This window comes from Falco peregrinus, chromosome 8 (genome assembly GCF_023634155.1).
Source record: "Falco peregrinus isolate bFalPer1 chromosome 8, bFalPer1.pri, whole genome shotgun sequence".
NCBI classification, from domain to species: Eukaryota; Metazoa; Chordata; class Aves; order Falconiformes; family Falconidae; genus Falco; species Falco peregrinus.
The window spans coordinates 51473496-51617674 of record NC_073728.1 but is presented as its reverse complement, the minus strand read 5'-3'; the positions used below and the strand labels follow the sequence as shown (position 1 = coordinate 51617674).

At 39.6% G+C, this 144179-nt stretch overlaps 4 protein-coding genes across 7 annotated transcripts; 3 read left to right on the top strand and 1 right to left on the bottom strand.

The window, feature by feature from the left end:
• The first annotated feature begins 56666 nt into the window (after positions 1-56666).
• On the top strand, positions 56667-62566 carry CCNG1 (cyclin G1). Of its 2 annotated transcripts, none has more exons than XM_055812478.1 (7): positions 56667-56863; positions 57535-57798; positions 58814-59067; positions 59655-59733; positions 59816-59914; positions 60157-60351; positions 60432-60968. In XM_055812478.1, exons 2-6 carry the CDS (start codon positions 57535-57537, stop codon positions 60346-60348), a joined length of 888 nt encoding a protein of 295 aa, XP_055668453.1. In that variant the 5' UTR covers positions 56667-56863; the 3' UTR covers positions 60349-60351; positions 60432-60968. The 2 variants fall into 2 exon arrangements, with proteins under 2 accessions (XP_055668453.1, XP_055668452.1); XM_055812477.1 differs by lacking the exon at positions 60432-60968 and adding an exon at positions 61022-62566 and having other exon boundaries at positions 56668-56863.
• A 6306-nt stretch (positions 62567-68872) lies between these two features.
• NUDCD2 (NudC domain containing 2) lies at positions 68873-72739 on the bottom strand. The gene is made up of 4 exons (XM_055812479.1): positions 72512-72739; positions 71819-71867; positions 70422-70573; positions 68873-69479 (listed from the first exon to the last, which is right to left on the bottom strand). The coding sequence occupies exons 1-4, from the start codon at positions 72698-72700 to the stop codon at positions 69396-69398; spliced, it is 474 nt and encodes a 157-aa protein (XP_055668454.1). The 5' UTR covers positions 72701-72739; the 3' UTR covers positions 68873-69395.
• A 113-nt stretch (positions 72740-72852) lies between these two features.
• Positions 72853-87934, top strand: HMMR (hyaluronan mediated motility receptor). Of its 2 annotated transcripts, none has more exons than XM_055812126.1 (18): positions 72853-72970; positions 73947-74054; positions 74657-74730; positions 75557-75637; positions 76384-76572; positions 76876-76962; positions 77500-77600; positions 78790-78864; positions 79783-79961; positions 80771-80919; positions 81226-81440; positions 82026-82142; positions 82935-83093; positions 84745-84897; positions 85007-85106; positions 85341-85517; positions 86041-86203; positions 86988-87934. In XM_055812126.1, the coding sequence occupies exons 1-18, from the start codon at positions 72898-72900 to the stop codon at positions 87005-87007; spliced, it is 2220 nt and encodes a 739-aa protein (XP_055668101.1). In that variant the 5' UTR covers positions 72853-72897; the 3' UTR covers positions 87008-87934. The 2 variants fall into 2 exon arrangements, with proteins under 2 accessions (XP_055668101.1, XP_055668102.1); XM_055812127.1 differs by having other exon boundaries at positions 72881-72974.
• A 1573-nt stretch (positions 87935-89507) lies between these two features.
• On the top strand, positions 89508-103441 carry MAT2B (methionine adenosyltransferase 2 non-catalytic beta subunit). 2 transcript variants are annotated; one of them, XM_027778746.2, is made up of 7 exons: positions 89508-90144; positions 95146-95340; positions 96231-96345; positions 96631-96783; positions 99541-99734; positions 100692-100805; positions 101839-103441. In XM_027778746.2, exons 1-7 carry the CDS (start codon positions 90115-90117, stop codon positions 102007-102009), a joined length of 972 nt encoding a protein of 323 aa, XP_027634547.1. In that variant the 5' UTR covers positions 89508-90114; the 3' UTR covers positions 102010-103441. The 2 variants fall into 2 exon arrangements, with proteins under 2 accessions (XP_027634547.1, XP_055668100.1); XM_055812125.1 differs by lacking the exon at positions 89508-90144 and adding an exon at positions 92273-92438.
• The last annotated feature ends 40738 nt before the right edge of the window (positions 103442-144179 follow it).

The following is a 144179-nucleotide window of genomic DNA, read 5'->3' as shown; positions in this document are numbered from 1 at the left end:
AAACTGTTAATCCCAGTGGGTATGTTCTTCTAACAGTTAATATATAACAAGTTCTTCTCTAGCATGTGAAGTGTTGAGAAGACTGATATGAAGAAAATGTGAAGGTTTTAAATAGAAAAAATAAAACGTCTCACTTATGTTTCATCTGTTGATCGAGTTGCAAGAAGCAGAAGTACTACATGAATATTATGCATACATACATCTGAAGCTATGTGATTCGAATACTGAAACTCTGCAATGACAAAAATCTGAAAGATTGTGTTTAATGACTTCTTTGAAGCTCACAGTGGCTGCTTTTCATGAATTGTTAATTCCTTCCATTATTTAGAATACTCTCTCCATACACTAGAAAGCAGCACCAGATGTATAATAACTGTTTAAATTGATTACAACTTCTACATCACCATTTTCATTATTTAATTCACAATATATATCCAAAGTATTCCCGGTTGCTATAAAGATTCTATAAACACTCTATACACGTACTTTCCTTCAAATGACCAAATGATTGTTGTCATAGCAGCAAGTTGCTTTTTGAAGCCCAGACCAGTGAGGTGGCTGGCTATTATTAGAGTCCAGCTAGGTAAATTACCTCATCCATCCATCTGCTGCTGTAATGGGACAGAAGGGAAAGGCCTGCACAGTGTCTGTTCCACCCACATCTCCTGCACCTTAGTCTGATGCTTTGCGTGCGTACAGACTAGAGCTTCAGTAAAGCAACAGGGTTAAAGCAGGTTCTATGCTACATTCCTTCACTTCCAGTTTTCAGAGCTCACAATCAGTGTTGGGGAAAAAAATGGAGCCCCCATTATTATTCGAAAACATATTATTAAGCAAGAGCAGATATATGATTTTCAACTACAAAAAACCCACAAACCGTACAGCAATATTTAGCATCCTGCTACTGATGCTCCAACTCCAAACTCATTCAACATTTCTTAGGCATTCTGGAAGGCCAGAGGAGCAAGTAGGCTTTTCAATGTACCTTCAATAACCATAACAACAACTTTAAATAACCTTTACAACATGCCTTAAATCAATGTATTTGACCAAAGCAGTAAAAATGCCAAGCCATTCAATACTTGCATAAGACTAACTATTGGGTCTATGTTCAACACTGACCCTGCTTTGGCAGAAAGTCTTTTTCAACAGAAAGGATTCTATGATTCTGCAACTGCAGCTTTGATGCAACAAGCATACTTAAACAGTGAAATAGATGGCGCCTGCTGTAAATAAATTCAGCAATAGTTTTACTGGAAATACTTTACCTAACGTCTTTGCTCAAGAATCAACAACACTCATCACTAATATCAGACACATACAGCATACAAATTTCTTTTTAATATTATAAGTCACATAGGTTATTCTGATCATTTTTATTCATAGTCTTTAAAAGTCAGTAACATTCAAAATTGCGTTTCACAGACTAAGAAAATCTGATGTCCCTGCAGACTGCAACAAGAGCTTTCAAACACGAGAGCCATCACAGTTCCCACTGCAGAAGCAATAAAAGTGAGAGGTGTGACACACTTGCACAAAGCCTGACTTAGTGCTGTACACCCTCTCTCTTTAATGTGCCTTGGGTTGGAAATATCAAGTCTAAGCATCCCAAATATGTAACTCCATTTTCAAAACTTTGATCACCATTTTCTGATGATACGAAAGATGGCCATGAACAGATCCAACTCAGCACAATATTACAACATAAGCTACCATCTTCAGGAGTTCCACATGTATTTTTTGCCCACTTACAACTGAGCAAGCAAATGTTCACTTGGTAGCCTTTTTAAATGGTTGTTCTCTCCACACCTTTCTTCTCCAAACATATTAACTGTGAGTTACAATGCTTAATGCATGAGAAAGCAAAAGAACTAGTGCGTGTTAAATAATTCAGTCTCTGCTTTCACTTGTTCTTGCTGCCTATATTAACAGTTATTGTTCCTCTCTCCTTATTATAAGCACTTATCCAATCCATCAGAAATTTTTTCCTTAGCCTCCAGAACACTATCTTGCCACCTTTTTGTCTGGAATTTAGAAAACGTTGCCAGTAGCGAGATGTTATTACCAAATAAAAAAATTATGCAACAGTCAATACAAATATTTTTAAAAAGGATGCGAGTTTCAAATATTTACACTAATTTCTTCCACAGTTTTCCCAGTGATCTTACTGTAATGTGGATTAAAACTGAAGCAAGTTTTTTTTTAATCAGCTGAAATAAATAAGACACCAAAAGAGTTTATACTTAAACAAACATCATACACAGCACATCATGAAGTAATTGACATCAAGTAAATGGGGGCGGAAAGTTTAGAAGCCCACAATGATAATGGCTTCCTTGAAGAGCACACAGCAGGTTTCTTGCATCTTTGAGATGCAAAAATCTGCCACATGAGGAACCTCAGCCCACTGCATTGATAGAATTATCTTAATCAGTATCAACATGTGACTTGAGTACAGGCTTCATAACCACTCATTTCAAAGACAACAGGATCTTCCCATCCTAGTAAGCACAAGGGCCACCTCGAACAATAGGTAATAGCAGCTTGATGTTGACAAACAAATTTTATTCCTTTGATTAAATGTACAGATACAGAAGAAATACAGATGTCAGGTCTTGTTCACACTTAGTAAGAAACGAAAGACCAAAACTTCCTATAAAGTGAAAATAGAACTGTACCTTCTAGCCATATAGGAATACACCATTGCCAGACAGAGGCTAGGCTGGCAAAAGAGCAAAGTGAAAAATTTAATAAGAATTTGCAAGCAAATCAACCAGCAGTGCCAGAGGTTCACCATCTTCAAGTACTTCAAATAAATTCTTCCTGATGGAGTAATCACCTGAATGGACAAGAAACAAAACACTAGTTGGAAATCAACTTCCTCTTTGCACAGGGACATGACAGAAAAAGGGGACAGACTTTTCTATTGGTGAGAATAAAATACAATGCAGATGCAAGAGGACAACATTCAAACCCTCACATCAGGTAAGTTCTCAATGCAGAACACACTTTAAACATTTGGCTCCCTATAGTTTTCACTTGGTTTTGTTTCTGCTGAATCAGCTTGCTTGTCTTCCACATGCGTAATAGACAGGAGGCATGTTTGTAATAAGAAATAATACATATATTAATCCTATATGAAAGCTCAAAGTGCAATAAACCCATTATGCACTTGTCATTGAGCTGATCCATCCCAAAAAACCCCTCTTAACCCACACATTTTGAACACTGTTTTGCAATAAATAGCAGTTGCTCAAGTTCTCCGTCTCATAAGGTCATATATAGCTATTAAATTTTCCCTCCACTTGCACAGAGGACTTGAACATCTTATTAGCTGAAACTCCACAATACTCAGATCCCATTTGTAGAGAAAGTCTAGTTCATAGAGACCAGCAATATGTACATGTATGTATTAAAAAAACCCAAATTAAATATGTATGTAGAACTATTTCTGCCTCCACTGCTTTTCCATTCCCTTGTTCACCTTTCAGTGTTTTGGTTTGGGCTTTATTTTTCCTCTGAGGCTCATACACACAGCAAGAAAAGCATAACCCAAACAGACTGTAGCCTCAATTTTCATAAACAGAGGTTCTGGAGAGTGATTTAATTACTGTGATGATGCTTGGTCCCATGAGGGTGGCCCAAAGTACACAAGGAATGTGCACTGTCAACACAGATAAGGAATTTCATCAACTCTCATCAGTTAAGATTTCACCTTCAACTTAAGTTTCCTTCTACCTTGTTATCATTACCAAACATTGCGTTCTACAGGGGGTCTAAACCATTCATGCAGATTTAATTTACAGCAATTTAAACTGTGTCAGAAAGTTAATACCTTAGGAATAATGCATGTGTGTCTTACTGCGTTTAATCAGTGCCCATTAACGTGCCTGTTATTTCTGCATTTTTGTTATTCATGCGTTCTAATCCAAAACTACATTTACATTCAATGAAAACAAACTTACCCAACTCATCAGACCTCAAAATAGATACCTAACTTACTCAAACACTTTCCTTACTTTTAGAGGTAAGGAACTTGCACTTTTCCTTTTTGGAAGTACAAATCAATACTTTCACCAAAATTAATAGTAAAGGTGATGTAAGCTCTTTCATGTGCATCAATAGTGTTTAATAACCTCATTGTCCTTGTCTACCACTACAAATCCAGAAAAAACCCAATGGAATAGCTTTCCCTGAGTACAAGACTGGCCTTACCATGGCAGGAAACCGGTATAATTCAAAGAAAAGGTTCAGGCCATAAGTAACACAAACTTACAGTTCTTTTCATTTGAACAAGGAAAATATTAATGAAATATTTTCAGTGCTTGGCTGTAGAATGAAGTCACATGAATGCATTTAAAATGTAATCTGCAGTACCAGCAGATGAAACATTCATTTCTAGTATACAGACAGGCAGGAGTAGAAGTCTACCTTCCAGAAAGCAAGAGGTGTTCACAAAAAAAATTTTCAAGCAGTGAGTTGAAGCCATATAAATCAATGGTGAGGTTTAGTTGATTTTAACAATCCAAGCCCCATGGAATGGAACTGCTGACCACTCTGATGTTGTCAGCTTATAATCTTAACAGTTTTGCAGCCAGATATACAGGTCATAAAGCTTACTGTGTTCAGTGTGGATTTTGCCCACTTTCAATTGATAAATTTCTAGTACATATATTAAATATATATCCTATGAAATCATAGCCATCTCTCATTCATACCAGACAACAAGCAATACAGGCCCAACCATTATATGAGTTTATAGTCTGTGTTATACACAGCAAGTGCTTTTAGCTTCACAGGGACACACTAAAGATGCTATTGGAAGTTAATGACAAAGCAATAATTAAAAGATTTTCCCATTTCAATTCAGCTGCATATTTGTTTGTAATCTACATTTTAAAAATACTTAAGAGATCTTTGCCTAGAAGCCTAGATTGCACAGTAGTTGTGCATTTAAATATCCTCATAAGGGAAACAAAACCATCTAAATTGAACAAATAAAAGGCTGTTTTTATTGATGTGATCATATTTCTTTTAATAGAAATAAATTCTAAAAGTTCCATTTGATCTAATGATTACAAGTATTTGCAGAGGTACTTTGATTCGATTTGCCAAAACCACTCTTACTGAAACATAACTATTTATTTCAGTAAACTCAGGTTGTGAAATAATGATCACTGCAAAAATAAAGGTAACAGCATTAATAATTGCTAAGAAAAAAAATCTCACAAAATGTATTTTAATAGTGCAAAGTGAAACAGCATTTCAGTGCACAGTTGTACTTTCATAGAGTTTCTTGCACCACACAGAGCCAGAAGCAGTGGATTAACCTAGTTTCTGTGGGCACAAGACTAGAATCTATTGCTGAGTGCAGCTGTCAGAGCCACCTGCACATCTTAGGCTCCAACCAAGTCTCAGAAGCCAAAGGGTGATTCGGGATGCTGCCATGCCCATTTTAATTCGTGGGGGGGCAAGAAAAAAATGACCAATATAAACCACAAAGGTTGGAAGCTGCTAACGATGTCTGCCTAGAAGCTTTGACTATACAAAGCTGGTATAATTTGTGCTTGTCATATTTTTCCAGCTGACAATGTCAGTTTGACCTTTGTTTTTACTTGTATGCTTAAAACTGCCTTCCCCACCTTATTTAGAGCATGTTTGGCTTAGCCAGTGAGCAAGTTGCTACTCCCAAGGTTAAATGGCAAGCAAAGCCAATTGCATGCAAAAAATTTTGAGTCTCACAGTTAAAGAAAAAAAAAAAAAGGTTTGGACTTCCAGCTACCAGTAAGCTAACTTCAAACAGTTCAAATCGGCACTGTAAAGTTCAGGCGCTTATCCAGACTCTTCCAGACAGCCTCACATTTAAATCTGGAACAGTAATTAGGCTGACTTTGTTCAAAGTTTTTCTATTCCAGCTCACTGTTCTCTACCTCCTTGTTCACTAAATCAGACAGAAAACCCACTGGATTTAGCTGTGGACTCTACAGACACTTTCCACAAAACGTGAGAAACACAGTTTACTGTTCAACGTCTCCTTTAGAGCACTTGTGCATGTAAAGACACATTCATTGCAAAGACCCTGAAGACTGTTCTGTTTTCACTGGTTTGGCCGCTAACAAAGCAATATGGTCACCACTAGGCTGACTTGACATTGCCCACAAACCCATTCTCAGCAGACATGGCTTGTTTCCGAGAGCATACCTTTGGGCATTCTAGGCACACACACAGAAAAAGTCATTTTCTATTTTCTGAAGCAAGGGTTCATGAAACGTGAACCTGGCAAACTTTGATTTGCTCACAAACATAGGCTGAATAATATCACTTTCTAACAAGAACTCCTCAAATATTCAAAACTGGTGAGATGGAACTATCTTTTAGTTTGCTTGAAGTTTCCCAGGTAAAGTAAAATTGCTGGGAAAAATAACCAGGATAAGTAAGTTGCTAACTACATATAAGTATTATAACAGCTCAGCAGATAACAGTAGAAATACTTCCATTAGTTGGTTTTAAAAACCCACCTTCCTGAAGAAATGAAGGCTGTTTTACTGGACACCTCTGGCCTGTTTAAAACTCATGCTGAACCCTCCGCCTGTTTCCTGCATTGAAGTTCTATGTACATAAGGATGCAGGTCAAGACACTTACACTAGTTCAGAATGATTTTGCATCTATAATACACTAGTCATACTATGACAGCACCCCAATTGGATTAAACAAACTCCACTGAAAAGGAAGTTTTCTCTCTGTGCAGCAGGGCACTGTGTGATATGTACTTGAATCCAGGTTTATGACCAGGCTTGCATTGTGACACTGTGTCAGTTTTTAGTAACAGCTGTGAGAGAAGCAGATTCATTGAATTATAAGAATCATGCCTGTTGTGTCTCCGAAACAGCTGAAGAACCAGTAGAACAGATTATGTGGATGCTTTTCAATACATATCTGAGTCATTTTCTAAAATTTATCTAGTCACTTCCCACTAAGAAAATGAAGACGTTTTGCTCAGACAAGATGAAGAGCATTCGCACAATTTGTTCTGCCTGCTCTGGTTTGTGAGCAAGCATTCAACAGACAACAGCAACTAAAACCCACACACCTATGTACGTAATGACAATTTGATTTGAATGTTACATACCCTTATAGCTCAGCAACCAAAGGTGATCTTCAGTATCTTCCTGAGAGAACCACAAACATAAAAGGGAACATTCAGACCGCTGATCCCAGCTCTGGATCAAGACATGCTGGGTGTACAGCATCGCTGTCCCGCGCAGCCAGCTGGGCCAGGCAGTCAGGGCAGGAGCAAGCGCAGTGTGCAGAGCCAGCATCACACAGAGGCACTCCTTCGAGGTGCTGCTCTGTAGTACACGCTACTTCTGTCTGAGCTGCACAACACAGTAGTCATTCTCCCAGTTTTGTCCCCACTGAGGACTTCAATACTTCACAGTTTCAAATCATAAGTATTGCCTGTGTTCACCTTATCTCTGGACAAGCATGGAGTAGGAATGCAGATTCAGGAGTAAAGAATCTCCTAACTGGATACTACTCTGAACCGAAACCCAAAACCAAATCACTTGGATATGCTTCTACTCAAACCCAGAAGGGCACCATGTTGCAATCTCCTCCTGACACCATGAATAAAGTTCAATATTAAAGCCTTTAAAGTTAGATCAGAAATAAATTAAGCTATTCAGCTTTTATTTATTTCTGTTGATCATCCATAACCTTTTAAAACAATAGGTTTATGTGTAATAAAGTTTAAGATACAGCTTCTATTCAGGATTCATACATCTTGTCCAACATGGCAATAATTCAATATTTTTAAAGCTGATTCATCTTGCTTCTATGGCATTTGTTCCCATTTACTCTAACTGGACACAGAAGCTGTTCATCTGATGCATCTTATTTTTACAGATAAATTTGTAGTATAAATACAATTTATAATCCGAAATGTTAGGAGTTTTCTTATTTGTAACATGAATGCAAAATGCTACCTGAGATTTATGTGGTTTTATTATGCACAACAATAAAATCTGTCTGGTTAGTTGGGGTTTTTAAGTTTTTTACTATTTAAAAACCCAGAATCTGTGTTTTGCTTACTTGTAAAATGCTTTTTAATTTAGGCACAGAAAAATATTATGTTATTAAAACTACTGAATGCTGTCTTGGGTGAGTAACTCATCTGTTAGCCTGGGATCAATGCAAATTTAATTCACTCAGCACCATGAAAATGCTGCTTCTGCTCCTTATGTTGCATCAGAGTAGGAAAAGGTCTGATAAAGAATGGATGAATAGGCAGAGCAAATAATTTGTTATACAACTTCCCTTTAGCAGCAGAGAGTAATTAATTTAGATAAATTATATCAAGTGTCCTGCATTTTATATGAGAATTTCATTAAAATAATGACTCTTTGATTAAGTTCCCCTCTAACATGGATTATCTGCAGGAGGAAATTAGCACTTTCATTCCTCTTTTCTCTACAACATCCTCTAACAATTCCTGGCTATCATCGGCTCATAGTCATTGGCCAAAAAAAAAAAAATTTAAAAAAAAATCTCTGCTCTAACTCCAAGCCTCTGTAGTATCCATATCATTACTGTTTACATAGTATCACACAGCAGGGTCCTCCGTTGACATCTTTGTAAGATTTTTGCCTAAAGAACTTAGAAATTAAGACCCTTAATAATGCCCATAGTCACACAAGTATCCTATTCATAATACTCAGTGGATATCACCATTTTTCTGCTTTGAATGCTTATACAAAATCAAACTATTGCTGAATCAAAACCTCAGTCCTATTACTGGAACTATACCTGTAGAGCAGGTGGATGTATAATTACAACAGCCCCTTTATTTTCTGATTATTTCTGCATTTGATTTCTGTGGTCAATGACTGATTCTCTTGGTATGCAAATGGAAACCTTGAGGTCAATCAATCTCCCTCTGCTTGCTATGAAGGTATTTTCACAGCCAAGTTACAAATATAGCTTTATGAAACTAGAGCGAAAAACATTTCAGTCATTTACTGCAAATCTAGTCAGAAAAAAAGCTATTCGGTATATGCCACCCAAAATAATAAAGTCAGGTCATCAGACTAGTATCTCAAACTCCAGAAGGATATAGCATCCAGCATTACCTACAGCACAAAGCTTACCTGAGAGGCGAAATCATACTTTTTCAGATGTGACACCTAACTGGGAGAACTATTACGAGTCCCAGATTAAGTGTAACATCTGGGGAATAAGGAAAGCAGATATAAAATACTGTTTTAAAATGTGATATGTTGTAAATAGTTCTAGCCAGTATTCCAAGAGGTCCACCTGAGTCTGGGTTTCCCAGAGTACCACAGGATATAAACCCTGAAAATTTACAGTGGCATTTTCTATCATTATTCATTGCTACAAGGTAAGAGGTGCCTTTTACATTTATCCTCCTTGCCTCCTGAAAGGAAAATTTATCCCTCCAGTCGGTAATGTCTGAAAATTATTTTCTTTGTAATTCACTTTATCTTTGTATATTTTCACTAAACCCATGTCTGACAAGGAAACAGAAAGGATGCTTCAGCAAGTCAGTCAGTGAGCAGCTAAACAGCCAATGTCATTTCCACGTGGTAAAAATCAACATTTTTCAAGATGGTAAGTAAAGCATCAGATAATATGAAATAATTCAATAGAGTAGTAAAAAAAGATGTTTTCAAATTGATTCGATCTTAAGTTCTGAATTTTTTTCCCCAGCAAAATGAGAAAAGCCACATTTAAAAAAAGTAAAAATCAATGGTACGGCATCGTTAAGGAAGCTTTCAATCTCTCAGAAGGATAAAGTTATTCTTGTTCCCTACATTTTAAGGGGGAAAAGCATTTCAAATAACCATGAACTGAGCTATCAATCTCAATCATTTCCATTTATTACAGCTCATGTTAGAGAAACAAGCAACATGGCATCCAAAATTAGCTGTTCCACCGACTTCTACTTAGCTTTGAGACAATTTAATTTGCAGCCTCAAACATCCATCAGCTAAAAAGACAAACCAAAAGGCCATTTCACCTTGAAGAAAACCCTGCCTTCCACCCCCCGCCCAAAAAAATCAGAACAATAACGTGTCAATCAGATGAGTTAAGAAACAACACAAAACAACCTACTCCAATGAAAAAAATAAAACATACAGATTTAACAGAATTTGTTTACTTAAAGAATTGCAAGAAAAAGTGTTCAAAATGGTTAGTCTTTTCTCAACAAAGATCGAGGACCTCAACCATCTAGATGTACCACTGTTGCAATTCACAGCAAAGGCTTTTTTTCCCAGTTTAGTATGTATGAAAAGGGAGAGAAGTTAGTTCTTTCCACAAAAAAAAAAATATTCTTGGAATTAAAAAACAAACAAACAAAAACCCACCACATCTTTGATGCTTCCTAGAACTTTCAGCACCTTCTCTTCATAATGGAGATATTTCCAAACAGGATCAGGTATCTCAGTAGGAATCAGTGATACCTATAAAGTTCTACCTACTTTTAGTTAAGCTAGTCATTGCATTTGATTCTTATACAAGTCACTTGACTTACAGTACTATTTTATCATTTCATCAAAATACTAGGTTATTTCAGAATTGCAACATTCCCTCTCATTAGCTTTATACAAATACTGTATGTGTTACAGAAATAATTCCATCTCTTGAATTAATTCAAGATGAGAACAATTCTGCTAGATCATTATGAGACAGGTTATTACCAACATACTTCTCCCTCCCTCCCTGATCCCAAATACAGCTCACAATGTTTTTTATTTTTAGAGCTCCTTTAAACACTCCAGTTTCAAAAGCATTTATGGGAATAAAATTCTGCATCATGTTTTGAAGCTGCTCAGACAACTATGGGCCAATTTAGATGAGTACACATGACTATGCCCACACGTAACAGAAGGATTTTGCTTACATTTTTTAAAAAATATTAGGTCCTCTAAATTCCGATATAAGCATCTTACTAACAGAGATTTTGGACATCTAGGAGGTTATGACCTTTTAGACACCAAAAATATTCCCCCTACTTAGCAAACTGAATTGATTTACACATTTTTGCCACTCTTTAATAGATCAACAGTTTAATGTCTAACTAACCTCAACTACAGCCACGTTAAAACAGAATGAAGTATTTTCCCTAATTACCTAGAGAAGCTTCACTATGGTATCTGTACGACTGAAAACACATAAACTTCATGAATGTATTGCACTCTCCTAGTGTATCCATGCTGCCCATGCTTTCTAGATTTTTTTTAATGCAACAAAAATACTGTAAACTGAATGTTATGCACAGCTTTTTTCTATTCTTTTTCATACGCTAGTGTGACCACACATACTCAATATTGTATACTCAATAATACAGCATCCCTCATACAGTATTATTTCATTTTGCATCATGAAACAATGTCTTATAAAGAAGGTCTGTAATATATACCCAGTCCACACATACAACTCTTGATGATGCCGCCAATGGGGGGACCAGCATAACTAATAAGAAAATTCTGCAATGCTACAAGGTGTGAGAGACTTGGATATAAATCAACATATATGTGCCTGAATGCATGAGGTGAACAATTCCTGTCACCAAGAACAAAAACATTGCTTTAAAAGAACAAGTGTAAGGCCAAGTGCAAGCCATTTTAGAGTCCTAACCCCAGGTACTGGTTAGAGATAGTCAGCAATTCTCTGATATAAATTAGCTGAAACTCAAGCACACACCTTAATCTATAGTATATATTATATATTTTGATTGAGGAAAGAAGGGAAGTGTGGGATATTTGAAGAGCTGGAATCTAAGTGAAAGCACTACGGCCCATCCTTCCCAAGAGAAACAGTAACTGAACAGAAAACTGCCACATCCCAGTTGAGTCCTTACCACTGAGTACATGCACATATGCACACTAAGAGTCTTTCTCTCCTTATGTTTTCATTGAACTTCTCTTATTCAATGTAAGTGACACTCAGCAAGAAGAACAGAGAGAAAAAGAAAAAAACATTTTACCTTGGAACAGCTGGAAATCTTGTTTAAATTGTGGAAGGAAATAGAAACAATAAAAGGATCACTCCTCCTTCCTGCCCCAAACACCTTGGGGGTTCCAAGAATGAAAGCAAATACTCGGTCTGATATGTTTCAAAATGTTTTTGTTTTCCATTTAGTCTTAATTCCGTTGTTGTTTTTAACGACTTCAAAATTAGGTACCTTCTTTGTGCCAATTTCGATTCCTTGCTTTCCCCACCTACTACTTGTTAGAGTCAGTGATGTTAAATTTTCTAACATTAAACAAAGATGCTTCCTGTACTGTAATAATATTATTTAAAAAAAAAAAAAAAGATCACAACAAAGCCCCACTTCTATTTTTTTGGTGGAAATGCACTAGTCCTTGGAGTAGCTCTAGTACTTTTGAAAATCACCATTACAGCACAGTTCTACTCCCTCAGGCTATAACAAGGGAAGAAATACCACCTTCCCTTTAGACAAGTCTCAGAACAGGATTTCACATAATCTAAGTGTCTGTATTATTCAGGCTTCATAATCAGCTGAGTAGCCCTGAAACCAATAACTTGATACCTCAACTGCCACAACATCCTTCCTATTAAGGGCATAAGGGGATGTAAAGTCTTCAAACGTCCATCAGGTCTATTTATAGAATGAATACAGTTCATCTTTGCAGGTTATCTTGCAATGCATCCAGAGGTCAGCTGTCAAAGGTGAAGATTTCCTCAGAGTACTCTGCTAAATTGCCAAGGGGGGAGGAAAAAAAACATATATATATATACACACCAGTTTCTTACGCAGATCATTTATAGTGCAACTTGCCTCTGATACCTTAATAGCAATGTTGCCAGTGATAAATTTTTAAAGAATTTTTTTAAATTATTTAAGCTATTGCTTTATCTGTCATCACATTCTAAGAGGAGTTTTGGGAAGAGTTGCTACAAAACATTGAAGACTGAGTCACATATCAGTTGATACACTTGCAGTCTTCCCTAGAGATTGCCAGTGATTGACCAGACCAGTCCTATGCTGATCCAAAAATAAAAGCTGACCCTATTCTTCATTTATGCATAAACAACTACTGCAGCCTGAAATCACTATACTTAGCCTCTATTAAGGTGAAAAGTAAAATCTTAATCTGGCATGCCAAGCTTCTTCAGCCATTTGTATCCTTCTTCAGGGGGGGAAAAGAAATTGTCTTACATTTTCAAAATAAGAGTAACTTCATCATTTTTCAGTCCACAGTCATGTAGACTGTGTTATAACATCCAGTTGTTCCACTGACATCCCACATGCTGTGCGCTGCTCTGCACTGCTCCCCTGGAGTAGCAACACCTTCTCCTTGGGAAGCACGTGCACCAGGTACATCCAATTGTTGAAGGAGGATCTGGGACTATAGATAGCTTGAGCAGAGTATGCAGAGGAGACAAACTGATGTAGTAAGAGGACATAAGGCAGGAGCCTGTCCTGCTCCACCAGCTCAGGCTGAAGATTTCCCCCCTAACCTGGCAGAGCACTAACAGCTGCATTTTGAAACCTGCAAAAATGGAGTGCAACCATGAATTCAAGTTCTCTGGGTACTGGCTGGTCATAGCGGATCTATTGGATTTACCTACACAAACAGATTCCACCCACAGGTATTTTGACATTTGCTTAACAGTGCTAGATATTAAGGTCTCCCAATACAAAAAGCTTTTGTCAAACGTTACTGCAGCAGGAGTAACAATACAGGCTTACATATTTAACTGCAAATGCTGAAGCACGGAAATATTTTTACCTTGCTCTGACTGTACCCCCACTCCCCTCCCCAAGAACTGGTAATAAAAGGTAGATCACCATGCCCTAGGTGTGTTCCAGGAGCAGACACTGGGGTTTTAAAGAGTAACATTAAAGTGAGTTGGACTATTGGAAACCTTATTTTAAGTCTACATTCCTGTTAATTTGAACATAGACAGAAACAGTAGACCTCAAGGATGAAAATGTTATTAAAAACTCAATTAGCATTTCTCTACCACCTACAAATATATAAGTAGAAAATAAAAAATAAAAAATAAAAAAAGCACACCACCAAACCAAAAAACTCTTGTTGGTCTTCAGTAATTTTCACATCATCAACATATTCTTGAAACCAATTATAAGGTGTATTATAGGACAGTCATCCTTTAATTCTGTCTCCAAATTCACATAGATCCTTCATCAAATACCAGGCTGTAACCTCTCAAAAGGTGAGACTGAATTAATAAAATAGCTGATTTTTAAAAAAAAAAGAGAGGGTGTTAAAGCAGACAGGCACAAGTATAGCTCCAGTAGGTCATTCCACACACAAATTATTGTCCTCTCTTAGCTGCCACAGAAATAAGTACAAAACCAAATTTTATTCTTTTTGTGCCAATAGTCAGCAAGTAGCTTTTCATTGCTTGCTTTCAGACAACTGGAAAATTGCATATATTTAAGTCTTCAGTTACTCAGATACCTGATGCAGCCTTAATGATTTGCTTTACGACTTCATATTATACTTTCTTTTTCTTACAATAAGTGTTCCAAATTGCTCTGTCCACACAGCTGTGGCAAAACTCTTTCACCAGAACCTGCATCACCTCTGCTTTCTTCTACAAATGGCCCCCAGGGAAGAGACCAAGGATTTGCTCAATCACATCAAATACCTCAGTGTGTTTGTGGCTTGGTCAGAGGGCTGCGGGGCCTTTAATTGCTACCTACTGTCAAATCACTTTGACAATTTATAAAGACCTGATAACTTACAAAGAAACACTATAAAGGCAAACACCGCACTTTTTCCGAGACATTATCAAGGGAAAGAAAAGCCTAACTAGGAGAAAAAACCTAGAAGATAAATCTTTAGCTTTCATCAAACTTACTACAAAATTAATAGACCTGTAAGTTAATTAAAGAGTCTAATCGTCTTCACCTACATTATTTGGGACATGAAAAAGATGTTGATAATTCTCAGCAATTACCAATGCTTTTCACTTACCCCGTCTTTTGCCAGTGCTTCCCGAAAGGTGCAAGATTTGAACTTTCTAATAATCCGATGTTAAAGATGGTATTTTCACAAATTTGATAACAAAATAGCAATGAGATTTATCTAGGTGTCCCCAGATCACCCACCCCCACATACTTTTCTATTTATGAAAAGCCTCAGTGTGTCTTCCAGCACCTTAGGATAAACATGAGGCATCTGGCAGAAGGTGTAACTTTAACACCCACCGAGAGGCAGCTAAAGGGCGGCCAGGGCCAGGGCCAAGGACCTGGAGAGAGCAGAACTTCTTCAGGCAAGCTCGCAAAATGGCCCCTCTCCCAAGCCACAGGGAAAGATAAAAAGAAAAAGCATCCACAATTATATAAAAATGGAAGAGAAATGCAGTTTTATAACTTCATGTGCGTATGTTGGAGTGAACTTAACAACTTGAACCCAGAGAAACTTGCCCACAGTCACACAGGGCACATGAGGTAAAAGTTCTTTAAGACCTATAAATAGCCTTGCCGCAAGCCTAACCTTATTTCCTTTAGTCTCCTTTTTTTTTTTTTTCTTCCCTCCTTTTAGTCACCCAGACATGGCCTGAACTTCAATTCAAACTTTATCATGTTCTTGGCTTTACACAGTTCAAAGCTTGCAGTTAAGAGGCTGCATCCAGATGGTTATACTTCACTTAAAAAACATCATTAGCAATGTGGGCAAAATTTAGGTAGAGGAAGCAGAGGAACAGAATAAGAAGGTACAGCCATTATAAACACTTTCACAGAGCTATCTAAAAGAAGAGCAAAGATATAGGAGCTAAAACACAGAAGGAAGGCAAAGAAAATCTCTGGTGCTATAGCCGTGAAAAATTAAGTAAACTTCTGCAACAAAGCCCCCCATAACGTTTCTTATTTGTTTCTAACATTTGTACAGTTGTCTAACTGACAACATAACTTCAACCCATTTTACTTGATGCTGTATGAACAGACAGGAACACAGAATAACTGAAGTTGGGCAATGTGATTTACAGAATTCTGCAGGAGCTGTTTGCAAAGAACAATATAGAAGAAACTTGGGATTGCAAAGGATATTGAGAGGTTGATAAATGGGTATTAACTCCCAACAGTCAACATCTTCACAAGACAGACATGATAGCACCATGGGGATATGTCAGCTGGGTCCTAGAGGCAAAACCAAAGAGTCTTACTAGATTGTTACACTAGCAAGCATTAACCACTTCCCCCAAAAGTGGCCAGTCCAAAGGTCAGCCACACATCTCATAAAAAGCAGGTAGTACTATGCAGCTTGAATCCAGGCTAAACAGAAGATGCAATTAGACAGTCCTTAGGCAGCGATAGCTGAAGCACTTAGAAACTATCAAAAAAGCAAAGGCAAATTCTTCCAGAAGTTCAGCTATAGGAGTATAATCTGTATAGATAATTCATGAAGTAAATCACCTTAGTAAATTCTTCATTGCTTAACAGCTGAAACAATTTTCAACATCTAAGACAACACAGTGTCAGAAGATAAAATCCAGAACATGCAGGAGGAAGCTGAGAAGCATTTTTTAATAGATACATTTAACTCCTATTCTTTGCAGCATCTCTGAAAAATCTGGCAGCAGTTTTTAGTAAAACTGTTGTTCTCCCAAAAATGATAATTTAAAACAACAACAAAACCAAAAAACTGCACAAAAACCATCTTCTACTGTGATACTATTTTTGTAACCCAAAGAGCTCAGACGCTTAGAAAGTATTTTATACGAATTAATAGATTGCATAAATGAGATGTAATGGTTTTCATTAACTGATCATTACAGCCACGTTCCACCACTTACTAGATTATGTGGGGTTTTTTTTAAATCATGAAAATAACACAAATCAAATAAAAGCCAGACACGCCTTCCTGAGAGCTGCCATGCTTAGCTTTATCACCAAGAATCAGAAAAATGTTTTAAAAACCTATCCTATCCATTGACATTGTAAAGAAAAGTGACATCCAGTTACATGAAGTTCTGATTTAAACACAAATATGCCAAATAATGTTAACCAGAAATAGAACATGGCTCCAGCATATTTTTTTTCAGAGCTGCTGAAGTTTAAAAGTTGCTTCAAACAGAAGGAAGACTACCTGTTCGCACACCTCCTTCCAACTTCCTCAGCAGTCACACCAACTATCCCCAGCAGCTCTTAGTTTGGCTTTCTGGTCTCTAACAGAAAGACCAGTTTAAAGCCCATTTGCCCTTTTAATCCTGAGCCACTCGATGTGGCTGCGAATAAACTCATGTTTCCAATGGTGAGGGAAATTATATTCAACTCTTCTCCATGAGAGGATGAGTAAAGCAAAAAGCATAGTGGCTTCTTTCACTCACAAGTGTGGATTAATTAAAAAGAAAAAAGGCTGAGTGCAGATCCTTGTCTCCCAGGCCAGTAAGGTTGGCAGGCACATTGCTTCCTCACCTCGGAACTTAAACCCCTCCTTTCCCACAGCGTTAGCGCTTTCATTTACAGGTGACCAGCAAAATGAAAGCTTGCATCTGAAAGCAATATGTATTACAGAGAAACAATCTGCTTTCTAGCCTACCATAAGAAAGAGAAAATAGCAGTACTGTAACAGCATACAGACACAGGAAACCCACCCTTCAGTCCACAAACACTCAAATTATTTTTTTTATAAGAAAAACAAGTGCCATAGCATCTCTCCAACAAGGCAAAGCAGAAAGAAGAGAATATAGCCCTTGATCTGCCAAGCTTTTAGATTTGAAGTGTACAAGGTGTTCAATATACGTAAGATAACCCATAATTCACGTTTCTACCAATGCTTTACAGCTGCCTTTCTTAACAAAGAGATTCCATTTTCTCCTATTTATACTGCCAATGACCTTCCATAAGATATCTATGCCCAGATCCAACAGAGGACTTGCAAATCCCAATCAGGAGCAACTAAATTTCTTAGTGCTTCTGCATCATCCTCAGATGCCCAAGACTGTTCCAGATGGAACAGTTCTCATCTCAACCCACAGGTTTTATCTTTTTCTGATTCTCCTCCTCATCCCACTGGTGAGGAGTGAGCAAGCAGCTGCGTGGTACTTAGTTGTTGGCTGGGGTTAAACCACAACTACAAACACAGAGGAGCTCTGTAGTTTCCCCAGTCTGAAGTGTGACAGTATTTCCTTCTCAGAGATGTGTGAAGACTGTCCCATTTACATTTTTGCAAGACATTCCAGCCACAGAACAATAGGGGTAGTACTAGTCCACACACTTTTCAGTTCAGTTTTCTGTGCTTATTAAATAACAAGGCAAAATGCTGTTTTCATCATTCAGAGACAATGAACGAACAGAATAAGACAAAAGTAATCATCTATATGTTCCGGTGAAAGCATTTTTACACAAAATATCTTTTGAAGACGCACAGAAGCATTCCATGACAAGAAAAAGGAAAAAAAAAAAATCAACACTATTTAGTAAAGAACAGCTGTTAAGAAAAACCCAGGGACTGTTTCAGCTTTACATTGCTTATCGTAGCACAAACTGACTGACGTACCACACAAAGTAAAGCCTGACTTCACATCTCAATTTTATTTTTTTTTCTCATTTCCTATGAGGGGAAAACTAAGTTCATACAGAGATGACTGCAGATATGGTCCTCTAGAAAAGCAAGTTTCTTAAAGATTTATTCGGACTTGCCTGTTGAGCCCTCCTCTAGAACACAGTTTATGCCAGAAGTGTAAATTCTGTTGCAGAAGAGGAACGAGATTAAGAATGTCAAGCTTCACTAACACTTTAATGAAAAATTACCTAGTTGGGCTTGTTAGATCTTTTTCCCTTCAATTGAGCTGTGCATTGGAATAATTCATTGCGTAGCTTCCAAAAAAGCTTTTAGTCAGCAGCACTTCTGTCTGCCTTAGGGTAAGAAAAGCCTCCTGCCTTCATCTCCCATGGAGCTTTAAAACTGGGTCTGATTTCTCTTCATGTGGAGAGCTGCCATCTAACTTTCACTAAAGGCTAGATTAGGGTGAGATCTGAATCTGTGGCTAGTCAAGGAAAAAAACAACAACCACAGGAATGAATGATGTCAGCCTGAGGGAAATTCTGAACAAGAATAATACTGCATCATGCAGCTTTCCTTCCTCCTTTCCAGTGAGCCAGTCTCTCTGGCTCAGAGTTCAGTACGCTGCAGATCTTTGTTATTACATCAAATCTTTTCATACTTTCATTCAAGGGGTTATCTATAAGTTTAAAAAGTAACCACAGGTTATCACTTGTGTTGCTCTAATGCCTGACAGGAAAGAGTAGGATGCATTTCCCTAACAGTCCATTTAACAGAACTGCTCAACTCTTCCACTCTCAATAGGAGTGACATTTGTGTTACTGGGCAACAAGCAGCTCAGGGAGCTGATCAGCTGAAAACTGATCTAGTTTCAACTAGTGAGAAAACTGAAAGCCTTGATCTAGATCACTTAATCCAGCTCACCCTAAGGTGATATGCACATCAAAGCCAAAAGGAACATTTGGCAGGGAAAGTGGACCTGCAACCACGCAAAAATCAAAATTGGCTTAAACCACTGCAGATCCATGCTGTCAGGTTCTGTCAGATTCCCTTTGCTTTGCCTAGTTCAACGGAAGATTAATAGTGCAAGTGATCAAATTATTAGATGCTGATTTTATTCCAGAATCACACCTGTGCTTTATCTCAAAAATGAAGTCAGGCCCATGCTTATACGATTCAGATTTTTAAATTCTTTAAGTGAAATACTGATATGAGGGCAGAGCTGATGATATTTTACTGTATGATTTACCTCAAGGCAGGACTGGTTTCCTTAATCTGAGCTCTCAGCTCACTCTTTTCCCTAAAGCTACACAAATTGAATTTCCTGTACTAAACTGAATGGAGTTATGTTCTGGAGTTTCCAGTCATGGGCTTTCTCTCCCCAAGTCCCCTGGCGTATTTAGTGTTCCGCTCAAATACGCAGCATGAAGCAAACACGCGTCTTGCAGAGCTTGAATTTAAAAGACACATTTTGGGGGTCTTGAGGGGTTGTCACCATCACCCTCACCACACCCACGCTCCCCCTCAAAGTGATTGGGAAAGACAAATTATCCACAGATAATCAAGTTTTAGATGCAACAAAGCCTTAGATCAAATCATAGTTGATAACATTCTAATACTAGTGTAAGCCCTTACTATCAAGAAAAAGAAATTACTTACACAACTTCAGTAGTTTAGGAAAGGCAAAGTCTATCTCATTATAAAGTAACACAGGCAGGAAATAACTCGTGCATGCAGTGTTAAAATATCAGGCCACTGAAAGCTTCTCTTTTCTCAGCTTCACCCAGAAAATTATTACATTTTCTTAAGTATACTGTAAATTCCAGACCTTTACTATTTTAGGTCCTGCTGATAAGGGCTGGAAGACAAATACTCATATAAACCATGAACTGGGATGGCCCACTTACTCCTCAAGCACCTTCCTATGGATCCATTTATGTATCTGGCAAGACTGTTAGAGAAGTTTTTTGTATTGTGCCAAAATGGTTTCTAACTTTCTTGAACATCAGAGCCATGCTCCGTGATGGCAGGTGGGCAAAATAGGAGCCTTTCAGTGATCCCACTGAAGCCCTGACAAGCTATTGCAGGGTTTAGGTGCTCAGGCAGGAACAGAGCATCACTGCTGCAGCTTTGCTTTCTTGGGCTCACTAAGAAGCACTGCTTTAACTGCTGTGCAGCTATTGCCTTGCTTCGTCACAAGCTAATTGCTACTCTGAGTCCGGGGAATTAAGAAGTTATAAGGAAACAGAGGAAAGCAACTTTTAAAAAACTGAAGAACAGAAGCGAAAAAATCAAGAAATAAATTCTCGTTGCATGTGCTGCCATCCCCTGTCTCTTCCCCCTAACCCACGCGTTCCCACCTGTGGTTGGGAAGGGTTAGAAATTCCTTCTCCAGTACAGCACAAGATTGCCACCTACAGCCCCGGGGAACCACAACTCCATCAGACAACAGCCTGAAACCGAAGAACAAGTATGAAATAGGTTATGTTTTCCATACAAATTCAGCCCCTTTTCCCACCCCCCCGTCTCAATATTTTGACTCAGAACATTAATCTACAGTTCACAAGCAGAGTAAAAGTTAAGGGCTATGTGCTGTGGTACAAAGCGATTAAGTAGACATGATAAAAGTTATTACATTTTCAGTGAATTCTTCAATGTATTCATGCTCCAGCTCTTATCATTTTCTTATAGCCCTAGAAGATTACGATATGCTCTTGCCTTTTAATTTTTTCATAGTTTTACTTTCCCTCCTCATATTTTGGTAATAAAGCAGAAGCTAAGAACATATCCACCAGGATTCTCATACACGGCAGACAAGATTATCATAAAATTGACTGGGTCCACACTGACTTTCAGAAAGGAAAGAGGTTTTTTTTTTATTACTGCTTTTATCTTGGACTGACAGTGAAATGATTTTTACAAAAACTATCAGTATGCCTGCCTCTACAGACAAAAACCTATATCCCAGTGCACCCACAGTGAACACCAATTCTGCATAGTATTATTAAGAAGGAGGGAAAAGCACCAGAGGTTTGCTTCATATATGCTCTGTTTACTTCAAGTGAATGTAAGTTTGGGAAAAAATCTTTTTACCATTACACTTTTCTCAGTAACACACTGCAGAAAAAGTTGGCAAAGAGATGACCAGTGTGCAACTTAGTAGGAGGTACATAGGAGCGAAAATGGTCAATTCTACACACATCATACATAAGGAATAGTTAAATGCTGAACACTTTTCTGCTTCAGGGACCAAGCAAGCTGGAGAAAAAGCCCTTGACAGGGGCAATTCTATTCTTTAAGACAAAGAGCTACATTAAGTCATGGCTCAGAGCATATACTAGCGCTCAAGAAAAACAAACATTACAGGGATGCCAATATCCTCTACAAACTAGGTACCACAAATGTCAGATTTTCAAAAGTAAACGAACTGCATTTAACAGGATCCCACCACATGAAGGTAAGCAAGTACACTGGTAAAGTGTCCAGCAATTTCCAACCGTCTGAAGCAACACCAAACCCACAGCTGGTGTTTCTAGACCTACAATAGTACAGTAACTTCCCAGAGCATTGTATTTTCTGTATTTCTCCTCTTGAAGAAGAAAGGTCAATCAACCCACAACAACATATTTAGCTACTGCATTAAAAATCCAGAGGCTTGGCAAATAAATGAAAGCATCTTCATCAGGGGCCATGCACCGTACATAGAATGTACATTCAAACAAAGTGGAATGTCTTATGCTATGTAGGGCCTTCAGCAAGCAGGCTTTTTTGAAAAATTTAGAAATGTGCAAATCTTACCATTCTGAAGAGAATTTATAGTCACTACCACATAGCAACAATTCACAAGCACATTACACATCATCTTCTGAAGTCAAGAATTATGGGACAAAGCGACATTTCACTGGGTCTATTTTCCAGTTCCTTTTTCGCTCTGATTTTTAAACTTCCAAACAACCATTAGAGATTTCAGTAGTTTACCTGAAACACTGAAATCATCCTGCTGAATTTGCTCAGCAGTCCATCCAGTACCATAGACCAATGACCCAAGTGTAGCACGGACAATATGATTTTTTAAAAAACAGTGCAAGTGCAAGTGTATTTCAGCATAAAGTTTTAACCAGTTTAGGTTAAGCCACTTTAAGGAGGGATAAAGAGTTGCAAATCTAGCTTTTGCAGAAAATTTGCACTGGTTTAATCTGGTGAATTTAAACTGGGGCAATTTTTTCTGGATACACTGGCCTGCCAGCTAGTGGCCAGCAAGAAAGTAGCAAAAAGCTAAGTGAAGACTCAGTGGATCTCATCCTATATTACACTTATTCTGATAGCTTGCTTATTTGCAAACAGAGAAATAAACACTAACAAGAACATGAAGACAGGACTTGCTGAACAAACAAAGCTCTAGCTCAAATAAATGGTGATGCTGAGCCCTTTTTTCAAGGTCACATCTTAAAACCCACGGCTGGTCTAGAAATAAACACAGGGAAGATCTACCTTTGAAAGCAATAGGAAAAGGAGTCTTACGAGCTGAATAGCAGCCCTTCTTAAAGCAGAAAACCACAGACTGAGCAGTGACAGTACCAAGAGAAGTCACCAACATGAAAGCAGGTTGCAAGAAGTGACCTTAAGAAGTTACTAAGTGAGCTCTGTATTATTATCAGTCATTTATAGTGCTTCATTTCTGGCTGAAGGTAGACCAACTTATTGCTCTCCTTCCCAGACATCACCTACAGCTCAAAGCAGCAGACTTTGCTGGCTTTTCTAAAGTACTGAAGTTCTAGAAGTAATTTCTTTTTTGGCTATTAAGGGGTTATATTAGTATTAAAATCTTAGCAACTATCATTGGATCTAACACTTCATTGAATCTAAAACCTGATATCTGTGGATATTTCTTTCCGAATCTCTTTGAGGGGGTACCCCTCAGGTAGAATCCCCAGGATTTAGTGTAGCAATTAGCTTGTGAGGAAGCAGAAATAAGGTGAATACAGAAGCACTGAATGATTGCTACTAGCAGTTGCAGAGATCCAGAACAAATGCCTGATCATAAGCAAAGATGCACAAATAATGGAATGAAGTGGTGGGCAGAAAACCCATCCCACAGAAATAATAGCAGATGGACCAAACTGTCTAAAACTCCATAAGTCATGACACTTTGTTTGATCACTAAGTAGAGCATTATTACTTTTCTGTTTTTATTGGGGAGGTGACAAGATGTTCAGAGGGACTGAGAAAATTACAAGGGGCAAGAAACTTTTGGGGATAAGGGAATGGAGTTGACTGAAAAGGAAAAATAATAAAAGATCTCTGAATTGTGATCCCCGTGCCTTTTACAAGTTCATCCTTCTTCTGGATGCTAGAAGTTTTCAATGGTAAGCAAGTTACCATGAGGAGAGGGGAAGCAAACTTTAGTAGTGCGTTTTCTAGTAAAGAGGGCAAAGTATGCAAGAGTTTGTAAATAGGTTGGATTGAAATACTTCTGCTCATGCCCAAGTATTACCTGGGGCCTGGTTTTCCTTGTAGTCTTCAAGAACAGATGATTCTGCCTATGTTCAAAGGGAACACCTTCTCCAGATGGATTGTGAGTATCTAACAGAAAAGAGAAGCCTCAAATTTTCTGTGTACATCAGCTATACTGTTCCAGCGCAGCCTCTAGTTAGCAGCTATCACGCATTCATGCTTCCTTCTATAAACTAGAGCTAACAAGTTCTGGTCAATCATTGAAATCTGCATAACATGTAACTATTACAGCAACCTAAACTATTGTTTTATTTCCTGGTCTTCATCAGAAAAAGTCTCTATAAAATATCCAGGAACAACAGAAGCACAGGATGAGACACAGAAGACACAATAATTAATACTGTGACAAAAGCACCACCTTCAGTCAGTACTGCTTTCACACTAGCTAGTATCCAAATATTTTCTGTATATCTATTTTACATAATAATGCATAAGCAGCAAACTAATTTCTTCTAATTGTCTTGCTTTGCCAGAAAGGAAGCAAAAATCCTCCACACACATATCCCACCCCTGAACCCGTTGCACAGCCCTCTTTCTAGTTTTTTTTCGGAATATCAAGGACCTTTGCTCTTTTCTCAAAAGCCATAGATGGAAATAAGGGACAGAGATCAAGGACTACAGTTAATTACAGCTGGTAAAGCATTTCCATGAACATCAAATCTGTGAAAGGCTTGTGTGGCCTTATTCACAAAGGGTGTACGACACAGATTTATGAACCTTGCAGTCCCAAGAGAAGATATCACACTCCTCTCCTTGAGAATCGCTTTCATTTTCCCTCAGCATTAGTGTGCTTGGCCTGTCTCTCTCCCTAAGATCACCTGCTCCCTGTATCTCAGACTACAAAATATAGGGGGTTCCGGAAAACCCAAGAAATCAAGTCACCCTTCCTCCCAAGTAACCAGCTGTCTCTTCCCCTTCACATCCAAGGCTTCTGATCACCACAGTTTTTCTTGAAATGTATCGATCCTCCTGCTCAGCTCAAGTTCCGAGGGAAAAAAGAAAAAAAAAAAAATCCTTAAAAGTATTTCCATCAAAGAATTTCACACCCATCTCCTAATAAGACCCAGAAGAGACACTAAGGAAATACCTTATCCCATCAGTAAAAGCATCACTAGGTCTTACTAATATCACGTGTTAGATGTTCGAATGAAAAGCAGCCCATGATTTGTCATGTTCTAGGAAGCCAAATAAAAACTTCCATTGTTATTACATGACTTAACAATACTGATGATCATGTAAATCACCATATATTAAAACTACCTATGTAGCTATCAGGGTCTTTTTGGAGGGATTTTAGTTAGATCCCAAGTATACCACCAATCATTCAGAATTCTTTAATGTAAAGTATCTATATATATTGAATAACATATGTTAACATGGACAATACTCTCTCTTCATGGTCATACTCCAAGTACTAGGAGTTCTTCAGTTTTTAAGGACAAGGGACTGGCTGAGGACAGAAAGGAAAAGCAGAACATTTAGAAATAATGGAACAATGCCTGCATACCCAGAGTATTTCATTTTAAGTTCTATTTGGTAGATTTGTGATGTAGTATACAACTGATCGTCTTGATTCTGAATATCAGGATCTAAATATGAAAAGATTAGGACTTGTGTTGGCCCTACAGTGTGAAAGTAGAGCAGGAATTTGCCCACTAGAGGTAAGAGGTTATATTGATAGATCTCTGTTCACACCCTTCACCAAAAGAATCAGAACATTATTGTTTTGGAAAAGCAGGCTAAGCCGGTAGGGTTTTCTCCTTATTACTCAGGCACAATGAGACTAGCTGCAGGCTCATAAGGACTGCAAAACAGTGCAGAAGATATCAAAGAGTATCATGTGTTCCCTTCATACCACAATTTCCAGAAGTAGAATAAAGAGACTAACAACTGAGTATGCCATCCTTTCCCTTTATTTGGGAAAAGGATGTGCTAGATGAGCATCATAGGTAAACCCCAACACAAAGCGAAAGGAATAAATGCATTAATACCAGCTGTTAGCAGTTACTCTGTCCTTCAGAGAAAAGTCTGTGTGTGTGTCTAAACAGAGAAATCTGAACAGGTAAAGATTTTAAAAGGGTGCTTAATCTTTAAAAGGCATAGAACATTATGCATGTTATCAGAGGATTGTCATAAAATAGCTATAAGTGTCACAGCACAATGAATAAGAAGCAGCTCAAAATTTCTGTGGAATGACCATATCAAAAGCCTATGAATGGAGATTGCTAACCTGCAGGTAGATGGGAAGACCACTGAAAAATGTACATCCTTCAGTCATACCTTTGCGAGGCTGCCAGAAGATCCAGTCATTGCATGGCTTCTGATAAACATCTTTGAAATCACCCAGTGATTAAAGCAGACCCCTTTGGGTGGCTTGGTCAAGAAATCAAAATTGATTTCACAAGCTGTTTAAGGAAATTAATGGAGAGCAGCTGTCTAAGCAGGGGCAATGACCTCTTGTAGAAAGGACAGCCTGGACTACTGGACCTTGCTGAAGCTGGATATAGACAAGAGAGGTAGTTATGGAATGAGAACCTCTTCTTGTGTTGACAGTTGTATAACTTAACTGGTTTGAAGTTCAGATAGGTATCGCCATTCCTTGTTATACCACCACTTCTTTCAGTTGTCTTTCTGTATGACCACAGAACCTCTCAAGCTTCAAGACACCCATAAGAATCATCAAGTCCAGCTCCCTGCTCCTTGAAGAACTACCTAAAACTAAATTATATGAGTAAGAGCATCATCCAGATGCTCCTTGAACTCTGACAGGCTTGGTGCTGTGACCACTTCCCCTGGGAGACTGTTCCAGTGACTGACCACTCTCTCAGTGAAGAGCCTTTTCCTAATGTCCAATTGGAACTTTCCCTGATGCAGCTTCATTCCATTTCCACACGTCCAGTTCAACAGAAAGATGAGATCAGTACCTCCCCCTCTGCTGACCCCCTCGAGGCAGTTGTAGACTGCGATGAGGTCACCCATCAGCCTTCTCTTCCCCAAGCTAAAGAAGCCAAGTAACCTCAGCTGCTCCTCCTAAGTTTTGCCCTCAAGACCTTTCACCATCTTTGTCACCCTCCTCTGGACACACTCAAACAGTTTGATGTCCTTATACCTAGGCAACCAAAACTGCACAGTACTTAAGGTGGGGCTACACCAGTGCTGTGTCGAGTAGGACAATCTACACATTATAACAATACAACATTATGTTATAATACTGCTACATTACTCCTGTTTTCTTACAGAAAAACATACTGTCTTCGAGATACATCAGCTCTCGCTACATAAAAGAAGAAAACTGGAACATGTAAAATTCAGGGAAAAAAGCTATACTATTAGGACACTTATAGAAACAATTTCTAGGCAACCTGCATAATTTGTAACAAGGCCCAGAAGTGATGTAGTGATGATTAGAGGTAAAAGCCTACTACACCTTCCAAGGAAGGGGAAGCTTATCAGCAATAAGCCATTCATTCTACAACACAGCACAGGTGATCGTCATGAGTACATTTGCTTTGCTACAGTGTATTTTCTTGCAACTGTTCTACCTGTTCTCCTGGACTTTATTAATCTAAATACCATGACAATCTTGTAGCCTTGTACTGACAAAGATCCTTTCTACCACATCAGCATTTCTATTTAATGCATTTTTAATTCAGACCATAATATGAAATCATCTGGGAAAGCCATGCTCAGCTTTAATCTTTTCTTTGAATAATTAGCAACTTGGCAACAAAGGATGCTCTCTCTCTGTCTGGATTGTCATGTATCCCAGTGTCAAGACATCTGCACTCTCACCACAGGGCTTCGTAGTACCCTGTTCCTTGCATTCCTGGTTATGCAAGCTAAAAAGGAAAATGAAGTTTCAAGGAAGAATCCAGGCGCAGTTTTCTTTTATCCAGGCTCATCTACCAGTGTAGCACAGCAGATTTGTCTGTCTTCCTGAGAAGCAACATTCCTGTCATGCAACTATAATAATAATCCTGACACAGAGACAGAAACAGCCACCAGGTGCCGAAGTTAAGTTTATAGAAAGCATTCAGAAAATTGCTGTTGATTTTAGGTCAGCGTGTAGGCAACTGCAGTTCTATGAAAAGCAGCTACTCTTCTTAGATATCACCAAGACACAGCATGGTACAGCTTTCAATACATGCCACATACTTCTGGCACCTATATGGACTGCAGTACTGTCCAGCAGTACAGTATTTGACACCTCTGAGCTCCATCACAGATTTCAGAAATAGCAGCAGTTTATTGCTGGAGCAGAACTATCTGTTAGGTGATGCAACATGTTATCACCACTTTGTACGTACATAGGAAGGAGGTGTCATCCATGTCCTGCCTGCCTTCTTTTTGAAGAAGTTGTCACAAGTGACCTTTGGTCATAATCCAGTTGTGACGCCTCCATCATTACAATGTGAATTTGAGATTTTTGAAAAGCCTAGAACTGTCACTGAAGATAACAGAGGTGAGGTGGAGCAGGAGAGAAGGGTCAGGTAAGAAGCCAAAGTTAAATGAAGCCATACAACTGCCCTGAGTCAGCATCAAAGCTGACAAACATAAGTTCCTGGTTTTGCATTCAGGCATTGAGCACATACCCCTGTCTGTAGATCTGGAACTGAAAACAGCTGAGGTGCTGAACTTACAAGTCATTTTCACATCATGAAGAGGCCTTACATGCTTATTGCCCTTCAAATGGAGGGAAATATTTTCTATCAAAGCCACTATCTGGCAAATCCTGTATGTCCCTCCAGCTCCTCTGTACACAAGAGCTACCAGTGCTACTTAATGTTTGTTCAAGACAGTAATTAATTAAATTAAATTAATTAGAAAGGAAAATTCAAGGACAAATACTACTGAAAAAAACCCAGTCATTTAAACTTTTTTTCACCTGACAGTCATAGTCCAGGATATCTAGTATCAAGCCAGAGAAAACAGCAACAGCCTTGAGTTACTGAAATGGTAACCATCAAGGCCAACGAAACCCTACTCTCACTTTTGCAGTAAGGGCAGAGGCAAACAAACTTGTCATATCTAGATCGAGGTTGGCCTGCAGCTACCTAAATAAACAAACCAATACAAACCCTCAAAAAACACACACACACACACAAAAAAAAGGAAAACACCAAAGGAATTAATTTTTCCTCTCCTGTTCCTGCAAAGCAATTGAAAAGCAACTTGCATAGGCTTGTGCTTGGTGAGAGTGGGGAAGAGTGGAAAGGAAATTAGACCCTAGCAGGAAAGACAGGAGAGAATAAAGAATTCCTCTCTAATAAGGTGTGGAACAGTAGCCACAGTAAAGGAACAACAAATATTTTCTCACATTTGTCTGTAATATCAAATCACTTCAGCTAAAGTGATTCTGTAAGCTGTCCAGCTGGGAGCTCCAGTCCTTGCTGACTGAGAAGACGACTGCCTTACTCACTCAAGTACATGACCACTTCCCATCCTGATAAGTAATAGGCTGGAATTTGAGAGTTCATTCTCCGCTCCTTACACGGAACATGGAGTTTGGATCAAAAAACATATCTGTGATTCTTGAGGTGGTTGTCTTTAACCTTCTTTTTAATATAAACCTTCCTTTTCTTGCAACAACAGTAAGCTATATCCTCTAGTTTTGTCTGAGAAAATTAAATGGACCATACTTACCAGATGAACCACATATTACACTAAAAACTCATGTTGTTAGGGTAAACAATTAATCCAAGCTTTTCCCAAGTACCTGTGGACAAAAACGACCCATAAGGTTCAGCAGAAGTCTCTGAAGGCTCTCCAAGCAAGCAGTTCTGCATTTAACACCTCTTACACCTTTAACATATTTTATCATAGTGTTCTTTGAGAAACCCAAAATTCCTACTTCACATTTATGTCCCATCCTGGAGAAAATATCCTTGGCCATTGTCATCAAACTGTTACAAAGGGCAAGTCTGAAAATACTTAAATATCTTCAGAATTTCCTCTTTCCTGGAGAAAACAAATACAGAACCGGTACAGCATAACAAACGAGGTTATCCCTTGATGTCAATAGCACAAAGCTACAGCAGCAGTGAAACCATTTGACTGGCTGGTTGAGGGCCAGGAAAAGGGTTTTTTTGGATTGTTGGGGTTTTTTTAGGGGGGTGGTATTTTTTGTTTGTTGGTTCTTGGTTTTGTTTGGGGTTTTTTTTGGGTTTCTTGTTTGTTGGGTTTTTTTAAGTGACAGACATCTCATAATTTGATAAAAACAAATACATAGCAGTTCCTATGACAAGATTACTGAAGATTACCTATAATTTAAAACAGTTGTCCATACAAAGAAAACAAAAAGAAGAAAGATAATTTCTGTCCAATGTGGCATAAAGATAGGAAAAAGGGGGGGTTGTGGGTTGTTCCCCGCCCCCCCTTCTAGCAGCATGCAGGGATACTGAAGACTAACTTCAATAACATCAGAATGTTTCGTGCAATGTAAACTGGTAAGCAATTTCTATGCTTAAGATGTACCAGTGATATGACTGAATTCCCACCCACCCCACCCCCCTTGGAAGAAGGCTAAACTTTGAATAATAATTTCCTAGGCATTTACAGAAGAGGAGTTGTAAAAATTCCTGCAGGTACTTATAACCTTTCAAATTTCTGTAAGAAGTGTCAGGAACACTTCATCCCCTACTGAAATACATTCTTCAGCTAGGGTGGAATACAGCAGCTGTTCAACTGGCAACAAGAAGAGACATGAAAAAATATCAGCCCAGGAAATTATATGGATACCTAAAGCAAGTGGAATGAAATTACCAGAGTTAGAATTTGATCAGGGTACAAAGATTCTATAGTTGGTAAATATTTTGGGATTAATAGTGACCTAAGGGTCATTCTTTTCAGCATAAGCAACTTGAAAATGCAGGGAAAGATGACAGAAGAGAATCACAATTGCAAATGTCAGCAATTACTTGAACAAAACCATGAAGGATGGGCATTGCATTGGGTCACTGTGTCCATCCGCATTTATTGTGTAATTCAGAAGTTCAAAGATTACAGGTTATATGCAAGTATCCTTTTTAGCATCTGTATGTTTTTAAGTACAAACAAGAAGAATCAAACCTTCCAGTTTCAAGTATGGCTCTTAACCTATGCTGGCATAAATTGGTTCAAAAGTATTTAAATGAGAAATAACTACTTATATAGGAAGCACCAACTTTAAACTGCTCTATACACCATGCTGTTTCTGTAGATGTCTTCCTTCTGATGGGAAATAACATAAAATTAAATTGAAGACGAATAATTCTACAGTGCAAACTTGTATAAAAGAAAAAGTAAGGGCAATTGATAATGAGGTGGCTTAACTCTGCCATCTGCCTGGTGCTGCGTCAGATGTATGTGATGATGCAATCTTTGTGAAATGATTGAACTCATTACATTATGCCTCTGTACGCAATTTTCTTTCCTAATGCTGCATCAGTTGCTATTAGAACTGTAAAAAGGCACTAGTGTTTTCCTTTTTATTGTTAAAGAAGCCTGTAAGAGTGAATTTGTCATGTCCTTTGTGTCTTAAACTACATCCACCTTAATACAAGTCAGTCCAAATTTGGCCACTTTTCTTTCCTCATTCCTCTAATGTTGTCTTTCTACTTCCTCATACATTTACACTTTCAAGGAAAAAAAAAATCGAGTCAATCTCCACTGTGTATCCTCTACAGCTACTTCTATGCCTCAATAATTCATTACCCGATAGTATTAGCATAAAATACTTGGAATTCAAGACAAATTCAGAAGCAAACTTGCATAGACAAAACTTCACTTAAAGGTTCCCCCCCCGCCCCTTACACAATTTGATGTGTAAAGTGGTTGGTTTATGTCTTAAGCACACTTAAGACAAATGTTTTCTAAACATAATTAGTAACTGTTTTTCAAACCTCTTTTACCAATAAGAAAAGCTGAAAATTTTAAAAGTAATTTTAACACTGCTCAGTAACTGCATTTCAACCTTTGCATAAAATAAGCATGCAGTATCATTCACTGTTAGTATGCTCAATATTTACCTCGAATAGCTTAACATACAGTACCTCCTTTCAGTGCAATGGACTTCACTAAAATTATAGGTTAAAAGAATAAATCTGCACTGACAAAATCTAATTTAGTTTTTAGTGCTGATTCACTGTAGGATTAAGCTAAGCCTTCAGTGAAATTACTGCAAATTTGCACTTAAGTGTCAGACCAAAATTTCATTCAATATCTTTTACTGAAGTCAAATGAAAGCTTTTGTTTCCAAAGACAAGTAATCACACTCTAAGGATTTATTAAGTCAGCACCTCTCTTTTTCTGCTACTGTTTTCATTACAATGATTATTTCACTGAACACATATATGGACACACAAATCATGTATTCAGTTTCTAGGTAAGCAACCTCAGCTATCTTCTGCATACAACATACACAAGCTCAAAAAATAAATGCTTACTGATATAGCATCAGGTATTAACTTTTACAAGCAAATCATTTTTATCTCCTGCTGCACTTAGCAACAAAGTTTCAATAATACACCTTCTAATCACACTCTTATATGCAAAATCTTCTCATAGCTTCTGAAAATGCACAGGTCCCAAGAGCTGTCTTATCACTATAAACTCCTTCCCAAATACCTTTTTGCATTTTAAGTTACTTATGTCTGTAGTTATTGGGCACTCATTTGTACACTTGCCTTACTACCTAGCCTTCAGAGCTCTAGAAAGTAAATACAGAATTTTCATCACACATTCTACTACTTTTACTGCTGAAATAATGAAGCCTTCTTTAAGTTATTAATTTCAGTGTAAAAGTTTATTACACTATATCTTCCAGAAAAGCCATTCAAAACAAAACTATGCAGTCAATTACCCAATAGAATGAAGCATTAATGCTAATTAGCAAGTAAATGTTCAATTATATTTAACAAAAACACTGCTGGGAACTTGAGAAGAGCCATAATACTGATGGCCCTTTATTATTGGAATGATAGCATACAGTAATTCAAGTCCTGCTACCAACAAGACCTCAGACTATATCAGAGTCCCAAGAACAGATGACTTTTCCTGAGATCTGAGCTTCCTACAATCTCTACGGCTCCTTGGGGAGCCATGTCGATTATACCATCATCAATGCAAACTGCATTTTAAAGAGTCTTTGTAACAGACAGAGCATGCTAATGCTGATCAGAGGTGCAAGTGTAGAACACATTTCTCCCAAAAGCTCTTTAACCTGTTGTGTGTCTATTCATTTGGTTCTAATCCCATCATCCTGTGACAGGCCACTGGTGCCCCCTCTGCCTTTTTCAGTCAAAAATCAACCATTGAAAACAATCCATTTCCCAGCATCAGAGCAGTGTGGAATGCAGTAGTGGCAGCAAAAAGATAAACTCCCATATAGAAAGTGTGATATGAAGTCTGCTGGCTTTCTTGCTTGACAGGTTATTCTTATTAAGATAAAATGTTTTCCAAAAAAACTACTCTAAATAGAAAGTTAATAAAAAAAAGGAGTGATGGAGCATGAAAACACTTAATTCTTCTATATGGCATGAACAGGAAATGAAACTTTGCCTGAAATTAAATTATCACTGTTCTCAAAAAAAAAAAAAAAAAATCCCACATGCTCATTTTCCAGCAGCATTTAATCTATATACTCCTGATGCTCTACTCATTGTATAATAGGGCTCTTGGGAGTAGATGCAAAGAATATAAATGAAGTAGCCATACAAATCAAAAGGAAAATGTAGTATTATGGAAGCAACTGGCATATCAATTTGAAAACAAATGAGAACCTAGCAAGCCATCCCACTGTAAAAACATTCATATAGGTGATATATCCACTTCACATTTACATATCAAGGAGAGCCAAAGTAATTCTAAGTTTCCTATGATTATTAGTGTTGAGAAATTGCGATGTCTATCCTAAATGTTAAAGCAATTCCTTTTGACTTGATCAAAATTTTGTACTGACTGGTAAACTAAAAGCTTTTGAATAATGTAGTTCAAGTAACCAGCACTAGAAGTTATTTTCCAAGTTACTTCTACATAATATCTACAATTTTTTTTTTCCTAAAGGTGGTTTCTAATACTGGTTCACAGTTGGACAAAGGTTAAGTCATTCGGTAAACCATACAGATCTGCACAAGAGAAGCAAGAGCAAAAATAGAAATATTGAAAGAAGAAATCAAAGGCACAGGTGGAACAGACATTTAAGCCTTCAGTTTTAAGAAAAGCACAGAGAGTCTTTTGAACTGTGCAGTATTAGGAGGTGTTCAGAGAAACCAAATACCCGATTCTAACACTAGCTTTTTATTTGATCTGAGCTTTAGTCACACTTTGGGGTAACTGTAGACTGTTTAGGCTAGAAGATGACAAGAGGGAAAAGGGAGAGAAAAAAAGATAGGAATTAAGTCCAAACATACTTATAGAACAAGCACTGCATTCAAGACAGGGTGTAAGGTCCCCCAGGTGCCTACATCTTGATTGGGATTATCTTTCTCTTAATTGTGAAAAATATTGACTTCCTATTTCAAGGACTGTAAAACTTTCATGGTGACAGTGAAGGTCAACAAAAATAGAGAACAGCACAGGCAAGTGACCTTCCTAGGGGATGTTTTATCTTCCAGAAAGTCATCCCTCTGTACAAGCTCTTCTGAATACATTTCCCCATGCACACACTTCCACAATACAGAATGAGGTCCTCATATGCTCCTTTGCCACTTAACACAACCACAAGGGTAAGTTTATGTAACTTTGTGGGAACAAGTTGTAAGCTATTTTTTTATTTTCTAGCAAGCAGAGCAGCCTCAGCTGGACCCTCCCATCCCACAGTCAATGAACTTTTAAAGTAAATTCTCATGCCTTTTACAGACTCAATAGCTCTACAACAGCTTCATAGCTTTTTAAAAGACAGTGTCCTTCTGCAAGGAATTCTGTCCTTCTGGACAACACCACAGTTTCCTAAAATGAACTGAACACCCATTTTTGGCTTTGGTAAGAGCGCCTCTGTTTTCAGCATTGAAGTCTGATAACTCCATATGTCAGTACCAGAGACACTCCACTGATCAAACAGCACAAGCACCAAGTGTACTTCCCACGCAGCAGAAGAAAACGTCCCATTAACATGAAGCTAGCGTGGCATTCTGCCCCTACCCACCTCCCCCAAGGTAAACTCTTCAACTCCTTTGGCATACACTTACTGCTCAACTGCAGAATTTATATACCAAAATAAGACATCACTCTCTTGTGCACAGTATGACAGCAGTAGTTACTGCCAGTAGTGTAACATACCTCCCAGTTTTTGCTTGGATGTTCAGTTGGAAAGAGGTGCCAGGGCAGCCTCAGCTGGACCCTCCCATCCCACAGCTCCTTTAAGTGCCTGTGCAGATGGAACTAGGAGAGCATTACAGGCAACGCATGTCAGCGGTAGTGATCCCAACTCCCAGCCAAGCACAACTGCATAAAACAAAAGCTGCTTTGTCAGGCATGAGGCAACAGCCATAATTTTTCCCAGTTGAAAGTTCTTACACATTCAAGAGCACCCTGTGGCAACTCTGGGCACACTGATCCCTTTCCTGCAATTAGGATCACTGGTTTATAGATTTCTATAGCTTAAAGAAATATTTTCGTTTCTGCACAAAGGTTTTTATCAGAATATGATGCCTTCCATTAAAGAAACGGATACATATGCACCAATACAATATTTGATGTCACCAAATGCAAGTTAATTTGGAGACTTTTTAGAGTATCTACATAGTAAACTCCTTTAAGAGTAATCTGTTCACCTGGATTTCACTGTAAAGAAATAAAACAGGTTCAAGGTGTACCCTGCTCTCCAGTCTATATTGCTGTATTTATAAACATGGACGACTTTATTTCACAATCATACCCATTTTTCAGAAACCAAGTCACAAAAACTTTACCAGAAACCATGTGAACTGAACTTTTCAAGTCTGCTATGGAACAGGAATCCCTACTGCAGATAGTTTATTTTAAATTAACTTTTCAATGAGTGAGATAATCCCTATTTTTAATTTGATATTTCGTAAAGGTTTCCATTGATCTCAGTTTTCCAAGCACACTAGAAAGCTTCTAAGTAACAGCGGTAGGCTGATTTTTAATTTTGCTTTCACACCACTTGAGTGGATTCAGATTCTATGAGGCAAAATGATATTTGGCAGCAATTGACACAAGATGCCACTTGGCATCATACTCTGATTTTTAAGCAGAAGCTGTTGGAAAGCTTAAAATAATTTCTTTGTCTTACCCTACGGTGTCTGAAATACAGGTCTAATTTGTTGACAACCCCAATACTAGAACAAGGAAACCAGTGCATTAAAAGCTCCTTTTTCTGTAGATTAGAAGGACATTGATTACATGAATTTGGGGAAATTCAAAATATTGCAAAGTAACATGTCTGAACATGAAGATCTACTACACACTCAAGAAAAGCTACAGACAAGTACTGTTTCTACAGTTCAGTGACTTGTGATGGTCAGCTTAGCAGTTACATGCACATTTATAGTCCACTGCAAACTCAAAGCAGAATTTGATCAACCTATGGTTATATCATGAAGTCATGAATGGTTATACCATTTAAGTTGGTATATTTAACTTTGTTTTGTCTAGCCCACGTAAACACCCTATCTCAGTTAAGCTACAGTACCAATAAGTACTATAAATATTATTTGCATGCTTCCCCCACCCACTCCCACCTTCCACTATTGTTATCCTCGCTTTTATCTCAGTGACTTTGTCATTTGTGTGGCAATTTCTTCTAATAACTTTACTCATGCTTCCAAACTGTGCAAAATTATGAACAAAGCAGAAAAAGTAATTCAGGCACTTGGAATACCTTTAGGAGGACTATACAGTCTTTTGACAAGCACAAGCTAAGCTCCTGAATAAACAGTATTTATTTTGCAGATACATTATTTCTACGGTCACTGAATCCTACAAGATCCAGAAGCAAAACCAACAACAAAGCATCCACAAGGAACAACCTCATCTAGCTGGAGAGTATGCAACCAGACTTAGGAAAGAGATTAATGGTATTTATTGTTTTAAAGCAGCACTAGTTCTTACTTATTGGGAAGAGAGAAGAATAAGAGCAGTGATAACACACGCCCAACCTTCCTCTGGTACTCCAGGGAAGGATCCATCACTAGGTGCTGAAGTGCCAGATATTAGCGCTGCTTGACATCTCTTGACATTCACACGTAATACAGTGGTCAGAGGGTTTTTCACATCTATATAGGGCCAACATAGACTTTGTATCATTAAAGTTGAGATACGTAGAAAATACTAATGGGACTTGGCTCTGAAGGCGCAGAAGGACCCAGTATTAGTACATCTGGTTTATCACCAGGGATGTAGGAACGACCCATCCAAAACCTCTAATTTAGAAGCGTCCAAATATCCTAGGGTCCAACCCAAGTTCCCCATAACTAAGTACAGAAGTAAAGCTATGAGCTGCTGATAGTAGGGGTCCCTCCTTTGAGTTCTGACTAGAAGCAACATCTTGAGCTTTTCAAATCAAACTTTTGTTTAAATCTGCCTATCCTAAGAACAGTTATTTTGTCAAAGATTTTTAAGCAGCTCTCACTCACCAGTTACGCACATAATTTCAAAGGCAGATTTTTTCTTCTTTTATTGCTGTTGCTACTCCACATAGCTTAAGTAACAATATCCCTATTTCACTCGAGCAGCTTAGGACTCACTCACCTGCATGCCTTCACACAACCACCCAGTAATTCAGCACACACACTTGAGCATAATGTATTTTCACATTAAAGAGCAAGAAATAAGAGCCTGGCAGTTACTGTTCATATACATGCAAAACAACATTTATTTTTGGGAGCTGACAAAAACGTAAAGAAGCATAATTTAAGAGTTTAAACATCACTAAATAAGCAGAAGTAACCAAAAGTGACAATCAGTTCAAACTGGCCAAATATGCCTTTGTGTTTGGTTTGAAGTTATACATCTGGTATGGTTTGAGACTCTGGATTTATCCAGATCAGATATTGTGGTAAAACACTGACTCAAAAAAAACAAAGCAAAAAAACATCAACTAAAAAAAGCCTTGTGCCTACCTACCTGTGACTGGAGTTCCATTACAGCTCAGGTCCCTGCATATGAAACAGGAGCTGTTTTCTATTTAAAAGAACCCCAAGATTACACTGGAATGTTTACTGCCTTCATCAAAAACCTTTGCCATGCTGCTTTGCATTCAAAAGAGGCGTCAGGGTATTCATCTGCTCAAAGGTCTGTCCAAGAGTACCGAGAAGCCTCTCAGGTTCATCTCCTGCATTACTTCTTTTGAATGCTAACCAGAAAGCCTGGCTCAGATACAGCGCTGAACAGGACATCGAAGAGAGACCTGGAATAACTGCACAGGGGATCAAGTGCAAAACAGTCTCCATGTGATCAAACATATTCACTCACTTGATAGCAAGGGCCCGTCTGCTTCTGTGTCTCAGGGAAAAGCCTGTGAAGTCCGCAATCGTGTTGGTTTTAAACAACACATTTACCATTTTTCACAGAATAACATCAAGAAGACACACACACAAAAAAAAAAAAAAAAAAAAGAAAAAGAAAAAAAAAAGAAAACACATTGCCACACATGCACTTCACAGAGCTTGTGCAAAGGGAGCTCTCAAACGTTACATTTGAAAGTGCTAAAATGATTGTTCCAAGAAACAAAGCAAAGCAACAGAGGCACAGAGCGCAGGCATGCCAGGACAGACTAACCCTGGCCAACAGCCAGCACTGGCGCTGGGCAGGAACCCAGGACTTCATGATATTCCTACTCTGACTTTTGCCTTAAAAGACTTCGTCCTCAGTCTAGCTCCCACTGCTGCCAGCCTTTTCACCCATTTCAGCAAAAGGTTGATTGGGCCTCAGGGCTTAAGTTTCAGACATGCTGGATGTGTGTTGACTTCAGCTGTCCTGAATGCTCAGCAACACACATCTGAAGAGCAAGCATGCAAAACAATTCTGTACTGGTCACAAAATCACCTTACAGAAGTCACAGAAGCATAAAACTATTTTAACATGGAAGACAGCCCTGAGAAGCACAGTGACGGAGAAAACTAACAGAACACACAAGAAAACTAAAAGCAGACTGTAGGCTTGCAGGTGGACAGTACACACATAGTGGCTTCTGTAAGAGGTTTCAAAAAATAATTATCTAACCAATTAACTTCTTTTCTATAAACTGTAGCATGTTATGAATGGGGAGATGGAATTTTCCATGTACTGACCTTAAAAGCCAATGTAGTTCTGAATGGCTTACTGCAAAACTTTTTATTTTTCTGGGGTAAAAATCAGTCATGACTTACGTTGTCTTCTCCATTCAAAGATGGCTACATTCTGCTGACATTCTGGTTTCCATGAAAGCACACAAAAGGCACACAGGTATTTGAAAGGTACTTCTGCACTATTTGGTTTACATATATTCACAATACAGTGACCACTGTGCCAGTTTATTCCTTAAAATATTATTTTTATTACACCAGAATTTACATAAAAGCATGTAGGAGACAATCTAGAACACGGTAGGCACTGTAAAAAGCGGGTTTTCAGTTGGTTAGGTTTTTTTGGTTGGTTGGTTGGGGTTTTTAGGTGTTAAAGTATCCCAAAGCCTCAAACCACAATTTCTAAGAGGTGGGGAGATAAGCAGAGTTCAGTTCTCTGGACCTATTAGGGAAAAATAGTTCCAATAACTACACCTTTTAAATGTGTGATTTCTATGACACAGGGAAACCACATTTTCCTCAACGTATCAAAAACTCTCTGTTCAAAGAGTTTTATTTTAAAAGGAAAAAAGAAAGAAAACCAAAAGTCCATCTTTATCTTCCTTTCTAAAGCCTTTTGTCCTGCCCATCAAGAAGAGCCTTTTAAATTACAAACTAAATACTGCAGTGGATTATAGTGTGGCTTTCTGGGTATTTTATGAAATCTACTGCTGTCTCAAAGATGAACCAAGTAAGAGTGACTCACTTCATTAATTGTGAAAGTCCATTAACTAGGATACAGGTACAAGGATTACTAAGTAGAAACCCGGTTTAAAAAAAATGCAAAGCACGCTTCTGATGAAACATACTGAATGAGGATTTAAGGATTCACAAAGAAATCTGCCATTTCACTTCACCTGTAGTTAAGTTTTGACCAGTTACCACGTATTAAAGATGGGAATTCTTGCATTACAACTGGACAATGCTTGGTACAATGATGACTACAGGTACTATTAGAAGGACGGGACTGCAGACATAAGTATCGTAGTTCCTGGCTGGATCCTGGGTTGTTCATAACTTCCTATGTACAGGGAGGAACTGAATACAAGTGTCTAAAATGGTTTCACTTCAGTAAAGTCTCCATTATCTATGGCTAATTTACCTGGTTACAAACTGTGTACCATCAGTGCATTGATGTAGTCCTGCTTAGCAGACAAGCAGAAATACCGATTTTGACTAATGTTCTGGGTGAAAGGAAATAAAAAGGCAGAGCTGAAAATGCTTGGCAAAGCAGAAATCCTTGTCACATTCCCAGTAGCAGGGCAGGCCTGTGCTACTATGCAAAGTGGCTCTTGGTTAAGGCATATGGGTCCATTTCGATTTATCAGTATAACCAGCACTGGAAATGACAAATACAGGCAAGGGGTTGAAAATATTTCTTGGACCAGGAGAGGCAAAGGTGGCTGACAGTACACCACTGTGGCTACTTAGTCCCACCAGGAACAAGGAAACACACAGCACCACAGGACCCAAGAAATGACAGGTTAGATTGTCTGTGGATCATATCCATTAAAATCCCTCGGATAATTTCTACTAGTCAGTTTTTCACCTTAATCCTTTCTTAGATCAATTTTGAGACATCAGTTGCTACCAAATTAACGGAAGTAGGCGTTGATCTTGCCTGCCTTTTCATTTAGAGTTTCAAAATACTTCCGAGAAAATTAATTCTTTCTTCTGCAAGGCAAGCTGGAAACATTTTCTCTGTTTATCTCCTCAGATAAAGAAAACATTTATTGGTAATTCATCTCTTCCTTAAATAAACTTTTCCCTCAATATGAATTGGGACACTCAATAGGTGAGCACAGAAGGTTAGAAAAGCAAAAACTCTTTCCAACATGCTGCAGGCCTTTATCTCATGGCAAAGATTATTAAGACAGTCCCTACAGGTCTCCTGTCGATCTTAAAAAAGTTCCATGTTACAATTGAATCAGAAGCAAGAAAAGCAGAGGCTAGAGACACAGAAGCTTAAAGATGCCATTACTCTGAAAGAAAAATTAAACTGCATACAGAGTAACTGAATAAACCGTAAAATCTCATGTCACCAGCCAATACAAGAGGCTTTATTGATATATATTTTTTTAATCTGACATTAGCTTGAAGTAACATTTTCAAACAATAGTTCTTTCCTATCGATTTTCTGTGCAATCCATTATAGTGAATGCTATCACCTTTGAGCCAGCTACAGGGTTTTAACCTTCCAAGATGTCTGGGAACACAAACATGACAGATTTCCTGAGCAGCATTGATTGCCATGTATTTTAAACTATTCTGAATGGGAACACCAGGAAAATAGCTTCTACATGCGTTATGTATAAGCTTGTTTACAGGAAGCATGGAACAAATTGAAAAGGGAGAAGTGACACAGAAGAAACTGATAGAAGCAACAGTAATTTCGTCAAGATCGATAATATCATAGAAATTTAATCCTATGGAAAGCTTTATTTATTTAGAGCAGGCATTTGATAAACAATCTTTTAATATGCACATTATGCTTCCTAGAGATAATGAAGAGCAACCAACATGACAAGAAACAGCATCGTCCCTTGTTTCTGCGCCCACAGCACACATATAACCTGTCAGAGCTCCAAAATGCAGGCTTCCCTCCCGTAAACCCCAGCCCCACACAGAACACGGCACAAGTCTCACTGCCCATTAGACATATTCACAAATCTCATGGTAAGTGTTGAATAGAAGGTTTGCAAGCAAAATGCTACCTTAATCATGGTAATAAACAAGCAAGATCTAGCCAAACCTCCAATAAACTGAGCAACTTAAGCATGAGCAAGAGGTTAGCATTTCTACTTTCTCCATGTTTGCTGCAGTTCCTCGGACCTATGTTTGTGCTACATTCAGGTCAGCCAGTAGTTCAGTGTAAATGTCTACTAGGAAGGACCTCCCAAGCGAAGATAAGGATAAATTGTATTTTACAGTTTTAACCTGAAAACTGCACTATGTTACAATACAACAAGCATCCAGTAAGGAGTCCACAAACACTCAACTAACCAATTTAGGCTCTATTTTTCAGATGGCTTGACAATTTACAACTGGTGTGCTTAATGACGCAGATTGTCCAGGCACCCACAAAGCTCAGTGAAACAGGGGAGGGGTATTTTCCCTGTCTGCTTTCTAAGAAAAAGACTCCCGTACTCCAGACACCGACCACTCTCTCCTAACCATGCATGCATGTAATGGCCTCAAAGGAACGAGCCAGTCACTCCTGGCTCCAGCGTACATGCCAGACTGTGCCTCGCACACTACTTCAGGCACAAGAAGTGACCAGTAAGGATGCTTACAAAGACAAGGTCTACAGAGTGTCTGAAGACATACAGGCACCAAAATGGGAGGTTCAGAACACAAGGTAAATTTGCACACCAGTGCAAAGTTCAGTTAAGAAGTGCCACTTTCTCCTTTTACACCTAGTGAAGGCAGCAGAAACACAATACAGAGCAACGTGTAGCCTGCAGTTACCCCTTCAGCAGCCTGCAGACACCCCCCCACCCCCTGCCAACGTTTTCCTCATTCCGTCAGAAGTTTGCTGCCTACATACATTTGAAAACATGTTATATTTGCCAGTTTGTTTTTATGCAGATTTAATTTAGATTCCTAACTCCAAAGTCCATCCATTCCACTGCTTACCACACATAGAAAGCAGGAAGCATTATTTTATGGTACGTTAAGACTCCACTGGCATGCTGGCAGATAAATCCAACAAAGGAAAATTTAGCTAGATAAATTTCTTACATTATAGTTAAAACTACATGCAACCAAAGCTGATACACTTGTTTTCCTTCAGCCTAAAATAGAAGCTCTGCCTAACAATTAATACTCAGAATAGAACTGTGGTCTGTGCTCCCTGGTACACCAAAGCCAGTAACTCAACTCTACCACTTTTAATCCCCCAGGCATCAGACATACATCTTTCACATTGCTTTAGCAAAGCCTTCAGGAAACTCTCATCATCTGCACTGGTGTTAGCAGGCACGTAAATACAATCACCCTACCACTGACAAGTCAGCAGCAGTTGTGCTTGCATGAAGTTACTCTTTCCACTTCATTTAATAGATCTACAAAGTCTTCTGTAGCGACCTCAGTTCACTGTTCTGCGTGATTATTGGCTTGCAATTGCAGAATTTCCAGACTCAGTAGAGCACAAGCACAACAAGGTTATATAAAGCTGAGCAGACAGAGAGAACAAACAAAAGAGGATTAGACTTCATATCAGCAGTTTCATTAAACTGTAATACCAAATTACCTAATTAATTCTATTATTCAGTCCACTAGGCTGGTCCTTGTGCCACCTCAGCAAATACCTGTCCAGTTATAATCTCATCTTCACTGCTATATTAACCGTCCCAAAAAATCTTGTCACTAGATGCCATATCAAAAAGTCCTCAACTGATAGAGGTCATGCTTCAGGAGATTATGACACTCATTAAGACACCTGCAACGACATATATTGTTCTTTCACAAATCTACTGATGTGTACTCAACACCAAAAGCCAGTTAAGAAAACACAACAGGTCTCCTGTTAAGGCAGAGGGAGGGGTAATTATTCATCTAATACTCCCATAACTGAGGAGTTACATACATGAGGATGTAACAATTAGAAGTACACAATTTAAGTACACATAAATAGACTTGGTGGCTATTGAACTAAACTGTGAAATTTAACATTGTGTATGGAAAATAATCCCTCAGTAAAAATTAAATTTAATTCTTGTAAATCTTGACCATCTCCTGAAAACCTAGAAAACTTTAGATACAGATTTGCCAGCTCTACTTGTCAAGTGACAGCTTTTTCTTCCCTTCAGCAAGTTGTCTTGCTTTTCTTCAGAACTTGAAAATCATTCTGGTGGGAGGTTAAGTTGAAAGTCCTCTTTATAAAAATATCTCACTTCAGTCTTTTCTGGTATTTCTCAGCTCTGGATTTATAAAAGTAATTCCACAACACATTCACTGAAACACCTAATATAAATATACCAAAGCTCACAGTCTTTAATGGGTGTTATATTAAACGTGAATAGGGGCTGCACAACTCGTATGCCACTACTGCCCTCGCTCGGGAGAAGTCTGAATCTCACTTTCCTCTTTGTCAAAGGACTATAGTTTCCTTGACAATTGTTTCTGTTATTAGTTTTGATAGTATAGATTTAAGCATACGTACTGTCGCTTACATTTTCTTTGTACTTAAAGCGTCCTCTCCCAACAGGATGGATTTCTATTAGATCCCTGAGCAAGACGCAGAAAAACCTGCTAGTACACTAAACCAAAGCAAACCAAGAAACCCACAGCATTTGCTTAGACACAAGTGATCATAAGCAAGCGATTTCAGTGCTGAATCCATCTATGTACAAATGCAAGTACCAAATATATAACAACAAAAAAATCAAAAACTGGTACAACTTGGGCTCAGATCACATAGAAAGAGGTATTAGAACAAAAAATAATGACAATGGGAAAAGTTTAAATATGCTCCACTGCTGTTCATAAAGGCATAATTACTCAAAAGTGGATGAAAAACAAACCTAAAGGGGGCAGGGGGGTAAAAAATGTGATTGAACAGACATGATTTTTTAAAAATGTGTCAGAAAAGGCAGAGAAATGGAGGCATAAGTTTCACGAAATATTTGGTTAACCGTAATTTTAAAGAAATAGATATGTCACAAACAACAAGGAGCTGACTGCTTTGGCCCATTACTGGCTTGGCCCACTACAGCATAGCAACAGCAGAATGATCAGCAGAAGCAACACTCATTAAGTATTATTCTGCTCTCCTCTTAGGTAAAAGAAAATCACAGCCCTATCAAAACAATTGTGCATTTTAAACAGTATATTTCTGATATTAAGATTTGATTTATAAAAATAAGACTTGAGACGTCTATTCCACAAAATGTACATTCATAAAGAGCATTCTGTGCTATTGAAGTTGATTCCTAAACACGCCTAAACAACCTGGAGACATGATAATATTTTAAAGGAAATACAGGGTGTTTAGTCTCAATCAGTCCCTAGTAATATCATTAAAAATATGCCATTTATTCCTTCAATACACTACTCATTCTGTCCTCTTTACACAAAAGCTGACCAAATCATCCCCTTCCAGACAGGTAGCCCAGTCTCTAGGTAGCAGATTCTAAGACCCTCAAGCTAAATTTTACCTGTTTAGTAATCAGTGCTAGTTTCTACAGAAAATACCTTTCTCAGCTTTGTTTTAGAACTTATAAGGGGGAGGGAGACAAAGAGAGAAAAAAGTCAATGCGATTGCTCCCACACGTTTTATTTCACCGAGGACGAATGCTTTCTGTGTTTTCATCAAGCACAGCAGCAGCTTTGGCCAGCTGTGACCAAGATGCAAAGCACTTGCGCCACTACATAATTACAAGTACTTCTATAGGGTTTTGAGCCTGAACAAGGCGTTATCAAAGAAACCAGTAACCAAAAAACTTTGAACTCCAAGTATTGTAACTTGGCAAATACAAGCAGGGACATGTACCGTTTGGAGGGCAAGGTAGAGGTGGCACTAAGGGGACTGCAGCAAGGCTCTTTCAACTACTAATTTTCAAAGCAACTATGTAACCTATTAATTAGACAGTACAAAATAAAAAAACTACTACCTTTTCCCTTCTCTGGAACTTGCTTTCCAGTGTGCAGCACCCGACAAGCAGCACAACAAGGTTCACGTTTACCTCAGAGGCAACACTGTCACTCCAGCTACACGTGTCTGACATTTTACATTCACACGTTAGGAAACTATGATTGTTTGTGGACTGCAAAATACACTCTGAAGGACAGACAGATTATATACCATGCATTCAAAAGCGGCAGGTTGCTATGGTTTCCCCCTGCAAGAATAAAATGCGCTTCATTAGGTTATCTGAAGATCTCCTCTACTAAACTAAAAGGGTCCATCAGGGAAGCAGACTGCCCTTTAATCACAGCTCTGCCTTTGTGAAAACCAGTCCATTTTTCTCCTAAAGCAGCTTTTGCAAAGAAGGATGTAGCTCTGCACATGAACTGAAATGTCCTAATGATTCGTGTTCTGAGCTGTGTACCAACCTAACCACTGAGTTCCCACAATAGCATGGATGCTAACTGACTTGCAAACTGCTGTATTCTCAGTCTATGCTTTGGGAAAAGATATTTAACTCCTGATTGTTTAAACTACTACCTGAACGAGTTATTCATTTGGTAAAGCATATTAGCAATTATGATCAATTAGTAGATCCTCTTATCTTGAAAATAAGTCATAGGTAACAAGAATCACCACTTTAAAAAAAGATCACTCTACTAGAGCATTGAGAGAATGAGTTATTCCAATCTGACATGAAGCAATCTTCTCAATACTCAGATTAATTATGGGACACTTTGCAGAGTGTGACTGAGCTCCACTTTTGGGAAAAAAAGCAGCAGAATTTATTGGCCGACAGTCTTGCACGAAGTGTAGGTATGGGCTTGGTTTGAGAGGTTTCTTCCTTGCCATCAAGCAAAGACATTCACAGAATCGAACACTTAAAGATACTGTTCTACTGTCGGTTTAATACAATCACTGGGGGGGTGGGGGGTGGTGTGCGAACAACAGGTTTCAACTGAAACTGCTCTCCAGTCTAACTTGCCACTTAAGTGCTAAAGCCAGGCCAAGAAAGGCCATTCATGTGCAGCCAGGGACAACAGCCAATACATCAGTGTGGAAAAACACACCCTCAGTCCCCTAATCTTAGAACTAATTAAAAGGACTTTGCATTATAACGACGAGACAGGTACATTTCTCTAGAAAAAAAGCTTAAAGTAACTTCACCGTAGAGTCCATTTCTTTACAAATATATCTGAGTTAATAGCTCTTGAGGTCAGATGGAACTAGAGCCAGAGGAAAAAGCTTAAGCTGTAAATATTACTCTGTAGTGAAATCAAGGCACTAATTAGTTTAAAAAAGTTGGCCATGAGATCAGATCCTGGGGGTGGGGAGAAGAATCAGCTCAGAACTGGGAAGATGAGTGAATGGCAGGAAACCTAACCCCACATTCCGGTACATTCAATTCCAGTGCTTTGAGAGCATCAAATCCTTGTGACACAAAGCCAATACAGATGAATTCCCCTGAACAGTGCTGCCAGTGCATTACCTTGCTTTTGGAGGGTGTAGCAGAGGCAACACCTTCACCCAGTTACTTTTTTTCCCCCCAACAATCTTTCCTGTGTATTTTTGCCTATTTCCAAGTACTACATGAGCCATCAAAGATAAATACTTCTTCAGTCCATCAATGAAGCATGGTGCAAAAGCTTTGCCCTTTTAGCAAAGTATTTCCAACCATTTTTAAGCCCCTGAGCTCTCAAATCAGACTTTCAAGTTGCATTTATTGAAAAATAGATTATTTTTTTTGTAAAAAGCTTCCCAATATTTTTTCTTAACAGAAACAACAAGCCATATACTTCCATGATGTCAAGATGCAGCTAATAGGGTTCACACACTGCTGTTCCAGGGTAATGGGGAACAATCAGCTCATTATCAATAAGCCTACAGCAACTGTGGTGCACCCACACAATCACTGGAAACATTTACTCTGCAAGAAAAAAACCCTGAAATACGAAACATGACTTTGTACTGTCTTGTAATGACAAAAGTATTTCAAACAGTTCTCTCTGAAGAAAAATGACAGTCCCCAGGCTGCTCCTCACGGGGTGATTAACACACACAGGCACACCTTTGCAGGCTTATTAGTCATCAAAAGTCCCTGCTCTCAGCTTTTCCTGTCTATTCAGGAAAATACTCTTTGTTCTGAATCCAGCTGACACTACTATTCCTAGAAAAGCAGTCCTGTATTATCTCAAAGGGGGAGGAAATACCTAGCTGAAAATTAAAATTAAGGGCAGAGAAGGTGCAACCATGAAGAGCTCAGGGCTGTTGCTATTTTTCCAGTTTCCACCACAGCATCTAAGATTTCATACCCCATTCTCTTTTCTTCTCTAACAGCTAGCTACATGCTAGCCCTCATTACGATGCTTGTTGAAGGTTTTAACAAAGGCTGGGGGGAAAGGGTGTTAAACAGCAAAGAATTTTCCTGAATGACTTTCAATTTAAATCCCTTTAGGATAAAAGGAGATCTATTCATTTTTTTTTACACCAATGTATCACAAACACAACTCAAAGAGATTACAACATCAGCAAGCATACAGGTCAAATACATACAAGGAATGGGACATTTAGATTACATGTTATTCCAATACACTAATAAAAAAAAGCTAATGGACTGCTATTATCCCTATCCAAAACAGGGGTTTGTGCATTATCATTGCAATCAAAGTGGAGAAACACGTAATAGTCTACTTAGCTCAGCAATTTCATCTAAGTATGCAATAATAAGTTTCCAGCTTGAAAAAAGTAGATATTCTGTTATTAACTTCTAAATTTTTTTTATTAAGAAAATAAAGGGAGAAGAAAGTATGGAACAGATGCATGGCTAAGATCAGTATAAGAACATCAAGTAAGAATTAATTACAACTTTCAGATCCATGCCAAGTTCTGGTATTTATGTAAAGTGTTACAGTCTCCATATTCAGTCTGAGAAAACTTCTTCTCCCAACTGATTTATAACACGGAAATGCAGAGCCCGTGGCCTTGCTTTTTGCCCTGTAAAATTCTAATTAAAAGCTAAAGAACGCACTGGACAGCAAAAATCGCAAGAAACTTCCAATAACATGTTTCAGTGAAATCACTTGATGTATCAATGTTAGGGCTAACTGATGCCCCCTCTCATCTCCATGACCTTTCTTCTCCAGTGAAGGTCAGACATCTAAATCCTTTACCTCAGATCGACAAAAAGATAATGGGAGTTGGGTGCATAAACACCTTTAAGAACCTGGATCTTGGTAACAGACATTCCCTAAAGCAAGCCCAAATGGCTTACCGACTTTTGTCTCCTTAGCCTCCCAGGCTGTATTCACAAGTGCTTGTTCTTAAATCCATCCCAGAGATACCCTCTACTCTGACGTATTTGATATAATGAGCTTCAGTGAAGAAGTAGTGCCACACAAAGCACATCTCTTACAGGGCCTCACACTTACTTGGGAAGCTTTACTTTTTTCCCTTTTATTTCCCTTTCTTTCTCATGTGCACTTCTTTATAATTATGTTAATGAACTAACTCAAGACAGTCGTTACAATAAGGGAACAAGCACAACATAATTACTGACAACTGGAACCAAAACCCCCATTCTCATTGTGTGTGGGTATACCTGAACTGTATATGAAACAGAAAAGAAGGGGCAGAGGAGAAACTTCCCCATTCTTACAGTAATATTTTTTTTTTTACTGAAATCCCAGCAGAAATAGTTTCAAGAAGGTTTATCTTAATTCTGATGCTATAGTCATAAAACATTATACAGTGAAGTGTAAAAAGCCAGCATTAACTTCCGTAGTTGTCTTGAGAACAGTGATAGTACATACACAGTTCTTCCACGGTAAGAAAAAAAAAAAAAATCCCCACTCCTCAGTCTGCATACACATTTATCCAAATAAAACAACTATGCTGTCATAGTTTACCTGTCCAATTAAATGACAGATACTGGCCAATCAGAAAATTTGATTTATTAAAGCAAGCGACAAGTAAGCAAAACGGCGCTGGGCGGCCGGGGAGTCTCCTGCTCCACCAACGGCGCACCCTCCCTTCCCGAGAGTCACTGGTTTTACACCCTTCGGCCTCCGGTGTTAGTGGGGCCCTCTGCGCTGCTTGTTGCTAGGGGGTCGTTTGCTGCCTTCCTCGGCTTCCTGGTGGTCGTGGGGATGAAGGCTCTTTGTCTTCATGAGCCCCACCCCCTCTTTCCTTCTCAAGTTTCTTTTCGTAACCCTTCCTGACCGGACACTTGTGGCTGATCTTTGCCTATTCCATGTAAATTCCCATTGTTCTTACAAACTTTGATTAACAAACTGTTCACAATTTATCACAATGGTGTACTGCTTCCTAATGTGGTTGAAGCAAGTCAGTATCAGTTTGTAACCCATCACAAAGTAATCATATTTCTGCTGTTGCAGAAATTCCCCTAGCTGATGACAGGTTTTATAGTCTCTAAAGGAGGTAACAACAGGATCTGCCCTCTATCTATTAACCATAAACTCTCGATTTTGTCCAGAACAGCTTACAGAAAAGGAAGCCCTATTCATTTCAGCAAGTACCCTTACAGAAACATTTTTAAAAGTCTTATATAAACATGCAGGGGGAATTGTGAGTGTTACTTAACACAAGTATAATAGAACGATAATAAGAAAATTACATACTAAAAAGTACTAAGACTTCCCCATGAAAACCTGCTTTAGACTAAAGCTTTTTTGTTTATACTGATACTGTTCACAGCAAGACACATAGAGGATATTTCCCATTAATAACAGGCATTTCTAGATGAAGCGAAGTGCAAGGGACACTTTGGGATATTCTATAGAATAAGGCAAAAGTTTTGAGAACCAATTCATAAAGAGAAGCAATTCATAAAGATGAAAGAGACAGGGAGCAGCACTGCTCCAGCAGAGAAAACTAGCCAGAAGCTGAGGAGAACCCTGGCAAAGGCAGGGCAGGACCTCATCAACAAAGCCACCACCCCACAGCAGAGCAAACAGACCCAGCCTGGTGACAGCCACAAGCTGCACTGACAGTCCTGGTCCTGTGATTACCTGACAGACAAGAGGTGACAAATCTAAGGTCAGTCTGGGTAGTCCAACCAACACACCTGGATCAGCACGGGCTGAGCTTCAGTGAGGCTCCTGAATCCCTGGCCAGGGAGTGTGGGTGGAAGTCCCAGGTGAGGCTAGTCCAGATAATTAAGAGCTACTGGTGCGGTGCTCTCTGATTCTGGCAGTAGGGATTAAACAGACATTTACACAGATTTCTGAAAAACACAGACATCGACTAAGCAGAGGAGAGGTGAAGATATCACTCCCACAGCTACACACACCACTTCTACAGCAGGATCACTACCCATCCCCGCCGCAGGCCCACTACTAGCACACTTGGCATAGCCGTGTATACTGGGATCAATGTGCCTTCAGCCACCAGACACACAAGAAAATTGGATGTTCTTGCCCCAGGCCTGACAACCACCAAAGAGGTAGAACAGACAGCTAGCAGAGAAGATTTAACATCTTCAGCTATCCAGTCTTAATCCTCTATTTCTTATCTGCCAGAGTTACTCGGAGACAGCTGCAACACATTTAGAAGTTCCTGGTGCCCTCACTGTTTGCTGCTGCTCCCTTGCAGAGTCTGCTGCCCACACACAGCAGACTGTGCAGCAGGCGCGGGGGGGACGCGGTGCACTCGCTTCAGCCACTCAGCACCAAGTCTGGCACCTCAGAGCAAGACACCACAGCTGCTGCCCAAATGGCTAGCAGCAACCTAGACTCTGCACCAGGGTTTTTAACTACATGCACTGATGAAGGTGTTCTGGGCTTCCACTTGTTAAGTGTCTAAACTCTAGGAACATTTTTAAATCAAATCCTGTACATTACATTTAATCGACATGAACTGGTTTTCCTTAGTGTCACTTCAGTCTAGAGTCTTTTATTACTGGAACACAAAACAGGCCAGTGGCTTTGGCTACTGTCAGTGGCTTCCAACAGCTCCACGGCCCGCTGCTCCTTAACAGTTCTCAGTCTATTTTTAACAGCAATTTAAGAAATAAAAGCTATTTAAAACAAGCAGCATAAAAAGCAGTATCATTTGCTTCACATGATTATTATGTGCATCATAATGACAGGAAGGCTACTGCAAATGTTTTCCAACTCCAAAAAAAAAAAAGAACACTTCCTTTGCAATATGTAATTTTGAATTTTAATTTAGATAACTTGGATTATTTACTGGCAACAAAAATATGCATATTCATGAGAACTGATTTACTATAATCTTTATTTCTGATGTTCTGCATCTGTGAATACTTCAAGTACTTGAGTTTGCATTCACAGGCAATTACACTGGAATCTCACAGAGCAGCAACAGATTGATTTATAGTTAAGTTTGTAGCACCGAAAGCCAATTCATTTTCTTTCAGAAAGACTATGGCACCGGATTTGGGATTTGCCTTCCACCATCCTTTTCAAACAAATTACTTTTTCTTGTCTAATAGACATACAAATCAAGTTCATTATAATGAGGGTCAAACTGGTGATTTCTAGGTGCATTCACTCTACCAATAGTCAGCAAAGGTCTGAGGAAGAAAGTTAAATAGATAGCAAGTGGAAACTCATTAAGTTTGATTCTATGCAAGTGAATGGCATCTAGAAGGGAAAGACACACTATTTGGTCATTCCATCTTCACACCCAAGGGCTCCCTCAAGCTCCCTCATGCCGAATTCCATTGAACCTTCTAGAAATGCAAGCACTTACTATGCAAACCACATTTTTCTTAAAAATCTCTGCATCTACTAACCATGCTTCTTTCTGGTCTTGCCTGCCTTGTCATTCATTCCAGCCCTCTGAAATACGAAGATTCTTCTAATATAACAAGCTTTAATTAATCTCCAAAGAAAAGTCATAGAAGAAACCCATAATAAATCAGTGAGAAGTACAATGGGAGAAAGCAGGATGAATACGGCTTGTAACGACAGACCAATGAATACCGGTAATGACAGCCATTTATACAAAAAAGGGAATATGTACAAAGTGCTTTTTAAATCGCGTTTGAATCACCATATTTGGAGCCAGTTAGGCTAACTGTTGTTTTGGCAAGTCTCACTCATGGTGAAAACACACATAATACTCTTGCCGGTATTTAGCCAGTGTTTCTAAACAGTAAAAAAAACCCCACATAGGAACAATTTTGTTGAACACAAATCTCCAATAAATAATCTTCAATTTCTACACAATCCGCTTTAAGGTGAAAGTAATTCCACAGCATTAATCCAAAACATACAAAGATAACAAAAACAACTGCGGTTTCTCATAGCTGTAATGCTAAGACTTACCTCCAAGAACAAATCCACAATGTTGTTAATTGCAGGTAGAAGGGACCAGGATTTATGCACACCAGACCATAGTTCGCTATTGGGTGTGACTGTATTAGATATACAGGCTCACAAAGGTGCCCCGCTCTGAACAATCGCTGTGTTATCAGTCACATCTGTCAGCTGAAGTGTCTCACCTTATTAGATATTATTAGGGTTTTCCCACACACACACAAAGATTACCCTAATTTTACCCCAAAGGGCTTGTTATAAATGATAACAATTAAAACAATTTTATTTTGGGTTCAATCAATTTAGGTTGAGAAACAATAAGCAAAAACAGCGCTGGGTGCGCAGAGCACTCGATTAGTTCCACCACACGCACACCTGAGTGCTAAAAGCAGCGTCTTTTATCCCCGGATCTTGACCAATCTCCTCTCGCCGGATGTTCGTCCCGCTCTTTCCCCACTGGGCCGTTAGGGTACGCCTTCCCCTCCTACTGGCTCTCCTTTGGCGCGCTTTTTCAAAATTCAAGGTCTTTGTCTCCTTCGGCGGGTCTTCTCTGGCGTGGTTTTGCTTTCCTTATCTCCTTTGGCGGGCTTTTCCAAGCAGCGATTGCCTCAGGGGAAGCCATCACATTGTCTTAAAGGAGAACCACAGGTGCCCGCTCACCACAACTGCGGTACAGGTCCCAGATTTACACAGGGTACAACAATTACACTTATCACAGTACATTCTGTTTTTGACATGAATCATGACTGCGTTTATCACAGGCTTTAAACTCATCTTGCCCTCTACTGCTGACAGGTGCAACAAGTTCTACTGTTAGCAGTACAATAAAGACAGCTCTGTGCTATAGGGGAGGTAAAATGCTGCCTGGAACAGGTTGGCTGTTAGACATCTGCCATGACTTAAAGTAAAACTCATCCTCCTTCCATTTTTAAAGAAAGGCTTAAAGCACTTTAGAAATAGTATTTACAGCAAATGCAAAACAAACATGTTCATAAGCAGAAAAAACAGTGACAGAAAAACAGTCTCAGAGGACATAGGATGGCTTCTTTGACTCATGCATTCAGTTGTAGACTATCAGTAGAGCTAGCTAGAAGTGGTGCCAGGAATGCTGCCTGAAAGCTAAATAAATTATTCGGAATCCCTTTCAGCAAATTTTTTGAAAAGACAAGCTAATAGGCTTCACTGGAAAAAAAAGACGAATTTTTCTCTGGAGAGTTATCACCTAGGCTGTACTGGAATCTTGGACTCCCTAAGGGAATTTCAAAAAACTATAAAGCCGACCTGGATTTGAACTCTTTCAGCCTTACTGAGATGCAGGGAACTTCTGACGTGCAGAATCGAACTCTACAACTCGAGGCGAGTTATAAAGCAGACATGTTTATTGCGGCGCCGGGTGCAAGTGGGATCGCTCCTCCTAACTTGCATACCGTTTCAACAAGCAGTCCAATATTTATTATACCAAGTCATGCATATACATATGGTCTCCGAACATTCAGAATCTCCTCCCTCTGGCGCCTCTTCAAGATAGACTTCTCATCTTCTTGGGCAGTTACCTGAAGTTCTAGTTTATCTTTGCATACATTAGCAGTCTTTGTTATTTAGTTTCTGTTATCTTAAAACATCTGCTAGCTAACGATTAGTCCATCCTTATTGTCCACTCTAAACGTGTCAAGCTAATACCTGCCCACTGGGCTGGTTTTAATCTATATCAGCATGATCCCGGGCAGGGGCGGGGAGGGATCCACCTTTTGAGTAGGAGGTCGCTGATCTACTACTACCACTATTATTTTACCTTGGCTTATTTTCTTTTAGCAGTTAGCACGTCCTCCTCAGAAGGCTCCTTATTTACATTCCTGTCGAGCTTACCTACATCGGTACTAATTGTCCCTTCTCGAAGTGCGAAGTGCTAAGCTCCAGCCCTTTGCTCTTTCTCAGGTGTTAACGTTTTCTGTTATCTACGTGGCCTCTGTCTGCAGCAGAGTTCTAGGTTTTTAACTGTATCACTTCCTCCCATCTGCAAGATGCATACATCTTGAATATCTATATATTTAACGGTACAAACAGTTTAGGGCTGCGTATCACCTCATTTATTAGTCATATGTCAACATATATTTTCTTCGAGGAGTCAGGTCAAATATAGCTAGGAGGTTTGCCTCCCTTGAGTGGCAGAAAGCGTCGGTTCACTCCTTAAGAAAACTTTAAGCTTTTCAGCCAATTCATAGTAATCATCACAAAATAGCTGAAAAATTTTACTTCAGTCTAAAACTAACTGCTCAGCAGTTTTAGGAAAGCAAGTCCTTAAGCACCTTCGATCCATTTGAAAGATGTTACAGGTCTGCAAAAACCTCCTTCAGCCATTCCTCAGCCTTATAAAAAATGGTATTCACTTCTGATAAAATGACAAAACATTTATTAAATAAATAAATAAGTTTCAAGCCTCGAGCATGTCCTAAACGGGAGCTCTCTATAGCATGCAACTCCCTCGCTTGCCTGAAGTTTGTTCAGAAGTGGAACATTTTCTGTTCCTGGAATACTTTTAAAAGCCATTTTAACTGTTTCTCAACAATAGCATATCTTTTCCAGATCTTGCAACATAACTACTGATCTCAAACAAAAGAAGTTTATACACTAACCTGACCTGATTTCTGCAAGAAACTAGAAATAACTTTCACCAGCAACAGATCCACCTTATCACAACCCTGAATAACTCCTGTCCGCTTTCTGAGCTGAAGTAACGTTTGTTGTTTCCCTGAAGGGAACCCACACAAACAAGGGAGACAGAGGCAGGTATACGTGTGAACAGCCGCCCGAATCCCAAAGCTTGCCGACTGCTGCCTGTTGCAAGCAAGAGGTTGATTTGGTCCTTCTGTGAGTCTTGACCTCCCATGAAAACACGAAAATATCTCTGAGGGACTAGAAAGTGTTAAAAAAAAACCCAAAACCTTACTGATCCATACCTAAAAGATTCCAGCCCTAGAGGAGGCGGGAGCCCCCCCTCACACACCGAACGCCCGCCAGGAAAACGAGCACCTAACGGCCGGTTACACGCGTTACACGGTTACATACGGGCCCGGGCGTAGGCCGGCCGGCCGCCAGCTCTCCAACCAGCGGCCGCACCCAGGCCCCTCGCAGCCCCCGACCTTACTGGGGCTTTTGCCACGGGACACAGAGGCTGCGGGCCTGAGACTCGGAGCGGAAAGCTACCGCAGCGCGGGCGCCCGCCGGGGCTAGGGACCGGCCTCCTGCGCCCGCCAGCCCGCCCGGCAACCTGAGCGCGACGGACGGAGCGACGCCCGCCCTCAGCATACGGCACACGCCGCCAGAGGCCGCTATTGTGCCGGCTCGGCCTGTCCCCTAGCGAGGGCGCCCCGCCCCTTCCCTCTATCCGCGCCCCGTGACTGGCCCGTCTGGAAGTCGATCGCCCCTGAGCCCCGCCCCCGGGCCGGGCGGAAGGGAGTGCGGGGGCGCGGCGGGCTGCCTGCGGGGCGGCGGTGGGAGAGCGTGCGGCCGGTGGGCGCTGGCGCCCGGGGAGCCGGGCAGCGCCTCGCCCTGACTTGGTGGCGCCGCTGCGGGGCACGCCGGCTCGGGGTCCTCCCCACCACTGAAGAGAGCGGAGCGACGGGAGCAAGGTGAGGGCGTAGGGCCGCGTCCCACCAGCGCAGCGGCGGGTTTGGGCTTCTCTGCGCTGCGCCGGGCCCGTCTGTGGGGCGGCCGCGGTCTCTCCGTGCCGCCGGCGTGGCTGGCAGGTCGCTGGTCCGGCAGCGGAGCCCCCCGAGGCGGCGACGGGCAGGCCCGGGCATGTCCTGGGCAGGGGCGCGTGCGCGGTGCGCGGCCCCGCCGCTTCAGCCCGGGAGGGGGGGCGGTGCGGAGCCGCCCGGCCTCGGAGGGGAGCGGGGAGAAGCGCTGCTGCGGGGGCCCGGGGGTGGCTGCGCGCACCCGAGCCTGCCGCCGGCCTGCGCTGGGGTCTGCGGGGCACCGCCGCCGCAGGCCGGCCGCCGGTGGGGGGGGGGGGGGGGTGTGGAGCTCCCTGGGGGTGTGGGGCGGTGTGAGGGGCTCCTTGGGGGGTGTGAGGGTTTCTCTGGGGGGCGTGGGACAGTGTGAGGGGGGCTCGGGGGGGGTGGGGGGGTGGCGTGCCTGGTGCCTCGGAGTGTTTCACATGTGCTGCTAATTGGTAAAAAAACTTAGAAACGAGTCCTTCACATACCTAAAAAGAAAGGGAAGTTTCTGTCTCTGCGGTAGAGACAGCTGCAACTTGGTCAGCTCTGCTCCGTTCAGCTGTTACATTTGTTTCTTGTTACAGATGATTGAAACACTTGTGACTACTGAAGCTCAGGAGCTGCTCTACCAGCTCACAGCCCTCCTGGAGCAAGAGTTAAGATGTCAGCCAAAGGCCTCTGGCCTGAGACTAATTGAATCTGCTCATGATAATGGCCTCCGAATGACTGCAAGGCTGCGAGACTTTGAAGTGAAAGATCTCCTGAGCTTAACTCAGTTCTTTGGCTTTCATACAGAGACGTTTTCACTGGCTGTGAATTTCTTAGATAGATTCTTGTCAAAAATGAAGGTAAGGCTTTTTAAAGTATAAGCTGTCAGTCATTAGCTTCTGCTCACTGCAGCCTTGTTGCTATTATAAGTTAGAACATGTTGGGTTTAGATGGCTAAAGGTTAAGCTCCTTCCACAGATTCTGATTGCACAAGACCTAAAAAACGTCTTTCCCTGTTCAGGTTTGTAGTATTGTTAAGAAAGCTGTTACCTCTGGAGAAAAGAAGGAAGAGGGCATTGGTTTCAATTTAGGAATGCTGATAGGCTTAGAAATGCAGGCCATATTAATGGATTAGATCAAGACAGGTTGTCTTGCCTGTTACATGTGTACAAGAAGACCTTAAATTACTTCTTTCTTTATTGCATTTCAACCTACCTGTAAGCCTCATGGATATCGAGAGGCTCGATGCTGTTTATCACTTAGAATCTGGTAAAACATTTAGTTGGCATTCCATTCTGCCATGCTGACCTGGGTTGGTTTTAGTTGTCTAACAAGACAGGATTACCACTGCACTATTTGGTCAAGAACAAAAGCTTGTTTTCCTTGTGTGTTAAAACAAAAATGAGAAAGCTAGATGGAGTGGATAGGAAAATCACGATTTGAAAGACTTCTGAATCCAAAATAAGCAGTAAAAGTGGGGAATGTAGTGCTATGGAATAAAATCAGTCATTTTATATATATATGTTACATATATGTCACATATATGTCTGTGTGTATATATGTACATAAAAGAGTAAAAAAATTTTTTTTTTGTCGTAAACCAATGTATAAAACACTAAGTCCTTAAAGGTTCTGATTAGGCTATTATAAAACCTCGTTAAGAAAACTGTTCTGCCTCACTCAAAATATGTAGTTCTGCTTTCTTGCTTTTTAGATGTAATGGTTTTCTCATCTAGTTAAATAAACAGAAGAATCTTAAGTAGATAAAGGACTTAATTGATCTTCAAAAAACAGAACACACACACCTGCCCCCCATAATTTTTTCCTGAAATACATTGGTGCTTACTCTTGGAAAGTAACAAGGACTTTTTTTAGGTACAGCCTAAACACTTGGGCTGTGTTGGACTCAGCTGCTTCTACTTGGCTGTGAAGGCATCGGAAGAAGAGAGAAATGTTCCCTTGGCCACTGACTTAATTCGAATAAGCCAGTATAGGTTCACCGTTTCTGATATGATGAGAATGGAGAAAATCGTATTGGAGAAGCTGTGTTGGAAAGTCAAAGCTACAACAGCCTTCCAGTTTCTACAACTATATCATTCACTTATTCATGAGAATTTAAGCTGTGAAAGGTAAAATATCTAATACCTATTTTGCTATGACTGGTTATGATGAAGTCTGTGTAGAAAAGTAAGCGGGGGAATTAACTTGAGTAATTGGCCTTTCTATATATATAAAAAAAAAATTAACTTCTCCCTTATTGGTAATACCATAAATATTTTGTGGTTTAACGTTATGATAATTTTAAATGTTTGCATAAGTAGATCTGAAGAGTAGTACGCTCTGATCCAAAAACCAAACTTGCTCAATAATGATGGTATAATAAATCTCTGCTTATGCTGCACTAAGTATTGCCTCATTGCAACGATTTCAAAATCTAGCTAAGAAAAAATTCCTTTAGCTGGTAAGTACTGAAATTTCTTGTTGATAAGCCTATTTTGACAATGTGACTCTCCCCAATGGACCACAAGATTTATTTTTGGCATTAGGACTGCCAAAACTGAACACCTGTTTGACTGTAACCCTAGAACTTCTGGAACAAATGAGGCTTTTGTTTAGATAAGAAACATTCTTGCCACCTCTTTGGGTTGCCAGGGTAGTGCTATCTTGATCAAGCATGCATTTTTGTTTTAACATACACTCATGTTTTTTATTATAGGAGAAAATACCTTAATTTTGAGAGACTTGAGACCCAGCTTAAGGCATGTCACTGCAGAATCATGTTTTCTAAAGCCAAGGTAAACTGCTTGAAAGCATGAAGGCAATGAGACTGCTGAAGGTTAACAAAGCAGTGTTTTAAAATATTTTCTTTCTCTCCAGCCTTCTGTCTTGGCGCTGTCTATTATGGCACTAGAGATAGAAGAACAAAAACTGCCGGAGTTGACAGAGGCATTGGAATTTCTGCAGTTGCATTCCAGGGTATGTGTAGATAGAGTTTCAGGGAAGGAGGTAAAAATGTATGCAAGGGCCTACACAGTGGGGAAGGGGGAGATCCATTGGCATATTGGTTTCTTTTATGGCTTTGTTTCTGGTTTGGTTTTTTTTTTTCCATTTGGCTTGATATCCTTGGCTTTTTATTTTATGTGAAGAAGCTGAAAGTACATGTATGAAATAAGGATTTAACGACCTATTAACATATGAGATTCTGTCTTGCTCTGTAGATAAATAACAGAGAGCTGACCTTCTGGAAGGAACTGGTGTTGAAGTGCCTTACAGAATATTCTTCGAGCAAGTGTTCCAAACCAAATGTTCAGAAATTAAAATGGATTGTGTCTGGACGTACAGCACGGCAGCTTAAACATAGCTACTACAGAATAACACACCTTCCTACAATTCCAGAGACGAGCTCATAATAGGTAAGTCGTTGTAAAATAAACTTCTGATAATGTGGAAGCAATTAGCTGTTAACTACCTCAAAGTTTCTTATTCTGTATAGGTAACCTGTTGAAGACATTTAACGTAAATGTTAGGCCCATCATAGAGGCTGATCTGTTGTCATGCTCATGATTGAGCCAGTGCTGTACCTAAAGAAGTGGCAACCTGAAATATGAATGTTGGAGACAGAACTGATCCTCTGGTGTACTGTCGGAGCAGAAATGTGTTCTACAGACATTGGGACCTCATTCAAACTAAAATGTGGAGTAAAACTGGTAAAAAGGCAGAGGAAAAAAACTTGGCGTGCTCCTATCTTAAAAAGAATTCGCTAAGAGGAAACAGTTCCGTATTTGAATGAGTTTATTGTAATCTTTGACTTAAACCACTTCAAAGGAAGATTGTTTTATACAGTTTTACTTGCATAACTGTCAGTAAACTCTAAAAACTGTAACTCTGTTTTTCATACTGCTGGTTTTGTTACTCTGTAGATACTGTGATCTAATTGTGTTTCCTAGACTTTAATTCCTAAGGCTACATATTTTCTAAACAGCTGTCCTACTGTTGTCTTGCTATATTAAAGTCTGATGCTTTGTTTGGCTCGTGTGGAAAGCCCTTCATTTGACTGGTTGGTTGGTTGTTTTTTCTGTACAGGAATACAGTACAATGAGGAGAGACCCATCCTGTGACCTTGTCAACAGACACATGAATCTGAGAAACAAAGTCTGAAATGTCATCTTAATGAAGAACTCAACTCCTGGGAAGAATATGTAATAAAAATCCTTCCAGCAAATGTTCTTTTCATGATGATTACAACAATATTCAGTGTCAGTTTTCAGTCTTAATTGTTAGACTGTTTACTGTTCAGTGAAATGCCACAATACTGTTACAAGGAATTTTAACTTCTTATAGTTTGTAGAGCAGCTTGTGTAGTCTAACCTTGGTTTACTGTAACTGCAGGTGCTGACTTACATACTTAGTTTAAAACTCTGGTTTACTTTCCAAAGATTACGTGACCCTACGAAAACACGTGCAGTAGCATAGTCCTGCAGTGTCTCTCTCACTAAAGACTAATCCTGCTCTGTATTGATGACAATAGCAAATGCTGTTTGGGCACCATCATGTGTCCACTTGTTCCTGCTGGGCAGGGCACTGGCCTTCTGCCGTAGAAGCATTAAAAATAAATAAAACTAGGCTGTGTGATATCCACTGAACATGTCAATTAGCTAGAGCAGGAGAAAAGAGAAGCCGTATTCCATTGCCTTATAAAAGGTAGACACTAATACAGCAGCAGTAGCTTCAGTGTTTTCAAAGAGGTGTGGTTTACTGAGATTGAAAATTATTTCTTGGAGTGTAAAACCTTTGTGATACCTAATGAAGGCTGAGGGAAAGTACTGGGTCACCTGCCCTAAATCTGACATCGGTTTTCTCAAGTTTCACTGTGCAAGAGGTAAATCCTGATGCTGAATGGGTGCATTTTTATAGGCACAGTAGGAGCAGGGCTAATGCCCCATCTTGGCCTATGTGTAGGAGCAATCTAGTTGTGAAACACTGAAGAGTGCCTCAACTATGATCTCTTTGATGGCAAGTTTTGTAAAATACAACTGATTGTTTCTGAAGACCGATCAGTACTTGAGGCATATGCTCCTGGTACTAACAATGAAGTGAATAATAAGAATGTATTGTATGTAAAATGAATAGGGGTGTTGGAGGAATGTTGCTAATGGCCTCCTGAGTTCTGTGTCACTGTGGAGCAGAGGCTGTTAGTGATAGGCTGTTAATTAATTGCCATATGAACCGACTTGGTGGAGAAGGAGAGATCAGATAGTTCTGAATATAGTATGGGCTTAGATGTTGGCCAACCAGTTATTTCTCCTTTATGGTAATTAGCTGAGGGGTAAACCATTCCTTGTGTATCTCAAACTGATTAAACCTTTCACAGAAGACTTTATACCAAAGCTCTATACTGGACAAAACGAGCCGCCTCATGAACTCATGGGAGTGATTACACCACATAACGTGTAATTGGGTTTTGCATCTGCCAGAGCTATTGCCGTTGTGCTGGCCTGTGAAAAGCATACAAGTGCTTCGGACAAAGGTGTGGTCAGCCTGCTGAGAGAGGTCGAGAAGATGCTGTGTGCAACTGTCATGTCTCAATATTAAGATGTACCTTTCAATTAAAGATTGAATTGTGCTTAATGGAGGAACTTTTTCCCCTGTTTATTATAAAACATCTTAGTGGGAAGCCCATAACGTGACTTACATCTGAACAGTTTGTGGAAAACTTCCATGCAGGAGGCAAGAGATCATGGAGAATTTTTTTAAGAGGTTGAAGCTGCAGGGGAAAGGCTAGTGAATCAACAGGAAAAACTCAAGGTGCTTGATTTAATTATTTCACCTTGGCCCATGATTAAATTATTTGAGATATGAAAGTCTCAAAATTGAAAAGACTGACTTTAAGTAGCCTTGACTGTTCAAATTTGTCATCAACTCTCTTCCATGATGTACCTGATAGTACATATCACCTGTTTCTGTACATCGCAATGAATACATGGATGCAGTGGTACATTTCACCTGCTCCTTTGGGCTACTCCGTGACATCCCCATCTGGCCTTCGCGTTTGTGTAAGGAGCTGGGTGGTTAAGCACCCTTTGACCATAGGAGCAACTCTTGCGTGGCTAAGGTGGGGAATGACACTGTGCCAGGAGCTCCTATTGGCTGGCCAAGGCAGGCAATGAGCTGGGACAACTGGTTATTCACTGACAGCCCATGAACATTCCTTACTTGGATTGTAGCCAGAGTAGAAAAGTACCATTGTTACTGGAATCTTGAAAAATTAGCAACTCTGCTTATGGCCAGGATGGAAATTTATAGATGACTAAAGGCAATCATCTCATAATCTTATAAACAGTGGTCCTAAGTAAAACCCTTTGAACTCTCTTGAACTGCAGCGTGCTATGACCAGCTCCCTCTGAGCGGGATGCTGCTCAGAGCTCACAGACTCCCAAGTTTGTGATACTAGGTGGACTGAAAGTTGCTGACGGGGCCTGGGCTGATAACCAGGCTCGTCGAGGCTGAGCACTTTGCCTGTTGAGAAGCACAAAGGCATTAGATGTATTTCACTGAACTCGAGGGGAACTTTTAACAGGTACATTTGTGCATGTATCTCTATACATCTAGTGCTTGTGGTGTGTGTGAATTGATTTAGGTATCTCGTAAGTATAGTACAAGTATTACCATCTTGAATCCATAGTAAACCACTTCTGTAATTTAAATAAATCCTATCGATTCACTTCATAAATGTTACAATAGTCATAGATTAAGTGCTGCTAAAATCTTACATTCCATCTTAAACTGTGAATTAACCTTAGACATTCTTTAGATATAAACCGTTGTCCAAGTCTGAGACTAAGATTGGACCTAGCTGCACCTAAGCTCTGTTAAGAGTTTAGAAAGCAAAGGGGGTCTGTTCTGAACTTTGTGACTCAATGGGAGGATCTCCCTTACCCTTCTACATCTGTGATCCCTCTGTAAATAATTTTGGCTCAATTCTAACTCAATTTTAATTTGATTTATCTTTATGTGTTCTATTCATGGAATAAGTAATAGAGTAGACCTTGCCATCAAACTTTGTGAAGTCACGTTTCCACAAGCTCACAGTAAAACTATTTTGCTTATGCCTTTGATGGAGATTCTTTAAGCGACCTAGCCTAATCCACTCATTTCGGGACAAATGGGCATGGTCGGCAGGATGGCAAGTGATATTGCTGATTACTTAGAACGACATGGAATAAATCCAAGTCCTAAATTCTCAGAAGAATGAGCTCATGATAACTGGCATGATGGGAAAGCTGTAGAAGAACAGTTACAGGCAGCCAGAGGCAATACAAAAGATGGAAGAGGAATTATTTGTAAAATGTTAGGTACCTGCCCACAAGCTGCTTATCAGTATAGGAAGAATGGCAATAAAAAGGAACAGGACCTAAAGGAAGACATAGAAGGCAGAAAGGCAGCTGAATTAATACTGGCTTTGGCAACTAAGCAGCTTCAGAAACATTTAGAGGAAGAAAAGGAAGAAACACAAAAGTTGGAAGAAAAGGTTGAGATGGTGCTCATGTGGGCCCCACACCTGCCTAACAGCATGCAAATTAAGAAATCGGTACTGTCCCCAGAGCATTGGGATGGTGATATTTGGGGTGATCCTAATGACTATGATGAGGGAAATGATAACTCCTTGTTCCCCTCAGATTCCTCTGAATATAAGGCTAGACTCATCGTTAAAACAGAATATATTTTGATTCCAGTCAGTTCTCAACAACAATTAATGAAATTTCTAATAGCTACAGGAGCATGAAGTTCAATACTAAGAACAATGCTGAGAAGCTGGGTGTGCGACCTGGATGGCAAAGAGCTAAAGTCACTGCAGTAAATGAAGTGAGTGTTATTTGTTCATCTGTAGCTCGCAGGTGAGAGCCACGTGTGCTGTTCCCGCTTTGCAGTTACAGATCACGATGAAATCATTTGGGGTTTTGATGTTTCCAACGGCCAAACCTGGTGCCTGCCACATGGCACCGTATGGTTCTTCGGTTCAAATACTGACAGTCCCCCCGGAACAGACACCAGGAGGCCACAGCGCGTGTGCTCTGCCCAGCACCTGCACTCCCCCACCCAAAGATCACTAATGCATCGCAATACCCAATTTCAGCTGACGTACGAAAGGGAATTTGTGAAGTCACTGCTGATTTAGAAAAATGACAAATCATCTCCAGAACCCACTCCCCATATAATTCACCAGTTGGGCCAGCCCCAAAACCTTACAATTGATTACTGGTGTGTGAATGCCAATACAGCCCCACTAACAACTCCAGTACCTAATATTGCAGCCCTAACAGCCACACTACAAGCAGCTGACCACCTATGAATAGCAGCAATAGATGTAAAAGAAAAATTATTTATGGCCCCCTTACAATAAGAAGATAAATTTGTTTTTACTTGGGAAGGTATACAGTACAGCTTTAACAGGCTCCCACAGGGGTATAAACACCCACGATGGCGCTTACTGAACTGTTACAAACAGCCCCACTTCCTTAAAAGGTAAAACCATACCAATATATAGATGATATTCTAATCAGAGGAGAATCTCCTGAAGAAGCAGGAGAAACAAGAGCATTAAGGCAAGCACTAAATGAAGCAGAAGTTGAAATCCTACCTGAAAAATGTCAGCGACTGAGCAGAGAGGTGAAGTTTTTGGGTACTCTGTGGGTAATATGTTGATCCCTCCAAACACCTTGGAAAAAGCAACAATTACAGATACTCCAATCCAGGAAAGAATTCCAACAACTTATGGGTACCCTAGGATATCAGAGAAAACATGTACCTAGATTTTCAATCATTGCTTGCCCATTATATTTGCTTTTATTAGAAGGAAAGCTATGGAGATGGAATCCAGAACATGAAGAAGCAGTCAAAACTCTTAACACTGGAGTTAAAAGTTGTATCAGTCCTTGGGATCGCTGCCTCCCCACAACCCTATTAAAGCAGCATGGGGTTTTGCAGAACATGGTTTTTATTGTAAACCTACTCCAAACTGCCTCCAATGGACTGAAGAGAACTTTACTGCACAGCTCAACCACATTTAAAGAGATAGAACAGAAATACTCTTGAGTTAGAAAAGGGACTTATGTCTTTAGTCTGAGCAGTTAAACAAGCTGAACCAATAAGGGGTAACCTGTCTGGAAAAAACCCCACTGAGACATACCGTTTTCCCTTTCCAGAAATGATACTGGGAACAATACCAACACACCGTCGCTGGAGATGGAGTTAACTATGCAAGGATTGCTTATCTTTCTTGCAGGAGTAATCACTGGCAGCATGAATCAAATTCAGTTCACACATTAACAAGCTCAACCCACAGGGTGGAGACCCTCACCTCTTTCATTTATGCTAATTGACCCAGTAACTACAGCCCGTTCTGTAGCATACGTGTTTCTCAGGTGTGGGTACAATCTACTGTAACAGCAATTATAAGAGAAGGTGAAGAGGGCACCTTACCCACTGAAATTCAAAAGGTAATTTCGGATAATGCAATCCTCCCTGAGGAGCCCACGCTGGAGCAGGCTTGCTGGCAGGGCTTGTGACCCCACAGGGGACCCACGCTGGAGCAGTGTGTGAACTGCAACCCATGGGAAGGATTCACGTTGGAGGAGTTCATGGAGTCTCCCATCGGAGGCACTTCATGCTGGAGCAGGGTAAGGATGCAAGGAGGAAGAATCAGCAGAGAGTGTGTGATGAACTGACCATGACGCCCATTCCCTGTCCTCTTGCACTGCTTGGAGGGGGTGGTATTTGAGAGTGAAGTTGAGCCCAGAAAGAAGGGAGGGTTGTGGGGAAAAGGTGTTTTTAAGCTTTGATTTTTGGATGTTATTATCCTGTGCTGATTTGAATGGTAATTAATTTCCCAACTCAAGTCTGTTTTGGCCATGATGGTAACTGCTGAGTGATCTCCCTGCCCTTATTTCGATCCATGAGCCTTTTGTTACATTCTTTCTTCTCTGTCTGGTCGAGGAGGGGAGTGCTAAGAGTGGCTTTGGTGGACACCTGGCCTCCAGCCAGGGCCAACCCACCACCATAACACTGTTAAACAATGTTAAACTTCAAGCCACCGAACCTAAACCACTCATTTCACACCAATGGATGGATGATGCCTGCTTAAGGGAATCTGGCAGGCATTTCTAATGCCAAGATTTGAGGTTTTGCACTGATCCAAGCATCCTGGCTTGACTAGGTGCAAGGTTAGCTATACATTTCTGTGCCTGACTGACTCAGAGCAGCTATGGTCCTTTCCAGAAAAGGAGCAATTCTGTGGCACTACTCTGAGCTGATATTGAACCAGATACATGAAAAAATCCAGTAGACTGTCCTCCAGTCATTTACATAGTAGAGTAGCACACAATGGACAGGACTATCTCCTATAGAGTGGGTTGCTCTGGATACTGTATCACATACCCGAATCTATGCATCTGTCAAATACCTGTTACTATTTGTCTAAGAAGCAAGGGATTCAATCCCAGTGAACTGTTGTGAGACGGAACACAAACCACCATCTGTTACAGACTGAGAACCTGGTAGATACTGATTAAGGAGAGTCACAGCATCAAATATCCTTTCATTTTCATCTAGATTATTCTAAAACTGAAGGTCTGTTACCTTACAGTAGGCGACCGAAGTAGCTAATCAAGTAGATCAAACCTTTCCTCTTTAAACAATTCAGAGTCGTGATGCCTTCAAAGCTGTCCTCTTTCCTTGATGTCAGCCTTGGGCTTAGCTGTGGGATGACTCTCATGCTGCTTCATAAAGCAGAAAACACGGGAATAAAGTTTAGCTTTGGAAGTGCATTTAGTGAAATCAAGTTCACGCACTAAGTGTAGATGCCATTCTAAACCTCTGCTACAAGCAAAACCATCCTGTGTAAACCAACCCCTGTAACAAAAAATACTATTTCACTGGACAGTGCTTCAGCATTCTGACACAACATTAACTGTTTTCTATCATCTTTCTGTCTTCAGTTACTTTTGCAGCAGTCTTGTTCATTTTTTAACTGCGCCATCCACCTTCTATACCAGGATCATGGTAAAGGACACAAATCCTCATAGCCATAAACCAGAGTTTGATACCACGCTACTTTCCTTTGTCTTCTGTATAGTATGGCAAGTTAAACCCAAGGACAGCATACAGACTTTACATTCTGTAAAGATGACATGGGTAGAAGGAGCACACCTGATTATTTCAGGAGTATTAATGCCTGCTTGCTTGTACAAGAAAGCAGTGGATGTAATTATAATGAAAGCATTTTTCTTCTACTATTGCTTTATTTTTGCCGTATGCCAACTGAAACAATGTCGCAATTTTAGAAATAAGGCTCAGCAGTATGACGGACAGCTACTGGCAATTTATCTCCAGTGAGACTTCTGCTTAGGACTTAAGTATAGGCAGGAGGTTCAGTGTTCAGAAAACAACAGGATTTGGCAATCATGTTTTCTTGCTCTGTTGGTCCGTTTGACACAGCCTTCATCCTGTACATTACTGTGGTTGGAGTGCTTCTCAGCTGCATCCTTAACAATGAGTAGAAAATTTCTGATACATAATTGGCACATGCAAAATATTATATCATGCATACAGCCAAGTTTATAATGTAGCTACTAAAACTGTATATACAAAAATCTACAGCTTCTTATATATGCTATTAACAACTTGTGCTATATGCTGGTAATGAATAGATGCAAGATACCATTTCCTACTAAAGGACTGCCTTTTCCTTTCAAAAGTCATTATACTCTATTGCTTTCAAAAACATAAATATTTATACTGAAAGACTATATCACATAAACACATAAAGTTATTTATATCCAGACTCACACCTGACCTTTCAGTTTTCTAGCATCACTTACCTGGTAGCAAGTATTAATCATTAGTGCTATATGTGACAGCACGGTGGACTGTAAAACCTTATTTGAGGCAAGATGCAGTAGTTGCTTTATTTAAATCACTTTTTAGAATGACAGTTATGAGTTCTCAGAGGGTTGCTACAGACAGAAAGTGTAACTGTAGCTATCCTAATATCCTTCCCGGTGCAAGTTAAGAGAAAATATTAAACATCTTTCTTTTAACTTCTATTCTTCAGTGGTGAACAAGATATTCTTGCATAAAGACAAGTGGTATATTCATAACTGACTAGTTTGCTATGGTGTTTCTAAAAAACCCCAAAACATCCAAACCCAACATACTGCTTAAAGATACTACTTTTTCTGTGTACAGCTTTCTCTATAGTTTGTCCCTTAGTATTAGAAAGTTATCGTAGGTTACTTTGTCTTCGTTCTACTGGAAGATACCTTCTTTCTAGTCACTGAAGTAATTACTTGACAACAATGTGCTGAAAAGATTGCCGATTGCTGAAGTCTTCACCAGTTACACGATTCCAGTCCTTAAGTGTAATCTGTAATTCCTCTCAAGGAACAATGATAAAAACAGTTTACTTTTCAAGACTAGAAAAGTCCGGTCCTCCTTTGCTGTAATTTCCAGAAATTTCTGCCCCGCTGAAATCAAATCCAGGGTTCTGATGGAGGTAAGAAAAAAGTTTAACAGATTATTTGTAATAAAAATGTTTTTTAAAAAAACAACCAACCAACAAAACGTCCCAGACTGTTTCTGTTAATATTCTGCCATTGTAACAAGGACATATAACAATCAGCTTGTCATCCATTTTCACGGCACTGAAATTCTTGGAAAATGCATCAACAAATAAACCTTGAATTGTCATTGTTTCGTTGCCTTCTGCTGAAGTGACTTTGTAATGCTGTTCTCAATTTGGCAAGCAGTTATATCCTCCAGTAAAGAAATATTAACGGAAATTCAAGAAAAAATTCTGGCTCCTGGTATCCCTTGAAATGACTATTTGAAAATATAAGTACCTGCCATACTGGATAACAAGTTTCATAAAAATTATATTCTTTGTTGTAGTATGTAGTGTTAACAGCTGATTCAGCTGTTAAGTACCAAGTTGTAATTATACAGCTCTGCAGACTTGCATAGGTATAGTTGCATGCTAAAGGTGCACCAAACCAGTTTAAGTAATTTCAGTAAAAGGGCAAGGAACATATTTCCTAGCCAACTACTCTACAGTATCTGACATTATAAACAAACATATTCAATAGAGCTTGATGTTAGAAGTTTCTTGTAAATATGGCTATGTCACAAATCCAGATAATAACAGAAATTTTTTATAGTGTAACTTAAGTGAGAAGTTGTTAGTATTATGCAACAAACCTTACAACAGCAGTACCACCCCCAAATCCAACTTTACACAAAACCTTAAGAGAGACTACAGACAAAATAACCTCTTGAAAGTAAACTGATTAAGTCTCATGAGCTTTCCATATATAGTGAACTACAGTATATGTTTCCATGGCACTGGAGAGCAGAACAATTTTATTCAGCTGTCAAGCCACAACCTCTGTGTGCAAACACAAAATATAAAAAGTAATTATGGTCAGCTTGCCTCTCTTTGGAATCGCTCCAGTGTAAGTTTCCGTTGCATCTGGTCCTGTACCCAAGGATCAGCGGCATATTCATCTTCTAACAGTGATGTCCAACAATTTCCAGCATCTCGATTCGTCTTCATTAGAACAATTCGTATCAGCTTCCTATCTTCTGTTGAATGAAAACAGACACATAAAACAACTGTTAAACTCGATCCTACATGCTAGTCTTTTTCATTGTTTTGGTGAATTCAGCATTAACAAGCATAGGATTTTTTTGGTGAAGTAATCTAAAATCTTAATGCCAATGCCAACAGGGATATTGATAAATACATAAAGATTAACAAGAAACAGACTGAAGCAAACATAGCCTATACATCTCTCCTCTTTCTGTCCTGTAAAATGCCGAAAATGTTTTAAGGGATTAAAACACAGTTCATAAGTACTTCCATTGCAAATATAGACTAACCTGTTAGAAAGGCTCACAATAGAGAAAAGATTTAATTTATTAATGTATACACCTGAGCTAAGGCAGTAATGAAGGATCTGAGCTCAGGCTTTACAGAGTTATTATCAATAAAAGCCAGAACTAAGTTTTAGCAACATATGGAAGTATAATCAATTTATTTAAATGCAGATTGTATGCCTATAGACAATATATTGGACATAAATTTCGAAGTTAACATGTAGGATGTTTAGTTCTACTTAACGGAATAAATACAGCGTTATAAAATGTATTTTGAAGATTATCTGCATACTGGAAAAGGGTAGGCTTCACTGCACAGTGTTTATTTACACTTCTAGTTTAAGTTACTAAATTATTGATCAATATTTAGACTAAATATTGAACGGGAAACAAAATGTACATAGGAAAACATTAAACGAGAGGCACAGTCCACAAATATGACTGCCAAACCCCAAAATATTCAAAACGCTTTACAATATTTATGATTTAATGATCAGAGCAGCTGTTTTTTCTCATCTGTAGGTGATCTTTAGATTGCTTTTTGATTCTCTCAGACTGTAGGTTTTGTCACCTATCCCAAAAATATGATGTTTAAGAGACAAAAAACTAAGAAAAGTAGCAATTATGGAGAGGCACAGACCACATAACTGTACCATACTTGTCTAGCTTTAACGAGGGTTTGCAAAAAAATTCCCACTATATGGAAGCATTTGTAATCCACTGACCACTGCCTTCCAAGGGATAGCATTTTTCCATTAATGTTAATCTCTGGGACTTTGGTACCACAACAGTTGCCTTTTTTACTAAGCTATGTGCAGGGAATAAAGTCATCTTTCCTTTTGAAAAAAAAAAAAAAAACCACAACCAAAAAAACAAACCAGGCGATGAACTCTTCCACAGCATCTTGAGTTCTACTGCCCTCATAACATCACTTCAGATGTAAGTTATTACCTAACGTCCAGGTTCCTTCATCAGTGATCGTAGAGTCAAAGAGTTTCCCCTGCAAAACACATATACAAAGTTACAAAACAGGCAAAGCTGTTCAGCATCCAGCGCAAATTGAACAACCTACCTTCCTGTTTTCTGATCTGGCCCTACCAGTACAGACTTGCACATGAACTATGAAAGAATAAGTTTCTGTGACACAACTTTTTTTCTTTTTTAATTAAGCATTTAAAACAGTAAAAGTACCTGTCACCGTGCCGGTACTTCAATTAATCGAAAAGGCTTCTGTTTCCCAGAGGACAATATCATTTTTAGGACTTGCCAGCCTTTCTGCCAGGAGTGAGGTGCAGCCGTGGTGCGAGGCAGAAGAACAGATTGCTCGCTACCACTTCTTTTTTCTGAAGAAAATCTGCTTTTGCTCGGGTTGTTTGGGCTTTCGGCAGCGGCCCAAGCAACGCGCTTCAACACCGCCCGCCGCGTCAGAACGCAAACCCAGACAGTTGGGGGTCTTTATTTTTCCCCCCGCCTTTAAAAGATGGTGCAGCCCGACCAAACCACTCTAATAACGCTCCCTTGTATCAAACGCTAGGTATCTAAATGCGGGGGGAAGCGCCGTGGTCCGCGGGCCACCGCCAAGCCCCGCCGCCGCCCCTCCGCCCCCACTGCGCCTCAGGTGCCCGCGGCCCGGGCGGCCCGTACCTGCAGCACCTCCCGGTCCCGCACGGATAGCGCGATGTGCCGGCTCTGCAGGCTGCAGCGCACGTCCTTAGCGCGGGTGCCCGGCGGTACCTGCACCTCGATGAACACCTCCTCCAGGGTCTGGTACCAGCGGCCCCAGGGCGTCCCGCAGGGCACCACCCCGCTCCGCTCCTCGAAGGGAGCCGACATGGGCGACGACTGCGCAACCGCAACCCCGCCCCCGCCGGGCCGCGCGCAGCCCGCGCATGCGCACAGTGCCGCCGCACCGCCCTCCAACGCACCGGCCAACGGCAGGGCGCCTGCTCCCTGATTGGCTGAGCGAGCCCCGAGCGGGAGGAGGTGATTGGCCGCCCGGGGCGCGTGGCGGCGGCCGTTCGTGCTTTTGAATGCTGAGGGAGCTGCGCGCTGCTGCCATGGCTGTGTCGGGGACCCCGCGCTGCTGCTCCCAGGGGGGTGCCGGTACGTGCGCGGCGGCCTGGGGATGCGGGGCCGGGCGGCCTGGGGATGCGGGGCCGGGCGGCCTGGGGATGCGGGGCCGGGCGGCCTGGGGATGCGGGGCCGGGCGGCCTGGGGATGCGGGGCCGGGCGGCCTGGGGATGCGGGGCCGGGCGGCCTGGGGATGCGGGGCCGGGCGGCCTGGGGATGCGGGGCCGGGCGGCCTGGGGATGCGGGGCCGGGCGGCCTGGGGATGCGGGGCCGGGCGGCCTGGGGATGCGGGGCCGGGCGGCCTGGGGATGCGGGGCCGGGCGGCCTCAACCGAAGGGCTGCTGCTGAGGGCGTTTGCCAAGGTTACAGTTAATGGGTTTTTGGCTGTAGCTGAATATCTCTCGTGCTGCAGTCACTTGTTCCCATATTAATTTAAGTGGGTTTCATTTGCAGAAAGCTGCAGCAAATAAATAAGCATTTACTGGGCTTGAGACCCCCTGACTAATGATAACTGTATGAAGAATTTATAACCATCTTTTTTCTGTTTGCTGTTTCCCTTAAAATTGTTTAATCAAAAAAAATTTAAAAATTAGATCTTTAAAAGATGTGTGGCATTCAGTGACATCTAAGGAGTCTCTTTTAAACTGGAAGAAAATGATTAACAATAATTCCAGTTAAGTTTGCTTTTTATCCTTTAACACTTTAGACTGGTTTTTTCATAAGTTAGCATTAACATCCCCAAACCATTTGGATTTTTAATTCATAGAGGTTACTGTACTGCTGTTACTAGTAAGGTGTCTTGCAATGCTGTATATGTAAATCACAATTGCTAATTTTAATAGCAGTGTAATAAATAATTTCTCCCACCATGTGTGCTATATATTTTCCTCATGTTTATGGGGAGGATTTTTTTTAAGCTAATTTAACTTAGATATGTTACCAGCCACAACTCAATGAAGTTGAAAACCTTATAATTTGACTTCATAATTTTCTGCTCTTCTGAAAATAGCTTTTCCAGCATGTACCCCACTGCCAGGATCCTGTGGTTTTAAATCTTCAGATGCTCTGAAAAGTTCTCTGTCATCTGAGGTGTGTCGACGGGTCAGGAAACAGAATTGTAAGTAGTCATAAAAGTCGCACAGGACACAATGGTATGATATCTTTGAATACTGTAATTCTTAGTGCTTATGTGCTGTTTCTGCTCTGTTCTTGTTGATAAATTGTTTTCTGCTGCAGGGGCTCACTGTCTACCTTTCAGCTCACAGGGACAGCAGCTGCAAAAACAGATCTAACTGAAAATAGCTTTATATGTGACTTCTGCTAATTAGGGGGACCTCTGGAGATGAAAGAAATTATTTAACTACTTTGTTACCCTTGGCTTTAGTGATATTTTTATGGGGTTTTCATATAAAAAGCATCCCTTGGTGGAAAACTGACAACATGGATCTGGATGGTGGTGGGGAAACTTGCCTAAAGCCGGATTCTCAAAGCTGACTGTCATCTGGTAGTCTCTCACTAAACTGTCGAGTGCCTGGATGACTAATATTGAACTGCCTGATTGAAGTAGGAAAATTGGGTTGTAAAGTGGATAGACTGATAATTGGGTGGTATTCTGTCTTTTGTATAAAAAGTCAATTAATCTTTAGTTGGGTTAAATTTCCCTCGCTGCGTGCGTGCACACCCTCTTCCTTCATCTTTCTTTTCTGAATCCTCCTGAAGGTGAGGCAAATCTGAACAGTAAGAAGAGTGCACCTACCCCTGTGACCAGAAGATTTGCATCCCTTGAATCAACAGTAAGGCTCTTCTGTGATGTCTGTAGCTCTGTTAAACTCCAGTTAAACCTCACTGTGACTAGTGAAATCATGTAGCCCCTTTATACAATTACTTTTGACCTACCTGAGCAAACTATGAAACATATTATTGTGCCTGTATTCCTTGGTAACTAAGAAGGAAAAATGAAATTGCAGTGTTTTGGGGTATCGTGATTACTTGGGACTACAGTGTGGCTTGTCTTTGGTGTTACAGTGTTGAGTTTTTTTGCCTCTTGCTCACTACATAATTATGGTGTGGCTCCTTTTTAAGAAGGTTGTGTTTGTTTCTGTTTTTGTATAGTGGACAGGGCAGAGTAGAAATCTAGTGGTGAAAGAAACAAAGAGGGGATGTTACTCAACACACACCTGCTCAGTGCAACATGTGAGGATACAGATTTGAAGATGCATAGCTTAACAAGTTGAAAAATAACCCTGACATGCTAGTTTACTTCACTAGTACTCATGATGTAGGATGAAATTTTGGAAATGGGTGGTGAAGAGATCAAAATGTTTTTTATGGAGTTTAGGGGGGGTGCTAGTGTCTCAAACTTGCTTAATCTCCTTCCTGTCACAATGGTTATGAGCTGTCCATTCAGAGTAATGCTTATGAGGAAGCACAATGGTAAAACCCATCCTAACCTGATACTTGTCCCTGTGTCTGGGAGAGAGATGTGTGCTTTTTCTGTGTGTGTATCTTTAATAGTATTGTCTATGTGAAGCCCTACACTCCTCACATTTAACTGGGGTGTTAAATTACTATGCAGCTAGAGATCAGTTAAAATACTTCTAATATGTCTGTTTTCAAAAGCCAGCTAATGGGACTCTGAAGCCTAAAAAAGACCTTATGCTTATGAAAGAGAAAAAGAAACAGAAGACACTGGAGAAGGAGGTATGAATACATTATGTGAGTGCAATCCTGTAAAATGTTTCCTACCTAACCATCATAAAAAATAAAAGCTGGTAAAATTAGCTTCTTTGGCAAAAGAAGGCATACAAGTAGTTTGCAAACAGCTCTGTACAGAGCAGAGTTTATCAAATGTTATAGCATGTAGAAAGCATTGGGTTTGTTAATGGAATTATGTTAATTCCTACTGATTGTAAACTGCTATGCATTCAGTCTTTTTATCTTTAAGAGAAGCAAGTCCTATGTTCTCCACCCCAAAAAGGTTTTGTTTTATTTAATAACTGTTTGCTGAGATTTTTGCTTAGTAATTGACATAAAGTTTAAGAGGCAGTGAGCTTTTCCTTATCAGTATGCATCTGTGTACTAATCTACGCATCGTGTCGCAAATGTCACATTCTGTCTTTCTGTTCCACAGCCAACAAGAACAGTTGGCTTCTGTTGCAAGTTGAAGCTAAGACTATTTTAACTTTACCATGTTGTACTGGTTCAGTAGCATAAAATAAGTCAGATGAGATGCTAGGACTGCGAATCTGTGGTGTGTAGTAATAGAGAATTGTGGTGATTCTGTTAACTCCTTTCCTGTGAATGACAGAGTTGGAGATAAATACTCTGACTGAAAGTTAATACACCTTGGATACTTAACCTCTGTAAGAAAACCACAGGTATAAACTAATGATGTTATTTAAGGAGAATAACAGTAGGAAATAAATAAAATACCTCTTTTGTTTTAGATTCGTGCTTTAGTTAGAGAGCGTGGAGAGCAGGATAAGAAACTTCAGGCTCTGGAAGAGGATTTTGTTAAAATTGAAGCAAAACTGAGTGCTGCAGTTCAGGAGAAGACATCTCTTTTGGCAAATGTTGCATGCCTGAAAAAACAGCTTCTGGAACTAACAAGGACCAATGAATTTTTAAAGTCTAAGGTATTCAGACAAATAAGTGCATATTTACTTTGCCTTTGCTGTTATTAAGCGTCCTGGGCAAGTGGAAGCTTCAGTTGCTGATCAGCATCCGTTTCCACGTTCCCTGTGCTCCTTCATTGTCACAGAGATAGAGCACATCTGGTTTGGGATCTTGTGTGCTTCTGTCTAAAGGCAGAGCAGAACCTGCTACTATCCAGCTCAAGGATGGGTAGAGATTAGTGTTGTAAGCGGGAGAGGGATGCCTTTTGAAGGGTTATATGAAGAGTAATTAATATGGAGTTATTTATGTTCATCTCTAATAAGCTGTCTGAAGATGGCATGCAGAAGAAAATGAGCAGCCTGTGCATGGAGTTAATGAAGCTCAGAAACAAGAGGGATGCTAAGGAGAAGGTATGACTGTTTGCACTGCACAGGGTAGTAATTCCGAGCTGTTCAGGATGGGCAATGAAGGGCTTACCACAAATGCAGATTATGTGTTTTTTCTGTCCCTAACTTTGTAGTTTCCTCTACTTTCTGTGGAGTGAAAATAGAGGGGGATGGAGGGGGGGGGAATCAAACAATGAATACTTTTGATTTTGTTGTTGATGTGCAGAGTAAATCTGAGTTCAAGTAAGGAAGCCTACAAATACCTCTGTTAAAATATCAATCTGTTGGTCACACTTAACTTCTTTGAAAGCCAGTGGTCCTGAGTATAGTTTGGAGCTCTTACATGTTTGCATTTTTTGGGTGATAGTGGTTGTTTTAACAAATGGGTAATATCTTTATAGAGGGATACTTTGAATCACATCTAGTATAATAGCAAGCGCTATCATTAAACAGTATTTTGGAATTAATTTCAGTTTACGCTATCTCTTACACAATGGATTTATTTTTTTTTTTACTAAATCTCATTTTGGTGGTAATATTAGTCTTTTTATTTTTTTTAAGACTGCACTTGCAAAGCAGGAAAACATGGAAATGAAGCTGCAGGAAGTACAAAGGAATCTAGAGCATTCCAAAGGCAAAGTAGCACAGTTAGAAGAAAAACTGTAAGTAGTAAGGAAGAGAGCCTACGCAGATGTCATGTCATTTAGCTGTGCTGACATGCTTATGCTTTATAGTAAGCATGTAGTTTAGGGAAAATACAGGTCATCTCCCTGCTGAGAAGGAACAGAATTTACTAGTATTTGTAGCCTGGAATAAATTTGATGGAATTTAAGTTTTAGCAACTGCTGTGTTCTTGTAAACTGAACATACAAAATATCGTTCCTCTAGTGTATCTAACCTTTTTCCAAAAGGCAAACTGTATCATCTGAAACTTTAGTCTTCTGGTGTGGTATGGGTGGAATTGTTTTGGGTACAGGGTGGGAAGAGAGGACATGTCTTGCAAAAAGAATTGTTGTTCATCTTGGAGAAAGGCTTTCATGGAGTTGGATACTTCAGTGTCTGCCACTTCAGTAAGTGGGGAATAAGCAAATAATGAACAAGCATTGGACCAGGAGTTGAAATCCTAATTCAGTAGCCGGGCCTATGACACAGATTTAATAGAGACATGCATGTTCTCCAGCTAAGTGTACTGAAGAGCTTGTATTGTGATACAACAAAGAGTTGATTCATAGTAGCCGTATTCCCTGAAGAAAGGAGACTGCTAAGAGTCTTGGATTAAGTAGCTGTATGTAGGAAAAGAGTTCTATATCAACGCTTTCTATTCTGCCCCGACAATGTCATTTGCCGCACAGGAACAGCGCGCTAACATATAGGCTATTTCTGAGGATGGCACTCTGAGAAGGATGTATATTCTGTCAATTTTGCATGACTGGCACTGCAGCATCCTTCTTGTGCTTTTTCTGTATTTACTTAGCCTGCAAGTGATGAGCAGAATTTTTATATTTAGAGTTAAAATACACAAAGCTAATAATGCAGGCAGTACAATTCACAAAGGGAGGGAATAGTAATGTGTCTGGCTAATACAGCTGTTTTAGCATACTTGCTTGTGGCAGAATATGGCTCAGCATCTTCACTACAAATGAGAAGACCATATAGAACAAGTATTAAAAGAAGGCAGAATCACCTCTTAGAGCCAATACCAGTTTGTCAGCCAAACTGGATTATGAAATGTACTTAGTAGCAATAAGTTGTGATTCAATGGTTTATATCTACTTTATCTGTAAACAAATAGCTTGCAAGTAGCACTGACTGTGTGTGATTGCATCAATCATGAAAACTTCCTGGGTTTAGGTCTGCTACCGAGAGAGGGAAAGCTGAAGAAAAATCTGACACTGAAAAACTCCTGGAATATATCACAGAGCTCAGGTAACAACAACTTGTTCTTGAATTGGACTGCGTAAGTTAAAAGGCAGTAAAAGTAAGTCTCCTTTATGACTGGTGAAGTAGAATCTTGGCAACAGTTCTGTTTAACAGTATTAAAGTAAAAGGGGGAGGGGGTTAGATATTTTTTCAAACAATGAAAAGAAGTTGTAAGATGGTACATAAATTACCTTCCTAAATATATCTGTGCTTTTCTGGCATCGGGTTCCCAAAATCATGTTTTTAGCCTGAGTTATTTGTACAAAAATAAAGAAATCTTTATCTTCTAAGTTACCGACAGTAATGTCTTTTAGCCCTCTCTTGTACAGTAGAGCAACCCCCCCACCCCACCCCCAATTATGGCTTCCAGTGAAACTTACAATAGTCTGATTTGCATTTAAGAGTTGTGATAATTATGTATGGATGAGCATCAATCTGACTCTAAAAAGTACTAATCCAGTGCTTTGTAACTGGTTGAAACCAGTCTTCAGTAATGTGTCCCTAGCTTAGAACATGGTAAAAATATTAAAGCGTTTAAATTTAACTAGTTAACTCTTTGCTCTCCTGCCACTATAAATTTACTCATTATTTACTGGCTATGTAAGATTCTGCTTATTCATGTAAAATTTCATTTATTAATATGTATGCTTTTGTGTGCAAACTCAGCTCTGTGAAAAAAACAAACCAAGCAACAACCCTAGATGTAGCAGTCATCTGTAAATTGTAGTGGCTATTCTGTTTTGATCAAATCCTTGCGTTTTTTTATATAATATTTTTAAATGTGCAAATACTTTTGTCTGGGAAAGTAGGTGAAGGCAGTTTCCCTGTTGGAAACAAACAGTCCTAAGCATTTTTCCTTTGTGCTGAAGTGTAAGCGTACAAGCAAAACTTAGTGGTAACAAATACCTGAATTTGCTCCTATAGTCATGTTGCAGAAACTGTTGAGAAATACAAACTAGATGTTGCCCAAATGGAGGAGACACTGATAAAGAAAGACCAAGATATTGAGATCCTGAGGGATACTCTCAAAACAGAAGAGGAACAATCATCTGAACTGATAAAAGAACTTAATGAAAAGTGTCAATTGCTTCAACAAGAAAAAGGTAATTGTTAGTGGTTGTATGCTGCTGGCATATCTGGGATCACTGAGCTGTCTTAAAGCATCTCAAATAAGTTTGTTCTAAAATGTCAATTTAGACTGGTTTGTTGCAAGTTAAAAGTTAGGTCTCTGAGCTCCAGCTGGAAACAGCTAGGCATATTTCTAACAATAATGAAACTACCTTGAATTAGATACTTGTTAAGTTTAGATTAGTATTTCCATGGAGGGTTACTAAGGTAGATAGTATGGAATGAAATCTGATTGCATAGTAGGAATGGCTTTAATCTGAAAGGTGAACACAAGTTTATTTTTCTTCGCTCTTCGTTGAGAAGCAGTATGATAGTGTCTCAATTCACTGTCAGCAGCTTGTGCATAAGTTCATTCAGGTATTAGAGATGTGTCTAGGAACCCTTCAGACACACATGCCCCCTGCCCCAAACCAGCAGCTCTGTAGCCTGAGATGGGTAATCAGTTCTCTGTGTACCAGTTGGCTTTTATGCGCTACTATTATGTGGGAAAAGCTTTGGGGAAATTATTTAGGTGTCTTTGTCCAGCCATACTGCTGTTCTGATGAAGGCTAATTGCTTGATCTAAAGATTCCTGCTGTTAAAATCACTTTTGTAGCAGCGCACTTTCAGCCAATTTTGAGGAGTTTCCAGATGGGTTAAAGATACGGTTTTATTTTGTGTTTTATTTCCACCCCACCCCTTGCCTAACTAACGTTAAAGCTAGAATGGGAGTACTATGAAGAACAGATGTAGTTCTTTGAACACAGAAGGGAATTTGTGCTATATTGACAATTCCTCTATACAGAGAAAGAGTTGTCCGAGACAAGAGAAAAATTTTTGAGTTTGAATGCTGAAATAGAAGACCTGAAAAGAAAAATGTGCTTAGAAGAACAAGAACACCAAAAGCTGCTTCAGAAGCATGAGGAGGTTGTCTCTCAGCTGCAGCAAGAGAAGGTAAATACAGACTTTAACCGAAATAGGCTATAATCCCAATGACTAGCACTAAAGGTTCTGATTTTGGTTACACATCAGATGGCTGTATAAATAATGGCTTAATCTATGGAATGTATGAGTGTGTGCTAGCCAGCAGACACTGTGTGGTGTAGTAGGTCTAAGAGTCATAGCTGGTGTGATGGGTGCGTTGGTTCTTCTGTAGATTTGACCTTATACTTGTGATTTAAAGTTTGAACACTACAAATTAGCCTTTAATATGTAGAAAAGTAGTGGTAGTTTTAAAATCTGTGGTATTCTGGTATGCAGGAGTCATCTGCATCAATGCATCAGAAGTTACTAGAGTTTCAAGATGAGGTAACAAGTGACAGACGTCTTCTTGAGGAAGAGCTGAATGATACAATGAATGAGCTGAGTAAATTACATGCTAAGGAGAAGAAAGCTGAAAAGTTGGTGAAGCAGCTGGAACAAGAAATGAAATCTCAAGCTCTTGAACTTGCACAGATGGAAGTCAAGTTAAATGGGTTTGTGAAATAAACTTTCTGATTCTAAAGCTTTGAAAGGAAGAATGTTCAATCAGTAGTATAAACAAAGCTTCTGAGCCTAATTAATGTTTTAGAGACCTGAACAGATCTAGACTTATTTCTTGCTGTTTATTGATTATTGATAGTGATTAGATCTAATTAATATCAATAATTACTTGAATCAGTTTTATATTGTCTTAATTTAAAACCGCTAAGACTTGCTTGAAATGCCAATATTGCAGTAATATGACCTTGCTGTGAAGGGTAAGCTACGTGCCTGTTGTATCGGATGTTTCTGCCTTGGGGACAGCAATGACTAGGAAGGATGTTAAAGCAAGTTGTTTCTTCCTTTAACATATTGAAAGTTTATCGTCAGGCGCTTGATCTGTTCTATAGCCATCTTAGGAGGGGAGGGGTGGACATGCTCAGTTAAATCTCCTATGAAGATTGTGCTTTAATACTTGAATTTAGTAGTTTGTCACAGTTTATTGCTGCCACTGCAAGCCTTCTGTAACTGATAACAGCATTTGGTAATGTATTCAGGCATATTTAACTGCAGTGTGGAATACTGAATTTTTATTATAGGAAGAATGCTGAGTTGGAGCAAATCAAGGAAATGCACAGCAATGCAGTTCTGCAAATGCAGGAAGAGCACAGCAATACATTACGTAAACTTGGAAAGAGTGTTGCAGAGTTTGAAAGGTATTTGAGTTTAATTAAGATCTAGGATGGGGATTATCTCTAGGATTACAATAAAAATATGATGTTTATTCACGTTCCTTGGTACTTAACACTGTATATGAGTGTTGGTACAGTATTAGAGCGGAGGACTTTGTGGGGGAGCATTCGATGACATTAAGAAATGGGTTTATTCCTTTCGAGTACTAGCCAAGGGTAATGACATACTTTGTATCCAGTTCAGTAAACTGGATGTTTCTTCTTCCCAAGTGTAACCAGTTAAAACACTCAAGTGCTTTTGAATGTCCATGCGAGTTGTAACTAGTGATGGTGTTATGTTGCACTAAAATCTCTTGCAAAAAGACTTCCTGTTTGGGCTGAAAACTTGCACTGAATCAAGATAGTTTTCCTACAGTTCTTGCAGATCTTTCTTCTCAAAATATTCAGGTTGTGTAACTATGGAAAAAAAAGCGGTACTGTTATTGCTAAGTACGCAAGACACCCATGAAGGATCCAGGGGGTGTTTGCCAAGGCAAGTTGCAGATAGCAGGTCTTGTGGCGTTTTAAATAAGCTTCAGATTTAGTAGGTCTTTTGTGTGTGTTTTCGTGCAGTTTGTCATGTTACTGCTTATGGCTTTACAGAAATGTGGGGGGGGTTAACTTTGGATTTATCAGTGTCAGAACATGTCATGTGTCCAGACTGTAAAATCCCTTATACTGGTTAGCATGAGCTTGTATTGCTCTTGGGACCTGAACATGTCAATCGGTTTTTTGCATAAAGTAACAAGAATTTTCTTATTTGCATTGTCATGTCAGCTACAAGAAGACAATAGCTGAAGAAATACACAGTCTTAAACTGGAGAACACCTCTCTGCAAGAAGAAGTTGCTAACCTAAAGAAAATAGGCCAAGATAATTTACAGCTGCTTCAGGAAGCAGAAAAAACTAAAAACAAAGCAAAAGAAGAATGTGCAAGGTACTAGACAAACTTTTCCTTAGGCTTGCCTTCTTAACTTGAACTTAACATGGTGCTTTGCCAGATAAAATCATTATTTGGTGTTGCCTTAAGGTTTTTTCGTTCTCCCAGTGCAGAAGGTTGACAATATTGACAGACAAAATTAGTCAGGTTTATATGCTTTAGAAAACTGGTCCATTCAATCAATTACTTGGACTTTTCTTCTGTGGGTCATATAGTAAAAGGGAAATAAGTAACTGAAATACGTTGCAATATTGTCTGTAACAGAAATACCAGTTACAGTGACTGCTCCACAAATAAGATCTACAGGGGCAAAAAAGTACTTAATGCAGAGCTCACCCTTTGCTGCTCTATTCTGGATAATGTGTCACCTCAAATTCTGCTCACAAGCAGATGGCAGTTAACTATCCATGAATTACCACACTGTGGTGAGGTAGACAAAGGTCCTCTCTGCCTAATATGAAGCACACAGTGCAGCTAGTAAGTAGTAACACCCGATAAGTTGTGTTAGGCCACTAGCTGAGGATGTTTCTCTCGCTAACAGCAGCTTAGTGGTGTACATTCTTCTTACAGCTCTCTGCACAGAGCATGAGAAAGTCTGTTAATGTGCCCACAGAAAGAAGCTGTTTGAGGAAGTGGGGGAGTCTGATCTTAAAAGGTTCTGGAGTACAATTACCTGTACCAGGCAACTGTGGTGACTATCTGTACATTAGTTGTGTTACAGAACATACTGTGTATCTGCTGGAAGATACCCTTTCTCACTTCTTTTAATGCAATCCCTAGCAAGGTTCTGAAGTTGAAGTCAAATTTTAATCAACAACTGTTTTTAATTGTTGCATGTGGGTAACACATGCGTAATTTACTTCACTGCATTAAAATGCTCTCTTGGCCAAGCTGAGTTGGGCATTTCTGATCTTCCCCACTCTCTTTCTTTCCTGATTTGTAAAATGCCTTTGAAGTTTTGTAATGCTTCTGCTGTCTTGTACACCTATAGCTGGTATATTAAGGTTGTCCAAAGGCCAATACCCCAGCTTATTTTAGAACACCTGTGCTGCTTTAAGATGTTGCCCTTTCTGTCTTCCCCATCTGCTTAACGTTGCTTTCAATTGCCATTAGAGCTGGCAAAAAGAAAACCACCTGAAGAGTTTTGTGTTTGATTTGCTGGTTGTGTGTGGTAGGGAAGGGATTCTCAGCCTCTGCCTATATGATATAACAAACAGCTGAGGCTGGAGAGGGAGGGCAGTGTTGGTAGATGTAGAGTTTTTGAATCCTGGAGTACTTCCACACTGAACAGTCTTGACTAGTTTTTGCTTGGGCAAACCTCTGCATGTGAAGCCCAACTGCTAAGGTGTATTCCACTAAAAGCTGCTGGCATTAAGCAGCCATAAATAGGAAGCGTTCTATCTTCCCTTCCTTCAAAAGCATTACTTGATTCCTCATATGAGAAGTTAAAAATAGTCCACACGTTGAAATTGAATGCTTTCTGTATTGTTGTTCTCATAAACACTGTTTATGCAAACCTTTATTTCAGTTCTTCTACTAACAGATTTCTCAATCATGGTTACTTGTGTTTTCAAATTTAGAGTAGTGTAAAAAACCCAAATAGAATTAAACTAAAGGGTTCATTAAGGATGGATGATGTTTTCCTCAGGATGCTTTTGGAAGTCCAGACAAAGCTTGCACTGAAAGAAGCGGAAACAGAGGGAACAAAAGAGTCTTACCTTGCACAAATTGCTAAACTTAAGGAAAAACTGGAAAGGCAAACTGAAGATCTGAAAAGAAAACTTGAAGTGGAAAGATCAAGGTGACTTCTGAATCTAAACCTGCATGTTATAGCACATCAAAGTTTTAGTGTGAAGAAGTGCAGAGAGCTAACAATGAACATAATGAAACTCCACTTCTTGCTTTTTTAGGAAAACCATAAACGAGGATGTGACCTCTAGCTTAAAAGAAGAGATAAAGACCTGGCGTAATCTATATGAAGATTTACATAACAAAACTAAGCCTTTTCAGGTGTGTTGTGGAGTAGTTGTTTGTTAGTATCAGATTAAAAGCTTCTGCAGTTGACTCAAGTTCTACTCTTGAGAAGTAAACATGCTATTTCCCATTCTAAGGTGTTATTCTAGAATGGTTGCTTACGTTAGTATCCCTAGAGTCAGCTATTCCCCTTCTTCAACCAATCTTTTGTTCTGGAGTGCAGAGAAAGCTAGGTTTAAAGTTTTTTAAAAGATTCAATATGTATTTCAGCAACAACTAGATGCATTTGAAGCAGAGAAGACTGCGCTTTTAAATGAGCATGGTGCAACCCAAGAAGAACTGAATAAGCTAAGTGATGCATATGCTAAATTACTTGGCCACCAGAACCAGAAGCAAAAAATCAAGCATGTTATGAAGCTGAAAGAAGAGAATACCCACCTGAAGCAGGTTTGTGAAAGGAAAAATTAGAATCTAAATTATTTGTTGGATTTATTTATTTGTTGCTCTAAATATTCGTAGACTAATCCTGCAAACTACTTGTTTTCTATGCTTCTCAAATTCCCTGCAAGAGCTAGATTAGAACAAACCACTGGCCTCCAGAAAAACCACAAGAATCTAGTTTAGTTTCAACTGATTATATGATATATAGAGCGATCACAAGTGCAAATAACTACCCCCACTCTTAGCTTGGTTGGGTTTTCCTATATTTTTTGGAGGTTCTAGACTTGGTAAACTACCTGCTGGAAGCTTGAGGCTACTATACTGCTACTATGGTGTTATACAGCAATTACACGGTGGTGCTGGTTTCCTTACACCTGGATGATGTGGGTTTGGTTGTTTTTTTTTTTAATGCCACTGATAATTGTGTGTGTTTGTATTTAGCATTAGACAACAGGGCTACTTCAGTAAATGATGATGCAGGCTTTTCTCCTGTGCTTAATCTAACTTCCAAGCATTATGTTCTCTTTAGGATATCTCAAAACTGCGTGCATTGCTAGCCAAAGAAAAGCAGACCAGCAGAGATCTTCAGGAGCAGCTGTATGCGATTCAGGGCATTAGGCGTTTTGATTATTCCAAAGCTTTCCAGCATGATAGCAAGGAAAACATTGTTCCAAAAACTCCTTTAAAAGAAGGTAAGCTTAGATATTGATAACCATGTCCTTGTACCTCTTAAAATTAACCAAAGAAGGTACGACACTCCTGCATAGTCTGCTGCGTTTGGGGAAGGCAAGGGAATGGCATCTCTGGTGTGTTTCACAGCAGGTATTGGCAGGCTGTGTCAATGGGTGTCGCCAGTGTACGGTTTGCTATTGTGCTTTCTAGCCCAGTTTCTTACAGCCTACCTGAGTAGGGGACACATCAGGTCAGAGACCAGAGAGTGTTTTACACAGTGAAGAGGAAGAGAGTGAGTTAGAGCATCAGCTGGTTTGCACGATCTCACAAGATGTGAACTTGCTTAGCTGCTGTGTATTGTCTACAATATTCTCAGTTCTGATGTACTGCTTACACGTGACAGCTAGCCAGGTTGTGCGGGCTCTACCTCCTGCACAGGTGGTAGGTAGGAGTAGGAGTGTCTCAGCCAAGAGTTTTCAGCCCTGGTTCTTCAGCTGCTACCTGGCAGGACCTTATACTGCTGTAGGTGTAAAGGTAAGATGCAAAAGGCCTGCTGATGGGTGTGGAGCAGAGAGAAAGATGGCAAAAGCTTAGGGGCCCACAAAGGGAAGCAGTGCAGTAGAGGGTGTGGGAGGGTATAGATCACAGCCAGATAGTCATTTTATGCTATATTCCAGGGTCTGAAATTCTGGCTTGCCTGCTACTTAGTGTAGTGCCTTCCTCACCCCACCAGACAAATTGTTACTCCATGTGATGCAAGCAATAGTGAAAACCCCAACCTTAGTAACATTTTTTCCATTGCAGGTAATAAAAACAAAATTTAATCTCTTCTTGGAATTAAGAAAAAAAAAATCGCCAATAGTAGTGTATGACGGAAGACTTTGACAGACTACTTATTCAAGATGAACTTGGATGCAATATATAGTAAAAATTAGTAGCAGTACTAGAGAAATGGTCTAAAACTGTATTTTTACAAAAGCTATGCTTGGTTGTACTCTTACTGAGAAGCCCTAGGTGACTGTATGTTCCAGACCCCTGGTAACATCGTTGCACTCCTGAATTCCAAAAAGTGTTCAGTTACACCAGGGTTTTTTATATGCTGAAGCTGCTTAGTTTGCTTCTGTTCAGAAAAGGTGAATAAGCACTGAAGAATAAGGATGCAAATGAAATCTGATTTCACAAAAGATGTTTTTTGCATCAATTTCATGCATAAAAACTTAAATTAATTTTGCTGTTCATGGTTGCTTCAATGCTAAGGGCGGGAATGCTGCCAAAAGATCCTTTTTCCTCTCTGGCCTACATAATATATATCCAATCTAGAAAATTGGTCTGTAAAGTTAGTTTTTGTATTCTTAATGGGATCTATATTCAGGACAAGCTAATTTTAAATCCTGGAGCTAGATATTGCAGCTGTTCATCTTCAGAAGAGGATTTTCAGGTCAAATGCAAATTGACTGCATTTACCTAAATGGTTTGCTTGCTGTGGCTGATTAGTGTGTTAAGAGAAATGTCTATTTTATGAATGCTGTGGTCACTGGGCTCTTAAATTGTCATAATATCTTTGTAGCCAGCTGTTGTAGTTAATCAATGCAATATGAAGAGGAATAACTGAACTTGTCTTAATGGGGTGGGAGGGTAACTGCTGTACATGCATTTATTGTACAGGCTTGAATTTTAGCAAAGTGGAAAGAATTGGTTTAACTGCATCTAACATTAAGAATATTTTAGCACAATAAAAATTTAAATTTAAAGAGTTTATTTTTATCCCTGGTTTGTGAAGGAAACAAAAAACAGATTACATAGTGTAATTGACCTGATGTTCTTTGTTCTAGTCTTAAATCTTCACAACAAAGCCCATGTCAGTCTTGCCTCAGTGTGTGTTCTCTAATCTCACAGAAATTATTTGGCTGAACTGTGCAATACATAGAACCTGCAATTCCTTTATCCTCTCATTTCCTGTGAATTTTTAAGTTCCAGTGTTTACTTTTGTATTAAGCAAAATGTAGAACTCGGTGTTCTTGTTATTGTATCTACTAATATCCTGCATATGGGTGCTGCAGAGAGACAGTGCACTAAGCTTAGCATGTTGAATATACTGCCATTTATACTGATACTATAAGCTTACAAAGAATTGATAATACCTAGGAAATGAGATACCAAAATGCGTATTAAGTCCAAGGAAAGAAATAGCATATTTGCTGGATTACTTGAACTTCTGATGACCAAGAATGAGGATTAACCTCAGGTGTTTGAATTGAGAAATACTTAGTGTTCAATTTAGCAGTTTGCCTGAAGTGCTGAGAGGTGTATTTTAATAAAGAAGTTGCTGAAATGATTTAAGACTGGAGTTAGCTCTCCTTGTGGAGGAAAAGATAAAAATTTTCTTGTCTGAAAGGTGTCGTTGGGGTAAAAGAAAATTGTTGAGGAAATAGGCATTAGCCTGACTTGTTGGATGAGAATAAGGTTTTACTAGAAATCCTGATGGTATATCCACTAGTCAGTGGATAGGAAATGAGCAGCTTGTTAAACCAAACTTGATCTAGTGAGCAGCAGGGCAAAGAGCAATGGATGGGTCAGGGGGAACCTGTAAACAGCTGAATATAGAAGTAATAACACTACAGCTATTACACTAGAGGTTTTCTCACAAGATGGCATACATCTTAGCTGTAAGGTTGCTGGAAGTTGCATGCTCTGTGCTGTTCTACTCATATGGGGATTTTTTTAAGGCAAAATCACTCTTCATAAATCAGAATGTCAGAGTCTGAGAAGCCTTCATGCCAAGAAATGAAAGGCATCCTTATTTTAATGTCGTTTTTCAGAAATGTAAATGAGCCTTTTATTTCAGGAGAGAGTAGATTAGGGCAAGTGAATGTTAACAGAAGGTTCCACAAAACTCAAAACATAGAAATGGGGACACTAAGAAAAAAACCCCCAGTCTTTAATGCAATCTGAACCTCATTTTTGATGTTTGCATGTGATACCAAGTTAGCAAAAGTTTGTTGAAGGGTGAAAGCCCACAAAGTGAAACAAATACTGCAGTTATCACAAGAGACTGCTTTTATGATGGCTGCTACTTTTTCCATACAGCCTTTGCTCTTAGCCAAAACTGCCAATTAAGCTAGAAAGCTCTAAGTGTCATTTTAAATCCTTTTTAGGCTATCAAGAGCATACTTATATAGACAAAAGAATTGGGGAAGTAGAGCAAATAATTATACTAGCCTTACTGCAATGTTGATACTTGTTTTAGCTTTAAAACAGATGAATAATATAGAGCAGATTTGGAGAGAGAAGTAAAGGGGAAACAGTGCTTTGTGTGAACTGCAGTCTTAGTCGTTCTGCCAGTTTCATGCATGCATGAAATAATACACATTAAGAACTGAAACCTTCATACTGGTAGCTCAACTGACTTAAGTATTCGCTGCAGGAATCAATTGCTCTTTTATTGAAAAAATATATAATTTAACAAAAAAATTATTTCTCTGAGCATCCATCTCGCTATATTGTCACAAGATCTGGGTTGTACTTGGTTTAAATGTAAAATAAAGAGCTGCTAGCATCCTCAACCTGGCTGACCTAATTAGAGCCCTCCTCCTGTGTCCCGTAAAAGGAAAACTGCCTAAGACTCAGTGCCGGTGCTCTGACTAAATCGTGTACACACAATGGCTGCACTTGCCTCATGCTGGCTGTTACAAAGTGAAAATTTAAGTTCATCCTGAGCTGCTTAAATGGTACCACTGGGGATAAACCAAAAGCTTAACAGGATTCAGGCTGCACATGATACAGGGCTTGGAGTAGCATTTTGGTTTCAAAGGTCAACCGAGCTACTGCTTTCAGTCCATGTGCTCTCTGCAGGCAAAAGCAGACAAAGGGACAAGTGTGCAGTTGAACAGTTATTTCCTAAGGCTGATGATTCCTTCTGTAGTTTGAGGCAATGCCTGAAATGCTGGTGGAAATGGAGCAGGTAAGGCTCTGGATATTTGCATTAATGGGTTGCTGCCACGCTTTGATTACAGAATCTGGGGAAAAGGAAACAGGAAGGGAGAGAGAGAGTGAGTTAATTATGCTTTAGTCCCTGCATTACAGTCTGAAATGTTAATTTAATGAGTAGTGCATTTATTAGTCACCCAGTGATGGAATAGATAAACAAAAATTTTATTCTAGACCATATCAGTTATTTAAACATAATGCATGAAATCGTAGTGTTCCACAAAGTGAGTGTAATACAGAAAATATATAAGCTGGAATGCTACTGAATTCAATGTAAAAAAAAAAAATAAATACTGTCACAAAGGTAACAAATTACATAGTTTTTGTAACTTACGCTGGAGACAAAAATATGAAGATATTTTAGAGGCCCATTTATGGGTCTAGGTTGTGCCTTCTGTGTTAATGCTTTCCCTGTTTTCCTCTTGCTCTAAGCCTGGAAGGCAAAATTTCTATTTCCAGGCAGTTGCTTTTGTTAAGATGTCCAGTGTGCCATTTTGGTCTGTGTTGGGAAGAAGAGGTGTGACTTGAAATGTGCTTGGAGTTGTTACCTTAGTGCTGCTGAGCAGTTGAGTATTTCGCTGTAGATTTTTCTTCTGAATTTCAAGTTATGAATTACTGATTATTTTTTTCAATAGAAATCTAAGGTTAGTGAAAGGGGATTAAATGTCCACAGCTTAGTACAAAGAAAAATAGGGCATCTGCATTTCAAGAAGGCAGAAACGGGTTTACATATGTATAACTTTGTCCTGTATATGTCAGTAGTTAGGCAGAAGTAAAGGTTGCTTAGAATGTGATTCTACTCAATTTTAGTAGACTTCCTAATTTCTCTTTATAGGAATTAACATACAGTTAGTATCAGCTGGTTTTCTCCCTTGATTACTAATTAAATAATTTTAATGAAGTCAAGCTGAAATATGTGTGTGAATAGCTAAATTAAGTCATAGACACTAATTATATGCATCTGCTTAACTTAGGTTCTTTGCCTTTCTGTGAGTCAGATATAAAAAGCTTCGTGTACACATTCATGTAACTTCCAAAGTTTGCTTTTTTTAAAAAAACCTACACAACTTTATCATTCTGTAAGCATGAAATGACATGTATAGGGTAAGGACTATAATCACTTCTTGCTTTTTCAAAACCACCCCCCCTACTTTGCTATGGGATATACCAGTTGCTTTTACACAAAAGCTATGGATAAAGACAAAGGGAAAATGCATGCAGTTCTCTACCATTCTAAAAGGAAAACTCTGTGCTTTCTGTTAAGTTTGTGCCAGGGTTACACTAATGGCATTTCTTAGAAGCCAAATGCGATATTTTGGCCTAATTATGAAATTTCACTTTAGAAAGGGTGGGACCTGATCCTTCATGTGCACGGAAGGTCGCACACGGTTCTAGCAGGCGCTTGCTGGAGCATCTGCGAGTGCTGGCCGAGGCACCGCGGCCAGGGCGCTCTGCCCAGCGCCGGTGCCGCTCCCTGGGCAAAGGGTGCCCTGTTCTCTCCTGTCCCATGGGGAAACCACCGGCCGGGGCTGCTCTTCGGACTGTTTTTACGGGGACTTGCACCCTGTGGAGACTGGGGTTGCAGACTGTACGTGGAGGCCAGGGAGTGCCCGTCTGTCTGTGACCAAGGCAGCCCAGGTGGGTCACCATTTCCAGCGCGGGGCGCTCGCTGCTGGGTGCGCTCACAAGCCGCAGAGGGGCGCCTGCACCTGCGGGCTCCGGTGCTGCGCTGCTCTGTGCCCGGGGGGGGGGCTCCGGCCGCGACCCTCGCCGCTGGATGGGCCCCCCCCGCGGCGGGGTGGCTGCACGCGCTGCGCTGCCCCACTGTTTCCCCCCCCGACGCAGGGGGGCCGGTGTGCGGGGGAAGGGAGCCGGGGGCCCGGTCCCCGCCACCTCCCGTCCCACCGCGGCGCCCCGGGCCCCGCGAACCGGCCGGCCCCGCCCCCAGCGCGGCGCCCTCCCAGGCGGGCCCCGGCCGCCCCTTTAAACCCCGCTGGGGCCCCGCCCCTCCCGCGCCTCTCCGCCAATGAGCGCGCGGCGGCAGGAGGCGCCTGCGTCGGTCGCGGCGCCGCCGGCCAATGAGGGCGCGTCCTGCTGCGCGGCGTAGGGCACGTCCGGCCCCCGCTGCGCCAGGCGAGCCCCGCGGGCGGCCCCGCAGCAGAAGCAGGCCCAGGCCGCGGCCCCCGCCGGGCCCCCGCCGCCGCCATGGTCGGCCGGGAGAAGGAGCTCAAGATCCGCTTCGCGCCGGGCCGCTGCGAGCTGGTGGAGGTGAGTGGCGGCGCCGGGCCGGGCCGAGGGGCGGGGTGCGGCGGGGCCGCGGGGGCGGCCGAGTCTCCCTGGGTACGGGCCGGGGCGGGTTCTGCCCTTGGCGCTCCGGGTCCCCGGCGCAGTCCCCCGCGGTCGGGGCCCTCGGCGGCGTTGCGGCTCCTCACGGCACCGGCGCGTTCGTTCCGGGCTCCGCGCTGTGGCGGGGCGGCCCTGCCGGGGCCCTGTGCGCGGGCCCCTCCCCGCGTACCCCCCGCGGTCGCGGCTTGTTCCCAGCAGCGTTCCGCCGCTCCGCGCCGCTGCGGCTGTGGGTGCTTGACGCGCGGGTTAACGCGGAGTAACTTTTTGTCAGCGTTGACAGGGATCTGCCTGCCAGCCCGGGGCTGCGGGGAGCCCGGGGTTCGCCTCGAGCTTTGGGATGCCGGGGCTGGATCAGGGCCCGGGCTCCGGGTGCCTTCCCTGGGGTGGCTTCGGTGCAGTCTGCGTGACCTGCTGGCTTCTGGTTTTAGTGGGCGCTCCTTACCACTGTTATAGAGTTCATCATGATTTTAGAATCGCAGAACGGTTTGGGTTGGAAGGGACCTTAAGGATCATCCAGTTCCCCCCCCCCCCCCCCCCCCCCCGCCACAGGCAGGGACACCTTCCACCAGGGCAGGTTGCTCCCAGCCCCGTCCAGCCTGGCCTTGAGCATCCCAGGGATGGGGCACCCACAGCTGCTCTGGGCAGCCTGTGCCAGTGTCTCACCGCCGTCATAGCAAAGAATTTCTGCTTACTATCTAGTCTAGATCTCCCCTCTTTCAGTTTAAAGCTATTCACCTTGTCCTCTTGCCACATGCCCATGTACAAAGCTCCTCTCCAGCTTCCTTGTAGCCCCTTCAGGCACTGGCAGGCCGCTGTAAGGTCTCCCTGGATCCTTCTCTTCTCCAGGCTGAACAACCCCAACTCTCTCAGCCTGTCTGCACAGGAGAGGTGCTCCGGTCCTCTGAGCATCCTCCTGGCCTCCTCTGGACTTGCTCCAACAGGTCCATGTCCTTGTGCTGGGGCCCCCAGTGCTGGATGCAGCACTGCAGGTGGGGTCTCACCAGAGCTGAGTAGTCACCTTTGTCAAGTTTTTATGTAAAGCTTAAAAAGTACCTGTGCCTTGGTTTTCCCCTTGAAATGCATCACATTCTACTATTTTTTAAGCTATTTTTTGGTAGTGATTAGCAGGTACCCTTTGGCTGTGGAGGCGCTGATAACCTGTCCTGTGATGCCCTGTCTGGACTTCGCTAAGATAAAAAGTACATAACAAAAAAGAAAACAGCACTTGCTTGTTGTTGCATATGCTTTTCAGAAAAACATGGGTAGCCCTAAAAAATTGTAAACAAACTTGTGTTCTGAGGTCAAGTTGACCGTAAAGATAAAGCTAAGGTTTTAAAACATCACTTGCTGTAGTTTGTTATTTTCAGGAAACTCCAGATACTAATTTTCATTTAGTACTGATGGGAATAAGCTATCCTTTGCCTGAAGATTTAGGGTTGGGAACAGTGCACGTGCTGTGCTGTGAACTTTCAGCAATTGCTTTGGGAAAGACTGTTTCCATAACAAACCTCTGCATATAGTGTTATGGAGCAAAAGCTTTTTAACTTGAAGAGTGAAAGACAGAGAGTAATTTGGAAGTAACAAAGTGCAGTCAAAAAATAGTGGCCTATTACAATGCTGAGTATTAAGAATGCTCAGAAGTAACTGGGCTATATGAATTGCATAGTAGAGAGCATTTCCAAAAATTATAATAAATTATTGCAAATTGTCCCTGAAGTGGTCAGGAAATCCAAGATTTATGGATTCTGCACACCCAAAGTTTTCTTCTGGACTGGCATGTAAGCATATGCTTTTATTTTTGGTTTTAGTGGGTCCATGTTCATGATACATGCAGAAGGAAAGCATGAAAGGAAAATAAAGATTGCACAGACGGACATGAATCTTATGTTTGCCATCTTGAAAGCTTGATGGTCCAGTGAGTAGTGGAGGGGAATGAACTTTGAAGTGATGTACGCAACTGTTTCAAGTACTGGAATGTGTGGTAGCTTTAGTATGTTTTATAGATTGAGAGTTTAAATTATCAAATCACTTTAAGATGCATCTTGTAAAACTGAGCTGTAACTTGGTTTTACTTACTGTTAGACCATTGTGTTGAGCAACAATGAATTACTATTCTCTTTAAAAGTAAAATTCAAGTTTTCAGTTCTCACAGCCATTGTAGGTAGGCCCACAGTGAGTTGTATTGTATTGCTGCAGCTTCTAACAGGCACAGTCTATCCAAAATTACATGTTGCAGGTTGTGGACCCTAAATGTTACATGTTTTGGGTCCGTTTTCAGAAGCTGTTATTTCCCTGCTTTCAAATTTTGCACGTATTTATCAGATTTTGAGTGAACTTAAAATTCTTTCTTCATTACTGGTTCGGTTTGTTTTCCCCTTTTGTTGTGGAAGTGAATGAGTTTCCCCTTTAAGTTTTGTTTTTGTTGTCTTCAAAAATATGTTTTAATACTTAACTAGGTATAGTATTGGTGCTCCCAGGTTCTTGTATTCCGTGAGACACTCCATAACACTCGTGAGGCAATGAAGGCTATTTAATACAACAGCTCTGACTGTAGCCTTGCATATTTTGTAAGAAAAAACAGTAACAAATAATAGTAGAAAGAAAACTTTTCCTGTTCTCCTTTCCATAGGAAGATGTTGATATTCCCAGTAGGCGAGTTTTGATTACTGGTGCCACGGGACTTCTTGGCAGAGCTGTGTTTAAAGAATTCAATGAAAATAACTGGAATGCAGTTGGCTGTGGATATAGGAGAGCTCAGCCCAGGTTTGAACAGATTAATCTTCTGGACTCTACTGCAGTTCATGACATCATCCACGATTTTCAGGTAAGTTTCTGAGTATGATGTAGATGGAAAGGGTACGTTACACACCTAGTAATCAGTTAATAGCACTGTTCTGATAACTGAGTTGATGTGGCTTTGGTGGGGCTAGTGCTGTGACAGAGCTCTAAAAAATGTACAGCTGCCTGTTCTGCCACGTCTGGCGTTTGCTTTGTAGCTACAGATAGTTCTGAACTTTGCTATCAGCACCATAGACAGGCTGTAGGTAACAGGTGTATGTGCCAGCACATTTGCATTGATAGTTGAAAAAAAAAAAAAAGATAAATGTGAGTTATTGATGTGAAGCACTTCTTTGGAAGTTGAAGGGTACTTGAATACAACAGCAGTGACTCTGTCTGGCGTGCAGTGCAGTAAGAAGTCCATTGTTTTTTCAGTCTAACTTGCAAGAGGAATATGTAAAACCTGAAATACATTTATGAAGGGTGCCATTCTATAAAATGGCTTTAAATACCTTGTTAATAGTCTGTATATGTCAAATAAGCCATGTGTCAATGTCTTGTCTATAAAAATTTTAAGTATCATTGTGTGTTTGTGTGAGATATATCTTATATTATTATATTTTCTATTATTGTACAGAGTTAAAAAGAAAAAAACAACAGCCTCAATCTTGCTGTAAAGTCAAAGCTACTGAAGATCATAACTGCAAAATTCATGATCTGGTTTTTTTGTATCTTGAAGCAGCATGGTTCTAATGTACTTCCCAGGGAAAACATGCTCCTCAGAATGCCATGATTAAAAATAATACTACTGCATTTATTGCTTTTCAGAACTTACTGAAATGCCTTTTTGTTTGAAGGGAGTTCATAGCTAGAGTTAGGGTACAACTGCAATCTCCTGACAATGTTTGTTGTTTAAAATTAGTCTTTAATTTTCAGCCTCATGTTATAGTGCATTGTGCTGCTGAGAGAAGGCCAGATGTTGTAGAGAGTCAACCAGATGCTGCTTCTCAGCTCAATGTGGCTGCTTCAGGGAACTTGGCAAAAGAGGCAGGTAAGACAGTCAAATGGATTTGGTTTCTTGCAAAAATGCCACATTTATTTGTACAGGGACATAAATAAGTTACTGAAAGTGCTGAATGTCATTTGTGTGATCAGTTTGCTGTCGATCCGTTTTCCATACGGGTAGCTTGCCTGTCTGTGTGACGGTGAGCAGACAGTGCAGTGCAAATGAATGGGGCTAGAAGATGAGCTCCTTTGGAGTTTTGTTTAAAGGTTTATTGGGATTTCAAACAAGGCATGAATTAAAACAGGCTATGTGTAAACATTTTCATTCTAGCTGGAGTTGGAGCTTTTCTGATCTACATCAGCACAGACTATGTATTTGATGGAACAAGCCCTCCTTATAAAGAGACTGATGTACCAAATCCCCTCAATTTATACGGTAAAACCAAACTGGAGGGTGAAAAGGCAGTCCTGGAAAATAATGAAGGTAAGAATATACTCACATTTTTAATAGAGGCTTCCTATTTTTACTTACTTGTATACTAGCTTAATAGAGTCATAAGTCAGTGGTGAAGTTGCAAAACCATGGAAACGAGATTCAGAAAAGAATGTGCTTAGGGGTCAGTTTCCTTACTTATAAATGATTCCTGTTGCTTATAGGTTAACTAAAGCTTTATTTCTTATTTTTTCCAATCCTTGTTTGTGTTACTAGTTTGTGCTGATGGACTTTCACAAGCCTTTGCCTATTGTGAATCAACTATTCTTAGGGAAAGATAAAATCATCCATATATTGCAATGGCACAAGCTTTATGACACTTAATGTATAGTTGCTGTTATTTACAGGGATGCGTTGCAATTGTTCTAAATGTATATTTACTTAAAGGGAAAAACAGACTTGCAGTTCAGTAATGATGCAGATAAAATCAGCATAGGTTTTTGTTGTTACTCTTTTGGTTTTCTTGCTGAACTCGTGTTTTGCTCTTGTTACATAAGCCAGCAAGCCATCTATTTTACTTTAACCCACCTACCGTACCACACACGTCAGGTTTCTGCTTGCTTAAAGTGTTAGTGACGTATTCCTTGTTTTAAGCAACTATTTTTTTTATTTATTATTTAAAACTTTTCTTAATTAATGTTGACATTCAAAATAGACAAACACAGTTTTAAAAATTCTACTTGCTAAGAAAAAAAGCTTGGGACTGGACATGTTCCCTTGCACTGACAACTTGCTTCTTGTATAAAAGAGGTTTGGTTGTTTCTAGTTAGTATTCTGTCAGTTTCCACTCACATATAAGGAAAGAAGCACCTCTGTTTTCTAGAAGAATTTGAAGAAAATAATCTCGGTGCACTTGCAGAAGAGGCTTCTGGTCTGTCAGTGTGATACTCGCACTGTGATTCTGTTCTGCCTAACCAGAGAACTTGATAAATTAGTGTGATGGTCTTTCAGTAAGTAAGTATATATGATGTGTCAAAATGATAGGCCTTAATATAGGTTTGTCATTACTAGTAAGAAACAGACTTTCCAAAAGATACTTCGATACGAAAAGTCTTACTTCAGTGAAAATCAATTTAAATAAAAGTTATTCACTCCACCTCTAACTGCAATATCATCTCTGAATTTGACTGTGATGCTGTTTGCTCCCTCCTCTAGATTGGTAATGAAGATAAGACTGCACCACATTCAAGTACGTGTGGGTATCTTGCTAGATCCTTCCCCCAGCTCAACACCTCACTTCTGTTTGTTGACCTCTTTGCGTATGACCTGTCAGGCAGTAGTGGGTTGCAGCAGTGGTATTATTAGCGGAAGGAGTTTTGAGATGGTGCTGAGTAAGATGCTTGAAAATGTAAATCCTGTTGTTTCATACCAATATAAATATTTTACATGTATTCCAGCCATGAATTTGCTGGTATTGCGTAGGTAGAATTCAGTCTATCAAATGTCTGCAGATGTATGAAAACTTCCCTATCCGTTTCTGTTGTATAATGTAAGAATCTCACCAATAAATTGGGGGGTTTTGCGTATTTTTTTAAAAAATATATTTTACTTTGGTTAGGAGGGGATACAAGTTAGATTTATATTCATGCCTATAAAACTAAAAAAGTTTCAGTAGGTCTTTTGAGCCATTGGTAATGAAGCTAATGCTCTCTGAGAACACAAGACAGGCAGTCTTTTCCTCAAATAAAGAATACTTCTAAAGATACTTAAAAAAGAGATATTTCAACTACTGTTTAAAGAGATGAGAGACATATTTGCTGAGTGACCAAATAGCTGTTTTTAGAGCAGCAGGAAATCAGTGTCATATTGGACTTCTTATTGTATTTGTTTTTCTTGTACGAGTACTTCTTTCAGTTTACTTTTCTGTGAGAATAATTTGTGTGTCAGCTTTTCCTTTTTGTCTTTTTAATAGCTATAGCATTGTCCTACAAATCTTTATGAATTGCAATGATTTGATGACTTCCTCCTCTCATTTCAGGACTGATTTTTTTTTTTTTCTTTTCTTTAAGCTAAAGTATCCGTATTGCTTGTAATGAATTTGTCATAGCCTTCTTGGATTTCCCCTCAAAGAAGCCTTTTGAGTCTTCATGGCTGAGATAGACTAGTACGATGTATTCCGTTGTAAAACGTCTTTCTCTTTGCGCTTGTTTACTGTTAGTTTAATTTCTCAAATCACTATTTGAAATCTAATACTGTTTACTGCTGCATTCTGTGAAAGTATTCCTTATTTGTCAAGCATTTTAATTATTCGTTCCAAGGTTCATGTCTTTTTTTCTGGTAAATAATACCCTCCTTTATGCAGGAGGCTTCTGCATGCTGGGTGAAAAATCTCTTGTCTGTAATTGCTGGCTGAATATGGTGATTTGTGGTTGGTGGGAGTTTTGTTCTTGCTCGTACCCAGGGAGGATGGGGAGTGCTGGAGTAGCTGCATAGTGCAGTTGCTTTTTAAATTTTTGTTCTAACCCAAACAGGCCTTTTTTCTCTTGCAGCGCTAATGAGAGCTTGTTAACTTTCTGGAAATCAATGGCATAAATGAAAATAAGTTTATATAAACATAGTGTTTATAAACTGTTTTAATTGATACAAATTGAAACTATATTCTGAGGGCAAACATATTAATTGCATTTTCTTTGTGATTTGTAGATGCATAATATCGCCAACATATTTCTTAACGCTTCCAAAACACTTTTCAGGTTATGCTTCATACCCATTTATAACAATGTTAATACTTTTTAAATTTTCTTTTAGGTGCTGCGGTACTTAGGATTCCTGTCTTGTATGGAGAGGTAGAAAGACTGGAAGAAAGTGCTGTGACTGTTATGTTTGATAAAGTGCAGTTCAGTAATAAATCTGCCAACATGGACCACTGGCAGCAAAGATTTCCTACTAACGTCAAGGACGTAGCTACTGTTTGTAGACAACTAGCAGAGAAGAGAATGCTGGTAAGAATGTAAAGAAACAAGCCTCTTCAAGATAAAAACAGTTTGAGTTCTTGGCTTGTTTTCTGAACAACTGAGAACTGCATATAACCTGCATTGTTTTTTGCATTTCTGGAACACTGCGGGGGGAGTAAAGAACTAGCTGTATTTTCACATGACCGTGGATATTCTGATACTTGAAACAAAAGCAAGGGAAGTGATGGGACAGATGCTTCTGAGAATTGTCATGTGTCTTGCTAGTATAGAGGAGAGAAATGCAAATATCAAACTTACTCTAATACGCTTTTTACAAATTGCCATTTTTGGACTAAAAAAAATAATCCATGGTGGTTAGATGTCATTTTCAAAGATGCCTTTGTTTATTGTATTAAGAACAAGGAAGTGGCAAAAACGAGCCACTAGATTTGAATATTTTATTGTGCTTATGCACCACAGCATCTTCAGATTACCGCCTTTGCAAGGTAACAAAGCCAACCAACTACCTTTAATTTTCATACGTGTAACTTGGAAAAAGGTGGACCATGCACATACGGTGGACGCAGCGCAGTCAGTTTGATTGGGCTCGTACATGGTTTGCAGTTTAACTTTCAAAATGTGTGGTGCCTTTTGCATTTGTTTTTGAATAGTGAATAGTTTAGAACAGCCAAGTTGCTCCTCCCCAGCTGTTTGACCTTGGTTGCTTGGTTCACTTGCTCCTTTCCCTCCTGTTAATTCTACAGAATATAAGCTGTTTGTGAAAAGCCAGGTCAAATTCATGTAACACCGGTTTTCAGTTTCAACCCCTAGTCAGGTGTTCCCTGAAAATGCACGAGATGTTTCTAGAACATCGGTGAGGTCCTGTAACGTGCCTTTCAAGGTGGGGTCTTGCTGGAGGATTGTTCTGCACAATTCTTGCCCAGGATTTAGTCTGAGGGCTGGCTAACTGCTTTATTTCACCTGTGTTTCCTGTTTCTTCTGTAGGACCCATCAGTAAAAGGAACATTTCACTGGTCTGGCAATGAACAGATGACTAAGTATGAAATGGCATGTGCAATTGCAGATGCTTTCAACCTTCCCAGCAGCCACCTGAGACCTGTAAGTGGTGTGGTGTTCCACCTGTAGAAAGGTGGATGTGCTTTGTTGTTTCAAGTAGTAGGTCTCACGCTAACTATACAAATAAGGTTCCTCTTCAGGACATCTGTGTATGTCTGGCACAGCAGATGTGTTGCAGAGGGTGCTGCCTGGTATCTAACTTGGGAAAACAACAGCTGCTTTGACCCGCTGAAATACAAAAAAAATTACCCTATCGGTCAGTAATCAGTTTCATAGTCTGTAGTGTAATGGTATTTCTGCAGAACAGTTCCCTTTAGTCATGAGTAAGTCAGTACTTTTTGTTGTATTTTCATCCTATAAAAAGCTTGCAGATTCACAGTATATTAATTTGAAGGTGGGAATCTGTAAGAACTTGTCAATGTCCAGATTTGTCTCTGAATAGATGCACTTAAGAACTTCGGATCATTTATTGCTTTGCTTAAAACACCTGTCCTGCAGTTTTTATTGACACTTAAGAGTACTCTTAAAGGCATACTGGTAAAGTTGTGAGAACATAACATGTAATTAAGACTTTATTTATATCCAAAATAAATTCCAAGGATTCTGAATTAGTAAAGGCTGGAGCTGAAATGTGGCTTGGAAGATGGAGAGAAAAAGAACGGCAAACACTTAAGTTAGTCTGATTTTTTTCTGCCCAGATCTGTTTCTCTTCAGGTACATTGATCCAGACATGATTCTGTCAACATTTTAGAGCATTTTTTACCTTGTGATTATGGTTATAGGGTGAAAATAGGAGTAAAATGTAGAAAAGAATAAATGGTGAGAGTAATTGAGAAGTTAAATTTCCCATTGCTCTGCCTGACATCTCTTACACTGCGATGAAGTTAACCATAAAAAAAGCAAAGAAACAAAGAAAAAGATCCTCCACCAAGTAGTTGGAAGGAAGGAGGGGAACATAGCTTTCTATACAGCTATGAAGGAAAACGTCTAAATGAGCTTATGTAAGAAGAAATATTTTGCTGTCATATCAGCTTACTTCTTGGTGTGTTGGGGTTGTTTTCTGTTTATTTTTTAGATTACTGATTGTCCAGTTGTGGGTGCTCTTCGTCCGAGGAATGCTCAGCTAGACTGCTCCAAGTTGGAGATGCTGGGGATAGGTCAGAGAACACCGTTTCGAGCTGGGATCAAAGAATCACTTTGGCCTTTCCTTGTCGACAAGAGATGGAGACAGACAGTCTTCCATTAGTTTGTAACTTTTTTAGTAAAAGTATGTTATGTGGCACTTTTTTAAAAGAAGAAAATAGTTTTGTATGAGTGTTCTTAAATTGTGACATTTATGAGTTTTCATTTAATCAGGTAAACATAAGGTCTTGCACTAGTGGAATTATTAGCCTAAAAAAAAGTTCAGTGACAGAAACTGAGCCTATTCAACATCATGGATCTTTCCTTCCGTTCGTACCAGTCTAACTTCATGTCTGTTCCTAGCGGATTATGGTTCTTAGTAGTAAGTACCATTTGATGCTAAGAATGACTCATCACTTGTGTACTTACTTTTGGCTGAAATCTGTTGTTGATGCTTAAGGTCTGTGCCATTGTTGTATATACCATTTCTCTTCATTAAAAGACATTGTCAGTTCCTTTGTCACCAAAAATCATGAGGTTTTTGTTTTTAACTTCTGAAGGTGGTGTTCTTATGAAATTAAACTGAAGTAGGAATCGTTAAATGTTTGTTTTGCTTGAGCTCTGATCAAAATGTTTTTTAAAAAAGTGAAACTTTATTTTTGCAATTATCAAGTGTACTTTTTATGCTTGAAATATTTTCAGAATGTTCTGTAACTTGAATGCCTGCAGCTTCATATTTGTACAGTAAGTTGTATGCATTTGTTTTAATGGTGACATAAAAAAGCTAGAAAAGGGCTGGGAGGGTAGGGAACAAATAGTTTTGACCTGGGGTGTTTTTTTGGGGGGGACTGGAGTTGGAGGATTATTTTTTTTTCAGTTGGGGTTTGTTGTTTTTTTTTTTTATAGAAGCATGTAATATCTTCATCTTTCTCTTTTTTGGGGGGCAGTATTTGGGATCGGCGAATTTAATGGTAAGGAAGATGTTTGTTAGTCAACACTGCAGCTTCTTTTGCACAGACTGCCAGATCTTGCACTGATGTAGCTTGTTCTGGAACAGCAAAGCACATGTGTTGAGGGTTTGCACCGTAATAATGTAACCACAATAGTCTAATATAAGCAAATCTTTAATCTGCTGAAGTCTAGTCCTTAAAGCTGGACTCAGTAGCCAGGCAAAGTGGAGGCGGAACACGGTTTGTAAATGGTGGCTGCCTTCTGAAGTTCTAGAATCAACATTATAAATGTTCTGATATTGCCAGCGGATTATTAGTAAAACTGAGAAAAGTTGCATTTGGATGATCATATATTTTTCTGTGGTTGAAAAGAAGGGGGATGGGAAAAGGTTTAGCTTTTGATTTAAAAAAAAAAAAGGGGGGGTCCCCACAAAAATAGACCTACTGAAGATCTTCTGAAGGTCAGCTTTACATCCAGTTATTTAATTTCCAACTGTCATATGCTAAGAGTTCATAATCTTGATTTGCTTTTAGTCTGAATTCCTGATATACACATGGTAACCTATCTCCAAAATTACAATAAATATATATTGCCAGCATGAGAAACAGTTGTTGAGTCTTTCTTTACCATCAGGATTTATCTTAATCATAAATATTTGCAATTTTTCTTGAAATGTGTGTGCCTTTTCAGTGATTCCTGCCTCCCCATTCAATTAACTATTTCCAGAGTTAATTACGTTGGATCAGTGTTTCTCTATCGGTGTGCCACTGCCTTGGGGCTATGATAAGTGTACACCCACAAAAATAAAGCTTCAGAAGTTTTTGAAAATACGAGCCTGAAACATCCTGAACCTTAGTGCAGGAAGATTCTGAGCACATCCCCTGTGCTTTCAGACAGCTAAGTTTTTACTAAATTTGACACCGTATTTTCAAAAAAATCACAGTAAATTTAAAAATTATATTAACAATTGGAGGTGGGGATAAAAGCCACAAGAAGAAAAAGATTAAGGAACACTGAGGTGGACAGTAGGCTTACTATTTATTTTTTTCCCCTTTTTTAACTTTTTTTTTTTTTTTTTTTCTTGGCATACATAATCAGGAGTGACAGTGTTTTTATTAAAATCAGGGAGCTTTTAATCTCATCTCCATTTTAAAAATGTGGGAAAATACATTAATAGCTGGAAGGCAGTATATGCCATTCTGGATTTATTGCTGATTTTTGTTAATTATATTTGAATTTTGTTCTGAAATTGCTTGTTGCTAGGTGCACAAAACCGAATGTGGGTGTTACAGTACTGACAAGGGCATTAGTCAGTTCGATTCCCACCTCTCCCTGCCCTCCCCCCCCATCCCCCAATTCCACCCCCTGCCAAGATGATGCAAAATGCCTGTTCCACCTGCAGGACAGTGTTTTAACTGTCCATCCCCGTCAACTGGCATACATTAGTTGGCACCACAGCCATTATTGTAAGCCGGGAAGTTTGCCCAGGAAGGAGGACTTCTCTCCCAGCATGAAATACCTAATGGGGATGAGTTGGGCATTTTACTGGGAGGATAGAATTGTAATTATGAATTTTTCTCACACTCAGCAAGTGAATGAGTCCCAGTCTTAGTGCTGTAAATGCTGAACTGCAAAATAAAAAGTAATTTACCCCTTAATCTGCCACAATTTGTTCAGCAGCCAGTGCTACAACTACTGCAGGTGATGTGGGCAGGCAAACACCTACGTCACTTACTGCAGCCCTATGGATACTCTTGAAACAAACCCAAATGTGCTACAGCAGCAGAATTTTGGAACTTACATCTTGAAAATATCTTGTCCGTAGTTTTCAAGGAAACTTAGATGGCAGTTAATTGAGGAATTGTTTCAGGTTTTGGGGTTGGTTTTGTTGGGTTTTTTTAGCACCTAAATATAGGAGTTAACTATTCGAGTTTCTAACTGGTTTCGATTCTCAAATATGGAGCAGATCAACCTTGCCCGCTCTTAAAATTGGGTGAATATTTACATTTCATCCTAGGGTATATGGAACTTCCCAGGAAAAAACAAACCCAAACCAACAACCAACCCCAAACCCAAAACAACAAAGGAAATGTGTATGCACTTTTATTTGTTTTCCTTAAGCTCAACATCTGCAGAATCATTTTTGTGTTCAGTAAAATGGACAATTGTTCAAACAGGAAGGGGTGGTTTGGGGAGCTCTTGCGCTCTAGGCAACATTCCAGACAACACTTCTATGTAAGATGCTGGCAATCTGATTGAATTTCTGTATGCATTGCGACTTGTATATGTTGTTACCCAGCCCAATACTTAAGTTTTCCACTCAAGAAGAGGGAGAATATATTCATGTGTAAGATAAGGGTTTGGAGCTAGTTACAGTGAAGTGCTGTAACTCTGGAGTAAGTTTCCAAGGATGATAGTATGACTGGAAGACATGAAGATGAAGAGAAGTGATTCTCTTAGCTGCATGCCTGAACAGTTGGATGACCAAAGGTACAAAAAAATCAAATGTTAAGGCGATGGGAGTTTTCCCACCTCCTACTGCATCCCTTCCACAAAAAATTGTTTAGATACATTCAAAGGCAATGTTCAATGGAAACTAGGCTGCCATCTAGACTGCAGTCCAAGGGTCTTGCTACTCATGCTTTTAAGACATGTCTTGGATGTGGTTTTGACAATTCAAAATTTATGTTGAAGTGTAAGGAAAATCGACCTAAAAGGTTTTGAAGTAAGTCACACTGACTATAACTGGATTACATGGGTAGCTCCTTTCATTCATTAATTCCTATAGCATGGCTCAAAAGTATAACCTAGATTGAAGTTTCACTACGTTAATCCTTTTAACCAGGAGTTTTGGGGAAATTCTGTCTAAATTCTGGCAGAACGATCATGAACATCAAGCTGTCATGATTAAATATGTGGGAAGTCCCAAGCTGAGATATTCAGTCGTTTTGTATAAATGTGTGTTAAGTTCCGCATTCTGTTCAGATAAATATACACTTTATTTCAGTACGTTAATGATAAAATTTAGCAATTGATATTTATTTAGCACTGCATTTTCCATTTTGCTCCATATGTAGTCTATAAAAAATAAATACCAAATTCCATCTGGCTATCATTTCTTTATTTTACTACCATAATGTGAAGGCTGTGACAGTTTACAAAGGTGAAAGGCAAGTATTTTCTTAAATGTTATGTCTTTTTGCTACATAGTTTTCCTGCCAAGAAAAATTGTTCTTAATGCTTAAAAGGTGAACATCATAGCGTTTACATATGATAACAGTTACAAAATCAGTAACAGTCTATCATCATGGAAACAACAGTTCCTCTTTCTTCATACCAAGTCAGGAATAAGGAATCATTATTTCAAGGGTTCTAGTATGAAATGAAAATGTATTAACTCATTTATGTGAAGAAAAGACTACCATTCCATTACACCCTGCCAGGGGGGTCTGCATGCTCAGCATCCCAGCACTGTAAAGTGTAGCAGAAGTTGCCCTGGAGAATCAAGTCTCAAAGACACTTTATTGCTAGACAGACACCTTTTGTAACATTTCCCTCCTTTGGTGATGGATGTCCAAGAGGTATTGCAAGAGGCAGTGGAACTAGTACTGGCCGATCACTGAGCTGTGTTGCTATTTAAAGAATCAGTCATACTCTTCCTTTTTGGTCTCTGGCTTTGTGTCTCTGGCTCCGTGGCTCTGTAGGTGTTTGTGTTGGTCAGCAAGAGCCCAGGAACTGTTCAGGGTCAAAATTGTTGTGATTGCCTGAGACGCAACCTTTGTGTGCAGAGGAAAGAATAGCTTCTTTTTCAAAAGCAGTAGCAATTTCTGCCAGCTTGGTGATTGTGAAATTACAGCAATATAAAGTCAGTCCCGCTCGAATCCTCATTCTAGGGTTCCTTGATGTTTATATTCATTTATTCATTGCTCTCTATCACCTGAGGGGCTAAAGAAAGAAAAATCACTGGTTTTAAAGTCTCATTTTCTATTTAGACCGCAAAGATGAACTTTACTTTTTACCTTCCAGGCCTTCTAAACTCACTGGGCAGATTTTCATGAATGAAACAAAGTTTGTTATATCACTTGGTATCTTCTGATTCATTTCTACATAAAGATGAGCTAAAGATCATACAGATTTGTCCCTAAACAAAATGAAAGTAAAACTAAGCTGAAGTTACCATTTTATAAATGTTTCAGTTCTTTTCTAGGTCTCCGCTCTTGTTCTAGGGAAATACAATATTGGAATTAAAAAAAAAATAATACAACCTATTTACTCCATTTCAAGAGAAATGTAACTCGTTGACTAGTGTTGTGTCCTTTCTCTTCCTTCTAGAACTAAATTTATTAGCACGGCAGTGATATCTGTTACCATCTGTGCACAGAGAAGAGTCTCATACTGTTCTTCAGTGACAGAACTCTGGTTTTAAACTCTACCTTCTGGTTTATTGCTGGGCTGAGGCACTGCACAAAGGTTGTTGCGGTAAACCTTCACAGAGTTGTCATTCTCTCCACTTGACTCCATTTTACTGTTAAGAGTTTGTTGTAAGTAACTGAAGTATGGATCAGTTCCAAAACTGGCATGTTTATTTTCTCGTAACTGATAAACTGAAAAGCCGTCACAGAAAGGTGGGGACTTCTTATTAGCCCTATGGCCCTGAAGCCATGAAGCAACACTGACTGTTAATGTCCCAGAAAACTGGGCTCCGGTGAGCTCAATAGAAACATGACATTTTTCAGGAGTAAGTTATTTGAGGAAATTTCTTGGCTGTTTTGGGAAGCACTAAGACATAATAAGTGTTTGCTTTCTAGTAGAAGCTCTGTAACAGAAGTGCCAGTGATGTCATCTGCAAGGGCTTTTGTGCACAGCTAGACTTTCATGCCCATCAGATTTACAAAACAAATTGTTGTGAGTTTTTTTTCAAAAAGAAGGTTTAAACTGCCTGTTTGCATTCCAAATTTCTAATTTGCTAATAGACAAATTCCCAATTTGCTAAAGATTTTGCAAAATAATAATATTATTATTATTAATAATAATAATAAGGTAAATGTATGAACAAAACTTGCTGGATTCTGGACTGCTAGATTCTCTTAAATTCCAAAATTTATTGTGTTCTCTGTTAAACACTGAATGAAAAATAAAATGTCATAGGTCTACATATCCACTCTGCTTTGGTACTTTTTGGGGTGAAACAGGAAAATCAGATGATGCATGAAATCCTTTTGGTAAGACCCACATTTTTGCAAATATGTGAAAATCTCTAGGAAAACATAGTTTCAGTTCAAAACAATTTTTTAGTAGCTCTCATTTCCTACTGTATGTTATACAGTAGACTTCAAATGAACCAGGTTGACAGAAGTTGGTGACATTTCTCATCACACAAAAAGAAATGTAAGTTACAAAATGGCAGATTGGCATTTTTCCCGTCTTCCATCTGCTGGCTGGAAGAGGATCTGGCTGAGTGATCAATGCACCTGTCACTTCCATATTAAATTGCTATAGCTGAAGGAAGACAGAAGCAATTTGCACCAGTTGCTGCATCCCTGAGCAAAGGAGAGCCGACATTCTCATACCCAGATCACTCCACAAGGCTACCGTTGTCTTGTAGTCCCCTCAGAACTCATACACTGGTTTGCCAAGCTACAGCTGGCTTAGGATTCAGCCATATGAGTCGCTTTCTCCTCCCGTACCCGTTATGGGCCTTTGAGATGATGCATTTAAAAAGCTGTTGTGAAACATGGGCACTACAATTGAAGCAGTGGGGTTGGGCATTTTCAAGTGTGTGTTCCATAATGAGAAGGATACCACTCGGGGACCATCTCAAATTCTGTGAAATACACTAAGCAGACTAATTCATAAAATCTAGTCATCTTGCTGTCCAGGCTTTATTGGCATCAGTGTTTGTGTAATGTGTTCACTTCTTGGTACAGATTCACAGGAAAACTTCATTAAAAGTTTTCCTTCATTCCTATGAATGAAGTTCTTCTCTGTGTTCAAGCTTTTAAGAGATGGCTGAAATAATTTACTCAGCCTTGGCTGACACCACCCACCTATAACATCACAACCACATAAGCATGTATCTGAACTCCTTGCATTTGAGTCTTTTCTGCTACAGAGGTGATTATGGGTATCTGAATTAGGACAGTTGGCTGAAACCAGTTTTTCAGTGGTTAACAGCACAAGAAACAATCAAATCTTTAAAGAAGGATTTTACCCCATCCCAGTACGTGCTTTGGAGGGAGTGCACGTCTATCCAAGAGGCTCAGGAAGTATGCTGCCTGTGGAGGGCACGATGGCAGCAGGCTAACACTTGCTCCAGACCACCCTAATGTACCTTCAGGAGGTACCTGCAGGAGCTCCATGGTGGCCCGTGCCTGTGTGGCATCTGTCAGAGCAGGCAAAAAGCAGGGCAAGCAGTCAGTGGGGTATGAGGGCAGAAGGGGATGCTCACATGTGTGCTGCTGTGCATGGACGGGTGACAGGGCCAGAAGCTGCAGGGCCATGAGGACTGGGGTGTTCTCGGTGTATGTTGGGGGTGAATGGCAGGAACCAAAGTTTCAAAGCAGCGTTTCATTTTGCCTTAGAATTTTTCTCTTTCATTACTGGCTGCAATAGCATGCCAAAATGGATAATCCAAATTTAAATCTAATTTACTTCCTAAACGAATGGAGAAAACACATTAGTGAACTGTGACAGGCCTGTGCACACCTGTCAGGTAACTTGATTTCAAGTGTTATCAGTGATTTCTGACCTAATTTATGTAAGCCTGATTTGCACTAACTCACTGATGACATAAATTATCCAAGTTTTTAACCATTCTATTCCCACATGCTCTATAATTAAATCAAAACTGGGTATTCTCTTTAAGTGGCACATCTTTATTTAAGCTGTTGGTTTAATGTGTTAACTTCACAACCAATCACTCACATATATAAGTGCTTGAGCATCTAGGGATTACAGAGTAACAGAAGCTTAGATGAACTGCATAATAAGATAGAAATATATAGCCTCCTACGATATACACTGGTTTTGATGAGATTTTGGAGTTCAGAGATAAATTGAATGGTAAGCTTAGCACTATGTTGAGGGACCTTGAGTTGCACCTTTGAGCTCAGGGATTTTGTGGCTTTGCAGTGTTGTTTGTTTACTTTATAACTCTTACCTGCCTGAATTTGTATCTAATTAAAACCTTGGAGAAAGGCTTCTGTCTGAAATGGCTTCTTTATAATGTGAGAAAGGGCTCTCGAGGAGGTTTGGCTGTTTTGTGACATTATCTTCCAAAATAATGACTGCTGTGTAATGTTATAGGGCATTTGCCAGCATGAAAAATTGTCCTTAATAGTTAAGGAAAAAGAAAAAGTGTATAGACAGCAGGGATTAGGAATTACATTAAGAAAACTATTATAGAAAAGATTTCTATCTGTGCTTAATGTTTGACTGATTTCAGTAGGGTTCCTTACCATGCTTACATTTAAGCACAGACATAAAACTCGGAAGCATCAGTGCTTGGGAGTACCTTCATGAAAGGTGAATAAAGATACAGATGTCCCCTCACACGTATTTTTAAGTTTCTATAGTACTCTGTTGAGGTTACTGGAATTCATATCAGTATCAAAGCGTGGAGTAGTTAAGTTCCAAATCCTTTTATTGCAGTCTAGGAAGTGGTAGTGATGGCGCTGGGTGCAATCACAGGGGGATGGACCTGATCAGATCCCCAAAGCCACTGCTTGTACCCCAGCCCCAGTGACAATTCTGTACCAGCAAGAATATGTGCAGATAGGGCTTGCACTGCATTTTATGGGATTGTTGTGTTGGTGAAAGGCAAAGGAGGGTGTAAACAGCTTGTGGATTTTACTTTAACAAAATCTGGGAAAAATAATTGCTCACACAGTTAGTAGTAGTAGAACAGAGAAAGCAGAGAAACATTTTATAGGAAATGGTCCTCTTATACCAAAGCACATTCTTTTACCGTTTCAGCTAAGGGAACACCTTATGTGGTTAGCAGTTGTGGTAACAGGCTCTTAGTCCTTCTGGTTGGCCCAGTAACAGAAGACAGAAAAGAGACATTTGACCCATATGTCCAGGTAAAGCTTCTTTTGAACCCTCATGACTGATGTGCTTTTAACCCCTGGTTGTGCACATAAACATGTTCTGACCTCCTACTGTCCTCTTCCTCCCTCCACCAGCACTCCAGCACACAAATCTTTTTAGTCATCAGTAGGAATTTTAACTGCTTGGGGTTTCTGATCCTCATTTTATATATACATACACACACACACACACACTTGTTTTATTTGCCTCATACAGCTGATGCACAGCTTGTTGTGCTTGTTGTCACTGCCTGTGTGGGAAGTTTCTCAAACAGCCCTGTGCTTTATAATTTCACGTACCAGGTTCTGTTCTTGCCTGTTGGTTTAACCACTCCATTTTTATTTTCAACTCAACAAGCAAATGGCCTAATTTTCACAATTACCGATCTTCATCTAATAGTGAGTGGCTTGCAAATTCTGAGTCATTAGAATATAGGAAAAATCAGACAGTACTTTTGAAAGTCCTGCATGTGGATGGGAAAAGAAGATATGGAAAAAAGGCTTAACAGGAGTCAAGGTTAAAGAATCAATAAAAAAGCAGCTTGGATTTATATACCAGTCCTAGCCACTTAGTTCTGTTGACTCAGGAGATGTGAAGAGGTAGCACAAATATCCCATATCACTTCAATTAGTTCAACAATAACCCTGAAGAACTCATCTCTGAGGCAAACCCCAGCCCTGAGACAAGTATTTGAAGGACAGTGCCAAGTGCACCATTTCTACTGTGAAGAAAATGGTGTCCTTTTCTGTAACAGCTGGAATAAACAAATGGGATGAATCTACGACCTGGGGGAGGTGGTGGAGTGCATGCTCAGCAAGTCTGCAGGTGGCATCAAATTATGACGAGCAGTGTGCTCAAGGGCGAGGCTGCCATTCAGATGGATATAAACAGGCTGCAGGAAAGGACAACTGAGACCTTACGAAACTCATCCAGGAGAAATACCAAGTGCTGTACCTGGGAAGGAAGAGCCCTTTGTAGTTGACCCAGCCTGGGGAGCAGCTCTGCAGGAAAGGCTCTGGGGTCCTGCAGACAGGGAGCTGTTGAACAAGAGACAATGGACATAAACTGAAACATGAGTGGTTCAGACTGGACATAGGGAAGACCTTTCACACCATAAAGACAGTTGGACACTGGAACAGGTTGCCCAGAGAGGCTGTACAGTCTCTGTCCTTGCATATTTTCAAGACCACATGGAATAAAGCCACCTGTCCTTACCTCAGAGCTGACCCTGCTTAGAGCAGGTCAGATTAGAGACTTCCTGTGGTCCCCTCTAACTGGAGTCATCCTATGATCCTGTAATAGAAAAAGGTTACAAGAATTAAAGAAATGCAGAAATAAGTGAAACACTTCTATATTTATAAGCAGCAAATAGCCAGGGGGAAACCCAGTAAGAAAAGATTAAGATGAATGTTGCTGGCACTCCTAGTAGTCTAAGCGAATTTATTTGACCCCGCTATTCATGAGAAAGGCTGAAGAAGGTCAAATTCTGGAAACCAGAGTAAGTGAGATGTTAAAAGGTTTTATGATTATGCTGGAGCAGGCAGGCAATTAGAAGTATTAAAAGCTGACAAGGCACAAGGTCAAGATAAATTATATATTTCTGTATCCTAGCAGGAGAGGGAAGAGAAACATTTTGAGCAGCACATGCTTTGCAACAGTGGAGCTTCAAAAGATGGGTGTAGGTGGATCTGAAGAGCTGAAAATGAACAAATATGCCCTCGTATACAAGGGGGCTTTATTTTGACCAAGTTCAGTTTCCACGGGAAGATAGAAGGAAGGGAAGAGCATGTGAAAAGGAGAAGGGTCCAAAGGAAAGCAAAATATGTTCCTTTGTGTGATGTTCTGTGTATTTTCTCAAAATAATTAATTGAAATTGTAAGTCAACAATCTTGCAATAGTTCTACTGTTCCTTGCAAGAACAGGCAATACAAGCACACATAGCCCAGTGGATGACAGCAGCAGATATTTTTTATTCCCTCCCAGGTGTGTGAACATCAAAGAGGCATTATGAAGAGTTTCTTGATTCACGTAGGTGAAGAAGTAGCTTCACATTTTCTCCCTGAGGGCCTAGAGCACCATACGTCCTGGACTACGGGGGACTGTACTTTAATTAGTAAAGGAAAACAAACAGGAACCAAGTCTGTGTATGACTGTTTAAAGTCTTTAGCTGATAGTTAGCTCCAATATAAATGCAACTGTCACATACAACATATACACTGATGACAGCAATACACAAAGGCAACAGATGTTAAGAAGAAAAAAATCCTAAAGAGACATAGTGAAAGTACAAGATAGCTAGTATCCCTAAACAAAGCCCTCTCTCTGGAAACAAGTTAAAGACATTAGCATAAATGAAGATATACCTAACCCAATAACTCAAATATTAACATGCATAATATTCATCTTATCTTTCATGCAAACTACATGTAAATAATATATATTAATACTGTAAAAGCAAAGCTCTGCCTTACAGAGATATTTCATCCTACTAAGATGTAAGCAATGTACAACATGTTATATCATTTTCTTTTACAAAGGCATTTCAAGGCTGTTCAGGAGCCAGGCACTGAGTGGAACATGCAAATACCTATCATACACACCAAGTCTTTAACCATTCTGCAGCAGACAGGGCTCGTCTCAATTTATACATGGCCTGCATACTTAAGCGTACTGTTAATTTCAACCTGACTTTTAAAAGCAGAAAAAGAATATTACATATCCAGTCAATGTGAACTGGATGCATAATACTTATTTGAACCTTTACTTGTATTTTTGACACCCCTTCTCTTCATTATCTATTCATTACAATTGTGGGCAGCTGTGCACAATGCCTTCCTCCCTCCTGCTGACAACTGTTCTAGTTTATTCTATCAGGAGAAACGTGCAGCTTCTTCAGCCTCCAGAAACCTGATTCATCAAACTGTGACCACGGGGGCATTCCTGTTAAGTGCCTGCATATACTACAGATCTAGAAGCTTCACTTCTGGCAGTCAAGTGTTGAAACTAATGCAGAGAAAGGGAAGAGAGCAAGTTAGAAACAAGAAGTCCGGACAAAACTCTGGAAACACTGGCTCTAGGCCCCTCACAGTCCAGAGCAAAGGACTCTTATTTCCTCCCTTTTCTGGGGCAATACATGGGGACTTTAATGAAGTTTAGCAGAATTATTACCCTCTGTATTCAGTCTTTCTTTCATTTCCATTTTAGTCCAGATATCAGGTTATGATTGGTCTCTTTTTCGCTGATTTTTGAAGAGGAAAGGAGAGATATAACACGGAAGAGTAAGAGCAGGGCAATAACTGTGAGGGACAATATAGGAAACGGAGCAAATACCATGTATGAAAGATGCAAGGCAATGTATTTAATAGTGGAGTGTTAGGCTCATCAGGGCGTACTGCAGGTAGATACCACGTGCCTGAGGGTGCCACCGGCCCTGCAGCCCCTTTTCCCTGGCCCTAGCTGGGTTTGACTGTGGTGCGGGGTCAGCCCTGACACAATGCAGCACGCTCTAGGATCAGGCTGCTCAGAGGCTCCCTGGGAAAGAGCTGTGGGAAGGGTCCCTGGGCCTTTGCCCCCCAGGCTTTCTGTGGTTACCACTGCCCCCTGCTCTCCCTGCCAGTGCTGAGGGGCTGTGGCCAGCAGATGGGTAGCTGGGCCTGCTCGCCTGCCCCATGGGCAGCCCCTCCTGCTTCTCCCTGACCAGGGAAGTGCTAAGAAAGACATGTCCAACTTGGCTTTTCAAAACTGTCAGGCCAGTATTAAAGGAAAACCCTCTAGGCTGGGTGAGAGTAGAGACACATAGCTTAGAAAGTTTCCCTTCTTGAGTTAGTGGCGGCCATTTTGACTTTCTCTTCAAAAAGTATGTATTTTACTGATAATTTATTAAAGGACAAAGCATGGCATTAGGCACCAGTGAGCATCTAATAGAAGCAGAATGACTAGAAGAAGATTGAGAACACTGCAGGCTTGTAAATCTGATCTCAGTGGCAGAAAATACATGGAGAGCAATTATGCACACAGAACATTTAGATATATGTAATTGCTTAAGGGATAGTCAGCATGGATCCTGGAAAAGAAGATTAGGCAAGATAAATCTGCTTGGCAGCTCTGAGTAGGCAGGACAGAGAGAATGGATATCATTTATCTGGATTATGGGAAGGGAGGGGAAAATTTCTTAATCCTACATAAACCAAAAGATGACTCATTTGCAAAGTCCATAAGCGTATCTTGAGAAAAGATAGCTAGTCGACTGGATTATGGCAGGTAGAGACAACAAGCATAAATATCATGTAACACTTTTATTACAAAAATTCTCCATCTGATTTTCAGAGACTGCTTAGTGAACCCCTGAGGCTTTGTGTTTCTCTCTATTGCATGTAAGTAACCCCTACTGACTGTAGTACTGCCCTAATATAACCTGAGTCACTGCAGCAGTTTCTATAGCGGAAGCTTAATCTTGTATTCACTTACGAACACTTACTTTCACAGAAGTTAAGAATAGAGGAAGGGCTCCAACACAGCATCAAGGACACTGGTAGTAATTGAGTCACCCATGGCAGGATGTGGTGGAACATGTATTAAGACCATGTGTTGCATTAAGTCAGGGATAGAAACCACTAGAGCCAAGACAACTGTCTGGGCCTCCATCTTAATTTTCATTTCCATCTCCAGCAGCCGTTCTTATGATTTTGTTTTTATTCTACATGAAAAATTTCAGAACTTAGCTGAGAGTAGAGCAGTGAGACTTTCACCTTAGAGTACTTTGGCTGGGCTGGAAAACCCTTCACGAATTGGGCTCCAGTGGGGTTTTCATGTCTTCAGTTGCAGCTGTAGCTGGTGTCCACCTGAGGCAGGTCCTGCGTAAGGACTCTCCTCTTTAGGGCCTTACTGCTGGCAGTGCCACCATGTCTAGGGCGAGGTGTCCAGCACTCCTCAGGGCTCTCAGAAGAGCTGGAGCTTTAAAAATTAAATAACTTCAAAACCTCATTTTAATTCTCCACTAACAGCTTCACCCAGCTTACGTAGGGAAGTTAAATTGGTTAGAGTAACTTTCATAGGTGGCAGTCTCAATTTCCAGTTCTCAAGCATGAAGCAGACTGCTTCATGGGGGCTCTAGGACTATGAGAAAACTTTGGAAGAAAGACACTACCTGCTTCTTGCTGGCGAGACTTCAATGTTGTCAGCATTTCTATTTAATTTGTGCTTTACAAATAAATGCATGAAACTTCTTTTTTGTACAAACTAATACCCGAGTCTGAGGCCTGAGTCATCTTTACCCCTTAAAACCATGGCAGCAATTAGTTAAAAAAGATGAAGTCCTCAAGATCTTTTTATTTTTTTTTCTATGTTTTTCTCCTCAGAGATTGAAACCCCATGATGTGCCTGACAGCTACCAGCACAGGAGAAAGATGGGAGCAGGAAGTAAAGCCTGAGCAGTGAGACGTTCCCCTCACGCTGGCAGCTCACCCTCGCCTCCGCCGCCCCTCCTCACCCCGGCGCTTGGGAACACAAAATGGCGCCGCTCGGCTGAGGGGTCAGGACTGCTGGGGGGATTTCAGCAGCATAGGCTTGAAAGAGTGGTTGCAGGTTTGGTTTTATTAATTATTTGGCTTATATACATCTAAGATTCCGTTAGGATTATGTTCAGGACTACCGTCTTGTTCTTTCTTTTGCAGTAAGTTATCCTGTCTTGAGAAAATTTCAGGAGAAATTGCTGTGCTTCCTTAGATACTGTGGCCTTAATTTTTTTTTTATATATATATTTTTTTAAGTATAATGGTTTAAGCTGCTTTACTTGAGAGGAGTCTTGAAGAATTTTTTTTCCCCCTGCTCTTTTAATACTTCTGACTTCTCCAGGTTGTAAAATGGGCCAGCTATTGAGGTGTGAAGCTTTATGTTTTTGCTCCGTGCTTGCTACTGTGCTGGGTAACCTCAGTGACTACTGAGGCTGTGAGACCTTGTGTGGAGATTTAGCAGTGCCTCTGAGTGCTTGACGTGTTTTTGCTATAAAAAGCATAGCGCTTACTGGTATTCTAGGTAATACATGTGGTTATTCTGATCTGGTGTGTTTTACTAGCTACAGGTATGTCTGTCATGGTTTCTATTTGGACCATTTACTTCTGTGGGCAGTGGGTTACTGTGATACTGCTAACAGGTAGTTTGCTTTAGTAACTTGTCATACTCTCCTTGCTCTCTGTATTTCCCTTTATTTATACGAGATTGATAATAAGAATGAGATTCCTCCAGATTTTAAGCAAGGTGCAGGGTCATCATCGTGACAGTACCCAACCGCAGCCTGTGTGAAGGTGCTTAATACCATAGATGATGTACATGAAGTTGCCAGGTGGTAGTTACAATCCTTTTATAGATTAAGGGTAAATCTTAAGCATACATTTTTATTTTGGTTTTGTGCTGGGAAGAGCTTACAGGATGGAGAGTAACGAAGATCTCCACCTCTCCCTTCAGGTGGGGAAAAGAGCCACTTCTTTTCCTTGGTCTTGTTCCCTAAGGCAAGTGCAGCTAGCAGTCATCTCAATGCCTACAATAGCAGCAGTTGTTCTTTGAGCACACTCATTTTCTCTACAATAGAAACAAACAAGGGAGGGCAGATACTGATGGCTTCTACTAATGCATTAAGTAGTGTAGCTTAACATAATTATGATGTGAACCACCTGTGAACCACAGGTGGAATTTGTGTAAAGCTGCTGGTTTTTTCAGGGCAAATGAGCCACAGGTGGTGACTAGGGAAGAAGCCTGCTCCAGCACCTAGCCCAGTGCAAAAGCAAGCACAGCTACTCTTGGAGGAAGGCACTAAGCCTGTTCTTGAGACCAGCCAGCTCTAGAGAGCGTATCATCTCATGTGATCTAGTCTTAACGCCTAACTATTCTGTTATGAGACATGGGTTTTGTTTTGTGTGGGTTGTTGTTTTTTCTTGGTTTGGTTTTTTGTTTTTTTTTTTTTTTTTGGTATCTATATGTTGTGGTGATTTTTTTGTTTGTTCGGTTTTGGTTTTTTTTTCCAGTTTTGTTGTTGTTTTTTTTTTTTTTTTTTGTGGTGGTGGTGACTTCAACTTGTTTAATCTAAATCTCCGTGTGCATTGCCAAAGAGGAGAGGTGTAATAGACTTAAGGTAAAGCAAGGCAGCAAAGATTATTTGCAACAGCCTTTCCTCTTTGGATGTTGCTGACTTGTTCAGCCTGTCCTTGGGAGCCGTGGTGTTCGCTTTGACTGTGAAGTGTGTGTCTAAACCTGAGCGCCCCTGCCTGCGGCTAGGGCTTTCTGGCGTTGCTGTAACACAGTGGTAAGTGATGAGGGCCGCGTAGGGGAAAATTCCCGCGCTTTCAGAAACGAGCCACTTGCTTCTGGACTTGTTTCTCTGCAAAGCTGCCACAGGAGGTCAGCATTGCCCCATTTAACTGTTGCTCATCAGTTTTTTTCAGAACAGATGGCACATTTGTTAGACTTCATTGAGTATATTTTTTTGTTTATTGAAGCGTGAGGAAATTTCATATTTGCAGGTAGAAGCAGATAGGTAGTTAAAAGTTTATAATGTTTATTATTTCTTTATGTATTTACATTGATGGAAGCAGCAAAGTACCTGATTTATCCAAAGTAGCTGGTTTATCTTCATTTGTCAATTTGACGGACACATGCTAATGGTGTGAGTAGGACGTTCATTTCCCCTCTGATATAACACTTGTAGAACAGATGATATTTAGTTGGTATTATGTACACATCACTTGCTGGATGCTACCTGCCAAACTTGTCATTAAAACTTCAGTTGTGCTTTTCTACAGGCAGGTTAGAATAGCTAAAGGCAATAGTATTATCTCTGGGATGTTTATGTGTAAATGTGTCTGATTGTTCCTCTTGTGCAGGATAGTTAAGAAGCAGTAACGGTGGCCTGAAAATTTATGTGATTTCAAGCAAGTTGTTGCATTGTGCTTTTCTCAACTGGTAATAAGAAATCATGATCACAAGTTTGGGATTTTTCTTGTAAGACATATTGAGATCTTGGGGTGGAAAACACTATACAGGATTTAGTTTTGTTTATCTAATTTAAATTTAAACAATCTCATTTTAATAACGTGTGAAATCTCTCTGTTTTATATGGAATGTTCATCTGCTTCATTTGGAAGTGTCAGTTACTCATACATGATGACAGAAGTGCATCAATAAAGCAGCCAGGAACAAAATACCAGAGCCTTCTCATTCAGCCTCTTTGACACTCTGCAAATCCTAAGTGTTTAATTTTCACTTACTACAGCAGATTGCATAAGCATTGAAAACAAATGTACCTAATCTTGAAATGCACTTTTGACCCCTCGTCTTTGACCCTGACACACATGTTGGCATTGGAAATAAAATTCTGGCAGTTTTGCTTGGTTCACTAAAAGGCAAGTTTGCAGAGACGGACAGGAAATCCATTCCTACTCTGTAGATTTATCACAAAAATGCCTAAAGCAAACAGCAAAGTAAGTTTGCTTTACTGGAGTCAAACTCACACCTTTGCTCTTTCAAAGACCCTGTTTACAAGTTAAAGCCATGGCTCAGTCTGTCTGTCTTCTTAAACTACCAATCTATAGGTGCTGCCTGAAGGCACTTGCAAAGAAAAATATCGGGAGATATCCTGCTGCTATCATGGTCTAACAGAAGCGCTTGATGTTCTGAATATAGAATGATTGTGTTTCAGTAGTCTGAAAGCCTGGAGAGCTGAAGCTGAAATGATGGCACATGTGTGCTGTCACCAGCAAAATCTGATTGCTCTGCATAGGAAAAGTCCAATTGAAGTTATCCAGATTAATACAAATCTTTCTGGTGCAAAATACATTCCCAATAAGCCTATTAATGGGCTATATCATAAAAAGATTTCAAAAAGGTCAGTTGAAATGACTCTTTATGTTATCTTCCTCAAAGGCTCTGCCTACGCTTGGAATAGAGTTGTGTTTGAAAACGGTGTTGAGGCACAGTTTGAGTTCAGCTCTTGCTGTTCCATTACGACAATGATTTGGCAGCCTGGCAAGAGCTTGGATGAGATGTTAGAGGCGGGTTTTTTTTCTCTTGGAGGAGGAGGAGGGGAAGGGTTTTACTTATGTTTAAATAAAGTGCTGCCTGCACAGGTACTTGGAGATTTTTTTTTTTTCCTTAGTTTGTCTGGTTTTGTGCTAAACATTTTTCTGTGTGCAGGTCATGGGTGATGCGGAATCCATCTTGAATTATTTTTAAGACTCTTTTCAGCATGGCTTTCCTTCTCACAATAGACCTGATCTGTATTTGCAAGGAGCAGAGTTAAATGGAGTTGTTATAGATTATGAAACAGACTAGGATATACAAGCATGTTATAAGCACATAACGAGAAATTGCTGCTGTCACATGGTGATTGGGAAAGTAAATGAACAGAAGGAAGTAGGTGATGGAGGAATAAAGGTGCATATTTGTTACACTGGCTAGAAAGTGAATGCACAAAGCTTGTAGCACAATTGGGAAGAAAATCTAAGTGTTTTGATATCCAGTTCTGTGCTTTGTTTGCTAGAAATAATGGATTTTTACTTAGGCACTGTAAGGGACCTGTCAGTGGTGATTATTTGTTAGCAACACAGGTAAGTTGTCAGTTTTCCACTGAGCACTACTGTTGGCACAGTTTCTGTTGTGAAACTCCATTTTAAGTATAGAAACAGATACATTAAAAAGAAATAAGAATTTCTCATTTCCCTTTCTATCTAGGAAGATGCTGTTGACTTTTTTCTCAAACCATTTCCTCTTTCCAGAAGATGTTATTGCAGTTAACAAAGTAGGCACCATGGTGTGGTGAGGACTACCAAAAAGCAGTAAAGCTCCAAAATTCTTATGGAAGCTGCTGGTGGCTGCTTCTTTCTTTGTATTACCACTATGGCTGGTTCTGCTTCATCACTTTTGTGCGTGTGTTTATTATATTCTCAGTTCTGTCATGGAATTTTTATTTGCATTGAAAGATGACATACAAATATAATGGAAATGAAAGACTATTGTTGCAATGCCAAATCTAAACGTTTGCGTGTGAATAGGTGTGTTCTCATCAAAATCCTCTTGATGGCACTGGAGCCTTAGATATATATACTCAAAGCCCTTTCTTTTGGGTACCAAATCCTATTATCTAGGTTGGCTCATCTGTATTCAAAAGATCAATGTTGCATTATTACAAAGATCCTTTCAAGTGTAAAAAGGATGGCACTTCATTACAGAAAGTAAAAGAAACTAATCAAACTTTCTTGGTGAAATCATTGACTTTTTTAAGTAAAGGGCAAATTTAAGAATTTGAAAGTCCAAAATGTAAGAGAGTCTTACAGTTGAGGCTCTGTGCTGCTCTAACTTAAATCTCATGTAACACAGTTCTTGGATTTTCATATAATCTGAAGAAGAAAGTGGTGTGATGCAGCTCTCCTGATGGCTTCCAATTAAGCCAAGTTGCCATTTGCCCTCCTGAAATCTGATGTACCATATAGCTTTAGAGAACTGTCCAGTGTGCACAGAGGGTCTTTAATGAGAGAACAGATGAGATCATTTCTTCATTTAGGGCAGTTAGGCTGTGCCTTAGCACTGTGCAGATTTTCAATAAACCTGAAATCATAGTGGACTTAGTTTGAGTTCTTATCTAGGTTGTCATGTAGGGTTGTGCAAGTTTGTCATAACAAATAATCAGCTATTTCCCCTTCCGCTACCCTCCCCACCCCACCCCCCACGCCCTTTCATTTGTGAAAGGACAGCAAACAGTTGTACAGTTCCCTGGTTTATTACTGATAGCTAGCTTTCCTATCTCATGCCTCTTGTAGCTTTCCAAATGCTTTTTTGCAGAAATGGGTTATTACCACTTTACATTGCCTGCAGATAGATACAGGGCAGAACCCAGACCACTGAACTTCCACTCCTCAGTGAATCGGTACTGATTAGCAGCTCATCTGTGAACACCTCACTGTGAATATTTGTAATTTGTGCTAGATTTACATGTATTACTTTTTTTTTTCTCCCCCCCCCCCCCCCCCCCCCCTTACTTCCCTTGTCTGATTAGGTGACTTGTGTAGCTCACCAGCACTGGCAGACCTTGCCATTGAAAATGCTGCTCAGAATTCCCTTTTGGTGACTGAGTGCTCAGTTCATTTTCATGAATAAATCTCTAGCATCTGATCATCCACAGAAATGAACATAAATGGGTTATGAATGCAGCCAAATCAAAATTCAGCTTTAGTTTGCATGCATATTCATGAATGTTTCTTCCCACCACTTCCTTTCTCACTGACAACTTGCATGAGTGTAACTGAGTTGCCAAAGTTCAATGCAATACCAGATCTCACAGGCACTTAAGGCAGATCAGTCTGGCCAACTTGCAATACTTTTTACTTTGAACTTGAAGGAAGCTGGTTTGAATTCAGGATGTAATTAGGGGTTTAATGAAGTCATTTGGAAAAGATAGAAAATATGCTGTAAAAATCTGAACCAAGAAAGCAAAATCACAATTTCTTCAGTGCCGTACTGGGAATGTAGCAGGCTAGCTTTACTCGTTTTCATCCCCTTTGTTGTGATTAATAGTTAATAGCATCACAGTACCTACCCTCTCTATACTTAAGGGTTTTATTTTTCTTTTTGTTTTCTTTGAGTTTCAGGTTCTCAAAAATGACCTGTGAATCACATGTAGGCAAAAGCTAAAGAGAGTTGTTTTAAAATAAGACTTAAAAATTAGTCTTGTGACATATCTAAGAAGAATTTGGAGCAAGATGTGGCTTTAAGATGTAGTCTTGGATGCTGACGTATCCACGCTAAGCTAAAACAGTTCTTCCAGTTTGTTCTTATCTGCTACTTAGTTTTGAAATTAGTTTTTGTGGCTAATATTTGCAAAATGTGTTGACTTGAAGTCTGAGCATGTGTTTCCTCAAAGCACACTGTTAGAATACCATTCAGAGACATAGGATAGCATTGTGCTGTAGTTAAACCTCATCTGGACTTACACCAGGGCATCTTTCTCTGTTTATGAGCTATTTCATAAGTGTTGTGCTTCTGACATTGGAACACTAGAGTGGATTCTCTTATTTCATTGTTTGGTGAATTATTTTTTTCTTTATTTCTGAGAAAGCTGCATGTACTTCTTGCATGTAAAGGAAGCTGAGACTTGTTTGTATGAGGACAGAAAAATTCTTTTACAAAATTGTTTTCTATAACTTGGCTAGTTCCAGCTGAATTTCTCAAAATTAGGTTCTGTAAGAGAAGTAAATATTCCCTCCTAGTCAATTTAGTTTACAGGTAACTATGTAAAAGGCTTCTTAATCAGATTGTCTTGAGATGAAATGAAAAGCCAAGGTAGGTCTTACTAAGAAAAGCTATATCTGACAATGAACAAGGATTCAGACTGTTAACTTGCTTTACGTACAAGGTCTATGTATCACTCAAAACACAAAAATGCTATAGACTTGGGTGAGACTTCAGCAGTGTATAGGGCTCAAATTGGTTTTCTGCACAGTGGCATACCTGACCCTAGATGAAGGATAGAATTCTTCAAATGGCGTTTTTTACACTATGCAAAACTCAGTGCTAAGTAGTTTTCAGCAGTGTGGGTATCTTAAGCTAGTGCTGAAGCACTTGGTTTTCAGGTTGGTGTCACTGAATTCTCCAAGAGATGAAAATTTTCATTTTGTGGTCAAGGCTTTGGTGCTTCCTTGCTGTCACATCAGTGTATATAAGATTTAACACGTGAAATGGCAGATCAGTTTTACATGGAGCACTGCTCTATTTGTTTTTTCCCTCTGTATCACAGAAATTATTAATTAAAAAAACAGTGATGATGGAATCTGATGAGCAGTATTGTTTTTTTTTTTATTTTTAAATTCTTTGATTACAGTAGAGACACTGATAACATAAGCCCCTCTAGATAGCTCTCCCCGTGGTTACTCCACCTTTAGATGTTTTTTTCTGGGGGTTGGCATGTTCACATAAGCATACCAGTCCAGCCCTTGTCCCCTTGCTAGTATGTCCAATAAAATGAGCCTGACCTGTGCTTACATCCATAGGGTTATATATTAAATGTCACATTCAAAGCTGTGCACTTGGTCAGGAAGGTCTTATGTGACGTGTCTAGCAGTAACGAACCAGAAAATACCCAAATAAGGGTACTGCTTTGAGTGGCGGACTTGTGTTGCCGTTTAACTGTCAGTGACAAAGACTTTATGAATAGGAATACTCTGATGTACTAAAAAAAAATTAATAATAAATCTCTTAAGCTTGCTTGCATAAACCAAATTGCTTCAGAGTGTTACCTGTGACTTCTACCTCATCCTGTTTAAAAATCTTATTAAGTATATGTGCCAGTTTTCCAGAGCTCAAGGGTATAATGCTTATTTTGTCTAGTGTTGGGAACAGACTCCCATGATACACTTTTATTTAGTTTATGTTCATTAAGAGATCACATTTACAAAACAACCTTGGGTTTCTGGTTGTTTGGTAACTACTTAAAACCAGTTAAAAGCATAGAGTATATGAATAACTGTAGGATGAGGAAATAATTTCATCGATTTTATTTATACAGTTGGGTTTAGACCTCTAAAAATGGACATTGCGTATGGTTTCAGCATGCAAAATGCTATGGACATCACCTGTAAAAATCAACCTGGACTTCTCTGTGGCAAGAGACCTTTTAATACTTCTGGTGATATTATTTAAACCAACTTATTACTGAACGTGCAAAGAGGCAAGAACAGAGGTCTCAGTGCTATAACTGCTTCTCTGATCGGAGAAACTTGCCTCAGGTGGATGGTGCCACTTACGGGAGTCATAACTTTTTCATTCAGCCAATGTACCTGGTGGCACAAACAACCAGTTGTGAAAGAAATTATGGTCCCATTAAAATTATGTGTGTTATAATCCTCACCTTGGGAGGTGTGGTATGGATCTGTTAATGTCAGTGTATTCTCCATTATGTATCCAAAAATTGGAGTATAATGTATTTCTGCTCTTCAGTTTGTTTAGAATATAACTTTTAATTGGAAAGTAAAAATTAACCAAACATCTATGCGTTTGTCTTCATGCTCTCTGCTCCACCTGCTTCAGCTGGTCATTGAACTCAGTATGTATGGAGGCTGGCAGAAATTTACAAGTGGGGAATCCAGATAATAAACATACTGAGGTCACAGCATGCTATAAAGCTGCGCAGGTAACATTTTACTGCCAACATCATGATGCTGTGATAATTTTTCTTGGTAGCTCTGTGAGGTTTTTAATTTTCAGAGTTTTTGTTGAGGGATCAGAAAATAGTGAAATTTCACAACAAATTATATTGGATGTAGGGTTTTTCTAAAGCAGAATCAGTGTTTGGCAGCATTTCAGAGCTAATTGTTCAAATAGGCTTGTAAGCCCACTATTTATGCTCATGCAACTCCTCCTCATGTCTTCCTTGTTTAAGCTGCTGAAAAAAAACCCCTGGACCTAATCTGTGTATAGCTGAGGATCTTCTTAAAATCATTATGTAACAGAAGTGGGTGTGAGACCAAGGCTGTGTATCTTAAAATGCCAGCAGTTACATGTGTTGTATGACAAGGTTGAACTGTCGTTGGTATCTGCTGCTACAAAAATCTGTCCTTCCTGTCAGTATTGAATTCCTGTATTATCTTTTCTTTTGTTCTTTGTTACCTTCTAGGTTGCACTGGGTAAGAGCTGCCTACCTACTTTGCATCTCCGTTCTTCAGACCTGCATATGTCTATAGGTTACTTTTTCATGTTTCACCAGTGTTTGTCATTACCTTCAGTCAGTATTACTTAGCAGATGACTGAGGAACAGGACTAGCTGAAGGTTTGTTTTTAAAGCTGAAGGTTTGGGCTGTTGTTATGGTATAATAGAAGACAAAAGAAAAGGATAGAAAAATGGCTTAAATGAGGCTCTAATCAGATACACTGGAAGAATTTACTCCCTAATTTATGATGTGACTGTACTCCGCTCACAAGTGGCTTGAGTTGAGAGATAACCTCTCCCTTAAATATCAGCAGTAATTCTAAGACTGTCAATTTCACTGCTACAACTTGAACGGAACATTAGAAAAAAGTATTTCCTAGCTCTTCTTGCGCTGCCACAAATGTAGCTGACTTTCAATGTTGGTTGGATGACTTGAGGTTTTCCACCCCTTCTTCCTGCTTCCCAATGTACCTCCTTTGCACAATGAGTGCTAAACTGTCTGCTTTGCACTCTAGGTAAGGCATTGGAGACAGCAACCCTGAAATAAATTATTGTGAATATAATATTTGATAGTCCAACTACTCTATCCCCAGTTCTCCAACTTTGAGCTAATAACAGTCATTGGAGAAAACTGAGCATAAACTAGGATTTACCTTAAGGAGAGAAAGAAGCATCTCTCCTTATGTGCTATGATGGGTTCACCTTAGGATTTCCTTGTATTTCCTGAAACATCTGGTATTGGCTGCTATCAGAGATAAAATGCTGAATTAGATGGATAGGTGTGGGGTTTGTTTTGATGTTTTTTTTCCCCCTTCTGGAAACATGAGCAACAAATGTACTACGTAGATTGTGCAAGTATATTAAAGAGTAGAAATGTGTCTTGGGCTGAGGCTTTGCATTATTAACTATCCCATTAGAGAAGATTTGTAAGAACACATACAAATGTAGTTAGTAATTATTAGGTTATTGATGGGCAATAATGGAAGGACAGTAAAAACTACTTTCTCTCACTTAGCAGTGATTATATCTAGAGTTTGTAACATGAATTCTAAATTGTGTGTTAGATGTTTTGTTCCCTACTATTTTTGTCGGTATTTACATTTTATCTAGTTTGCTCAGGTCATGTAGTAGTTCTATGTGTCCTTGGCACTCCTGCCCTAGAACAGAATGTGCTAAAGGAAATAAATGGAAGTGTCCTGGTGGTTGTGTGGTTTGGTGTTGTGGGTTTTTTGGGGTTTTTTTTTTTGCCTTTGTTGTTTGGGTTTTTTTTTCCCCCATGGCTTCTATTTGCCATTTCTGTCACTGTTATATAGCAGCCTTAGAGGATGCAGGACTGAAATCCTCTGCCATTTTACCATGACTTATGAAGGCTAAAGTAGAGTGCACAAAGCTATCAAGCCAGATTGCAAGTTCTTTTATGGGGCTGTTTTCTTTACATTTCAACATTTTATTTGCTCACCAACTGTTTGGACTGATTCATCATCTTCAGGTGTTGATTTCAAGGGAAATGCTGTGTTTGATCTAAAGAAGGACACAAATAAATGTGGACTGTATTTGTAGCCTGATTTTCTTTTATTATTATTTTTAATGCTCAAAGTAGTCTTACTATTCTTCTAAAAAAGCAGCAGAAACTGAGGGGAAGACTTTTTTTCACTACAAATTTATGTTATTGTTATCCATATTTTGTAGAATGTGACCCTATTTAAAGAGGTGTATTAAAAATAGTTTTTGTCTTTTTAGACCTCTTTTTCTGACTAAGGTAAATTACTTGTACAAAACCTAATGAAGGCTAAGTCAGAAATAACTGGCAAATGGATTTATTTGATTTCATAGTAAATTAAACTATGATTTTGGTTTATCTGTATTTTAATATAAGGAAAGGAATCAATACCTATTTTTTTACCTGTTAGTCTTATTGTCCATAGCTCAAAATTTGTTCTTTAACTGCCTGACTGCTCTCCCTGTCCTGATTTTTCTGGTGCTGTATCCCATGTGAATTAAAACAGCCAACTTATGCTACTGGTACCTGGTACTAGGGGACTGTCATCAGAGGATTTGGTTTGACAAGAACAGGGTGTTTCTGCATCTCAAAACTTTACTGCCTTAACATTAGCTTTGCTGTTGGGAAGCACCTTATTTCCAGAATAAAGCACAAAAGGTTCACTCCTTGGGTTCAAAAGGCTCTTCTTAAATGTTTTGGGTATTATAAAAGCTCTGTGCCTGATGGTTTTGAAAACATTAAGAGCATGTGTATAGCTAATTTATATCAGGTCTTCATTTTGTTTAGCCATGCCCTTTCCTTGGTGTATTAGCCGTGTGTCAGGGGCCAGCTATTTTAGCATGCAAAACCAGCACAGGCCAAACCCCTAATAGCTTAATTTTCTATTTTGTATGCATTGGTGAGGGGGTTTAGAGTGCAGTCCCAAAATAGCTTTGATTCCAGTAAAGAGCTGTGTCTGACTGAAGTTAATTTTCTTCTTTGTTATGATTTTGACTCATGTGGCCCTGACTAGTCCTGAGTTTCCTGTTAATCCTTACCAAAAAAAAATACCACTAGATGCATTCACATATTCTGTTAAGCCTGTCTTCCCATCACTTTATCTCATCAGCTGCTTGATCACTGTTGGAAAAAAAAAAAGTCTTTCATTAGCTCCCCAACTTCAAAAGAGTCAGATTTTCAGATCAAACAGTCCTTCAACAGCTGTTTAAAAATCTTTAAATCCAAGAGGTTAACTTCAAAGAACACCTTGTGGGTGTTCTGAACCCAGTTGACAAGTAAACAGTAATTTATGACCAAAGATACACATTAATGAAATGCCTTTAAATCACCAGCAATCTCTTACTCTTTCCCTTTTGATTCTAGTGGGAGGAACCTAGATTGACAGCAATACAAGTGGATGGCTTAATTAGCCATGGAACAAGCAGTGATGTTCCAGGCTTCTTACAATACTATTCTACCAACATGCTTAAATTATGCTTCATTAGGAGTGGCAAGCTACTCCAAACAATAAAGGAATAGCTAGAACTTAATTTTCACTTGTTAGTAGGCATTTTTGTTAAGGCTAGTCAAATTTAATTTTGAGGCCAGTTGGCTGATGTGTAGTGCAGCAAAGCTTATCAACAGTCAGTGTTCTATGGGATAGCGGGAAAGAGGAGGAAAATCAGATGATTTTGTGCTCTCCCGTACCCATCTTAAAGAAAAATGAGTGAGGCTATTATTTATTTCATGACTCCAGAGGTCTGAGTGTTCCTTGTGCTGTGCTGCAGAAATTCATGAAGTGGTTTTTGTGAGGACACACAGAATGAGTAGCAGCTGGGAAGAGAACATGGATCTTCTGGCACAATTGTCCCATATGTAAGTCCAGCCTGTTTCTAAATGCTTGACTGAGAGCATCCAAGGAAGTCCAAAGTGCTATGGAGTGTGGTCTGATTAAATGAATTTACTCCTTTCCTCTGAGATTTGAAACCCATCACTTGGAAGAACGCTGGGAATTTTAGATGTTTTAAAGAAAAGCAAAGTTAGTACATGGGTGTTAATTTTTTTTTTTTTTTGAGGGAGAGAAGGGTGTTAATACCCAAAAGTTAATGTGGCTGATTGCATACTGGTAAGCTATTTCAGCAGTTTCATCATCTCTCTTTCCCTCCATCACCTGTCACCTGTGCTGCTGTGGTTTAACAAGCTCTTATGATCCTCTGCAGAAGAGCTGAAGTTCTGTGGTAGGCAGGACAGTTCCTTGGTCTCTTCTTTACAGTCACAGAGCTGTTCTGAAGTTTATTAACCTGTTTTCTAAATAGTAATTCACTAGAAATCTTTACAGATGAAAAACTCAATGTTTTTTTTGCATTAGCCATTACTAATTGGTACGGGTTAGAAACTCTACATGTTTGTCAATAACTAAATCTTTCTGGGGCACCTGTTCATTGCTTTACTCTTGAGGTTATTCCTTGAAAAAAATAAAAAGAAAATCCACAACAAACAGAACACAAACACCTCAGTTTTCATATCTGAGGTTGCTGGAGTATCATAAGAGGAGTAAACAACAATTTTTTTGCATAATAAAGACCAAGAAAGCAAGAGGCTAACTACTTAAGCTGTCAAAGTGTCCAGTTATTCCATACTTAGTCTTAATAGGAGCTAATCTCTCATTTGGTCTATTCCTTTAACTGGGATGCTTCAATTGTGAGTAGAACTGGTAGAAATTGTTGGAGAGGATGTACCATTTACAAATACTTGAAGTAATCTGTGCTGTGAGAATGAAGGAAGGGATATATATTTGCATAGAGTGTTTTGATATCAAATTGTGACCTTAGTAAGTAGGCTTTGCAGTTTTATGGGTTTATTACCTGCTTCTGTTGTGATAATAACAGAAGTCTCAAATCAAGAATTTAGACTTTTTTTTTCTAAAGCAGGAATGTTTTGGAATAAACCCAAGTGATCAGCTTTGACTCTGCTCGTTCTTCACCTCCCCTAGCAGATGGCTGGGTGGCATCAGGTCTCTCATCTTGGCAGTATGGCTGCCTCTACAATTTAGCTGGTAGGGAAGAAGAGAAAACAGAGCTGTATCATTAGGTTATTAATAACCTATGAAAAAAGCAAATTAGGATCACTCTTCTGTTTCAGAAGAGGCTTGAGAGAGTTCTGCTGAGATAACTGCTTTTCCGTCCTGCCAGAGCTTGGAATGGAGCAGCCTGCTTGGTGCCACACCTACAGGCACAAAGGGGAAGACAGTATGTAGGAGAGGGGATTTTCTAAGTGAAAAATTAGAACTGATGTGAAGAAAGCAACAGGAAAAACAAATCAAGCAAGTTGTAAGAGACAGATTGTTCAGTGCTCGGATAGAGTTTGCATCAGGATTTAGCTTCCATCATGCAATTATCATTATCCAGTCATTATGATAATAAAATGGGCTTTTAAAATAGTACCCTGTCACTTGGGGTATTACTATGTAGTCTCCCAAAGGAGGGGTAAAAATACCTTTATTTTTGATATCTAAATTATTCAGTAGAATATAATCCATTAGGAATGCAGGCCTAAGGAAAGGAAGATAGTAAAGGCCATAGCAGGTCATTGCTTCTGACATTTGATTCTGAATGAAGATGTCTGAAATTGTATTTTTCTGGAAGAGATATTAGTATAGAGTGCCCCTATTGGGATGGGGGAAAGCATATTGCTTCTAGTTAGCAAGAAACAATATCACTGGTTCAGAGCTCTCCTCTTTGAAGTTTCTGCAAACATTTATTCTGTTGCATAAGTAGTTTTCTTAACACACTATGAGATTTTAATTCTTTGGACTTTGATGCCTTTTATATTACAGCTCAATCTTGTGTAACAGTAAAGGGAGGGATAAAATTTCTTCCATGATTGCTGCAAGTTCAAATGGGATTGTGAAGTGAGATACTGTCTAACATTGGCTTATCAGAACCATAATGATGCCATTGCTGGAACAGAGTGAACAGAGAAAAGATTTAATCAAAGACAGTTCTGTTCAAGAAAACCTTAAGCAATTTCACCCACAGGAATACTTCTGAGCTGAGGATCATGGGAAAAGCATTTCAAAATCTTTCTTTCTCCTTAGTCTTTCAGACTTACAATATTTTAGATACTAGACTGAGCAGAAGTAACCCATTGTGTTCCTCAGTGTTACAGTATAAATGATTTCAAGCAGTGGTAAGTCAAATGTCCTAGTATGTGGAATCAAGGTTTCCATGCACCAGGCTGCCCATGCTCAGCAGGGAAAGGTGGTCTTCCACAAAAGATCCTGTAACCTCAGGTCCTACTCCTGCAGCTGTATGCCAAAGTAGAGGCTTTTAAGTGGGTTTATAACTAAATAATTATGTAAATAGTTAAACACATTTCTAACATAAACTGAAGCCAGATGCTTCTCAGCTCAACAGTACAGCAGAGCTTATACTTCAGATTCACCCTTATAGTTACATAGCCCAAACTTTATGTACAATAAAGCTCCTGGTTTGTGGCATATGACAGAAAAAGAAACATTTGTCTTCTATTTTCTCCTTAATGTTGTTTTTTAATTGAGCTGAACTGATAGCATGTGGATGTGTTTGTGAATACCCTGCAATTAAATGTGAATATTTTCTGTTCTTCCAAGGGCTGGGCTTTGCCAGCTTAAAGTATTTTAGTCACTCAGTCTGAACAAGAAAGCAGCCAAGACTTGAATAATAGACAACCCAAAGGTACAATTTAGGTAGCTCAACTGGACAGTGTTTTCATAATAATATGTGATTGTGGATTCATTTGTTGATTGGTTTTAGCAGTTCACATGTATGCTATAGTGTGTTTTCAGTTTTTTTTTTCTCCTTATTTTCTCTTTTTCCCGAATGGTACTGGGACTTCAGGATTTTCTGAATGTCTGCCCTCTGCAAAGTGACTAGTTCACATTGCTTTCAGAGGTATTTATATGTTGATTTTCTTTTGACCTCAGTGAGAATTAGTTGCTAATATTTTCAGGGACTTAAGGTTAAGATACACAGGAGCCAAGTAGCTATTAAAACATGTTAGGAAGTAGGCTCCTGAGATGTCTTTGAAATCTAAACTTAAATTCAGTGGATAAGTGATTGTCTAGGAGTAGTCTGCCTGGCTTTGAGAGGAGTACTGCAATCAGCAACATGGGCAAAAAGAAAGAAAACTAAGTGACAAGGGAGAATACTGTAAAATCATATAATGGGACATTGGTGCAAACATACACAGAACTATTAAATGTAGCATGATGCTGCAAAATGCAAAAGCAGTGAGATTTGTGTTATAAGGCCTCACTGATGAGTCTGGCTTCAGGCAAGAACCTCTTTTGCAGTGTAAGAAAAACTTTATATTTTTGAAGATAGCTGGATCGGCATCCTTCTCTACAGACACTTAGGATGTTTGTCAGAATGGCATATTCATATCTGGAGAAGGCAGAGACGGGAAAGTACACCTGAGAGATAGTTTAGCAAAATTGCAGGTCAATGTTAAAAGATGGAAGAGCCAACTTTATTATTATTGTTCTTGTTATTATTAGTGGTAGTAGTATAGTGTGAAAGGGGGAGGATCCAAGAGCCTGGCTTTTAGCTGTAATAACAAGACTACAAATGTCCTCTGTCCTCATCTGAATAGTGTGTTTTGTTTTGGTTTTTTTTAATCTTAACATGGATCATGATATTTACTGAAAAAAAAATGTTTATCTGGGCTGGTGATTATTTGGTAGCAGGGATTATTTGGAGTACCCTCTTAAGGCTTCTGTTGACTGTTGTCTACAGCAGGAAAGGGTCTGCAAATATTTGGCTGCTTCTGGCAGGTTTTACCCATGGTTTTTCAGGCCTATTTTGGCAGAGTTCCAAAGTCCAGTTGCCTTTACAATGCCTTTCTTGGATTGTTTTGTGTTTACTATTTGATTTTTTTCTTTTTCTTTGAAATTGGCTCAGCTTCTCCTTACCAATATGACTTTTTTCCTACTCTGAGGTAGAATACCAGTAGCTATTATTTCTGTTGAAATATTATGAGCATGTGACCAAAAGAACTGTTACAGAAGCAAAGGGAAGATTCACATTTGGCGGGTAAAACTTTCCATGCCACTGATAATGAAGTTACCTAGAAGTTAGCAGAAATCAAAAAGCCATTTAAAGTTGTCCTCTTCTGCTAGTGGTCCCATACTTGACCTCAGAAAAAACAAGTCTGCGAGCAGCTGTAGTTCAGTAATAGTCTTGTGGCTTCAAACCTCTTGACTCAGCAATTGAAAGTTCAGCAATGTGACCTGCTGTTGGCCATTCGGCCAGTGAGGTTTTTCTTTCCCAAATTCCTTAAAGTGTGTAGCAATAGTCGGGTATAATTCTGTAGTTGAGCAGAAGCAGATAGATTCTACACTACTAAATACATTTTCCTTCACTCACTTATCAGCAAAGACTTAGATGTGACTGGAAAGGATTGCAGTGATAACAGGATGCAGAGAATAAAGGTGGCAGCTGATACGGTGTGATGAGTAAAAATGGAATTTTTCTAATTCATGCTTGAGTATTAAAATATGTGGTACCTGCACAGGTATTCAAACTTAATTGCCTAACTGAATTGGGCAAAGTGGTATGAGGCAAAATTAGCAACTCATTGCAGTCTTTTTAGCCAAGCTGCCTCTTGGAAAAGAAAATAAAGCATTAAAATATCAACAGTGTATCATGCATATTCAGTATTTCAGTTTTTATTGTTCTTATGAAGCAGATTGGAGTAATAAAGTCAAAGCCAGTTCAGCATTTGTGGATACAAGATAATTTGCTTATATTTTGTTTTTACCTTGTTCTCTAGACCCTTGCCTTTGTTTGCCAAAATGAACTACGCAGGTATTTCCACTGTGTCAACTTGATGCAGTCTTACCTCTTAGTTGACTTTTTTTTTCTTTTTTTCCTCCCTAATGCTTTTGCATCTAAAACTCACTGACCCATAGTTCTCAAGCTTTCAGGGTTTAGACTTTAAGCTCACAGATCGTTTATTACCTCAGCCTTTACTGTTGTGTTTAATCTTCTTGGATGGGCTATGTTAACACATCTCTTGGTGTTCAGTATTGTGGGAAGCTTAGCATATGAAATTCAAATGAAGTATCAGACTGATGCAAATCAAGTAGACGTTAACTCAGTCTAGGAAGTAAATGTAATCAGGAAGGTCCTTACAAATTTTGTTTTTTTAATGTTTGGCGATTTTTGGGACTGACTACACACTGTTATTCTTAAAGCCATAAGATGTTTCTTTGGTATCTTTGGGTCTGTTTTACATCTATGTGCTAGCAAAGTAAGTTTGTGTTTTCTCCAACAATTTGGGTATAGTGCAATATAACTACACTGTCATGCCAGCGATAGTGAGATAGTAGCCTGGAGTAAGACATAAACAAGCATTTACAAAAAGAAAATGGCCAATAAGGATCCTCCATGGAAGTTATAATGTCTGAACATTGAGAATAAAAGTTCTCTAAGGTAACTTTCACCTCTTCTTAGATATTTTTCTATACCCAAGTATTAACTAGAGCGAAGCCCTGAATCATGACATAAGCTTTATGCCCCACTAGCAATGTGTTTGCAGAACAGGGCTCTAAATGTGGCTGAAATACTTGTTATTCAAGTACTATGCTAGAAAGCCTTTTGCCATTATTTTCAGTTACAAATTGCTTTACTATTTGGTTGGTTGGTTGGTTTTTACTGTCTTATTTGAGGTATATGAAGTTATTCTGACTGGAAAGAGATTCTGTTGCTTTGATCAGAAGTTTTTGGTGGTTTCTTTGAAGGAAATGACTCTAGCTTTCCAGAGCTTTAACTCTACACATTGACTTTCAATAATTTCTTCCTTCCAAATGTATTTATTTTCTGTCAGTGATAGATACTGTAGAGCGCACAACCCCCAGTGTATACAGCCTCCCTTACTCTATGGTAACAACAAATGTAAATTACTTGAGATCAAAGTTGTGAGTGAACTTACTTATTCTATCCCTTCCATTTGTCTATAACTTCTTTCTTTTTAAGTGAAGAATGTCTATTGAGAAATGTTACTAAATATCAAAAAAGAACAACATTTTCTTCCCCGAGTCCCAGAAACTATTCTAAATAGTGGGGAAATCTTTGTAGCATCATGACAGTTGTTCCAAAAAACATCTCCTCCTGTCTTCGAAGTATAATTGCTTTTTGTAGAAATAATCCATTTTCTCACTAAATGTTTTTCCCCCTCTTTTGGATCGTGTTCTTCCATCTTCATTTTTCTGGACTTCTTACTACTTTGGTACTGTGACTGTTACCAGCACATTAATCATTATATTGTTTAGCTGGATGGTATATATTTTGTTTGACCTATGTACTTGTTTGTCTGTTAAGATTTCTAAAATATTTAACAGTGTCAAAGAATACCTGACCTTTCAAGAATTTCCAGTTCACTTTTATATTTTCATGCAAGTGGCCACCTCAGTGTCTGAGGTACTTGTATCACATGGGAAAAAATCTTTTGTACAGATCTGTTATTCTTGAAGAAAAAACATCTCTTTGGGTTTTGAAGGGTTGCTGTCAAACTACAGATGCAAAGCAAAAGCTTAATGGTCTGATTATAGCAGAACTTTCGTATCTGGATCTGTTCTGCTCCTGCATACCAGTCGGCTCCGGAATTGCGTTTGTAGCAATTTCAAGGCTATTAGGCCATTTGCAAAGGAGAATTGAGGAGTTTTACCTGACCACTGAAAGTGCTAAATAGTGCTCTAAAAATAATCTTTGTGTTTAAATGAGGGGGGAAAAACAAAAAAAAGAGTCTGGGTGACCCTGATGCGGAGGCTGAATCAACATAGCTTTATGCCTTCTTGATTCAACCTGAACAGCCTTTGCACGTATCCTGCCAATGGCCCTACAATAGATGGTAGACACAGCATTTTTGGTTCAAAAGCAAAGGGGGAATTGAACCAAAGGGGTTCAAAACCAAAAAAAAAGGGGGAATTGTAGAGGAATGACGGCAGAGAGAGAGAGAGAGAATTTGATTGTGCTGTAACCAAAGACCATTAACTAGATGCAGTGTCAAGAAACAAAAGAATGATCTTGAGAATGATGTACCAAACCTGGAGAGCCTACAGTCTTTTGTTTGTCTTGGATGTTACTATTGCATAATTTTTGCTCATGTGATATCTAGCATGCCAACTTAGACTTAAAGGCAACTACCGACTCCAGTAAGATTTGGTTTAAAATTTATGTGTTTAGCCATATCATTATACACCTGAATATTTTTGTCTTGCTGTAGAGATTTTTTTTCTTCCTCACTTGCAATATTATGGGTTTCATTAAAAAATGTTAATATAAGAAGTTAAATCTATGATACCTCAACAATCCTAGTCGATGACCTTTTTTTTTTTCTTTTGGAGATGATTCTCCAGACGTGATACAGTGTCTATGGCTTAATTACTTAGTTAGCTTTTTATTTTTTGATGTACAGTCTTTTCTTGCTGTCTTCTTCATTTGTATTAACAACATCTACTCATGCGGCTAATAGTCTCTGCTTATAGTTTTATGGGCCCAGACAGACTACTTTATATTGAATAGATGTTTAAGAAGTTGTTAAAATTCTATGGATTTCTGGTTTCAGTCCTTGAAAGCATAATCTGCATGTTCAGTTTTTGTCTGTTAGTGTAAGTCAGTTTTGTGTCCTTGTGAAGGTTTTGGTTACTTAAGAGGTGAAACATTTCCAAGGAACACCTCTCTTTTGGTTAAGGCTCAGTAGTGAGGTGTGTCAGAGTGGAGCAGGCTAGTTTCTCTAACTCCCTAATAGCGTACCTTAACAGGTAAAGTAGAACCTTAGCTTGAACAAAAGGCTTTTGTGATTTCTAGGCTTTCCAGTGTATGGCAGAAGAGATACTTGACAACTAAGGATTTTTCAAGGCACTCTTATTTATCATGTCTTTTCTTTCCTGGATTTAGCACAACTAACCATTCTGTTTTTTCATGAAAACACTGCAATTACTAGAAAAGGAAAAAAATGGGTTGTGATTTTCAAGATAAAAATTAAAATTGTTTTAGTATTGAATTCAGAAATACTGGAGAATTAACCCGTTTCTACACCCTTGCTATCAGCAGAACTACAGATGCGCTTCCTGACTATTGGACTTTCAGTCGTGGATGCTTTTGTGTTGTTAAAAAGTTGCAGACAGAAGTCCAGGGAAAGTCAGCTTGGGTATCACTGTCTACCTTACTGCAAATGCCATGAGGTGGCCTTTCTGGTGTGGAGTAGCTGCAGGCATTGTAAATCACTTTTCTTCTGGTCCCCTTTTATAACTGGCAATGTGTATGTATATGTGTCTTTGAATGACAAGACTCTGCCAAATCCATACAAAGATACATAAATAAAAGCCTTATTTATATGTTATGTAAAAGAGGTAAAGGGTAGAGAAACAACACAGACATTTAAAGCTTCTTGCTCTGTGGGCTATTAGACCTCTAGAGTTTTTTAGTTAGCAACATTATACAATGTAAATGATGATGCTGTTGAGGTAGGGCGGTGTGGGAGACAGATAAGGTGTCTGAAATGATTAATTAGTGCTCTAGTGACAATAGTAATTGTATGTGATGTTGGACTCCTGTGCATGTTGTCTTGTCTGATGGCAACAAACAGACATATCCTCCTCCCTCCCCCTTTAATTTAATTATGGTCTGTAACAACTAATCTCGTTCCGTAGCCTCAGAGCATCCTCCTCTGTGAAAGGTTTGTTACTTTTTCTCTCTCACATACTTTGTGAAACTGGGTGGCTTTTCAAGTTAAGGCACAAAGGCCACACACACACTATTGTGTGGTTTCAGAAAAAGTGCAAAAGCCTTAAGGCAGGATATTAGAAGTACTGGTAAAGTCCTTTAAAAGTGTGTGTCAGTGTTACTAAGACCAGATAAAATTGCTTGTGCTGCTTTTCAGCTGCACAAGAAAAGTAAATTTGATTCAGACCCATCATTGGATCCATACCATACAGTAGTATCGTTAGCAGACCTGGCAGAGAACTCTTAAACTGCCCATGCTCAGATGCTTAAGTAGCCTCTCCTCTTCTGTAAGTGGCCCATCCATCTTGTCACCCAGGCGTGCTGATGGGGCAGTATTTGAAGGTTTATGCCATCCTTGCCTATGCTGCATCTAGCTTTTGGTTTACTGGAGAACATTCAGTTTCTCTTGCTGTCTGCAGCTTTTTTCCAACACTTAAAACCCAAAATCTTTTAGGGTATACTTATGTTATCTCCTAGCTCACAGTGATTTATCAAATTATAGTACTGAACTGCTGGTTAACGCAGATATGACAACATTGTAGGACAGCGTTGTTCAGATGAAAGACTAGATCATGTTGGTAAAAATAAAGGGAACTTACAAAAGTGTGATACAGAAGAAGGGGTGAATGTTAAGGATGAGCCTGAAATAAGAGTTTGTAGGGCAGACATTAAACTGCAAAAGAAAAGCAGAGTATGCAAAGGCAGTTAAGAGAGCAGAATGAATCAACAGGTGGATCACGGAGAGTTATTTGGAGGTTAATTCAACAGATAGAGTTGTATGGAAGCTTGCTCATATTTTTTCATTTTTATGGGGAGTTTTGCCTGAATAAGCAAGATTGATTGAGCCTGCAGATGTTGCATTACTATTAAAATTGTTATTTGCATTATGAGAATTGGACATTCAGATCCCTTAGGCAGCTTGGAAAATGTCAACACTACCCACATAATAAATACGACCTGTATTAACCTACTGCGGGACTTTTGTTTCCCTTGGTCCTGGACTCCTGAAAGAGACAGTCACTGCCTTCAAGGTAACTATTCTGATCTCTTAATTGAAGCACAGAAACCTCTGCATTTGTGTTCAAAGGTCACAGATTCAATATGACCAGATAACCTACTTCTAGGTGTTTTTACACCCAGGAGAGCTAAATTAATGAGTGAGCCATGCAGACAATAATCCATTACAGGAAGGAATCTACTCCTGCTGCATCCAATTTATGATATGCTTATGCAAATTTAAATGTCTTTATACTGATGCAGAAGAACATCACTGAAAAAAAAAAAAAAAAGGTAGTCAATAGGTGGATAGATGAGGAAGTCTGAAAAGGTTCAGTACTTAGACTGAGGAAAAGAACTGGTCTGAAACGGTGTCCAGTTTGTTCAGCATAACTGCATTTTGTGAAGTAAAAAAGCTAAGAAGGTGTCCTGCTGTTGCCTAAGTTTCCTTTTTAAGAGCTGAGAACTTGATATTTCAGGGGTTTTTTTCTCTTGTGTCTGCGTTCACGTTTTGTTGTGTGTCTTTTGAGAAGACATGCACTGATTTGCATGCCTATAATAAGAAAAGGAAAAACGTAGGCCACAGCTTGACAACCACCTGTGAGTAACTTGCTTTTTATTTTTAGCTCGTTTTGTTTTGTGATGTGTTGGCATATATTGATTACATGGGTAGATTTTTAAGATGATGAGCTAAAGAGATTGAGCAGCACATGCAGTGAGAATAAAACAATTTAATCAAGAATGCTATTTTTATGTTCAATATGGATGCTACTTGCATTGTGCCATATTCCATCTTTACCTGTTCACTGCTTAATTGCTCTGTTGTAATCTTCAGTATAAACAAATCTGAATTTAGCATCGCAAAAACTATTTTTTCTTGACTTTTTCTTTTTTAATTTTTAACTTTCTTATTATGCTATTATTTTCAAATTAAACTGACTCCTATACATCTTTCACGGTTTATAAATGAAGTTTTAACTCTACTTTTTCCAGCTGAATGATGTAGAATGAAAGTGGTAGGATAGTCAAACCCTGTTGTTTAAGGGGGGGAAGAAATGACAGGAATGCTTAATACTGTAGAAATTAGCACTAAATCATTGATGGAAAAATAGTTTTTTCTCTCTGCGCTTTCTCATGTCACTGAAAATCTGATGGAGTATGAGAAGAACAGCACTAAAATGGATTGGATAACTTGAAGAATATAGAATGTGACTTTTCAAAGGGGCATAGTGAATTTCAGGAAAGTTATGCACCAAACTAAAGATCGCTTTCACTACGTTTTAAATCTTGTCTATCTTTTTTTATTCTTTCCACTTGTTCATTATTTTTTGTTATTGTTACAAAATGAATTAAGTAAACCAATTCAAACTACCATAGGTTTTACAGGGAATATACTTAAATGTGAAAGGCTGTGCAGATTGATAGTATTAAATATAATAGTCTCCACTCTGATTTGGACATGTAGGCTTGCTGTTTAATTAGCTTGATGTCTGGTGCCATGAGCCACTAATAAAAAGTCAGATTTTGTTTTTGGTTTCCTACTATTTTTCTTTATTAAGAAAACTGCACAGTTAAAGCCTGTGGCTTATGGGGTTGGGGACTGCAATGTTTGTGACTCCATTGGCTCTAGTGGAGACAGAATGATTTCTTGCTCATAAGGAGTTATTTGAAATAAAACGAGCAGGAGCTGGAGGAAGCCAAGGGGGAAAATATTGTTGTGTATTACACCCTGTATGACAGGGGAGGAGGTTACAGCAATTTCCTCTGCCATAGGAGTTTTAGAATGCACATCTGTGGGAGAAGGTCCCGGGCTGACCAAATGCATGCATTTGGGAAGATGACTTTTAGTCACTGCTGTTAACCTTGCTTAACTTTGCATTAACTACTGTGCAGCTGTAACTGGAGTCCGATCCTCCCGGGTACATCTTCTAATTGTCAGAAGGCAGTATTGTTTTTATGCACTCTGTTCAACACTTTCTATGCAGTGTATCAACACTTCTGCGAGTGGCTGAACAGATGCACCTGAAAATCCATTTGAGGATGGGGAGTGGGGAAATTCTTCAGCTCCTTTTGCTGTACTGCAGATAGAGCAGAAATGAAATTGTCTTCCGTTTCACAGATGGTTTTTTTCCTCCTCCTTGTTTATGTGGCATTTAAGATGATATTCCTCAAATTATAGCGCACTAAGCAATACGTTGGATAGAGAAGTATTCTTGCACTAGGCTTGCTGTAAGATGACTAATGCAGTTTCTGTGGAACTTGTAAGACTGAAAGTTATCGTCTTGCAGTGGAGGAAACAGGACCCTTGTAGCCCAAGGAAAGGTGCCTTACCTTGTCTTCAGGTACTCAGCAAAAAGAGCTACAGTCAAAGGCTCTTGCTGGGTCGCTAAAACCAATGTCAGTGCAGCAGTTTATGTACAGACAGTGTCTGTTTGCTGAACTTTGAAATAATACTATTTTGTGCCATTATGTGCACACTGATATGTGCTTACAGACCCTGTGGAACCAACTGAACTTCTGGACATAATGTACCACATTATGCTTGTCCTCCTGTCCTGGAGTTGTGCCACTGAGATTGGAAAATCCAGTTATAACTTGATGGAACTACAATGGTAAATATTTTTTTTTTTACAAACTGCCTTGTTCTGCTCTTCTGTACTTGTACTCTGAGGGGGAAACCGCCATGTTTCATTAGTTTTTCTTTCTCTAGAGTGGAGAAGCATCTAAAAACTGCAGATAGATGGAGTCACAGAGGTATGTTCTTACAGTGTTAATTTGTGCATTCCTGGGGACCTTTAGCAAAAGGGTGGGATTTCTGACTCGTGCAGCATGACAATTTTGTGATTTCCACCACCACTCTCTGACCTGCCTTCCAAGAACTGCTCTGTCTCTACCAGGGTGTCTCTGTCAGCCTTCTAGCCTCTAGGCAGTAGGAACGACTATGGTAAAACTAAACCAGAGGCTGGGTCTATTCTGTATGGTCTGCATGTTTGAGTGGTGCTTTGAAGATAATGTTGAGAAGTTGGATGATGAATTCTGCAAAAGGTAACGTAGTATAAGCTAGCTGATGGAATTAGAATTTAAGGGAGCTGTAGGTGCTGTGTGTATGGGCACCTGAAGTGCACTCCTGTGCTCTGGAACCTCTGCCATCATAGGTGCTTTGGCAAAACCCTGTATTGCAAGTATGGCACATGCTAATACAAATCCCCAGGTAGCTGTACTGCACTGCAGACTAACCAAGCCAGAGAAGAGCTCTTTTCTGTCAGCTTAGTTGTGTTTCTCCACTAGTCTTGCCACAGTGGAGATTTTAATGAGGTGACAGAAACTTTTGAGATCCTTATCTGAAACGTGAAAGGAGCAACACCAAAACTTGTTTGGCTTTAAAAGCAGCCTGAGCTGCTTTTTATGAAAATACTTCTACTGCTATTGCTCTTCAGCTGTGTAGTTCACACTCTAGTAACATGGTTCTGATAGCCTTGCTTCAGCTCTGTGCCATGAAAACAAACCTAAAAAAACCGCAGAGAATGACTGTAGGCAGAGTACTGCTTATACAGAGTACTGCAATGTAGTATGAGTTTCCGCAGCAGGAACTCTACAGCTCTTTAAACAGTCACAACTAGACGTAGACAAGACCACGCTGTGTTCCCTCCCTTGTCTCCTACCTTGTGATTTTTTTTTGTCCATTTCTATACTTAAAATTCCTTAAAGGTACTTAAAATACTTGTGTTTTAAAAGTAAAAAATTAAGCTTTGCATTAAGTTAGCCTCTATGGCAGCCTATCCTTCACTATGCAGTAATGTCAAATGGGGACCACGTAGGCACTCCCCCCATTCTGCAATACCCCTTTCTTGCTGATTGCTACAGCAGTCTATAATCAAGTGCTCAACTATTGTAAGCATACTTCAGCTTCTTGTAATTGCCCTTTGTTTCAGTCAAGAGACTGGTAATTACTCCTGTGGGCCATGCCTTTTGCTTTAGCAGCATTTGATTGAAACCAGTCATTTATTGTGCTGAAATCGTAAAGGCTTTCTGCAGTGTTTACAGATAAGCTTTCTGTGTGACAGTCATTTAGTCTACCCAACCATCCATATGTTAAAGATATTGCACATTTTCCCTTTCTCTATTCAGACAAATCAACTGCTGTTTTCAGTTTGATTACATTTCAGTTCATAGAGATCATCCTCTGAGTCTCCTCCTACGTTCTGCTTGGAGCAAGACTGCCTTTTGCTGGGCCTGTGCTAGTTTTTTGGCTGTTGGAAATTACTGATGTGAAACTCGTTAATAAAATGAACTAAATACCTGTATGTACACTTTATTATTATTATTCCCTCTTACTGCTGCATAGAAGAATATACCATTGCTTCATGAGACCTTTTAAAAATTAGTGGTTTGGAACCTACTGATGCTTGTATTATCAGTTGCTCACAAATTATTAGTTGGAGTTAATTTAAAAGCGATATAAATCTTTTTGCTTTTCGCCAAGTTTTCTTGGTAACTATCTTAAGTCTGAAAGTGCTTTGGTGTTTATGAAAGAAGCCAGAAAACCTTAGAAGAAGAAAACTGGGACGGAATTCCTCTGAGCACTCTGAAATAGTGAGATGGCTGATATGTGTCAGAGTTAATTGAGTTGTATCTGGGGTGGGCAGTCTGGGTAACAGAGGATGTTTGGGTGATTTTATGTCCTAAGAAATTGAAATGGGCATGTTTTACATTACTCATTTAAAATTGGATTAAAGCTAACCATTGATAACCTGAATCTTGTTATAAGCCAGAAGTAAGAAAAAAAATATGTACAAGTTGAATTCAGTGACTTGTAGGTCATTAGGCGCTCTTTTGCTCATCTTGATGAGCTTTGTGCAAGGCATTACCTATTATCATTCCCTCAGACATCTAGGGTTCTTGCTTCCTTTAAAAAGAGAGCATTCAAAAAACATTATACCTTTTCAAACTTTATTCTGTAAATGAAATGGACAATAGTTCAGGTTTTGACATTTGAGAACTGTACCTTTTATTATGCAAATCCTTCCTGATTCATAGGACTTAGAGTCTCCTTATTTGTGTCTTGTTGGCAGTCAGGCGATGTGTGGCCATGAGGATTACAGGGCCGGATATTTTGCTTGAGCAATCAAGATTTACGCTTGTAGATCATACGTACCCATCTCCCAGGTTTATGCTGATTAGGATCACTTAAATCCGTAGTTTAAAGTCTGTGAGTTATGAGTCTATATGGACTTTTTAAGTCTGTGTGATCTATCACATTGAGACACTGAGGCCCAGCGTGTTAATGGTACTTTATGAGCAAGTTGTCTTTTCAGTTCAGTTTGTTT

What these genes read in the sequence shown, in the direction of transcription:
- CCNG1 (XM_055812477.1), top strand. Translation starts at nt 57,535, where the DNA reads ATGATTGAAACACTTGTGACTACTGAAGCTCAGGAGCTGCTCTACCAG. An exon ending in GAGAATTTAAGCTGTGAAAG is followed by an intron (nt 59,068 to 59,654) that starts GTAAAATATCTA and finishes TTTTTATTATAG; the next exon opens with GAGAAAATACCTTAATTTTG. An exon ending in TTCTGCAGTTGCATTCCAGG is followed by an intron (nt 59,915 to 60,156) that starts GTATGTGTAGAT and finishes CTTGCTCTGTAG; the next exon opens with ATAAATAACAGAGAGCTGAC.
- NUDCD2 (XM_055812479.1), bottom strand. Translation starts at nt 72,700, where the DNA reads ATGTCGGCTCCCTTCGAGGAGCGGAGCGGGGTGGTGCCCTGCGGGACG. An exon ending in GGGACCGGGAGGTGCTGCAG is followed by an intron (nt 71,868 to 72,511) that starts GTACGGGCCGCC and finishes TGTGTTTTGCAG; the next exon opens with GGGAAACTCTTTGACTCTAC. An exon ending in TGGAGCGATTCCAAAGAGAG is followed by an intron (nt 69,480 to 70,421) that starts GCAAGCTGACCA and finishes TACCTCCATCAG; the next exon opens with AACCCTGGATTTGATTTCAG.
- HMMR (XM_055812126.1), top strand. Translation starts at nt 72,898, where the DNA reads ATGCTGAGGGAGCTGCGCGCTGCTGCCATGGCTGTGTCGGGGACCCCG. An exon ending in AGAAGACACTGGAGAAGGAG is followed by an intron (nt 75,638 to 76,383) that starts GTATGAATACAT and finishes CTTTTGTTTTAG; the next exon opens with ATTCGTGCTTTAGTTAGAGA. An exon ending in ACAAAACTAAGCCTTTTCAG is followed by an intron (nt 85,107 to 85,340) that starts GTGTGTTGTGGA and finishes TATGTATTTCAG; the next exon opens with CAACAACTAGATGCATTTGA.
- MAT2B (XM_055812125.1), top strand. Translation starts at nt 92,376, where the DNA reads ATGGTCGGCCGGGAGAAGGAGCTCAAGATCCGCTTCGCGCCGGGCCGC. An exon ending in GCCGCTGCGAGCTGGTGGAG is followed by an intron (nt 92,439 to 95,145) that starts GTGAGTGGCGGC and finishes TCCTTTCCATAG; the next exon opens with GAAGATGTTGATATTCCCAG. An exon ending in TAGCAGAGAAGAGAATGCTG is followed by an intron (nt 99,735 to 100,691) that starts GTAAGAATGTAA and finishes TTTCTTCTGTAG; the next exon opens with GACCCATCAGTAAAAGGAAC.